The 144179-nt window shown below is 48.1% G+C and overlaps 1 protein-coding gene and 1 long non-coding RNA gene across 3 annotated transcripts; both read left to right on the forward strand.

The window, feature by feature from the left end:
* Positions 1–20168: 20168 nt before the first annotated feature.
* frmd8 (FERM domain containing 8) lies at positions 20169–80125 on the forward strand. 2 transcript variants are annotated; one of them, XM_072245727.1, is made up of 11 exons: positions 20169–20289; positions 28949–29030; positions 38089–38256; positions 43966–44067; positions 48156–48214; positions 49453–49619; positions 51113–51331; positions 57140–57263; positions 57879–58028; positions 74672–74861; positions 78403–80125. In XM_072245727.1, the coding sequence occupies exons 2-11, from the start codon at positions 28949–28951 to the stop codon at positions 78519–78521; spliced, it is 1380 nt and encodes a 459-aa protein (XP_072101828.1). In that variant the 5' UTR covers positions 20169–20289; the 3' UTR covers positions 78522–80125. The 2 variants fall into 2 exon arrangements, with proteins under 2 accessions (XP_072101828.1, XP_072101829.1); XM_072245728.1 differs by lacking the exon at positions 20169–20289 and adding an exon at positions 20405–20503.
* Positions 80126–84316: 4191 nt separating this feature from the next.
* On the forward strand, positions 84317–114967 carry LOC140189133 (uncharacterized). The gene is made up of 3 exons (XR_011883461.1): positions 84317–84466; positions 87125–87286; positions 110097–114967. It is a non-coding gene; the product is annotated as an uncharacterized lncRNA (long non-coding RNA).
* Positions 114968–144179: the final 29212 nt, after the last annotated feature.

A 144179-nucleotide genomic window follows, 5' to 3' on the forward strand; every position in this document is an offset into this window, starting at 1 on the left:
GGGACACACATCAAAGTTGCTGGTGTGTGACCAGCAACTTTGACGTGTGTTGCTTGAATTTCCAGCATCTGCAGAATTCCTTGTGTTTACGTTTATTATCACTGGCATGTGCGGTGAAATTTGTTAACTTAGCAGCAGCAGTTCAATGCAATATATAAATAAATAAATAAGTAAATCAATTACATATATTGAATAGATTAAAAATCCTGCAAAAACAGAAATACTGTCTATTAAAAAAGTGAGGTAGTGTCCAAAGCTTCAAAGTCCATTTAGGAATCGGATGGCAGAGGGGAAGAAGCTGTTCCTGAATCGCTGAGTGTGTGCCTTCAGGCTTCTGTACCTCCTACCTGATGGTAACAGTGAGAAAAGGGCATGTCCTGGGTGCTGGAGGTCTTTAATAATGGACGCTGCCTTTCTGAGACACCGCTCCCTGAAGATGTCCTGGGAACTTTGTAGGCTAGTACCCAAGATGGAGCCAATCAAATTTACAACCCTCTGCAGCTTCTTTCGATCCTCTGCAGTAGCCCCTCCATACCAGACAGTGATGCAGCCTGTCAGAATGCTCTCCATGGTACAACTATAGAAGTTTTTGAGTGTATTTGTTGACATACCAAATCTCTTCAAACTCCTAATGAAGTATAGTCGCTGTCTTGCCTTCTTTATAACTGCAGTGGGAACAACTTTCCTGCCTCTATCTTATCTATCCCTTTCATAATTTTATATATTTCTGTAAGATTTCCTCTCATCCTTCTGAATTCCAGCGAGTCAATCTCTCCTCATGGTCTAACCCCCTCATCTCTGGAATCAACCTGATGAACCTCCTCTGCACCGTAACAACTGTTTCTTGACCAATCAGGGTTGTTAGTCCTGAGCTGAACTCCCGAGCCTGGGGGACCGGTGGGCCACTCTTAGTCTGACCTCTACCCTTTGACCTGCTTGGCACGGGTGACCCTCCCAAGAGCCAAAGCACAAGGCCCTGACTCCAGCCAACAGGTAGTGCTCTGGGTCACTGAGGCAGGCAAGCCTCCAAAACCCAACGGCGAGGTTGTGATCCTCAGAGGAAGAGAGGGATCGTTGATGGGCTTTTCCATCCCGTTTTAAAGGATCCTTCGGCTGAGGTCAGTCAAGGCAGCTCATAAAATATAGAACACTGTGGCACAGGAAAGGCTCCTTTCCCCATGATATGTGTCCATCATGATACCAGTCAAAACTAATCCCATCTAGATGTACGTGATCTATATCCCTCCATTTTCTGCATGTTCACTTTCCCGTCTAGATGCTTCCTAAACATTTGCTTTTTCTTCCATCTTTTCCCCCGGCCGTGTGGACTAAACAATCAATGCTCCAGGGCCAGAGGGCGTAGCCTGAGAACGAAAGGTCATCCCTTTTGAACTGGGGTTCCCAACCTTGCTCCATGGCATAAGAAGGACAAAGATAAAGGAGGAATTTCTGCTTTAGGACACTGATGAAGGAGGAATTTCTTTAGCCAGAGGGTGGAGAACCTGTGGAATTTGTTGCCCCAGATATCTGCAGAGACCAGGTCATTGGGTATGTGTGAAACATATGTATGGGCTCTTTCTTTTTTTTTGTATGTTAAAATTAAAATGGCTTCTTTGTTATGTTATACTTGGGAATGCTTCTTTGTTATGTTAAACGCTGAGAAAGTCCTTCCCGCTAGCAGTTTATTGAATCACGTTACCGATAAGAGGATGTTATGAACCAATCGGGATATTTGTTATGGTTTTGGTGTATTTGAAGATACTGTATGCGCGGGGTTTTGGGGCAGAAGGCGGGAGAGAGAGAGACAGAGGATGGACCAGGTGCTGTGAGTCCGCTAACGGGGTCGGACCCCAAGGAGGGCGTTCGGCGAGGAGAGGAGACGGAGACGGACTCGTGTGGAGCGTCTGGTCGACCACCGTTGTTGGTCCCAGGCGGCCGGTCGAGGTGGTCCAAGGGGTCGCAGGGTGAAGAAGAAGGGTCCTGAGCTCCAACTGTTTGTGCACGAAGAGTCTGAACTTTGATAAGTGTGGCACCTTTTATTTTCCTTTTATATTTTATTCTCTATTAATTATATAGTTCCAATAATATCTATAAACTGTAAATCATTTAATCGTATCTGGTGTATTGTCTGTTATTTGGGCGGGGTGTGGTACATCACACAGCATCCACACAAACTAATTACTCAGATTGGCGGGGCCGAGGGCTGTTTCCCTAGACTTCAGCGAGCCGAGCAACCCTGAGGCTGGCCGGGGGGGTTGGGGGGGCAGCTACACATAGAAACATAGAAACATAGAAAATAGGTGCAGGAGTAGGCCATTCGGCCCTTCGAGCCTGCACCGCCATTCAGTATGATCATGGCTGATCATCCAACTCAGAACCCTGTACCTGCCTTAGAACCCTGTACTTCGAACCCTTGGTTGATGGGTTCTTGATTAGTTAAGGTTATGGGGAGAAGGCAAGAGAATGGGCTTGAGAGGGGGTGTTAAATCAGTTATGGTGGCATGGTGGAGCTGAATGGCCAAATTCTGCTCCAATACCTTATGGTCTTTGAACTTTCTCCCTCTCACCTCTAGTGTTTGGAAAGAAGTACAGTTGTGGTCTCGGCCTGAAACGTCGACTGTTTACTCTTTTCCGTGGATGCTGCCTGGCCTGCTGAGTTCGTCCGGCATTCTGTGCGTGTTGCCCGGATTTCCAGCATCGGCAGATTTTCTCGATGGTATCTGACGTTTTTCACCCCGGGAAACAGACTGACTACCTACTCGGCATGTCCCTCTCGTAATTTTCGAGTGCTTCCATTGGGGCGACCGCCTACCTCCAGTATTCCAGAGAAAACAATCCAAGATCTTCCAACCTCTCCTTGCAGCTGCTACTTGCTAATCCACACAACGTTGTTGTGCACCTCTTCTGCAGCTTCGCTGAAGCCTCCACGTCTTTCCTGTGACCAAAACAACATACAATATCCCAAAAGCAGCACACCCAAAACGCTGGAAGAGCTCAACAGGTCAGGCAGCATCTGTGGAAGCAAATAAATAGCCGACATTTTGGGCCGATACCCTTCTTCAGGACTAGAAAGACCAGAATAAGAAACTGGGGGGAAGGGGAAGGAGACTCACTGGAAGGTGATAGGTGAAGCCGGGTGGGTGGGAAAGGTCAAGGGCTGGAGAGGAAGGAATCTGATAGGAGAGGAGAGTGGACCATGGGAGAAAGGGAAGGAGGAGGGGATCCAGGGGGAAGTGATAGGCAGGTGCGAAGAGGTAAAGGGCCAGAGTGGGGAATAGAGGAAGAGGGGAGGTAGAAAGAAATACTTTTTTTATAGGCTGGAAGGAGAAATTGAGGTTAGCCTCATCTTGGGACAAGTGGAGGCCCCGGGCCCACATGTCAGAACGGGAGTGGGAAGGGGAATTAAAACACCTGGCCGCCGGAAAGTGCCGCTTTTTGCGGAGGCGCTCGACGAAGTGGTCCGCCCCGCCCCCCCCCCCCCCGCAATTTGCGACGAGGTCTCGCCAACACGGGGGGAGGCCGGATTGGGAGCGCTGGGCGCAGTAGGTGACCCCCAGCAAGTTGGCAAGGTGAGGTGGTGCCTGACCCGGATGGACTGTTTGGGGCCCTGAGCGGAGGTGAGGGAGGAGGTGTAGGGGCAGGCGTAGCAGTTAGGGCTGCTTGCGGGAGGGAGATTAGTGGGGAGGGACAAATGGGCAAGGGAATCGCTGGGGGGAGTGATCCCTGCGGAAAATTGGGGGGGGAGGAGGTAAGGGCAAGAGGAACTCTGTCATTGTTAGGGTGGCGGGAAGATGGGGTGACTGCAACTTTTTGGGAAATGGAGGAGGTGCGGGTGGGGGCAGTGGAGGAGGAAAGGAAACCCCGCTCTTTGAAGGAGAACAATGCCTCTGGTGTCCTGGAGAGGACAGCCGCGTCCCGGGAGCACATGCGGCGGGAGGTGGGGGGGGGTGAAGGATTCTAAATACGGCCTCACCGATGATTTATACAAGTGCCACACGGCGTCCCCGACATCGATGAACATTGGGGAGGCAAGTGCGTTAGACCTTAGCTCGTTCTAATCTTTGCTGAATGACACGCAGTGAAGGCGCAATGAACCTACGTGGCCTAAGGTAGAAGGGGTCAATTTTAGAAAACCCAGCACATTTATTTTTCAACATTGTCCCCTCCTACATGTGCACACTTAGTCCAGCAGTCGTGGACCATACGGATCCCTTCTTTGTAGAAGTTGTCCACAGCAGGGGTGATTGATAAGTTTGTAGCCTACGGTAGAAGGAGATGAGTTATTAGCTTCAAACTTCCTGCATTGTCACTCAAAGAGTTGAACTGCACGTGCATGTGACGAGAGCGTCTTGGACCTCCAGGTGGTCCACGGCAGGGGTGATTGATAAGTTTGTGGCCTAAGGTAGAAGGAGATGAGTTGTACAGCTCTGGTTACATGCACGTGCAGTTCAACTCTTTGAGTGAAAATGCGGAAAGTTTGAAGTTAATAATTCATCTCCTTCTAACTTAGCCACGAACTCATCAATCACCCCTGCTGTGGACCACTTCTGGAGGTCCAAGACACCGACTTCTACAAAGAAGAGATCCGTATGCTCCACGACCGCTGGACTAAGTGTGTAAAGGTAGGAAAAATAAATGTGCTAGGTTTTCTAAAATTGACTCCTACTTTAGGCCACGAACTTATCAATCACCCCTCGTATTCACTCATTATACGACCCAAACTGTTCACGTCCATGTTGAATTTTCCGACCTGACGCTAAAGCTTGTTTTCTCAAACCAGGAAGAAGTTTATTTTGCGACACAGCACGGTAGCAAGGCACTTCTGGCCCGACGAGACCGCGCCGCTTGATTACGCGCATGTGACTGTTTAGCCTTCTCACCCGTTTGTCTTTGGAATTTGGGGTGAAACTGGAGCATCCGAGGGAAGCCCACGCGGTCACGGGGAGAACGTACAAAGGTACGAAGTTGTACAAAGTTGTACAAGCCAGGAGAAGTTCTTTTCAGTCGCCAGTTGCGATCTAGACTGCCTGGATTAAAATGCAGAAACCGGAGAGGATTTCAAAGAGATGGGTCCAGGAATGGGAAGGTTGGGCTACCACAGAACAATGGGCAGAATGGCGGCTGACTGGGCCCTGTCGTTCTTCGCTTCCGTGGTTGTGTTCCAGATGTCGTTGTCGGGTTGGCACGAGGTATTCTGCAGAGCCTGGAAGTCCTGAGCAACACATGAAAACGCCGGAAGAACTCGGCAGGTCAGGCAGCATCTATGGAGAGGAATAAACCGTCGACGTTTCAGGCCGAGACCCTTCATCGGGGCTGGAAGGGAAGGGGGAAAGAAGCCAGAATCAGAATGTTGGAGGGGTGGGGAAAAGGGCAGGTGGTAGGTGAATACATACAAAATGCTGGAAGAACTCAGCAGGTCGGGCAGCATCTATGGAGAGGAACGAGCAGTCGACGTTTCGGGCCGGGACCCTTCATGAGGTTGAAAAGAAGCGGGGAGGAAGCCGGAATGATAGGTGAAGCTGGTGTGTGGGGGAAGATAGGCGCGTGGGTGATGATGAAGTAGGAAGCTGGGGTATGAAAGGTGGAAAAGGTAAAGGGCTGAAGAAGAAGGATTCTGATTGGAGAGGACAGTGGACCAGGAGAGAAAGGGAGGGAAGACAACATTGTCCCATTGAGATCCTGTATGCTCGTGGTGAGCAAGTCGTTAAGATTTATAAAAATTTGACATATTCAACACACTAGTGAGTGCGATTTGCCACTGCAAAATCAGCATTTCAAGTTATTCTGTCACTTCCCTGATATTTACACAGACAGATTTGGACAGATGGATGGAGGCATCCCAATGACTATTTGATTTAATTATTGCACTTAAAAATGGCACACGGAATGCCTCGGATCCCTGCACAAGAGTGAGGACGGTTGAAAAGTAACTTACACTCAGTGACCACTTTACTGGGTACCTCCTCTACCCGATAAAGTGGCCACTGAGCGTACGCTCATGGTCCTCTGCTGCTGTAGCCCGTCCACTTCGACGTGTTGTGCGTTCAGAGATGCTCTTCTGCACACCACTGTTGTAACGGGTGGTTATTTGAGTTACTGTCGCCTTCCTGTCGGCTTGAACCAGTCTGGCCATTCTCCTCCGACCTCTCCCACTCACGGAACTGCCGCTCACTAATGTTTTTTTTGTGTTTCTCGCACCATTCCCTGTAAACTCCAGAGACTGTTGAGCGTGAAAATACCAGGAGATCAGCAGTTTCTGAGATACTCAAACCACCCCATCTGGCACCAACAATCATTCCACAGTCAAAGTCACTTAAGATCACATTTCTTCCCCCATCCTGATATTTGGTCTGAACAACAACTGAACCTCTTGACCATGTCTGCAAGCTTTGATGCGTTGAGTTGTTGCCACGTGATTGGTTGATTAGATATTTGCATTAACGAGCAAGTATACCTCATAAAGTGGCCTCTGGGAGCGTGAATAAATATTATTTACATTACGGTACACGTAAGCGTCCCAAAGAGGCCAGCATTCCTAGATGGCTGGATGTCTTAATTCCTGCTTTGAAATTGGGAAGACTAAAGCCATTCCTGATGAAAACTCGAGGATTGTTCGCGCGTTACAATCATGAAACTCGTTCGCTGCTGCTGTCGTTAGGGTAAGCATTGTTGGTAGGCCGCAAGCCTTCATTACAAAGCAACGAGTCCGGTTGTGGAGCCCGCTGCTTCTGGAATCGTTCTCCGGTTAAACGGAAGTGTAAATGTAGACAAAAATGATCACAATCAAGTTCAGGACAGTCCTGACAATCCCCAGCAGGGCTAGAATCGATTCCTCGCTGTCTTCTTTGCAGTCCCACCGACTGCGGCACTCGGTGACAGACGAACAGCCCACTCTCGTGGCAAGCAGATGTAGCTTTAACAGGCTCTGGTGAAAGAGAGAAAAGTACTCGGACATCAGATTAAAAGCAATTTTAAAAAAAGAACACCTCAGTAACTCAGTAATCAAACATTCGCTATTTGCGGGGAGTAACTCTATGGAATCTCAGGTGAATGAAGAAAGCAGACCGCTTTCTTTTCATTGGCATTAGATTATTCGCTTGTTTACGTATTTATTTATTGACATACAGCGGCCCTTTGCACTGTATCCTCGATTTAACCCTAGCCTGATCATGGGACAATTTATAATGACCAATTAATCTACCAACTGGTACGTCTTCGGACTGTGGGAGGAAACCCACGCGGTCACAGGTTCGAACGCACAAACTCCTCACGGGCAGCGGGGGGAATTGAACCCGGGTCACCGGCACTGTAAGCCGTTATGCTACCCGCAAAGCTAAAGCGCCACCCAATTCCTAATGATGGAGGTTGCTGGCGCTGTAATGGTTAACTGTTTAGCCACCAGGCTGAGGAAAGACCTGATTGGGATGTACAAAAGCTTTGAGAGTTTTAGACAGGATAGGGAGTAAAAACCATTCTTCCCGTGGTAAGGGCATAGGAGAGAGGTAGGAGACTTAGAGGGGAGAGCAAATTATTTTGCATCTAGAGGGTGAGACCTGGAAGTGCCCCGTTAGCTCCTCAACTCATAAGACACCGCAGCAGGATAAGACAGTCTGCTCCGCCATTCCATCATGGCTGATTTATTATCCCTCTCAACCCCATTACGTAAGAAACAGGAGCAGGAATCGGCCATCTGACCCGTCGAGCCTGCTCCGCCATTCAATAAGATCATGGCTGATCTGACCATGGATTCATCTCCACCTACCTGCCTTTTCCCCACAACCCTCAATTCCCCTACTATGCAAAAATCTAACCAACATTGCCTTAAATATATTTACTGAGGTAGCCTCCGCTGCTTCACTGGGCAGAGAATTCCACAGATTCACCACTCTCTGGGAAAAGCAGTTCCTCCTCATCTCCGTCTTAAATCTACTCCCCTGAATCTTGAGGCTGTGTCCCCTAGTTCTAGTCTCACCTACCAGTGGAAACAACTTACCTGCCTCTATCTTATCTACCCCTTTCATAATTTTCGATAAGATCCCCTCTGATTCTTCTAAATTCCAGCGAGTATAGTCCCAGGCGATTCAATCTCTCCTCATGGTCTAACCCCCTCATCTCTGGAATCAACCTGGTGAACCTCCTCTGCACCGTCTCCAAAGCCATTCTCCCTGTAAACCTTGACGCCCTTACAAATCAAGAACCTATCAACCCCCACTTTAAATACACCCAATCCACTCGACCTCCTTTGTGGTAATGAATTCCCACAGTTTCTCTTTCACTTTCACTTTCATCGCCACCATCACTTTCTCAGATAAGGGGCTCTGTCGCCCGACCATCTTTTCGCCTCTTCCACTCAGCAATGCGGTCAAGACAGAATCCAGACCTATCAGGTCCGTCTGAAAGCGCCCAGCGTTCCCAGGAGGAAGATTTCACTGACCTATGAACCCCTAACCACTGGCACAGTAGCAGAGTGGTTAGCATGGTGGTTTACAGTGCAGGTGACCGGGTTCAATTCCTGCCTCTGCCCGTGAGGAGTTCGTACGTTCTCCCCGTGACCGCGTGGGTTTCCTCCAGGTGCTCCGGTTTCCTCCCACAGTCCAAAGGCGCACCGGTTGGTAGGTTAATTGGTTATTGTAAATCATCCCGGGATTTAATCAGAGGGTTGCTGGGCAATACGGCTTGAAGGGCCGTATTCCGCACCATATCTCAATAAAAAATTAAAAAATAACCTTGGGCTCAGCCGATTCTGAATCAGATGACTCTAGTTTCAAGTTCTTCTCCAGTGAGGTCTGTATAGTCTGTAACGACACACCCGCTGATTTTAATTGCGCGTTGGGGGAGGGTGCTCTCCACACTGTTAGAGTGACCGCCTTTTAAATATGGCCTGTCTGCTCTCTTGGGCCGTAAGTGGTCCCAAGGTTCTCCCCAGTGCCCAAAGTTCAACGTTTATCTCTGAACCATACACTTTACTATATCTTCAGCGACATATATCATCCTTCCATTACCGCACCAATGTTTACTGCATCATGTTGGTTGCTGTGGCAACGTTTCCATCCTGACTTGGAACCACATCGCTGTTCCTTCTTTGTCTCTGGGTCAACATCGTGGAATCCCCTCTCTAACAGCACCGTTGGGTGTACCTACACCTCAGGGACTGCAGTGGTCCAAGAAGGCAGCTCATCACCACCTTCTTAAGGGCAATTAGGGATCAATTCCCGCTGATGGGTGAGTCCAGAACCAGAGGCCACAGTTTAAGAATAAGGGGTAGGCCATTTAGAACGGAGTTGAGGAAAAACTTTTTTCACCCAGAGAGTGGTGGATATATGGAATGCTCTGCCCCAGAAGGTTGTGGAGGCCAAGTCTCTGGATGTTTTCAAGAAAGAGACGGACAGAGCTCTTAAAGATAGCGGAATCAAAGGTTATGGGGATAAGGCAGGAACTGGATACTGATTGTGGATAATCAGCCATGATCACAGTGAATGGCGGTGCTGGCTCAAAGGGCCGAACGGCCTACTCCTGCACCTATTGTCTATTGGAAATAAATGCTGGCTTAGCTGGTGATGCCCACATCCCGTAAATGAATAAATTTAAAAAAATAAGACCAATGGACAACTCATTAGGAAACTGTCACACTCGACGCAAGTGATTACACTACTCATCAACTATTTAATCTTGCTTTTCCTGGGGTCAGGCCTCTTCTCATCAAGGGGGAGATACAGGAGCCTGAAGCCACATACTCAGTGCTTTGGGAACAGCTTCTTCCTCTCTGCCATCAGATTTCTGAAAGGACAATAAACCCATGTGTTCAGGCCTATTCTGGAGTAAGGGTGTACAGGTGTCCCCCGCTTTTCGAACGTTCGCTTTACGAAACCTTGTTGTTACGAAAGACTGACATTAGTTACCTGTTTTCACTAACAGAAGGTGTTTTCACTGTTACGAAAAAAGGCAGCACGTGATAAAAGGCAGCGTGTGCCCTGAGCAGCCAAACTCCTCCCACAGAACTGCATTCTAGCCGGCATTACTTAAACACGTGCCTGTGAGTAGCCGTTAGCAAGATGAGTTCTAAGGTATTGGAAAAACCTAAAAGAGCTCGTAAGGGTGTTACACAGTGTAAAACTAGACATAATTAAGCGTTTCAATCGTGGTGAACGAAGTAAGGACAAAGTGAGTTTGGCCTGTGGAAGTTGACGAAGATGAAGTTGAAGAGGTTTTGGCATCCCATGAGCAAGAACTGATAGATGAAGAGCTGATACAATTGGAAGAGGAAAGGATAACAATCAAAACCGAATGCAGTAGCGAACGGACCGAAAGTGAAGTCGTCCAGGAACTGAACGTGAAGCGACTGCGTGAGATTTTCGCTGCAATGATTGCAGAAAAGTACGACTTTAATTTTGAAAGGGTACGTAGCTTTAGGGAATATTTGCAGGATGGTTTGAGTGCTTACAAAGAACTGTATGATAGAAGAATGTGCGAGGCTAAGCAGTCAAGCAAGCCTTCCACATCAGCCACAGCAGACGACGAACCTCGACCTTCAACATTGAGGCAGGCAGACATAGAAGAAGATGGCCTGCCTGCCCTGATGGAAACAGACGACGATGAGATGACACCCCAGTGTCCCACCACCCCAACCCCCAGGCCGCAGATCGATACATTGCCACGGAGAATGCAGTGGTAGCCGGGACACACCCAACACATCTTTAAGATAAAAGCCAAAATAAACAAGCTAATTAATTAGTGCCACCCGGCACGTAAATGTTGGCCCAGATCAGAGGCGATTGCCGATTGCGTCGCCTCAGATCTGGGCCGACATTTACGTCCCAGGTGGCACCTAATTAATTAGCTTGTTTATTTCGGCTTTTTTCTTAAAGATGTGCTGGGTGTGTCCCGGCTACCGCTGCACCCCTGCGTGCTTCGCGGATCAGTATCGGTCCGCAGCTTGGAGGTTGTGGACCACTGCACCACCCAAACTCCGACAACTCAGCCTAACACACCATCATCAGTGTGCTCGGCGCTGTCTTCCCGATTCCAGTAAGTGATACTACACTGTACATGCATTATTTCTATTTTATACAAGCTGTGTATTTTTACGTGTTATTTGCTATGATTTGGCAGCTTCATAGCTTAAAGGTTACTGGAGAGAGTGTTTCTGCCGAGAGCGCTTGCGTGAGATTTTCGCTACGGAGAACAGTGCGGCAATGATTGTAGAAAAGTATTTCTACTTTATATAGGCTGTATATTTATCATATCATTCCTGCTTTTACTATATGTTACTGTTATTTTAGGTTTTATGTGTTATTTGGCATGATTTGGTAGGTTATTTTTTTTGGGTCTGCGAACGCTCACAAATTTTTCCCATAAAAATAAATGGTAATTGCTTCTTCACTTTACCACATTCCGGCTTACGAACCATTTCATAGGAATGCTTTACCTTCGGATGGTGGGGGAAACCTGTATAGCAAATATTAATTTCAACAGCAGCCAGATCTCAGATCTGAATATGGTTTGTAAATTAAATTTAAAATGCAGTTCTGAACAATTGCCTTCTTGGAGTTGCAGATTAGGGTTGATTGCAAACCAGGAAACACCCCATTGACCTGAGATGTCTGCATATGCATGAATGCAGCAAGAGAGAGAGAGAGAGAGAATGCTGATTAACATTCATTTTGGGTGTCGGGAGTGTGGGTGCAAAGAGGGAGCTGTGTGAAAACTACATGTAATTTAAAGGAAGCATTGTAGATACATTGTAACTTTAGAATTGTCCTGCTGTTACCATTGATTGTTCACATATAAAAATGTCATCTAATATTGGGTCAGGCAGGCCTCTTCTTCCAAGAGTGTCTCGATTAGCTGCTCATTTTGCTGAATGAAAGCTTCTATATCGACTTGCTTCATGTCTCTTTGGTGACTTTTTTTTCACAATCACACTCCCTCAATTTTTTTGCTTTCTTTTTTGTGCTACTTATTTTTTAAAAAATATATTTCTTATTGTAATTTATGTTTCTTTTCAAATTATAAGGTATTGCATCGTACTGCTGCTGAAAAACCACAAATTTCACAACATATGCCGGTGATAATAAACCTGATTCGGATTCTGGGCAGACTTTTAGATATGAAGGAAATTTTGAGGTTAACTACCAGCCAAAGTTCAAACTAAGTTTTATTATCAGAGTACATATATGTCACCACGTACAATCCCAAGATGCATTTTTCCTGTGGGTATACTCAGCAAATCTATAGAATAGTAACTATAACAGGGGGAATTATGGGCATCACGACCCTCTGATGTTCCTGCTCCTCATCTTCTGTCCTCTCCTATCAGATTCCCCTTCTCCAGCCCTCTATCACTTTCACCAATCAGCTTCCCAGCTCTTTACCTTACCAATGCCCCTCTCCCAGATTCACCTATCACCTACCGCCTTGTAATTCTCCCTCTCTTCCCCACCACCTACCACCCCTACTCTGACTTCTCATTTTTTTTCTCCCCAGTCCCAAAGAAGGTTCTGGGCCTGAAACGTCGACTGTTTACTCTTTTCTGCAGATGCTGACTGGCCTGCTGAGTTCCCCCAGCTTCTTGTATATGTGTGTGTGTGTGTGTGTGTGTGTGTGTGTGTGTATGTGTGTGTGTTGCTTTGGGTTTCCAGCATCTACAAGATTTTCTCATATTGGAGAAGTTTTACTCTCTTTTCTAACCACTTGTGTACGATACACATACAGGACTCCTTGAGGGACACGAGGATCACAGAGAACCAGGCTGGAGAGGAATGACCCACTGCGTATAACACGTACATGGCAACTGACACTGAGATCTCTGGTGCTCATTGCCACGGGCAGCTGTGGAGGCCAGTTCGCTGGGTATACTTAAAGAGGAGGCTGATACGTTTTTGATTAGTAAGGGCGTCAAAGGTTATTGAGAAAATGGGGTTGAGAGGGAAAGTAAATCAGCCATGGTGGAATGGCGGAACAGTCTCGATGGGCCGAGTGGCCTAAATCCGTTCCTATGTACACAAGAGCCACAAGGACCCAGGAGGGTGTGAAGTGCTGTGGTTCGCCCATAAGCTGTTCAGGGCACGATTCACTGATTCACACCAGATCCGTGCAGGACCAGGTGGCAGAACGCTGTTCTTTCACCTTCTGGGCACCGCACACGTCCGGGAGCTAAGGCGAAAACACATGTGGCTATAGCAAGAGGGAATTATTTCCTTTCACCCACTGGGCATTGAGCAGCTGAGCACGGACACAGCCCATGCAGTTGTTCACCAGTGTTTATGGTCCTGGAGGATCGTTGTTTCGTTTTTACTGTGTACTCTGTACCAGCAATTACGGTTGAAATGACAATAAAAGTGACTTGACTTGACTTGAGTTTATAACTGTACATAGATAAAGAAACCATGGATTCACACATGGCCTACCTAGAACAGTATGAGACAGGAGAAATTGATTCTGTATGCCATTATATATAGTTTTTATTGTGGTAAACCATACATATATATGTTGTAACTGGGTTAACTGTCTGGACGCACCCCCCTGCTGACTGCCCCCATGGCTCCTCCCACAGAGTCCTATATAAAGGTGTTTCGCCTTGCCCCTCCCCCTCAGTCCGGGGGCAGACACTCACTGTGGAGGTCGTATTGTACAGCGAATAAAAGCCTTTTGGTATTTTACCAAACCTCAGTCTTTTGGAGTTATTGAAGGCGCTTCAAACATATATTATTAATGTATGCACACACACATATATACATCACATTTCTCTCATTTCTCTTCCTTTCACTCAATATATGGTTGTTCGTCCATCGTTGACGTCAATGAGGACCTCGACACCATTATGATGGTGTCAAGACTAGTGTGTGATTTGGATTTAAGTGAGGGAGAGTTGCGCAGCGTCAGCCTCACTCTCTCTTCCCAATTCCCATCTGGATCCAGTGGCAAGACAGAGTCGAGACGGCTGGAGATGGGACAAGGCGCAGTGGATGACCAGGACGTCTTCTGTGTCTTGTCCTGCTCTACACGTTCCACGACACTCGCAGAGACCGCCTTCTTGACCATTGGACCTTCCGTCGGTCTCGTCCGCTCAATCCGCTGGAGTCTGTCTTCACATGCTGGGATAGACAACTCCCTATCACACCGAGGGTTCGAGACCCGTCGGCTACCCTCACCTGGTTTAGCCGGCTTGTCGAAGCTGTTGCCCGGGGTGTGGCCGCTGTCACGTGCAAACAGCTACGGGGAGCCACAGGTGAGAGCTGAGTGCCAGGTGGGGACCAAAGGTGGACTAACCGCCCTGAAAAGGACGCGACATGTCCCCCCACCAGAGGTGCTTCTCCTTCCTGACACCCCATACACCCCAATATATATACGTTTATATGTATACACACACACATATATATAGAGAGAGACAGACTAGTTAATGAGACAGATATAAATATATGTACATACATACATTACAACTACAATGTATATTTATATTACATCAGCTCCTTTGAACAGTATATACTATATATATCTACAGTATATGCTCTCTCTGTCTCCCTTCCCACTTCTCTCTCTCTCACCTTTCCTCTTCCTCCTTCCCTCACACTCTCTCTTCCCCCCTTCCTCTCTGTCGATCTGCCTGTCCCTCTCTCTTCCCTCCTCTCTCTCTCCCCCCTCTTTCATCCTCTCTTCCTCTCTGTCTGTCCATCAGCCTCTTTCTCTCTCTACGTCCACATACAAACACACGACTAATATTCTGGATGTATCTGGAAACATGAAAATAAATGTCACCCCTGGCAAATGAAAGCGTGGTATGAGAATCAGGCAGGGATTTCACCCGGTAACTTCTCACTGCTGCGGACAGCCAGCCTCCGGTGCAAAGCCGGAGTGGTTTGGTCTCAGAACAGGCGAATGATGACAGAGACCCACATGAGACAACTACCGAGGGGACTGAACGGGGCTTACCTCACGGTGCGACAGCAGATGGTTGACTTCCGGCATACCTGGGAGCCAGCGTTCAGAAGTACGGTTATGACACCCAAAGGTAATTCTTCAGGAAACGATGGCTGGTTGAGGCACAATATTGTTTTCATCCCCGCCTACACACGGAGAAAATTCCTCTGGGAACCCCGATCTAAATGCAACCCATTTAATTAAGCCATAAATCAGTCCTTTTCTTTTGTTGGAGGAGCAATAGGCATCCCAGTTTTGTAATCCTGGTTGGAAATGATGAAAATAATTGCCAAGAAGTTCTGCACTGTAAATCTTTCAGGGGTGCCCATGTTTTTGTTGGACCTGGGTGCTCAGAGCAGCTCCCCGACGTGCAAACTGGCCGGAGGGAAGTACGATGAGGACTCAGCTTCTTCTTGCTGTGCCATCAACGTCCCCTTCGGTTCTCGTCTGAATTTGTAAAATGCTCAAAGCGCTGGTGGCAAGAGTGGGTGTTACTGATGCCAACTCTCTGGTAGAACTCCTGCTGTGAAACTGTCTTGTCTTTCTGACACTTATTGGGAGATGCAGATATAAGAGAGAGATAGAGAGAGAGGGAGAGAGAGAGAGAGAGAGAGAGAGAGGAGAGGGAGGGAGGAGAGAGAGATAGAGAGAGAGAGAGAGAGGGAGGAGAGAGAGATAGGGAGATAGGTAGATAGATAGAGAGAGAGAGGGAGGGAGGAGAGAGATAGGTAGATAGAGAGAGAGAGAGAGGAGAGGGAGGGAGGAAAGAGAGATAGATAGAGAGAGAGGAGAGGGAGGGAGGAAAGAGAGATAGGTAGATAGAGAGAGAGAGAGGAGAGGGAGGGAGGAGAGAGAGAGAGGAGAGGGAGGGAGGAGAGAGAGATAGGTAGATAGATAGAGAGAGAGAGGAGAGGGAGGGAGGAGAGAGAGATAGGTAGATAGAGAGAGAGAGTGAGGAGAGGGAGGGAGGAGAGAGAGATAGGTAGATAGAGAGAGAGAGGGAGGAGAGGGAGGGAGGAGAGAGAGGGAGAGAGGAGTGAGAGGGAGGAAAGAGAGAGAGGAGAGGGAGGGGAGAGAGACAGGAAGAGATAGAGGGGAGAGGAAAGAGAGAAAGAGAGAGAGAGAGAGAGAGATCGACGTAAACATCCCTCTCGGTTTTTGCTTTATTTCTCTGAATTTATCAAATCCACAAAGTGCTTGTGGCAGGGGTGGGTGTTTACTGACGCTATCTCTCTCTCTCAGAGCTCTTGCTGTGAGACAGCCTTGTCTGTCTGGCATTTATTGGGAGGTGGAGATATGAGATTGGGGGGGGGGAGGAAAGAGCGAGATCGACATCGACATTCCCTTCGGTTTTGGCGTAATTTCTCTGAATCAAAGCGCTGGTCACAGGGGTGGGTGTTGACTGACGCTGTCTCTCTTGTACGACCCCTTTTGTGAGGCCGTCCTGTCTGTCTGACACTTATCGGGAGGTGAAGGTACAAAAGGAGGGAGAGAGAGAGAGCGAGGGGGACAAAACACGATCGGGTGGGTCAGAAAGAGAAACGGAGATGAAGCTGAGAGAGCGATTACGAAAGACAGGAAGTTAGACAAGGAGAAAGCGAGAGAAACAACGAGGATGAGACAGGGAGGATCTGTGAATCTGTGACAGGGAGAAAGAGGGATACAGGAGGTAGAGATGGACAAGTGACAGAGACGGGAGAGGAAGACAGAGGAGAGAGTGAGGGTGGTGATGAAGGAGAGGGAAAGGAACACACTGCCTTTTGGAAATGCTCTGACTGATTTTCCTGAGCTGACAACAGATTAAGCCACGGCAGAGACTGTAAAAACAACCTCAAGGAGACGGTGGTGAGGCGAATCAGCTTGAAGTAGGGGGGGATTGAGATTGTCACATTAGAAGCCTTGTTCAAGCAGGTTTTAAAAGGGACATTGTGTGTTTTTTTTTGTAAACGAATGAATTTATTAATAATTATGCACGTGTCTGTGTGGAATTATGCGTGTGTTGGTTATGAAATATTTTACTGGCTTATGGCTTTGTATACAGAGAATATATTTCTCAGCTCCTGTCCCCATCTGCAACTGTAGGGTTAAAAGGAGCAGGAGATGCTGGATTGTGTGTGTGTGTCTCTCTCTCACACACACACAAAACGCTGCAGGAACTCAGCAGGTCAGGCAGCATCTATGGAGAGGAATCCCCATTCTGGCTCCCCTTCTCCTCGCCTGCCCATCACCTCCTCCATCACTTTCATCCCTCGGTCCACTCTCCTATCAGATTCTTCCTTCTTCAGCCCTGTACCTTATCCACCGACCACCTCCCAGCTTCTTACTTCATCCCCTCACTGATCATTCTGGGCTCTTTCCCCTTCCCTTCCGGTCCCAAATGAAGGGCCCTGAGCCCGAAACGTCGACTGCCGGTTTCCTCTCCGCGGACGCTGCCCGGCTTGCTGAGTCCCTCCAGCATTTTGCACTTGTTGCTCTGGATTTCCAACGTCTGCAGAATCTCTTGCGTTTACCGGATTGTGCCCGGGTTTACCTCCAGCGCCAGCGATCGCCGGTCAGGCTCTGATACCCACCATTACTCGCGAGGAGCTTGAACGTGAACGCTGTAAGGTACAGGAGCAGAATTAGGCCATTCGGCCCATCGAGTCTGCTCCGCCATTTCATCATGGCTGACCCATTTTCCCTCTTGGCTCCCAATTTCCTGCCTTCTCCCCGGATAGAATAGATGGCCCCCAGCAGGTGAGCAGGTGAAGCGTTGCCTCACCTGGAAGGACTGTTTGCCGGGGGGGTGGGGGGGCTGCTCTGTCATCAGCTTCCTCGAGAAACTCTATAAGATTGGTTAGACACGACCTACCACGCACAAAGCCATGTTCACCTGCTCCAAATATGTGTGATGGGCAAAGGAATTATCAGCAAGCAAAATAAAACACTTGTGTTTCCATAGCACCTTTCAGAAAATCTCAAAACCAATGAAATAACACACACACAAGGAATTCTGCAGATGCTGGAATTTCAAGCAACACACATCAAAGTTGCTGGTGAACGCAGCAGGCCAGGCAGCATCTATAGGAAGAGGTACAGTCGACGTTTCGGGCTGAGACCCTTCGTCAGGACTAACTGAAAGAAGAGCTAGTAGGACAGAGGATCTCGGCCCGAAACGTCGACTGTACCTCTTCCTAGAGATGCTGCCTGGCCTGAAATAACGCACATTCTGATAGAACAAAGGACAATGTTGCTGTCAGTTATAGAATGGTGCAGCACAGTACAGGCCCTTCGGCCCACAGTGCAGTGCTGACCCTTTAACCCAGGGGTCCCCAACCTTTTTTGCACCGCGGACTGGTTTAATATTGACAATATTCTTGCAGACTGGCCGACCACCACGCCCCCCCTCCCCGACCCCGGTGTTCAAGTAGGGTTAAACTCACCTCAACGTGTCTTTTACAGTTAGGATTGCCAACTTTCTCACGCCCAAATAAGGGACAAAAGTAGCAGTCAGATCCCGGGACACTTTACCCCAGGAAAGACTACCATGACCATGAAGCTTTGCGCGGGCACCTGTGTGAACATGCGTGATGTGTGCATGCGCGTACATGCTGATTCCTTTCCCTCCACAAATCGGTTTTGCCTTCATCTTCCCGACTATACTGTACATACATTAATTCTACTTTATATAGGCTGTGTATTTATCATATCATTCCTGCTTTTACTATGTGTTAGTGTTATTTTAGGTTTTATGAGTTATTTGGTATGATTTGGTAGGTTATTTTTTGGGTCTGGGAACCCTCAAACATTTTTCCCATATAAATTAGTGGTAATTGCTTCTTCGCTTTACGCCATTTCGGCACGAACGATTTCATAGGAACGCTGTATGTTAGCGGGGGAAATACGGGACAAGGGCAGTCCCGTATGGGACAAACCAATTTAGCCCAATATACGGGATGTCCCGGCAAATACCGGACAGTTGGCAACCCTATGTTCAAATTCAACAGTGCGTGACAGGGAATGAGGAAAGGTGCAGCTGACTCATATTGTTTCCTCACGGCCTGGTGGCACATGCTTTGCGGCCTGGTACCAGTCCGCGGCCCGGTGGTTGGGGACCGCTGCTTTAATCTACTCCTTCCTTCCACATAGCCCTCCATTTTTCTTTCATCCAGCTGCCTATCTAAGATTCTGGAATCTTTCCCCCTTCCTTTTGAGGTGCACCAGTGAGCTGGGTGGTGTCGTAGCAACAACCCTGCACTCAACGACAGTAAGACCAAAGAGTTTGATTTTAGAAAGGGCAAGATGAGGGACACACACACATCCTCATGGAGGGATCAGAAATGGAGAGAGTGAGCAATTTCAAGTTCCTGGGTGTCGGTATCTCTGAGGACCTGACGTGGGCCCAACGTTTATGAAGAAGGCAAGACAGCGGCTATATTTCATTTGGACTTTGGAGAGACTTAGTATGTCACCTGAAACACTTGAAAACTTCTACAGATGTGCTGTGGAGGACTTTCTGACTGTTTGGTATGGCAGGGGCAGGGATGGCTGCTCACAGTAATCTACAGAGAGTTGTAAGCTCAGTCAGCTCCATCATGGGCACCAGCCTCCGTAGTATCCAGGACATCTTCAAGGAGTGGTGTCTCAGAAAGGCAGCGTCCATCATTAAGGACCCCCCACCACTCAGAAAATGCCCTCTTCTCATTGCTACCATCAGGAAGGAAGTACAGAAGCCTGAAGACACACACACTCACATATATATATATATATTTACTGTAATTAATATTTTTCTGTATTATTATGTATTGCATTGTACTGCTGCCGCAAAGGCAACAAATTTCATGACATATGTCAGGATATTAGAGTTGTTTCTGAGATGGAAAGCAAGATCTTCAAGACTGTCATTCATATGGCAGCGAATTGCACAGTAAATGGAATTAAACTTAAACTATAAGCACTGGAAATCTGACAGAAAACTGTCTTTCTGGGAGTGGGGAGGTGTCTGGAAACGACAACACTACAACTCCCAATAGGCTCAGCGGCTGAGGCGCAGACGCACAAGGGTTGGCCGGCAAAGGGCGGGAAGCAGGCAGAAGGGCGGGAGGAGAGGAAGAAAGCGGGTGGGGGCGGAGCGCTGGCGCCGAGCGCGCAGGCGCGGTTGGGCCGGCGCGCGGGGGAGCGCCTGGAAACGGGCACCAGCGCGGCGGCGCAGGCGCACGAGGGCGGAGCCGGAGCGAGGAGGTGGCGCGGGGAGGGGTTGTGCGCAGGCGCGGAAGAGGAGACGGGAGGGAATTAAGAGAAGTGAAGAAAGTTTTGGCGCAGGCTGGCTTGGCCGTTTTGCTGAGGGGGGTAGCGGCTCCCTTCCGGGTATTGGCAGCGTTATAGACCTGTAGTGTGAGTATCCGAGTGCTGAGGTGGCGGAGTGTCAGTTGTGGAGGGTGTGAGGGACGGTGAGGTCAAGGAAGGGTTGTGGACGGGGGGGTGGGGGGAGAACCTGTCTCTAGTTCCTGACCAGCGTCCGTACCCTCTTCTTACCCCGTGCAATCCTCCCCCTCCAACCCTCAAGATCCTTTGTAGACTCCCCTTCTGCGATATCAGCAGTGAGCAGGTATGCATTATCTTTAATTCACCCTGGGACGTCCCGAAAGGGAAGTTTGAAGCTCTGTCTGTGTTAGAGAAAGACTTGCTAACTTTTCAGTTTCCTTCTTGGAATGTCTCAGTGCAAGCAGTCACTGAAGTATTTTTGAATCCAAGTTACTTTGAAAGGTGTGTGGACGGTGGTGGGGGGGGGGGGAATAAAACTCTTAACTATTTCATCAAGTTTGTTCATAACTTGTATTTATGGACTATAACTTCTATTCCTTGTAAGATGACTGTTCAGAAGATCCTTCATTGACAGTAAGGTGCATTGGCATACTTCATGGGATATGTTACACAGATGCAAGTTTTTTTCTTGGCCAAAATATGCAAAAAAAGAGAGAGAGAAGTATTTAAAAATCTTGCAGGGTGTGAGGTCCTGGTAAAGGGTTTCAGCCCGAAATATCAACTGGTTATTCAACCTGGCCGGTTGAGTTCCTCCAGCAGTTTGGGTGTGTTCCAAATGAAGTTATTTTCTTAAAACATGAGTATTATGTGCTCATCAGTTTTTCTAGGAGCACTTTGACCCGATCAGTCCTTTGTTGTCTGACAGGAGCGAGTGAAGCTCTATCTTCTGTTGTATTTTGTCCTGTCCATTTAGAATGGAGGTGAGGAGGAATTTCTTTAGCCAGGGAGCGGTGAGTCTGTGGAACTTGTTGCCACGTATGGCTGTGGAGGCCAAGTCAATGGGTATATTTAAGGAAGGGGTTGATAGGTTCTTGATTGGTTTGATGGGATGAGGAGAGAAGGCAGGAGATTGGGGCTGAGAGGGAAAATGGAACAGCCATGGCAGAGCAGATTTGATGGGCTGAATGGCCTAATTCTGCTCCTGGGTAGGTTCAAAGGGGATGTGAGGGGTAGGTTTTTTACTTGGGGTAGAATGTACTGCCTGCTATGGTGTTAGAGGCAAATACATTAGAGGTTTTTAAGAGACGTTTAGATAGGCACATGAACGTGAGGGGTATTGAATTTATTTATTTCTTATATCCTTCACATACATGGGTAAAAATCTTTACTCTGTCCAAATGTGTGATCGTAGTAATTTATAATATATAGAATAGTCAATGTAACATAGAAATACACTCAAATCAGTGTGAGTTAATCAGTCTGATGGCCTGGTGGAAGAAGCTGTCCCGGAGCCTGTTGGTCCTGGCTTTTATGCTGCGGTACCATTTCCCGCATGATAGCAGCTGTTTGGGGTGACTTGGGTCCATAACGATTCTTCAGTCCCTTTTTACAGACCTGTCTTTGTAAATGTCCTGAATAGTGGGAAGTTCACAACTACAGATGCGCTGGGCTGTCCGCACCACTCTCTGCAGAGTCCTGCGACTGAGGGAGATACGGTTCCCACACCAGGCAGTGATGCAGCCAGTCAGGATGCTCTCAATTGTGCCCCTGTAGGATTTGGGTGTCCATACCAAACTTCTTTAACCGTTTGAGGTGGAAGAGGTGCTGTTGTGCCTTTTTCACCACACAGCCGGTATGCACAGACCACGTGAGATCCTCAGTGATGTTTATGCCGAGGAACTTAAAGCTGTTCACTCCCTCAACCCCAGATCCATTGATGTCAATGGGGGTTAGCCCGTCTCCGTTCCTCTCCATGGCGGGATAGGGACATTGTGTAGGTAAGACGAATTCAAATTTACTTCTCAGCTGGTCGGCCGGCATTGTGGTAAGGTATCACGTTTAGAGACTTGAGAGGTGTTGCCAGTACTTGTTTTAAGTCCAGTTTAAAAAAAATACTCCTGATGTTGCACATCCTGAAATAATCTCCAGGAGTGAATGCAAGGGAAACTGGACTGGCCTGTGCTCGTTGGACTTCCCACAGATGTTGACTCTGCCTTGATACAGTGCAGTAATTTTCCCAGCACGTTGGCCTTAATTTCCACTTTGCACTGTTGTTTGTGTGATTCCAAACGTCCAGCTTATTTTTTTTTCCGCCACTTTCATAACTTTTCTGGTTTCCTCCCACCACCACAGCTGCTCTCGTGTTTATGCAATCCTTCAGTTCTGCAATACCCAGTGAAATCACTCAACCTCATTTCCTGTGTTTTTAGTTTTTTTTTCTTTTTTCTCCCCCTTTTTTTTTATCAGTGTGCTTGTTTATCCTGAAAGGAGGTCATCAGTCAGACCGGGCTGTTCCTGCTGTGTCTGTTGACTCTGTCTTTGTGGCACAGTTTTCTAAAAAATCATTTTGACTCGCCACTGAGTAACCGAAAGCAATGAAAGTTAAAGATTTGCAAGAATAAAAGTTTTTGGAGAAATGTCATGCTCAGAAGTGGCATCCTTAACATCTTTTAAAATCCGGCATTTTCTCTCCTCCCCCGCCCCCCCCCCAAAATGTTATTTTATGGAATGTGGGCATCCCTAATTGCCCTCGTTGTGGGTGGTGAGCTGCCTTTTGAACTCCCTGAAGTCGTTTTGTGAGGATGTTTTCAAAGAAAACTTTTTTATTGGGATACAGCATGGAATAAGCCCTTTTTGAACCATGCTGCCCTGCGTCCCCTTGTTTAACCCTGGGCTAATCAAGGGACAATTGTATTGATCAATTAACCCTCTAACCGGTCGTTCTTTGGACTGTGGGAGGAAGCCAGAGCACCCGGAGGAAACCCACACGGTCATGGGGAGAATGTACAAACTACTCACAGGTGGCGGTGAAAGTTGAACCCCAGGTTGCCTGCACTGTAAAGCGTCGTGCTCCCCCCCCCTCCCCCCCCAGGGAGCTCCAGGATTTAGCGCTGAATTGATGCATTTCGGAGTCGGGGTGGTGGGTGACTTGGAAGGGAGCCTGTCCCGGGGCGGCATTCTTGCGCACCGGTGAGCGCGCTTTTGTTGGGTGGTTGACGGGTTTCGGGTGACGCGGTCGTGTCTCAGTGAGTGAGTGCAGCCGCTGGTGGGCCGAATCGTGGCGGAGTGGATGCTGGTCAGGCGTGTCGTTTTGCCTTTTGGAGCTCACCGCACCCAGGAAAAGTGGGAGGATTCCATCATCTAAAGAGTCCTGGGGGTGCGATGCGAATACCTTAGTGTATTAAAGATGGTCCGCTTGGCATTTGTCTGGTGTGGAAGTAATTTCCCATGTCTGAACTTTCACCATTCAGGCTCCCCTCTAAAGGCTGATTTATACTTCTGCGTAAAATCGACGCCGTAACCTACATGCGTTGTGAGCGTTTATACTTGTGCGTTGGTGTGTCTGCGTCGGTCTGCAATTCGGGCACGTCGCGCATGTGCACACACCTGCCCGTGCAAGGCTTAATGGTCATGGTAGTCTTTCTCAGGGTAAACAGGTTTAAAGCAAGCGTCTTTTTTTCTTAAAAGCGAAAGACCTCCATAATATCAGAGGTCTGTAAAGCTTTATGAAAAGCATTGCAGCCAGAGTTTCTTCCCTGCCCTTTCAGTCGGCCAATGGGAAGCTATTGCAGCGTAGGAGGAAATGCGATGTTACCGAGCGGACCAATCACAGTTGTTGTGGTCTGCGTTGCCGCGATGTGTAGTTACATTTTGGGAGAGGTGTGCGTCAGGCTACGGTGTAGGGATCTGCGTAGGGTTCGTGGCGACTGATGCAGAAGTATAAATCAGCCTTTACCTCTTCTCACCTGCCCATCACCATCTACCCTTTCTTCTGTGGTCCACTCTCCTGCCCTGTTAGATTCCTCCTCCCACTCACTTTCTTCCACCCATCACCTGCCAGCTTGTACTCTCTCTTTTCCCTTTCCCCCACCTTCCAAAGTCAAAGTCTGTCCCAAGCCTTTGTGGCCCATCAGGCCGGTGCTTATGCCGGTTTCCGTGGCGTGAAGCGACTGAGAGTACGAGACTCCTCTCCCCCCCCCCCCCCCCGCAGATAGGATGCCAGTCTATCGCAAGGTTAACCCCCAGCATTTGCCGGTACCCATTTTCAGATGGGTGGACTGTGGAGCAGTGTGTGGTTAAGTGTCTTGCTCAATGACACAACACGCTGCCTTGGCCGAGACGCGAACCCACGACCTTCAGATCGTGAGCCCAACGCCCTAACCACTTGGTCAGGTGCCACTTCCCCCACCTTACTCTGGCTTCTTTCCCCCTTCCTGACGCAGGGTTTCGGTCTGAAATGTGGACTGTTCATTCCTCTCTGTGGCCACTGAGCTCCTGCATTGTGTGTGTGTGTGTGTGTGTCCAGATCCTTCGCTGCTATTGTTCTCTGAAACTGCTGAATGGGATCTAATCCCAGATTTTATTCTAATCAACTCCCCTGCAGTTTGTACCACCTACCCCTCTGCTAGGGGTAATTTACAGCAGCTAGCGAACCTGCCAATCAACATGTGCTTCGGGGAGGAGATGCTGTTTGGACTGAACCTGGGACCTGGGAGTATGGCTTTGACCAGCTCGGGTGGGCAGTTAGCAAGGGAAGGGCAAATGTGGAATTATTATTGTCCTTCAATCACAAACAACAGGAAATCTACAGATGCTAGAAATCCAAGCAACACGCACAAAATGCTGGAGGAACTCAGCAGGCCAGGCTTCATCTATGGAAAAGAGTGAACAGTCGACGTTTCGGGCCGAGACCCTTCGGCAGAATTAAAGAGAAAAACCTTTCCCCATAGATGCTGCCTGGTCTGCTGAGTTCCTTCACCTTTCTGTGTATATCATCGGCCTTGCCTTCATTACAGTCCATCCCTAATTGTGCCACAATGAGTGGTGGCTATATCCTTTCGGTCAAGGATCATGTTGTTTTTGAGGCCTCTGTTGGTCGGGGTCGACCATGGATGTTGCACCCCAGCTCTCTGGATATGCAAGACAGGGGGGTAAGATATGCAGTTGCCTGTGTAGCAAGCTCCCCTTCTCCGTGCATCTGATGAACCCAAAGGAATGGCAGAGACCGATACAGTTTCTCACCAGCAGTGTCGCTGGAGTTGCCAGTCACCTTTGAACTTAACGTAGGTCTGTCTCAGTGACTCCAGTTCCAGATCTTTCCCTCTGGGTTTACTTCCAAAACCTTCCCCGTAAGTGCGTATAGCTGCTGGGCAGCAGAGGATTGAGATCAGAGTTTTCCCTCTCCGAGCTGAACCCCGCCCAGTTTAATAATCTGCAGTAATATTTTCTGGATTTTTTTAATAAAGTCTGTGGAATTGTTGATGAGCAGACTATTTAATTCCTCTTGTTTTAAACACGGTCCCTTAGCTGTTCTAACTTTCCCAGCAGTAATAGATCTGTCTCTCAGCAATCAAAAGTAATTAGTCAACGAACCTAACAACCGTGGGAGTGCCGGTACCGCACAGACGGTGTCGGTTTCAGAAGCCAACTTCTCAAACAGTTAGGGTGGAGGAATAAATTATTGGCCTTCCCACAGCCTTGTCACTCAGTGGCCACTTTATTAGGTACCTCCTTCAAGGTTTGACGTCCTGTATTCAGAATTCCTCTTCCTCCTCCCACCCCCATGTTGTGACGCTTGAATATTTGAGCTACTGTTGCTTTCCTGTCAGCTTGAACCAGTCTGGCCATTCTCCTCTGACCTCTGATTAACAAGGCACTTTTGCCCACAGAACTGCCACTCACTGAATGCTTTTCATTTTCCGCGCCATTCTCTGTAAACTCGAGAGCAGGGATTGCCAACTTTTTTTTTTAAATGCCGTGTACCCCTACCGTTAACTGAAGGGGTCTGCCGGCCTCATTTTGGAAGCACTTGTGTGTGGAGAATCCCAGGAGATCAGCAGTTTCCGAGATCCTCAAACCACCCCGTCTGCACCAGCAACCATTCCACGGTCAAAGTCACTTCCCCCATTCTGATGCCTGGTCTGAACAGCAACCGAACCTCTTGGCCATGCCTGCATGCTCTTGTGCATTGAGTCACTGCCACATGATTGGCTGATCAGAGATTTGCATTAACGAGCAGGTGTAACTAATAGTTGCGACTGGGTGTGTATTTTATGATAAAGGAATGTAGCGTGGAGGTCAGTCAGGTCTTTATTAAATGCTGGCGCAGGGCTGAGGGGCGGAGTGGCCTGCCTCTGCTATCGAAACATAGAAAATAGGTGCAGGAGTAGGCCATTTGGCCCTTCGAGCCTGCACCGCCATTCAGCATGATCATGGCTGATCATCCAACTCAGAACCCTGTATCTGCTTTCTCTCCATACCCCGTGATCTCTTTAGCCACAAGGGCCATATCTAACTCCCTCTTAAATATAGCCAGTGAACTGGCCTCAACTGTTTCCTGTGGCAGAGAATTCTACAGATTCACCACTCTCTGTGTGAAGAAGTTTTTCCTCATCTCAGTCCTAAAAGGCTTCCCCTTTATCCTTAAACTGTGACCCCTCGTTCTGGACTTCCCCAACATTGGGGACAATCTTCCTGCATCTATCCTGTCCAATCCCTTTAGGATTTTATACATTTCAATCAGATCCCCCCTCAATTTTCTAAATTCCAGAGAGTATAAGCCTAGTTGATCCAGTCTTTCATCATATGAAAGTCCTGCCATCCCAGGAATCAATCTGGTGAACCTTCTTTGTACTCCCTCTACGGCAAGAATGTCTTTCCTCAGATTAGGGGACCAAAACCGCACACAATACATGTTATGCATGCTTGTGTAAATATATTATGCTCCCGATGCTCAGCAGGCCAGACAGCATCTGTGTAGAAAGGAATAGTTTAAAAATTCAGGCTGATGACCTTCCGTCAGAACTGTTTTCATAACCAATTCAGGCGTAACCACTGCTTAAATGTGGATCTTCTTGCAGGTGTGGGTGGGTGCAACAGAGAAAGGCAATTCTAAAACTGAGTTGTAGTGCACGGGTGCGTGGTGGTTAGCACGAGGCTTTACAGTGCAGGCGACCCGGGTTCGATTCCCGCCGCTGCCGGTAAGGAGTTTGTACGTTCTCCCCAGTGACTGTGTGGGTTTCCTCCAGGTGCTCTGGTTTCCTCCCACAGTCCAAAGATGTACCGGTCAATAGGTTAATTAATCATTGTAAATCGTTCAGTGATGAGGCTAGCATTAAACCAGGGGATTGTTGGGGGCGGGGTGACTTAGCTCGAAGGACCAATTCTGCATTGCATCTCAATAAATAAATAAATCCCGAGGAAGCAGTTTTCCTCAAAGCACGTTAGATCCAATCTACAAAAGTAAAGTTGAATCAGCTTCCTCCAAAGAGGTTGGTTCGACTACAGCTAAATATTGCATCCAATTCTGCTAATGGCGTTGTAGAAGGATATGAAGGTCCCAGTGGGGATAAAGGAAAGACTTTGTTCAATGGTCCCAGGGCTGACTTTCATTACTTGCCTATGAAAATTTGCTTTATTTGTCACATGCGGTAAAATGCTTCATTTGCAATAATTACCAGATGTGCCGCAGGCAGCTTGCAAGGGTCCCCACGCTTCTAACCGTAACCGGTACGTCATCGGACTGTGGGAGGAAACCGGAGCACCCGGAGGAAACCCACGCGGTCACGGGGAGAACGTGCAAACTCCTTACAGGCAGCGACGGGAGTTGAAGCCCAATCGGTGGTGTGGTAAAGCCTTGCACTAGCTCCTGTTAGAGGAGCTAAGGACTTCTGAGGTGAAGGGAAGATTTCTTACAAAGGCTTCACAATTATGAAGAGTGTTCTGTTGAAATGCAGAGGATACTGGCTTTCAGTGATTGGCCAGTGTTGATTGCAAGAGAAATAATTCTCTTGCAACACCAGTCCTGATTCAAGAGGGTCATGTGAACAGATTGAATTATGATTAGAAGGGAGTTGGATAGCTGCTTGAGGGAGGTGGGGGAGTTACAGGGCCATTGATATCAATCTGAAAGATGCTTGCTGGATCATGCTTGGAGCTGAATTGCCTATACTTGTCAATTGAGATTCTCTCTGTGAACAAAGTCACCAGAGAGATCCTGAAGCTAGATATAGAAACCTTTATTCTAGAAAAACGAGTATACAGGCATCATGGAAGACTGCTGGAAGATGAGACCTGCTTGACCCAATATTACGTGACATTTTTATATGCTAAGATCAGCATTTACAGCAGAAAGTTTCTATAATTACAATGTATCTACAATGCTTCCTTTGAATTACATATCATTTTCGCACACCTCCTTCACACCCACATTCCAGGCACCCAAAATGAGCGTTTAATCAGTATTGTCCCTCCCGCTGCATTCATGCAGATGCAGACATCAAGTGAATGGGTGTTTACTGGTTTGCCATCCACCCCAATCTGCAGTCCCCGTTCAAGGCTGAGTTTTAAAAATCGATCTACATTCAAATCTGAAGATTGGTTGCTGTTGAAATTAGTATTTGCTATATACCTTAACTCCAGAATTCGCCGAAACAAGAGGGGAATTACAGGGACATCGGTAACAGATTGTGCAAGGTACTGGCTGGGTTGTTCTCAGAGCTAGTAGTCGTTTAGTGGGCTGAATTGCCACCACCTACCCTCGCCAATTCTGAGATTCTCTCTATTCCAGATGGATTCGAGCGAGGTGACTAATACACTGGAACAGGCCGGGCACTCTCACCGGGGCAGCGTGTCGTCCTCTGTAGCAAGGCGTAAGTTGCACAGTTCTACAATGGTTCTGCTTGACAACAGCGCATGCCAAAACGGAGTGAGGGGCCTTTACCTGGCTCCCTTCATACCTCAGGCGTGCGCGATCTGCGATGTTTGGCTGATTGAGATGGGCGGCACGGTGACAGGCCCTGCCAGCTCAATGACCCCGTGCCACCAAGTGATCGATCAACTTGAAGGTCAATGGAATATGGGAGAAAACCTGCCTGTACAAACTACTTGCAGACGGTTACGGCATTGTAAAACGCTGTGCTAACCGCTGTGCTACTTTTCCACACTCTCCGTCATTGAAGGTAGCCTGTATCTTTCCAACTGATGTTGGTTCACTCATTCTCCACTCCCTGTTGTCCAGCATCACATGATACAATATAAGATTCTCCAAAGTACATTTATTATTAAAGTACACCACATGTATATTGAGTACTGTGCAAACATAGAAAACCTACAGGACAATAAAGGCCATTTGGCCCACAAAGCTGTGCTGAACATGTCCCGACCTTAGAACTACCTATGCTTTACAAATAAGCTTCACGCAGCCATCCAGGAGTCTCTTAAAAGACCCTATCATTTCCGCCTCCACCGGTAGCAGCCCATTCTATGCACTCACCACTCTCTGCGTTTTTAAAAAAAAACAACAGCTTACCCCTGACATCTCCTCTGTACCTACTTCCAAGCACCTTAAAACTGTTTCCTCTCGTGCTAGCCATTTCAGCCCTGGGGAAAAGCCTCTGACTATTCACACGATCAGTGCCTCTCATTGTCTTGACCACCTCCAGCAGGTCACCTCTCATCCTCTGTCGCTCCAAGGAGAAAAGGCAGAGTTCACTCAACCTATTCTCATAAGGCACGCTCCCCAATCCAGGCAACATCCTTGTAAGTCTCCTCTGCATCCTTTCTGTGGTTTCCACATCCGTCCTGTGGTGAGGTGACCAGGATTGAACACAGTACTCCAAGTGGGATCTGACCAGGGTCCGATATAGCTGCAGCATTACCTCTCGGCTCTTAATCTCAATCCCACGATTGATGAAGGCCAATGCACTGTATGCCTTCTTAACTACGGAGTCAACCTACATAGCAGCTTTGAGTGTCCTATGGACTCTGACCCCAAGATCCCTCTGATCCTCCACAATTACCATTAATGCTATATTCTGCCACATTATTTGACCTACCAGAATGAACCATCTTGCACTTATCTGGGTTAAACTCCATCTGCCACTTCTCAGCCCAGTTTTGCATCCTATTAATGTCCCGTTGTAACCTCTGACAGCCCTCCACACTACCCACAACACCCCCAACCTTTGTGTCCTCAGCAAATTTACTAACCCATCCCTCCACTTCCTCATCCAGGTCATTTATAAAAATCACGAAGAGCAGGGGTCCCAGAACAGATCCCTGGGGCACACCACTGGTCACTGACCTCCATGCAGAATATGACCCGTCTACAACCACTCTTTGCCTTCTGTGGGCAAGCCAATCCTGGATCCACAAAGCAATGTCTCCTTGGATCCCATGCCTCCTTACTTTCTCAATAAGCCTTGCATGGGGTACCTTATCAAATGGCTTGCTAAAATCCATATACACTACATCTATGGCTCTACCTTCATCAATGTGTTTAGTCACATCCTCAAAAAATTCAATCAGGCTCATAAGGCACAACCTGCCTTTGACAAAGCCATGCTGACTATTCCTAATTATATTATGCCTCTCCAAATGTTCGTAAATCCTGCCTCTCAGGATCTTCTCCATCAACTTACCAGTCACTGAAGTAAGATTCCCTGGGCTATCCCTACTCCCTTCCTTGAATAAGGGAACAACATCCGCAACCCTCCAATTGTCCGGAACCGCTCCCGTCCTCATTGATGATGCAAAGATCATTGCCAGAGGCTCAGTGGTCTCCTCCCTCACTTCCCACAGTAGCCTGGGGTACATCTCGTCTGGTCCCAGTGACATATCCGACTTGATGCTTTCAAAAGCTCCAGCATATCCTCTTCCTTAATACCTACATTCTCAAGCTTTTCAATCCACTGCAAGTCATCCCTACAATTGCCATGATCCTTTTCCATAGTGAATACTGAAGCAAAGTATTCATTAAGTACCTCCGCTCTTTCCTCCGGTTCCATACCCAATTTTCCACTCTCAGAATTGATTCATCCTATTCTCTCACACCTTATCCTCTTGCTCTTCACATACTTGTAGAATGCCTTGGGGGTTTTCTTTAATCCTGCCTGCTAAGGCCTTCTCATGGCTCCTTATGGCTCTCTTGACTTCATTCTTAAGCTCTTTCCTGCTGGCCTTATAATCTTCTAGATTCCTATCATTACCTAGTTTTTTGAACCTTTCATAACCTCTTCTTTTCTTGACTAGAAAACACCCAGTAGGGTTATTGACCCCTTCCTATTCCTAACTTCCACCCAGAGACTCTGTAGACAATCCCTCCATGACTTGCTCCTTCTCTGCAGCTGTGACACTGTCTCTGATCAACAGTGCCACACCCCCAGCTCATCTGCTTCCCTCCCTATCCTTTCTGAAACAACTAAAGCCTGGCACTTGAAGCAGCTATTCCTGCCGCTGCACCATCTAAGTCTCTGTGATGGCCACAACATCACAACTCCAAGGGCTGATCCACGCCCTAAGCTCATCTGCTTTATTCATAATACTCCTCGCATTAAAATAGACACATTTCAAACTGTCCGTCTGAGTGCGTCCCTTCCCTATCACCTGCCTATCCTCCCTCTTGCACTGCCTCCAAGCTTTCTCTATTTGTCAGCCAACAGCCCCTTTGTCTCTTCCATTCAGTTCCAACCCCCAGGAATTCTAGTTTAAACTCTCCCCCAATAGCCTTAGCAAACCTCCCCACCAGGATATTGGACCCCCTCAGATTCAAGTGCAACCCGTCCTTTTTTGTACAGGTCACACCTGCCCCAGAAGAGGTCCCAATGATCCACAAATCTGAATCCCTGCCCCTGCTGCAATCCCTCAGCCACCCATTTATCCTCCATCATCCTATTCCTATACTTTCTGTTGTGTGGCACAGGCAGTAATCCGGAGATTACTACCTTTGTGGTCCTGCTTCTCAGCTTCCTTCCTAACTCCCTGTAGTCTGTTTTCAGGACCTCCTCTCTTTTCCTCCCTTTGTCGTTGGTACCAATATGTACTATGACCTCTGGCTGTTCTCCCTCCCACTTAAAGATATTGTGGACACGATCAGAAACATCCTGGGCCCTGGCACCTGGGATGCAAACTACCATCCGCATTTCTTTCCTGCGTTCACAGAATCGCCTATCTGACCTCTAACTATAGAGTCCCCTATCACTGCTGCCATCCTCTTCCTTTCCCTACCCTTCTGAGCCACAGGGCCAGACTCTGTGCCAGAGGCGCGACCACTGTTGCTTCCCCCAGGTAGGCCGTTACCCCCCCCCCCACAGCACTCAAGCAGGAGTACTTATTGTTAAAGGGGACAGCCACTGAGGTATTCTCTAGCACCTGCTTCTTGCCCTTCCCTCTCCTGACTGTTACCCACTTCTCTGTCTCCTGTGGTCCCAGGGTAACTACCTGCCTAAAGCTCCTCTCTTATCAACTCCTCACTCTCCCTGACCAGATGAAGGTCATCGGGTTGCAGCTCCAATTCCCTCACGCGGTCCCTAAGGAGCAGATGTGGTCGTCTGGGAGGCCGGGAGTCTCCAGGACTTCCCACATTTGACACCCAGCACAGAATACCGGCCTCACACACATATCTTGTCTGTATTCTAAACAGATAACCTACCTGGCCTTGACCCTTTATCGCCAAAGCCTTCCCACTCTGTCTCCTGCTCTTCCGACGCCCACTGTATTTTAGATACAGTGCCGAAGACTTTTGCACAGTGCTGTTTATTATATCTCTCCTGTTACCAGGTACTACTGAGCTATTACAACTGAAATATACTTATTTCTGTTTCCCATCCACCTTCCTGTTTTAACCAATATGCAGTACTGTGCTGCAAAAGTCTTGGGCATCCCAACTATATGAAACCCCGCTGGTTTTCTTGGCTGCGTAAGTCTTGGAAAGACACTGTCCAGTCCCGCCAAACCCGTGAGATTGAGACGGCTTTCTCACCTCAAACTCCAGTTTGTGTGGATGCTGTGTGATTTGCTACCCTGTTACAACTCAGTGCCGAGAAACAACAGACAGTATGTACTGCATGCGGTTAAAGGAATTGTATTTATGAATCTAAATTTAACTAAAAAGGTTAGTAAAGATAAAGAAAAAAAACAAAAAGGGCCCATTATAATTAAACAGTCAAGTGTGCACAAGTTGGCGGTCAACTCTTCCAAAAGTAATATTCACCGATCCTCAGTTGACTGTGGCAATTTGTTCCATCGAATCACGGTCCCTCACCGGGTTGAATCCTATGACCGGTTCTCTCCAGCATCTTCTCACTCCATCTCCCGCTGAACAAAGGACCCTGCTCCAAAGCACCTGTTACCTCTAACCATAACCCAAACACTGCTCCTACAGAAAGATCATTGCATTAGCAGTGAAACCTTTCCCAGGTTGTTACATACATATACGTACACTTGTATGCACACATGCGCATATGTGTGGAAGGTGATTCAGCTCTAGCTGTTTAAAAGTGAATTGGATAAATTGGAGAAAAATATTGTGGGGTTTTGGAGAAAAGAGTAGAAGACTTGAACGTAAGCATGCGAAAAGCAAGCTGGGTGGGCAGTCCAGTCCGTACCTCAAGCTTGCTCTAATGTTCAATAAGACCAAGGCAGATCCAGTTTTAGCATTGTCGTGTTCTGTTTAGCTAGATGAAATTATAAATTTCCACAAGTTCAGTGGATCACATTATTAGCACAATTATATTTTACTTGCAAGGGGAAGTATATTTCGAGCCAAGTTTCATCTGGAAAAATAGCTTCGATATTATGTTTCAACCAAGGCATCTTTACACTTTTTACAAGAGGAGTAATTAGGTTGTTCCATTCCATAACGTTACATTCCTCTGTTATCTTTATCCTTATCTCATTTTCACATTTTTTCTTTAGAGACTTTATCCTGTTTTATCTCTGTTGTCAAAACATCCCTTCCGGCCATGAAACAAGTCCTGTCATTTATATTTTTAAAAAAAACCCAGCTTCCTCCCATAAAACACACAAACTTGTAAGTTTTCCCAGTCAAACCAGCAAAGCACCTTGGGATTTCATAGACTCCATTTTGTCACAGTACACTTTACAGAAGTTACAAATCCATAAAGTCTTCAGGGTTACAGATGTATTACCACAGCATCAGCATCAGTTTCCTTTGACTCCTTGGAATTAACATTTATGTCAATCCCTGGGCTTTCAATATCAAAATGGCAGCTGCACTTCGTTCTCTTTATTTGGTACAGCAGTAGAACCTGGTGTGGTTTTCTGTTGCTGTGGCCCATCCACTTTGTGTTGTGCGTTCTGGGATGCTGTTCTGCACACCACTGTTGTAATGCAATGTTGTCGCCCTCCTATCAGCTGGAACCAGTCTGGCCATTCTCCTCTGACCTCTCTCTTTAATGAGTTGTCTTTGGTCACAGAACTGCCGCACATTGGATGTTTTTTTTTGCTATTTCACCATTCTCTGTAAACTCTGGAGACTGTTGAGTGTGAAAATCCTGGGAGATCAGCAGTTCCTGAGATACTCAAACCACCCCATCTGGCAACAACAATCATTCCATAGTCAATGTGACTTAGATCCCAATTGCTCCCCATTCTGATGTTTGGTCTGAACAACAGCTGAACCTCTTGACCACGTCTGCATGCTTTTGTGCATTGAGTTGCTGCCACATGATTGGCTGATTAGATAATTGCATTAATGATCAGGTGTACCTAATGACTTAGCTACTGATTATATTTGGAAGAGATAATCCCTTATGTTGATTTCTCTCCAAAAAAAAGTTCCTCATTGCTCTTAAATTGGCAACTTGTTATTCTGCAAGTTTTCTAGGTGTTGTCATTATACCCTTCAGAGTCTTTTTTTTTTAACAAGTCACCTGTCATGTCTTCAGTATGTCAAACCTATGTACTCTTTCAGATGCAAATCCAATCTAGTTAACCTTTTCTCTGCTACTTCCACTCAAGTTTTTTTTTAAATTTCTTCTATTATTTGCATACGGGTGCACTTGTAATACAACTGTAATTCCTTTGGAATCAAAGTATCTGTCCGCTTTCCTTAAAATTAAAGATGAAAACTGTTCTTTGTGTACTTTTGATAGTAACAATTCAAAACCCTTCTAGATCAGGACCGTTGCTGCAAGAGAAATATTTTTCTTGTAACGCCTCCGGCTCTTTGATAATGGGTCTCGACCAGGAATGCCGACTGTTTATTTTTTTTCCCTGTATGGATGCTGCCTGGCCTGCTGAGTTCCTCCAGCGGTTTGTGTGTGTTGCCTGGCTCTTTGTCAGTCACCCGTCAGTGTTTCAATAGAGAACTCTTGGCAATTGTGAATGCTCAGATTTCTTAAAGTGGCCCCTTAAAGTTGAAACAGATCTCTCTTGATTTTTGTTTTTGCAGGGCTACTTGGTGGTTTAGCTTCTTACTTTCTGCACCTGTATGCGAATGTGTTTCATGGATTACATTTTTGTAGTCTTGCTCTGTTTAAGTGAAGTTTCTTCCTGTGATGGGGTTCTGAATTACCCCTATGAACTGTGGTTTTGAAAAGAGAGAGAGGTGCCCAACACCAATACCTTGTTAAAAAGAGAGAGAGAGAGGTGAAGACTGCTCACAGCATGTTTATAATTTCTACAAGGATGCTGCCTGCTTGGAAATACTTACAGAGAGAGAAGAGAGGAGCTGTCTGATGGACAGTTGGTATTCAGCACGGTGAGATAAATAGAAGGTCAGGTGATAGACCTGGAGACACATGGTTTTGGACACTGAATGAGCTTTGTTGTGCCCACAGGACTCATCTCCACCTACCTGCCTTTCCCCCAGAACCCTCAATTCCCCTACTATCCAAAAATCTATCCAACCTTGTCTTAAATATACTTACTGAGGTAGCCTGCACTGCTTCATCGGGCAGATACATTTCGTCCACAGGCTCCCCTCTTCCACCTCTCTGCTGCGCCCTCAAAGAAATGCATTACAATTTTCAACACAGCTTCCCTTTCGAAACATAATCGAGTTGAATCATGGATCGAAATTTACAGCTGTTGTCTGTGTTATTCCATAATTTTCCCCAATAATGGAAGTTCATCTAATTGGATTATGAACTCGGTGGCCACTTTATTGGGTGCAGGAATGGAACTTGGTGTGGTCTTTTGCTGCTGAAGCCCATCCACTCCAAGGTTCGACATGTGTGTTCAGAGATGCTCTTCTGAACACCATTGTTAGAACGTGGTTATTTAAGTTACAGTCACCTTCCTGTCAGCTTGAACCAGTCTGGCCATTCTCTGACCTCTCTTGTTAACAGGGCACTTTTGCCCACAGAACTGCTGCTCACCGGATGTACTTTTTTGTTGACGCACCATTCTCTGTAAACTCGAGACACTCTTGTGTGTCAAAATTCCACGAGATCAATATTTTTCTGAGATACTCAATCCACCCTGTTTGGCACCAACAATCATTCCGTGGTCAAATTCAAGGAGTAATGATTATTTCGTTCTCTTACTGGTAATAAACAATCTTGAATCACATTTCTTCTCCAGTCTGGTGTTTGGTCTGATCAACATCTGAACCTCTTGACCATGCCTGCATGCTTTTAAGCTGTGAGTTGCTGCCACATGATTGACTGATTTGATATTCGCGTTAATGAGCAGGTGTACCTAATAAAGTGGCCACTGTGTGTAGTTTTCTGCTTTGTCTCCCTACTTGTCATGAATGTTTTCTTTCAGTCCTCTGAGCATTTCCAGAATCTGGATATTATCACAGATTACAGCCAATGTATGCACTTTCTCTGCAACTAGTTCCTCTAAGATCCTAGGATTCTGGCCAAGAGGCTTATCCCAGTAGTTTGCCTAGCGCTTTTAATTTTTCAAATTTTTATTATAGATTTAATCCTAGACTAATCATGGGACAATTTACAATGACCAATTAACCTACTGATTGGTACGTCTTTGGACTGTGGTAGGAAACCAGAGCACCCGGAGGAAACCCACACAATCACAGGGAGAACATACAAACTCCTTACAAGCAGCGGCGGGAATTGGACAGCATTGTGCTGACCACCACGCTACAGTGCCACCCAATTTTTCTTGATCAGGATTATAAGTTCCTCCCTCCTTTTAGCTTCGGACCCCTCAGCTAATGGTAGGGGTTCATTCCGTAAAAACAAAAGTTTGGGAGCCCCTGATTTCTATTGGAATGTTTTTCATGCCTTCTCCCACGAGGACCGATTCAAAGTAATTACCGTTTCTCATTCATTTGCAGTCTCATTTTTTAAGGAACTAATGTTTAGCTACTTCATTTATTTCAGTATTCCAGCTGTCTGTTTTCATTGCTGCTAGTTTATTCTTCTGCTCTGTCTTGTCTGTCTTGTAAATGTTTCAGTCAACCTTTGGTTTCTAAAGATTTCCCAATCATTTGTCCCACTAATCTTTATTTTGTCGTACTAGTCCTAAACATTTCAGGCCTCCTTGGTCCCCCAAAGAATTTAAGTGGGTTAGATGTGCCCCTTGTCTCCATACTTCTATTAGTAGTTCATCGGTGTGTGATAAATGGTTACTTTGGGCCAAGAAATGTTCATTAAAGACTGGTAAGAGCAAAAAGCAATCTGTTCGTCATCCAGTAAAACTCTTGCATTAGCGTTGTCACACACAAGAGAGCCAGCTAGGAATAAAACAAACTGCAATTGAGGTGGAATATAGGTGTTAGTCGCCTAGAGTCAACACTATGATCCCTTTTCCTTAAGTTTTATTAACAGCAAGTTTAAAAACGCCCTTAAAGGAGTGTGCCAACTTTGCGAAAATTAAAAACAAATGTTCTTTCTGTGCAGGTGTGTGCATTCTTAACGTTGTCCAGATTTCCCCATTGTTTTCGGATCGGTGTTCTTGTTCCTGAATGAAGTGACTGTACATTAATTTCTTTTGCAGACTCTGAGGTTCTGATTTACCTGGTGAACAACTCCATCATTCAGCTGTCCGTCGAGGGCCTGTCATCTCTCACAGCAGGGGAGCTGGCCAGGACGGTCCGAGAGGTGTTGCAGTTACCCGATCAGGCTTACGAGGTTTTTTCCTTCTGGCTCACCTCGCCCTTTCTCGGTGAGTCCCCCCAGTTTCTGTGCAAGCCCCACTGACCTGAGCTGGTTTGCTCTTGGCTAGTTTCCTCTGTAATGGGTTGTGGGCGTTTGGGGCAAGTCCTGACCTTGTTTGCCCACGAATGTCAGTGCCTGTGATAGTCAATGGTATATGTTCTCTTTCAATGCTAACATGTGAGGAATTCCAGGATTTAAACATCGTGTTGATGAAGGAGCAGCCTACAGAATTCTAAGTCAAAATGGTGTCCAAACCATGGTGGAACCCACAAGTGAAAATCTTCCCTTGCATCTGTTGCCCTTGCCCCTCCTAGGTGTAGGAGCAGAATTAGACCATTCCATCATGGCTTATGTATTAAGTCAAGTCAATTGTCGTTTGACTATATACCTGTGTATAAGACCATAAGACATGGGAGGAGAGTTAGGCCATTCGGCACATTGAGTCTGCTCTGCCATTTCATCATGGCTGATCCTTTTTTTTTTTCACCCTCCTCAGCCCCACTTCCTGGCCTCCTTCCTGTAAACTTTGATGCCATGTCCAATCAAGAACGGATCAAGCTCTGCCTTAAATACACCCAATGACCTGGCTTCCACGGCTGGTTGTTGTAATAAATTCCACAAGTTCACTACATCCAGCTCAAAAAATTTCTCAGCATCTGTTTTATATGGACGCCCTTCTATCCTGAGGCTGTGCCCTCTTGTCCTAGACTCCCCCAACATGGGAAACATCCTTTCCACATCTACTCTGTCTAGGCCTTTCAACATTCCAAAGGTTTCAATGAGATCCCCCTTCATCCTTCTAAATTCCAATGAGTACAGACCCAGAGCTATCAAACATTTCTCGTATGATAACCCTTCATTGCTGGAATCATCCTTGTGAACCTCCTCTGAACCCTCTCCAATGCCAGCACATCTTTTCTTAGATAAGGAGCCCAGAACTGTTCACCATACTCAAGGTGAGGTCTCACAAATGCCTTATAAAGCCTCAGCATCACATCCCCGCACTTGTATTCCAGACCTCTTGAAATGAATACTAACATTGCATTTGCCTTCCTCACTACCAACTTGACCTGCAAGTTGACCTTCAGGGTGTTCTGCACAAGGACCCCCAAGTCCCATTGCATCTTCGACCTGGTTTCTCCCCATTTAGAAAACAGTCTGCACATTTATTTCTACTACAAAAGTGCATAACTGTGCATTTTCCAACATTGTGTTTCATTTGCCACTTTTTTGCCCATTCTCTGTCTGAGTCCTTCTGCAGACTACCTGTTTCTACACTACCTACCCCTCCACCAACCTTCATATCATCTGCAAACTTGGCAACACAGCCACCTATTCCATCATCTAAATCATTGACATACAGCATAAAAAGAAATGGTTCCAACACCGACCCCTGTGGAACACCACTAGTCACTGGCAGCCAACCAGAAAAGGATCCTTTTATTCCCACTCACTGCCTCCTACCAATCAGCCAATGCTCTAACTGTGCCAGTAATTTTCCTGTAATACCATGGGCTCATAACTTGATGAGCAGCCTCATGTATGGCACCTTGTCAGAGGCCTTCTGAAAGTCCAAATATACAACATTCACTGCATCCCATTAATCTATCCTACTTGTAATCTCCTCAAACAATTCCAGCAGGTTCGTCAGGCAGATTTTCCCTTAGGGAAATGATGCTGACCTTCTCCTATGTTGTCCTGTGTCACGAAGTACTCCGCAACCTCATCCTTAACAATTGACTCCAAAATCTTCCCAGCCACTGAGGTCAGGCTAACTGATCTATAATTTCCTTTCTGCTGTCTTCCTCCTTTCTTAAAGAGTGGAGTGACATTTGCAATTTTCCAGTCCTCTGGCACCATGCCAAAGTCTAGTGATGTTTGAAAGATCATTACTAATGCCTCTACAATCTCTACCACTATAATGTATATAACCATATAATGTATATAGAAATGAGACATTTCTCCACACAGCATGTAAAGCACATTGGTGCATAACACACAAGTTATGAAGGTGAGGATAAAATCTACAGATGAATCACATACTCAACAAACTAAAGTGCATTAATATTCAGTATTGTAACGTACATAACAGATTAACCAATGACACTGAATGCAATGCAGCAGGGAGTTCAGAAGCCTGATGGCCTGAGGGAAGAAACTGTTTCCCATCCTGACCGTTCTTTTTAATGCATTGGCATTTCCTGCCTGATGGTAGAAAGTCAGAGTGGGTGATGGATGGGTGGGATCTTTGATAATGTCCCTCTTAACCCTATTTTCCTGCATCTGCAGCCCGTAACCTTTTAGGTGTTGGGCGGAAGAATTGGGTCATTCCATCATGGCCTATATATTATACTTCCCAACCCTATTTTCCTGCCTTCTCCCTGTAATCTTTGACACGCCTACTAATCAAGAACCCATCACCCTCCACTTTAAATGTACTCACTTGGCCTCCACAGCCCTCTGGCAATGGATCCCAGAGATTCATCACCCACTGGTCAAAGAAATTCCTCCTCATCTCTATTTTAAATGGACATCCTCCTATTCTGAGTCTGTGCCCTCTAGTCCTGGACTCCCCCACTAATACAACTGTCCTCCCTGCATCCTATCTAAGTCTTTACTCCTAATAGCTGCTGGCGTGCTTTCTTCAAGATCGTATCAGTGTGTCGGTCCCCCGTCTTTCTCGTACGTTGCAGCTTGAAGAAATGGGAAAGTGTTACATGGGTGAGGGATGGGCTTTTCTTTTTTTTAAAAAACTTTATTGTTTTGCCAACAACAGAACAAACAGGATAAAAGCAGACAGGGTCATCATAGGTGAAGTAAAATCCTATCTTATAATAGAAAAATGAATAGAGAAATGGGTTACATTGCTGTATCAGGGCTTTTCTTTTTAAGATTAAAGCTGAGCACTCATTGATTGGATGGTGTAAAGGGCACTGTACCTCACCTGGAGGATATCTTCATAGACTTCACAGACAGCTCCTTGGGAGCAATGATCACTGCACAGTGAAACGTGATAAACAGAACCATTATTCCACCCAGAGAAGGAACCGAACAATGTCTAGAAGGCATAATGGACATGCAAGTGTATCACACGCTGATTTATTTTCCCCAGTTGTGAAGAAATCTCATGTAAGATAATGCACCCTCAGGGATTTGGCTTCCAAGATGACTTCACCCACAGGCGCCTAAATACTGCCGGTTTGGTGGTGCACAATGGGCGCATTGTGAGGGTTTCTTTGGAAGCCATTGTGAGACAGGTGCCAGAAAGACATAGCTGTGACCCACTCTGCCTGTAACAGTAGAGTCAGTTCTCCCCCCCCCCCCCCCGTCACTGCAGGGATTACATTCTCGCTATTGATAGGGCTGAATAGTTTCAGCAAAGCACAGCTCTGATTAACTGATGTGGAAATTCTGACGACTGGAGGAACATCCACGCAGTCAACAACCCAGAGCAATTGTGATGTATGTTTTTCCAAACTGGCTTTCACACAGGCACACTCCAGCGAAGGAGAACTTTTAAAGTTTTGATCGCAGAGATGCAGAAATGAAGTCAGTCCAATATTGAAGTGGACAGCAAATGGAGGTGTTACTCCATGAGGAGAGGAGGGCGCTCACTCACTCACTCGCCACCTGGGCATTTTCCACAAGGCCGTTACAGATGGGCGTCTACCAGCTCTTGTACTGCCATCGGCACAACCGCTGTCCCTGATTATTGCAGAGGGTGCAGAGGAGATTTACGAGAACGTTGCCTGGATTGGAGAGCGTGCCTTACGAGAATAGGTTGAGTGTACTTGCCCTTTTCTCCTTGGAGCGACGGAGGATGAGAGGTGACCTGATTGAGGTGTATAAGATGATGAGGGGCACTGATTGTGTAGATAGCCAGGGGCTTTTCCCCAGGGCTGAAGTGACTAACACGGGGGGGGGGGGGGAACAGTTTTAAGGTGCCTGGAAATAGGTACCGAAGGGATGTCAAGGGTTAGTTTTTCACACAGAGTGATGGGTGTATGGAATCCACTGCCGATGACAGTGGTGGAGGCAGATACAATAGGGTCTTTTAGTTAGGACTATGCACTGGGGAAATTCTAGGCAGTTTCTAGAGTAGGTTACATGGTCGGCACAACAATGTGGGCTGAAGGGCCTGTATTGTGCTGTAAATTTCTGTGTTCTGTGGCCTTCTCACATTTGAGGGAAGCAGAGACCCAATTGCAGTAAAGCCTTGGAATAAGAAATTGTTTATTGCTTGGTTTCAAAATTAAAGATTAATTTTATTTGTCACACATACATTGAAACATAGTTAAATGCCTTGTTCATGTCAACTATCAACCCAGTCCAAGGGGCTGGGACGGTAGTTTGTTTGTGCAGTTAGCGCAATGCTATTACAGCGCCAATGACTTGGGTTCAAGTTGTTTATACAGAAACTAGTGATATTCTCCCCAGCAGCTCTCTCTTGCCCTGGAGGGAATAAATGGTTAAAGAATCTGTATGAACCAAATTGTAATCTTCGTGTTCTGATCTGTGTTTTCTCGTATTGTGGATTTTGGCTTTTGGATTACTCCCTTGGATTTGGTTTGCCCTGGATCACTTCTGTAAATATACTGCAAATAGGACCACCTGTGTCTGCCTTGTCCTTTCCCCGTCACAAACAACACACAACACTGAGGGTGGACTTGTTTTTACGTTGCTTCCTCAGCACCCCTAGACTAGAGCCAACAGGGGGATGTAACATAAATTGGGGGTTTGTCCGGGATCTGTTAGGAGCTTGCACATTCTCTCAGTGACCACGTGAGCTTCCTCTGGGTGCTCCAGTTTCCTCCCATGTTTCAAAGGCGTGTGGGTTAATTGGTCACATGGGTGTAATTGTTTTTTTTTTGGGTCCAAAGGGCCGGTCACCATGCTGTGTCTCAGATTTTTGGGGGGAAAAAGTACTTGGGGCAACCGCATTTGTCGCCAACATAGCGTGCCCACAACTTACTAACCCATTTGTTTTTGGAATGTGGGAAGAAACCAGAGCACCTGGAGGAAATCACTGTGGTCACAGGGAGAACATACAAACTCCTTACAGTAGCAGGAATTGAACCTGATCTTAAAGCTGGTGCTGTGAACTATTATGCGAACCGCTACACTACCCTACCACACCATTCCATTATTCTGCCATTGCTTTTCCTTCATTCTCTGGTTCACCCTCCAAGCGCAGTCACTACAGGACCCGTTGAGTTAAACGCAGAGTCTCCGGGGCTGATCTTGGGACTGTGTGGAGTTTGCATTTCCTGGTGTCCCACCTGCTCCTGGAGTGCGATAGCCGGCCGATGCCCTCGGTTCTGATCACTGCTAGACCGTGCAAGGGCAGGGTGATGCCTTGCTGAACACCCCTGCAAAACCCTGGGCAACACTTCAGCCTTTCGATACACACACTCGGCTAAGGCAGCTGACGAGAGCCACAGCCAGTGGCTCACACACAAGTGAATTTGCGGCTTCAGAAACGAGCGAGACTTCAAAAATGGAAGTAGCTGAATCACTGCCAGGAGACAGTGTTTGAGAAGTGCAGTCAGAGATTGTACTGTGTGGTGAAGGTGCATTTTCTTTTTTAATTACTGCATTTTAGAAGCAATAATCTGCTTCAAGTGACTGGGTGTGTGAAGTGGGCAAATGTCATTTGTAAACGGAAGGCAGACTGTGTCTCTTTGTGCTTCACCCGCTCTGTTTTGCTTCTCCCCAGAACTGCAGCTGAAACCCAAGCACTGTCCATACAAGCTCAGCCGTCAGTGGCAGGACCTCCTCTACCGCTTTACCAAATGTTCCGCACACGACATCGTTCACGGTGAGTGCTGCCGTGGCCGAGAACTTTATCTGGAAAAGGGAAGTAGGTTCTTATTGCTTTGCATGCTCCTCGGATCCAAGTTGCTCCAGATATTTAGTTAAATCTTTATCCTTTGTTTCTGCTGACTACACTCCTAACACTAGGAAACACAATACTAGAAGGCACAAGAGCCTTAGGACTTGCACCACCAAATTCAAGAACGGTTGCCACCTCTTAACCTTGAACAAAATGGGGTAACTACACTCACTTTCTCCATCATTGAGATGTTCCCACAACCAATGGTCTCACTTTAAGGACTCTTTGTCTCATGCTCTCATTATTTATTGCCATTTCTTTGTAATTACATTTGCACAGTTTGTTGTCTTCTGCACTCTGGTTGATCGTTCGTTGATGCCATTCTAGTTATTATTCTATAGATTTGCTGAGGATGCCTGCAGGAAAATGAATCTCAGGGTTGTATGAGGTGACGTGTATGTACTCTGATAATAAACCTTACTTTGAACTTTGGAAGAAGATGGCCAGAGTTGCAGCTGTGTGGGATGTAAGACCATAAAACAATGGAGCAGAATTAGGCCTTTCAGCCTCTCGAGTCTGCTCTGCTATTCGATCATGGCTGATTTATTGTCAATAGACAATAGGTGCAGGAGTAGGCCATTCGGCATTCACTCTGATCATGGCTGATCATCCACAATCAGTACCCCGTTCCTGCCTTATCCCCATAACCTTTGATTCCGCTATCTTTAAGAGCTCTACCCATCTCTTTCTTCAAAACATCCAGAGACTTGGCCTCCACTGCCTTCTGGGGCTGAGCATTCCACATATCCATAACTCTCTGGGTGAAAATGTTTTTCCTCAACTCCGTTCTAAATGGCCTACCCCTTATTCTTAAACTGTGACCTCTGGTTCTGGACTCACCCATCAGCGGGAACATGCTTCCTGCCTCCAGCGTGTCCAATCCCTTAATAATCTTATATGTTTCAATCAGATCCCCCCTCATCCTTCTAAATTCCAGTGTGTACAAGCCCAGTCGCTCCAACCTTTCAACATCTGACAGTCCCGCCATCCCGGGAATTAACCTTGTGAACCTACGCTGCTCTCCCTCAATAGCAAGAATGTCCTTCCTCAAATTTGGAGACCAAAACTGCACACAATACTCCAGGTGTGGTCTCACCAGGGCCCTGTACAACTGCAGAAGGACCTCTTTGCTCCTATACGCAATTCCCCTTGTTATGAAGGCCAGCATGACATTAGCTTTCTTCACTGCCTTGCTGTACCTGCAAGCTTACTTTCAGTGGACTGATTGTCCCTCAAACCCATTGTCCTGCTCTCTCTCTGTAACCTATGATGCCATTACTAATCAAGAACCTATCAACCTCCACTTTAAATATACCCGATAACTTGTCCTTCACAGCCATCTGTGACAGTGAATTCTACAAATTCACCACCGCCTGGCTGAAGAAATTCCTTCTCCTCTCTGTTCTAAAAGGATGTCTTTGTATTCTGAGACTGTGCCCTTCGCTGCCACCAAGGTAGCTGGAATTTGAATTCATCTGATTAAATCTGGAGTTCTAGTTTCAATCTCTGAAATCCTAAAGATTCTGTCTAGCTCGTTAATGTCATTCAGGAAAGGAAATGTGTTAATCTTCTCCATTTGAGAGGGCGTAATATAGAAGTAGAGATGTAATGTTGAGGCTTTATAAAGCACTGGTGAGGCCTCACTTGGCGTATTGTGAGCAGTTTTGGGCCCCTTATCTAAGAAAGGATGTGCTGCCGTTGGAGAGAGTTCAAAGGAGCTTCACCAAAATGATTCCGGGATTGAAAGGCTTGTCATATGAAGAGTATTGGATGGCTCTGGGCCCGTACTCACTGGAATTCAGAACGGGGCAAATCTGATTGACACCTATCAAATGTTGAAAGGCCTCGATAGAGTGGATGTGTGGAGAGGATGTTCCCTGTGGTTGGCGAGTGTGAGACCAGAGGGATAGCCCCCAAATAGAGGAGTGTTCTTTTCGAATGGAATTGAGAAGGAATTTCTTTAGCCAAAGGAGTTCACCTGGTTGATTAATGTAATTGGGAAAAGGAAATGTGCTGAACTTGTCTAAGACAACGGTAATATGGTTTACTGTTAATTGTCCTACAGGTGGTATGGCTGTTAGCCCTCCTACTTCATAGTTTCAGGGACCTGATTTTGAACCTGACCTTTCCTCTGAGCATTCTGCTTTTCTCCCATTACTCAAAAGGTATTTTTGACGGAGATTTATCTGCTAGGGTAAATTGTCCCCAAGTGGCAGGAAGGAGGTCGAAAGTGTGTAGGTACACGTGTGGGAAAGAATGGGCTGGAGAACCAGAAGGCATGCATTTCAAAGGAGGTGTGAGATGCAAGTTGTTTTTTTTAAGAGTTGTGGGGACCTGGAATGTACTGCCTGAGGCGGTGGTGGTAGAGGCAGATGCATGAGGGACGTAAGTGCGAGGAAAAGGATCTGGGCATTCTGTAGACAGAGGATTACGTTGTTGGCTGTTTGATTACTAGTCTAATTGGCTTGGCACAACGTTGTGGTCTGAAGGGCCAGTTCCAACAGGGATTAGGACTGACGGGATTGCTTTTCAGAAGGCCTTTGACAAGGTGCCGCACATGAGGCTCCTCCACAAGCTACGAGCCCATGGTATTACAGGCAAGATTCCAGGATGGATAAAGCAGTGGTGATTGGCAGGAGGCAGAGAGAGTGAACGAAGGGAGCCTTTCGAGGTCGGCTTCTTTTTGCTTTATATGTCAGTGATTTGGATGACAGAATTGAAAACTTTTTTGCAAAATTTGCAGATGATATGAAGATAGCTAGATGGGCAGGTAGTTTTGAGGAAGTAGAAGGACTTGGACAGATTAGGAGAATGGGAAAGAAGTGGTGTGAGGAAGTGTATGTCATGCACTTTGGTAGCAGATATGAAAGGATTGACTGTTTGCTAAATGGAGAGAAAATTCAAAAATCTGAAGTACAAAGGGACTTAGGAGTCCTTATGCAGGATTCCCTGAATTTGCACGTTGAATTGGTGGTGAGGAAGGCAAAAGTGATGTTAGCATTAATTTCAAAAGGATTAGAATATAAAAGCAAGGGTGTAATGTTGAGACTTTATAAAGCACTGATGAAGCCTCACTTGGAATATTGTGAGCAATTTTGGTACCCCATCTTAGAAAGGTTATGCTGAAACTGGAGAGGGTTCAAAGGAGGTTCACAAAAATGATTCCAGAATTGAATGGTCTGTCATTTGAAGAGCGTTTGATGGTTTTGGAATTCAGAAGAATGAGGGGTGACCTCATTGAAACCTATCAAATGGTGAAAGGCCTTGATAGAGTGACTGTGGAAAGGTTATTTCCTGTGGTGAGAGAGTATAAGACTAGAGGACACTGCCTTAGAATTGAGGGGCGTCCTTTTAGAACAGAGATTAGGTGGAATTTCTTTAGCTAGACAGTGGTGAATCTGTGGAATTCATTGCCACAGGCAGCTATGGAGAGCAAGTCTTTATGTATATTTAAGGCAGAGGTTGATAGATTCTTGATGTCAGGGGATGAAGGGGTGTGGGGGGAAGTCAGGAGATTGGGGCTGAGGGGAGTGGGAAATGGATCAGCCATGACGAAATGGCGGAGCAGGCTCGATGGGCCAAATGGTCTAATTCTGCTCCTATATTTTATGGTCTCATGGCCATAGGCCCGATGGGCCAAATTGCTTCCTTTGCCTTTGTGGAACAGTTTGGGCTGAACAGCAAGACAATTACAAAATGATCCAGCAGGTCTTGTTGTCCAAGTGAAGTAGATCCTTGGGCTCTTCCTCCCCCCACGGTACTGATATTAATTACGGTGCACTGTAGGGTGAAACTAACCCTCCAGGTCCTTGCTGAGAAAGAAACTTCAGCCAAGGCAAGTTCTCCGTCCACCTCTCAGTCTAGTTGTGGACCCAGGAAGTGCTCATTCTCTGCCCAAAGCTCCTTCCTCTCACACAACCTCAAGACCTGGTACATGGAAAATCCCCTTAGAAAGCTGAAGATATCCAAGCTGAGTTTATTGTGTATTGACAAACTGTTTCTCGTACTCACAGATGAACCTATCTTACAGTATCGAAAGAACGTATTCTTCCCCAAGAGCAAAGAGATGCAGGTTGGTTCAACACAATTTTTATGATCGTGACACTGATCAAATGTGGCACAGCTGATTATCTTCACTCCAGCTCATTGCTTTTGAAAGGGGTGAACTACAGCTGTCTTTATTTTTGAAACACAAGTATCTGTGATTTCAGGGTAAAATATGTGACTCTGTTTCTTATTGGCTTACGATGTTATGGTCCTACAAAGTGTCTTTGTAAGTATTTGATTCTTCCCTCAAGGGAACCATTAATGTTACATAACAAGAATCGAGTATGTTGGGATAAGAAAATAAATATTCTCCAAAGGTCGTGATTTTTGTAACTAGCATTGATCAGTAGAATTTCCCTCCGAGGGAGCATCAGTGCTGGTCTTGACAGAATTCCTGTCAGTCCCTAGAATCTTTTGCTGTGCCTGTACTGGAAATACAGGCCTACAGGGAAGAAGTTGTCACCCCGACACAGTGGTGTCAAGAAAAAATCCTCTCCCTCCATGTCGCAAAAACAAAGGAGCTGGTTGTGGACTACAGAGGAATGGAGAAGGGCTAACCCCTATCAACATCAGTGGATCTGAGGTTGAGAGGGTGAATGGCTTTTAAGTTCCTCGGCATCCACATCACAGGACTTCACGTGGTCTGTACACACCGGCTGTGTGGTGAAAAAGGCACAACAGCGCCTCTTTCACCTCAGACGGTTGAAGAAGTTTGGTATGGGCCCCCAAATCCTAAGCACGTTCTCCAGGGGCACAATTGAGAGCATCCTGACTGGCTGCATCACTGCCTGGTATGGGAACTGTACCTCCCTTAATCGCAGGACTCTGCAGAGAGTGGTGCGGACAGCCCAGCGCATCTGTAGATGTGAACTTCCCGCTATTGAGGGCATTTACAGCAACAGGTGTGTAAAAAGGGCCCGAAGGATCATTGAGGACCTGAGTCACTCCAACCACAAACTGTTCCAGCTGCTACCAACCGGGAAATGGTACCGCAGCATAAAAGCCAGGACCATCAGGCTCCGGGACAGCTTCTTCCACCAGGCCATCAGACTGATGAACTCATGCTGATTTGAGTGTATTTCTATGTCACATTGACTGTTCTATTTATAAATTATTATAAATTACTATGATTGCGCAATTAGACAGAGGGATTTTTACCGATGTATGTGAAGGATGTAAGAAACAAGGTTAATTCAATTCAATGCTCGCAAACAGATTCCTGGCGAGACAGCTCAAATGCTAAACCTAAGTTTGGTATTTCAGATCAAGGACGAAGGCATTCTCCGACTGCTCTACGAAGAGGCCAAGTGTAATATTCTGGAGGGCCGGTATCCTTATGACCTGGAGGACTGCCTTCAAGTCGGGGCCCTCGCTTGCCGAATTGAGCTCGGCCCTTTTGACCAGGAACAGCACAATCCGGCCTTCCTTAGGTGAGGGGTGCAATAGTGTTGGGGAGAGCACTGAGGGTTTTGCGTTAAATAAATAGGTTTGAGGATGGAGCTGGATAGCATAGAAACAGGCAAAGCCCACCTTGTCCCTTCTGACCATCGTGCTAAAACTACTTGCCCGCATTAATTTCATTTACCTCTGCGATCAGTATTACACTGGACGACAAATTTTTTTCAGCTTCCTCAGAAACTTTTGTTTATGATGGACTGCTTGAAGCTGAACACAAACGTAATTTCAGACTGCTTATGTCACGTAGGAATTTGGAGAAACGAAATTAAATTTTGATGAATATAATGACAGTGGAAAAGTGTGTATGAAACTGGAGGAGATGGCAGAGATACTTAATGAATACTTTGCTTCAGTATTCACTACGGAAAAGGATCTTGCCGATTGTAGGGATGACTTGCAGCAGATTGAAAAACTTGAGGCTTTACTCTTTGCAGAGAAGGAGGATGAGAGGAGACATGATAGAGGTGTACAAGATAATAAGAGGAATAGATAGAGTGGATAGCCAGCGCCTCTTCCCCAGGGCACCACTGCTCAATACAAGAGGACATGGCTTTAAGGTAAGGGGTGGGAAGCTCAAGGGGGATATTAGAGGAAGGTGTTTTACTCAGAGAGTGGTTGGTGCGTGGAATGCACTGCCTGAGTCAGTGGTGGAGGCAGATACACTAGTGAAGTTTAAGAGAGTACTAGACAGGTATATGGAGGAATTTAAGGTGGGGACTTATATGGGAGGCAGGGTTTGAGGGTCGGCACAACATTGTGGGCCGAAGGGCCTGTACTGTGCTGTACTGTTCTATGTTCTATGTTTGAGCATGTAGATATTAAGGAAGAGGATGTGCTGGAGCTTTTGGCAAGCATCAAGTTGGATAAGTCACTGGGACTTGTTGGGATGTACCCCAGGCTACTGTGGGAAGCGAGAGTGGAGATTGCTGAGCCTCTGGTGATGATCTTTGCATCATCGATGAGGATGAGGAGAGGTTCCGGAGGATTGCAGGGTTTTGGATGATGTTCCCTTATTCAAGAAAGGGAGTAGAGATAGCCCAGGGAATTATAGACCAGTGAGTCTCATGGTCTGAGTTGACATTCCCTCTGGTTGTAGTCCTGCCCAACCTCAGTGGAAACAGCCTGCTTGCATTTAGCTGGAAAGCACTTTGGCTTACCTTGAGGTCATGTAAAAGGCAAACCGAGACCTGTTCGGATTTTAAAATCCAGCAGTTTTTGTAAGGTTGCCCAAGCAAAGGATTATCCCTCAGCTGACATCACCATAGACCATAAGACAAAGGAGCAGAAGTCGGCCAATCGGCTTATCGAGTCTGCTCTGCGAACAAAACAAATGATTTGGTCAGTGCTGTGTTCGTCACGTTTGCCAAGTTTCAAAATGATCACACCTCAAGTCTCCTACGAAGGTTTGGGGTGTCTGAGTGGTTGCAGAAACCAAACCTGTTGGTGTGTTTTAACCCGTTTCCAGGGGGAAAATCGACCTGTTCCTCCCCACGCACCTGTGCAAGAAGCATGGCGGGCTGCTGTCGGCGTTCCGGTCCCGCGGGGCCAGGCAGCAGAGCTACGAAGAGATGCTGCTCGAGTCCTTCAGGCAGCTGGTGGATGACGCCGCGTGCGAGGAGACGGAGGCGCTGAAGCTGCTCTACCACCGGTATCTGCAGAAGTGTCATGGGCTGCTGTATTATGGGTAAGACGCGATGAGGTCCGGTGAACCCTGAAAACAGAGTGCGAGGAGTTGACACGAGTTGTACCGAGGCCGGCTTCAAATGCGAAACCGTTTGCTTAGGAGCCTAGTAATACTTCACGTGTGTCTCTGGAATAAAGGGGTGTATAATAATAATAATAAAGGAGAGATGCCAGGGAAACACGAGTGGAATTACACGAGACCATAAGAAATAGGAGCAGGAGTCGGCCACCTGGCCCGTCGAGCCTGCTCCACCATTCAATAAGATCATGGCTGATCTGACCATGGACTCGTCTCCACCTACCTGCCTTTTCCCCAATATAATTCATCGTTGAAGTTGGGTTGAATTCAAGAGCTGGCAGCAGAAGATGGTGGTATTTTGTTGGGTTTGGAGTTTTGACTTGGGACCTCGGCATTAGTGGAGTTTTCATCCGAACACCTTGTAGGATCTTGAGATGGCGGGGGGTGTGGGTTATATAGAGCGGGAGAGGGAGATAGGGAGCCCAAGACATTTGTATGGTACTCTTATTTGTCAACATGGAGTGGAGAGGGGGTTTGTGAAGGACAATGGGAATGGCGAGGCTGGAGCACCATGGGAGGAGTGTAGGACAGGTGGCAGAGGAGGAGTAATGGTTGGGGGGGGAGGTGGGAGAGGGGGCGGCACTGGTCCAGACTCAACCAACCCTGAGACAGCAGGCAAGGTCATTTGATTCCGAACAATTGGTTTATTGATCATTACAGACTGTCTCTCCGGTGCTTCCTGCTCCCTTCCCCTTTTCCCAACCATAATTCCCCTCTCCCTGCCCCTTCCCACTCTCAATAGAGACCCATACCCGAATCAGGTTTATCATCACTTGCATATGTCAAGAAATTTGTTTGTGGCGGCAGCACAGTGCAATACATAAAATTGCTACAGTATTGTGCAGAATTCTTAGGTATCCTGACTATATATTTGTGCCTAAGGCTTTTGCACAGTACTGGTCAACCCGAAGTATCTTTGAGAAGATGGTGGTGTGTCACTTTCATGGGCTGCCTCTGTCCGTGTGATAGATGTCCTCTCAGTGTTACTAGGTAAGGAGTTCCAGCACGTAGGGAACAGCAGTACATCTCCAAATGAGAATTATGTGCAACTTCAAAGTTCAAAGTAAATTTATCATCAAAGTGCATGTTTGGTGCCATATACAACCCTGAGACTGGATCCTCGTTCAGGCATTTACAGGGCCGGGGCGGGGCGGTGAGGAGGAGAAAAACAATAAAATTCCACCAAAAGAAAAACGTATGTAAACAGACAATCAACCACTGTGCAAAAGGCAAGCTGCAACTCTTGTCAAATGGCCTTGAAAGTGAACCTGTAGATCATAGAATCAGTTCAGCTCAGTGGTTATTGGCGTTGTCCGTATGGCTCAGGTGGGGCCTAACTTTCTGTACCTGGTGATGTGGGGCCCGCGGCTTCTGTACCTCCTGCCCAAAAGTTCATGGTCATAGTCATAGTCATACTTTATTGATCCCGGGAGAAATTGGTTTTCGTTACAGTTGCACCATAAATAATACATAGTAATAGAATCATAAATAGTTAAATAGTAATATGTAAATTATGCCAGTAAATTATTAAATAAGTCCAAGACCAGCCTATTGGCTCAGGGTGTCTGACCCTCCAAGGGAGGAGTTGTAAAGTTTGATGGCCACAGGCAGGAATGACCTCCTATGACGCTCTGTGCTGCATCTCGGTGGAATGAGTCTCTGGCTGAATGTACTCCTGTGCCCAACCAGTACATTATGTAGTGTGGATGGGAGATATTGTCCAAGATGGCATGCAACTTGGACAGCTTCCTCTTTTCAGACACCACCGTCAGAGAGTCCAGTTCCATCCCCACAACATCACTGGCCTTACGAATGAGTTTGTTGATTCTGTTGGTGTCTGCTGCCCCAGCACACAACAGCAAACATGATAGCACTGGCCACCACAGACTCGTAGAACATCCTCAGCATCGTCCGGCAGATGTTAAAGGACCTCAGTCTCCTCAGGAAATAGAGACGGCTCTACCCCTTCTTGTAGACAGCCTCAGTGTTCTTTCACCAGTCCAGTTTGTTGTCAATTCGTATCCGCAGGTATTTGTAATCCTCCACCATGAGCGAGAGGCGGGTTTGGCTTGGACGGTGGGGGTCTTTGACGGATGCTGTTTCCTTGTACCAGCTCTCCATGTAATTGTATTCAGTGGCGGGGAGGGCTTTGGCTGTGATGGACTGGGCTATATCCACCACTCTCTGTAGCCTTTTCTGTTTCTGGGAATTGATGTTTCCATACCAGGCTGTAATACAATCCACTATACATCTATGGAAGTTTGTCCCACGTTTTTGGTGACCTGCCGAATGTATGCAAACAAGAAAGCAGAAGCAAGTCATGCATGTGTTCTTCGTGATGATGCTTGATTGCTGGGCCCAGGACAGATCCTCTGATGTGTTAAGGACCCTCTTCAGCTTGGTTTTCCCCTAATGAGACTTGGCTCACTGACCTCCAGTTTCTCCCTCCTGCAGTTGGCTCTTTGGTTCCGCTGGGTCTGAGGCTATGTCCACACTAGACCGGATAATTTTGAAAACGCCGGTTTCGCATAAAAACGATCGGCGTTTTTCAAAATATCTGTCCACATTAAAACGGATATTTGGGCGAATCTACTCCTACTGGGCATGCGCAGACACATCTACAGAAAACAAGCGAAGGGGAAACGGTATAATATTTACGTTTCCGCGACGGCGTTGTGCCATTTACATTGGTCAAAAACTAGAGTACCAACAACAACAGCGAAAGAAACATTTCAACAATGTCTTCGAGGAATACAAAGAAAACCTCCGCTAGAAAAAGCAGACCGGACTTCTTCGTTTAGACAGACAATGAAGTTGAGCTGTTTCTGTGAGTTACAAATGACTACAAAGTCAGCGAAGCAGTGGAGATGTTTAATTCCAAACAAACTATTAACGTAGACAATAAAGTAAACAACACACGCATGAAGCCGTTCTCTATCCAAGATCAACAAGAGAGTGGAATCTTCTGCCGCCACACCTGCGCAGTATTTCTGACATTAATATTTTTAAAGATACACTCAATCAAATCAATTTAGGGGATCTAGTCAAAAAAGCTCACTTTACAATCTAACTCTCACACCGTTCACACCGACTGCGCGTTATAACAGCCGTCCGGCAGTGCTTGCGCAGTACCAAGCAGAAGCAGAAAAAGCATTGTTGTGGTGTTGTCATGACAGCGTTTTTAAATCTCTCCATTTACCCCGCCCACAGTACAGCGCGCAACAATCGTTTTCAAATTTACACACTCTGGAGAGTGTTTTAGAAAAGCTCCGTTTTCAGGGGGATGAAAATGCCGTTTCAATGTGGACGGAGGGTCAAAACGAAGAGAAAAGGCTTCGTTTTCAAAATTATCCGGTCTAGTGTGAACGGAGCCTGAGAAGCTGATGTGGCAGCACTCGGCCTGATTTTCAGTCTCGCCCTTGCATGCCGATTTGTCACCACCGACAACGCGGTGTTGTCAGCAACTTGTGCGCGGCTTTGGAACTGTACTGAGCCACGTGGTCGTAAGTGTGAAGCGAGTCGAGCAGGGGGGCTAAGCACACAGCATTTTGTTGTGCGTGTGCTGATGGGGTGATTGGGAAGAAGACGTTGTCGCCAGTCCATACTAACTGGGGTCCTCCGGACGGAAGAAATCGAGGAACCAGTTGCACAAGGAGGGAAAGAGGCCCAGGCCTTGGAGTTCCGCGATGATTTTTGAGGGAGGGGCGAGAGTTGTGAATGCTGAGCTGTCGTCGACGAAGAGCATCCTGCCGTATGCATCTCCTTCACCCAGGTGTTCCAGAATTGAGTACCAGCCCTGGAAACAGAATCTGCTGACGACCTGTTGTGAGGGCAGGCAGGCGGGAGTGGGTGCAGATCACTCTTCAGGCAGGAGTTGGTGTGCTTCATGACCGACCTCTCGAATCACAGTGGATACAAGTGCCACTGGACGACGGTCACTGAGGCAGGTTACCATGTTCTTGGGCACTGGTATGATGGATGCCAGCTTGAACGTGCACAGGTGCTGAACAGGTCAGGCAACATCGATGGGAAAAGAAACTTAAGTGTTTTAGATTGGCAACCTGTCATCAAAATGGTTTCAAAGTAATGGACGTCTGTGTCCTTGACTGCCTCTATTACCTAGATTTGGGTTGTTGCCAGAAATGCTCTTGCTTCACCACTTTGGGGCAAATTTATGTATCCTTTGACCTTGAGTTATTTCTGATTTTGAGAGGAATTAATTGGGCAGGTTAGCCTCTTCTGTTTGTAGAGCACGTCGCAGGACGGGGAATATCCTGAAAAGCCAAACTGGGACACGCTGGCTTCGGAGAGGCTGGTTGAATCCTTCCAAAAAATTCAGTTAGAGCGAGCTGCAATCACTTCTATTTCTACTGACTGAGGGTTCGAAGATTCATAGTCCTGCCTTCTCTGAAGAAGAAAATTGCTGTCCAATGTTATGTTTGCATGACTGTTCTGCTCTCCCGTTTCTGAGTATCTGTTACAATACGTGGGTTTTGACTGAAGGGGGGAAAATGTGGCTGGAGTGGCTTAGCACTTTCGTGCAAAGGTGTTTATTAGGTGCGTCAAAAGCCAAACCTGCAAAACCTGCCAATATTTCCAAAAGGTTATCTGGCAGAAAACACAATAGCTTCGTACCATTTTGTCCGGTGTGAACTCCTGGCAGCTCGGTCTCTCTCCCTGTTACCGAGAGCGATCTGCCCTGTTTTTTTTTCGGCACCAGGATATACCACCTTTGGGAAGGGGGAACCTCGACTCAGACCATGAGACCTGTGTCGGGCATTTTCATGCCTTACAAGGCGGAGATTGGAAGTCTGTGTGGGGCGCCACTCCTCACACAGACACTAGAGCAATGTATGGTTAAGTGCCTTGCTCAAGGACACAAACACGCTGCCTCAGCTGAGGCTCGAACTAGCGACCTTCAGATCACTAGACAAACGCCTCAACCACTTGGCGACGTGGTTACCACTACCTTTAGTTACCCTCAAAGTTAACTTAAGACTACACATGAATCAGAATGTGATGCACCCCATGATGTAGTTACAATCATATTACAAAGCAAACAAGTATGTACCTTAAATACAGTATAAAAACAAAATGTGCACATTTATACTTTTAAAGAAATGGAATATTCTGCCGTGTATGGTGGGGAAAGGCACCAGAAAGCCAACCCAACACTCACAACACGCTGGAGGAACTCGGCAGGTCGTCCTGACAAAGGGTTCTGGCCTGAAACGTTGACTGATCTTTTCCACAGATGCTGCCCGACCTGCTGAGTTCCTCCAGCGTGTTGTGAGTGTTGCTTTGACCCCAGCATCTGCAGAGTATTTTGTGTTTAGAAAGCCAACCCAAATGCATCAGCTTGGTTTAGAATCCATGAGAAAAGACTGGGGAAGACATTGAAGTGCGTACACCTAGCACAACACCTGAAGAGTGACTAGCCAATGTATGTATGTGTGTGTGTATACAAGTGTGAACGGAGTGTGTTTATCCTTCATACTCAAACATCATCCCTTTTGACCCTTTTTTAATAACTTGAATGGGGTCACCCTCACACTTCTCCCTTCTGTCTATTTCCTCTCACTTCAGTGATTATTCTACTCGATGGCGCTGGTGATCTTTCCATCCTTTTGTTTTTCGGAAAAGGGGGACGGGTGTGAGGTGCTCGTGCAGTGAATAAGCTCCCAACGTTGCTGTGTTCCCCTCCTTACCCTTCACTCCTCTTGCCTTCAGCTCCGCGATGTTCACGGGCCAGATTGACAGGCCAGCTCAGAGCTTCCTGCAGCGGAATGGACGCAAGTCAGTAACCATAGCGATCAGTCTGGATGGTGTATCTGTCATGGACAGTAAAGAAAAGGTATCTTTTAGCAATTTTGTCACTGGTGGGTGGGTGCATGGAATGCTGTGCCGGCGGATACAGTAGGATCTTTTAAGAGACTTGGATAGGTACATGGAGCTTAGAAAAACAGAAGGCTTTGTGGAAGGGTAATTCTAGGCAGCTTCTTGGTTACATGGTCAGCACAGCAATGTGGGCCGAAGGGCCTGTAATGTGCTGTAGATTTCTGTTTCACTCTATGACATGGGCATTGTAGTAATGTGTGTTTTCACCCTAAGGGCATGTTAACTGTTGCCTCACTTAATGATAAATCTCATGTGACTGCAAACCAGGGTCGCAAGTTGAGGGGTGGCGGCTCAGTGTGAAGAGAGTGAGATTCATTCAGCTGGCCTGGGCCACACAGTGTCCTGTGCGTGTCTGCTTGTCGGTGCAAAGCAGAAACTTCACGCCTCGCCATCGTGGCCCAGTGGGCTGATGCGCAGTGGCTGGTTTGGAGCGACTTCGGTGCTGACGAAATCAGGAGAGAGCAAGTCAAGGGAGCTCTTAAACTTTCTAGAGCTGACCTTAGGGTAATGACGAGCATTGATTGAGACTGATCGATGTTCTCCCCCCTCTCTCCCCCCCTCCCTCTCTCAGTGTGTGCTCTTGGCTCTGTACTTTCATGAGCTCTCGTGGGATTATACGTCCTCCGAGGATGAAGACTCTGATGACATCTTGTGGCTGGAGTTTGACGGTGAGGAGGGGGGAGCTGTGGTAAACAAGCTTCTGAAGATCTACTCCAAGCAGGTACCATCAGCTTCTCATTTAAGATGCAATAGTGCTTGTAAGTAGCAGGTAATCTTCAGAATCAGATTTAACATCACCCGCAAATGTTGTGAAATTTGTTAACATCTTGTCAGCAATACAAGGTAAATTCAGGAAAAAAATTGATATACAGTAAGTATATGTATATTAAATTGGTTAAAATAAGTAATACAAAAACAAATTTTTTTAAAAAGTAGTGAGGTAGTGCTTATGGGTTCCATGTCCATTCAGAAATCAGACGGTAGAGGGGAAGAAGCTGTTCCTGAATCACTGAGCGTGTGTCTTCAGGCTCCTGTATCTCCGTCTTGGTGGTAGCAATGTCCTGGGTGGTGAGGGTCCTTGGTGATGGAAGCCGCTTTTTTTTTTGAGGCACTGCACCTTGACAATGTCTTGGGTGCTACGGAGGCTAGTGCAGGTACTATGGAGACAGAGTTTACAACTCTCTGCAGCTTACTGTGATCTCCCCCTCCTCCGCCCCCCCCCCCAATACCAGATGGAGATGCAGCCAGTTAGAATGCTCTGTAGAAGTTTGAGTGTTTTGGTGACAGACTCCTCAAACTCCTGATGGAATAGAGGTGCAGTCTTTCCTTTTTGGCTGCATTGATATGTTGGAACCAGGTTAGATCCTTGGGGATATTGACACCCAGGAACTTGAAATCGCTCACTCCCTCCACTTCTGGACCCTTTATGAGGATTGGTTTGTGCTCCCTCGTCCTCAGGGCCCAAGCTGTGATGTTGGTTCTCAGTCAAGTGCTGCAAGCACTTAGTGCGAACCTGATGTTTCTTTTGAACCCCAACGCACAGGAACACAATCATAGTTACACACCCAGAATTTAAATGACCTTGTCACCGCCTTGATTCTGATAGGGGAAAATCTTGAATTGCTGATTCTGGGCGCTGGGGTGTATCTCTAAGTATTGAATAATCTAATTATTTGCTTAATTAGAGCTCTTGCAGGAGTGCTTCTAGTATCTTGGAGTTTAAAGGATCGATGTCTGGTTAATCAGTTTGATTCCTATAGCTGATTCTAACTGGTCTGGGGAATAGTACAGGGCGAGAGAAAGAGAGAGAGCAAGAGACAGACAGACATACAGTAGTGTAGTGATTAGTCTGTTACAGCAGCAATGACCCAGGTTCAATAATCAGCGTTGTCTGTAAGGAGTTTGCACTTTTCTCCTGTGTCCAGACGCGCCTGTTTCAATGGGTGCATTTAATGTCAGGGAAATGTACACAATATACATCCTGAAATTCTTTTTCTTTGTAAACATCCATGTAAACAGACGAGTGCTCCAAAGAATGAACGAGTTAAATGTTAGAACTCCAAAGTCCTCCCCCCAACTCCCCCCACCCACGCATAAGCAGCAGTAAGGCAATGACCACCTGCCCCCTCCCCCACCAGCAAGAAAAAACATCCCCCCCCCCCACTGAGCACTCAAGCGTGCAGCAAAGCATCAATAATGACACGGACTTGCAGTACCCCAAAGACTACTCGTTCACCCAGTAACTCGACATACCACATGCTCGCTTGCTCTCCCTAATAAGAGAAAAAGAGGTGTGCCTATTATCGTGCTGTATCTCAAAAAATAAAGTATAAACTTCCATTTCTTCAAAGATTCAAAGCACATTTATTATCAAAGAATGTACAAATTATGCACCTTGAGACTTGTCTGCTTACAGGCAGTCGCAAAGCAAGAAACTTGAATAACCCAATTTAAAAACCACTGTGTAGAGAAAGAGATTTGACAACTATCATTCCCTTGTCAAATAGTGTGTCTGTTTTACTGGTGGAGGTCTCTAGGCTTGACAGCTTTTGATGTATATTGGATTTTAACTTCCTGTGCAGAGACGCTAATGTGTTACACCAATAACTCTATTGCTCATTAATCTGGAATATGAATAATTACCAGCTTAACTGGAATAAGAACATAAGAAATAGGAGCAGGAGTCGGCCATCTGGCCCGTCGAGCCTGCTCCGCCATTCAATAAGATCATGGCTGATCTGACCATGGACTCGTCTCCACCTACCTGCCTTTTCCCCATAACCCTTAATTCCCCTATTATGCAAAAATCTACTCAACCTTGTCTTAAATGTATTTACTGAGGTAGCCTCCACTGCTTCATTGGGCAGAGAATTCCACAGATTCACCACTCTCTGGGAAAAGCAGCTCCTCCTCATCTCCATCCTAAATCTACTCCCTGAATCTTGAGGCTTTGTCCCCTAGTTCTAGTCTCACCTACCAGTGGAAACAACTTTCCTGCCTCTATCTTTTCTACCCCTTCCATAATTTTATGTTTCTATAAGATCTCCTCTCACTCTTCTGAATTCCAGCGAGTACAGTCCCAGGCGACTCAATCTCTCCTCATAGTCTAACCCCCTCATCTCTGGAATCAACCTGGTGAACCTCCTCTGCATCGCCTCCCCAAGCCAGTATATCCTTCCTATGGCTTTAAGATTTAGAACCATAGAAACTACAGCACAGAAACAGGCCCTTTGGCCCTTCTTGGCTGTGCCGAACCATTTTCTGCCTAGTCCCACTGACCTGCACACGGACCATATCCCTCCATACACCTCCCATCCATGTATCTGTCCAATTTATTCTTAAATGTTAAAATAGAACCTGCATTTACCACCTCGTCTGACAGCTCATTCCACACTCCCACCACTCTCTGTGTGAAGAAGCCACCCCTAATGTTCCCTTTAAACTTTTCCCCCCTCACCCTTAACCCATGTCCTCTGGTTTTTTTCTCCCCTTGCCTCAGTGGAAAAAGCCTGCTTGCATTCACTCTATCTATACCCATCATAATTTTATATACCTCTATGAAATCTCCCCTCATTCTTCTATGCTCCAGGGAATAAAGTCCTAACCTATTCAACCTTTCTCTGTAACTGAGTTTCTCAAGTCCCGGCAACATCCTTGTAAACCTTTTCTGCACTCTTTCAACCTTATTTATATCCTTCCTGTAATTTGGTGACCAAAACTGAACACAATACTCCAGATTCGGCCTCACCAGTGCCTTATACAACCTCATCATAACATTCCAGCTCTTATACTCAATACTTTGATTAATAAAGGCCAATGTACCAAGAGCTCTCTTTACGACCCTATCTACCTGTGACGCCACTTTTAGGGAATTTTGTATCTGTATTCCCAGATCCCTCTGTTCCACTGCACTCCTCATTGCCTTACCATTAACCCTGTATGTTCTACCTTGGTTTGTCCTTCCAATGTGCAATACCTCACACTTGTCAGTATTAAACTCCATCTGCCATTTTTCAGCCCATTTTTCCAGCTGGTCCAAGTCCCTCTGCAGGCTCTGAAAACCTTCCTCACTGTCTACTACACCTCCAATCTTTGTATCATCAGCAAACTTGCTGCTCCAATTTACCACATTATCATCCAGATCATTGATATAGATGACAAATAACAATGGACCCAGCACCGATCCCTGTGGCACACCACTAGTCACAGGCCTCCACTCAGAGAAGCAATTCTCTACCACCACTCTCTGGCTTCTTCCATCGAGCCAATGTCTAATCCAATTTACCACCTCTCCATGTATACCTAGCGACTGAATTTTCCTAACTAACCTCCCATGCGGGACCTTGTCAAAGGCCTTACTGAAGTCCATGTAGACAATATCCACTGCCTTCCCTTCATCCACTTTCCTGGTAACCTCCTCGAAAAACTCCACAGATTGGTCAAACATGACCTACCACGCACAAAGCCATGTTGACTCTCCCTAATAAGCCCCTGACTATCCAAATGCTTGTAGATTCTGTGTCTTAGTACTCCCTCCAATAACTTACCTACTACTGACGTTAAACTCACCGGCCTATAATTTTCCGGATTACTTTTCGATCCTTTTTTAAACAACGGAACAACATGAGCCACTCTCCAATCCTCCGGCACTTCACCCGTAGACAGCGACATTTTAAATATTTCTGGCAGGGCCCCTGCAATTTCAACACTAGTCTCCTTCAAGGTCCGAGGGAACACTCTGTCAGGTCCCGGGGATTTATCCACTTTAATTTTCCTCAAGACAGCAAGCACCTCCTCCTTTTCAATCTGTACAGTTTCCATGGTCTCACAACTTGATTCCCTCAATTCCATAGATTTCATGCCAGCTTCCTTAGTAAATACAGACGCAAAAAACCTATTTAAGATCTCCCCCATTTCCTTTGGTTCCGCACAAAGCCGACCACTCTGATCTTCAAGAAGACCAATTTTATCCCTTACAATCCTTTTGCTCTTAATATACTTGTAAAAGCTCTTTGGATTATCCTTCACTTTGACTGCCAAGGCAACCTCATGTCTTCTTTTTGCCCTCCTGATTTCTTTCTTAAGTATTTTCTTGCACTTCTTATACCCCTCAAGCACCTTATTTACTCCCTGCTTCCTATACACGTCATACAACTCCCTCTTCTTCTTTATCAGAGTTGCAATATCCCTTGAGAACCAAGGTTCCTTATTCCTTATCAATTTGCCTTTAATCCTGACAGGAACATACAAACTCTGCACTCTCAAAATTTCTCCTTTGAAGGCTTCCCAACCTACACATCACCAATCACATCTTTGCCAGAGAACAACCTGTCCCAATCCACGCTTTTTAGATCCTTTCTCATTTCTTCAAATTTGGCCTTCTTCCAGTTCAGAACCTCAACCCTAGGACCAGATCTATCCTTGTCCATGATCAAATTGAAACTAATGGTGTTATGATCACTGGAACCAAAGTGCTCCCCTACACAGACTTCTGTCACTTGCCCTAATTCGTTTCCTAACAGGAGATCCAATATTGCATCCTCTCTAGTTGGTCCCTCTATATATTGATTTAGAAAACTTCCCTGAACACATTTTACAAACTCTAAACCATCTAGACCCCTAACAGTATGGGAGTCCCAATCAATGTATGGAAAATTAAAATCCGCTACCACCACAACTTTATGTTTCCTGCAGTTGCCTGCTATCTCTCTGCAGATTTGCTCTTCCAAGTCTCGTTGACTATTGGGTGGTCTGTAATACAATCCCACTAACGTGGCCATACCTTTCCTGTTTCTCAGCTCCACCCATAAGGACTCAGTAGACAAGCCCTCTAATCTGTCCTGCCTGAGCACTGCTGTAATATTTTCCCTGACAAGCAACGCTACTCCCCCACCTTTCATTCTTCTGCCTCGATCACATCTGAAACATCGGAACCCTGGAATATTAAGCTGCCAGTCCTGCCCCTCCTGTAGCCAAGTTTCACTAATTGCTACAACATCATAATTCCACGTGTCAATCCACACCCTCAACTCATCCGCCTTCCCCGCAATACTCCTAGCATTGAAATATATACACCTCAGAAGATTTTTACCACCACTCACAACCTTTCTATCAGCGGATTTGCTTAAACTTTCAATATCATTTATTTTCACCCCAGCCACACTGTCAGCTCTGGCACTCTGGTTCCCATCCCCCTGCAAACCTAGTTTAAAGCCTCCCCAATAGCACTAACAAACCTCCCTGAAAGGATATTGGTCCCCCTGTGGTTCAAGTGTAACCCGTCTCTCTTGTACAGGTCCCACCTGCCCCAGAAGAGGTCCCAATGATCCTGAAATCTGAAACCCTGCCCCCTACACCAGTTCCTCAGCCACTTGTTCCTCCTCCAGAGCATCCTATTCCTACCCTCACTGGCACCTAGCACAGGTAGCAATCCTGAGATTACCACCCTTGAGGTCCTGCTTTTCAACTTCCTACCAAACTCTCTATACACACTGTCCAGGACCTCTTCACTCTTCCTTGCTATGTCATTGGTACCGATGTGCACCATGACATCTGGCTGGTCACCCTCCCACTTCAGAATGTCATGCAATCGATCAGAGACATCCTTGACCCTGGCACCTGGGAGGCAACAAACCATCCTGGATTCTCTGTCACGACCACAGAACCTTCTATCTGCACCTCTAACTATCGAGTCCCCTATCACTACCACTCTCCTCTTTCTCCCCCCTCCCTTCTGCACTGCAGAGCCAGACTCAGTGCCAGAGATCCGGCTACTGCAGCTAGTCCCAGGTAAGTCATCTCCCCCCAACAGTATCCAATGTGGTATACTTGTTGTTGAGGGGAATGGCCACAGGGGAACCCTGCTCTGCCTGCCCTTTCCTCTTCCCTCGCCTGACAGTGACCCAATTTCCTGTCCTCTGCTCCTTTGGCGTAACTACCTCCCTGTAGCTACGGTCTATAATCTCCTCATTCACCCGAATGATCTGCAGATCATCCAGCTCCTGCTCCAGTTCCCTAACGCGGTTTGTCAGGAGCTGCAGCTGGATGCACTTCTTGCAGGTGTCGTTGTCAGGGACACCGGAGGGCTCCCTGACTTCCCACATCCTGCGAGAGGAGCATTTCAACATCCTGCCTGGCATTCTCTCTGCGCTAGACAATCTGAACAGAAAACTTACGGAAACCTACCCTGGCCTCTGCCTGTTCTCACCGAAGCCTGTTTGAGCCAAAGCCGCCCCACTCTGACTCAGTCCGCTCCGACGATGGCCGCTACAGTGGTGGCCGCTGTATATGGTGGTCTGCTTTTTAAACCTTGGCGCGCTACGTCACGCACCTGTGCAGTGCAGACCCTTCTCCCCGAACAGTTTTTTCAAAAAAAAACGACTTTTTCGACCCGAATTCTTCCGCTCACTTCTTCAGCTACTTGCTTCGACTGAAAAAGTGGAAAACAAGTGGAAAGAAAGTGTAACCCTCTAACCCAGGGGTTTCCACTCTTTTTTATGCCTTGGACGCTTACCATTAACCGAGGGGTCCGTAGACCCCTGGGGTTGGAGATGCCTGTGGCAAATATTGATTTGTAGAGGGTTTTCCAATGGCTTTGCAAACTCTGCCGTTTTCACCCCAGCACATCATAGGGAAGTGAATTTGTACATATCAGCTTAAAATTTTCAAGCCTTGATGCGTGCAGCGTCATCGGTCAAAAGGTGAAGCTGCCTTTTGATCCACTGCGGGTTGCTATCGGACGATGCCTGCTGGAGGGAGATGGTGGTTGTGGTTGGGCTCTGAAGTCTTCACTGGCCTCAAGCACACATTCGGGTAACCGAGTGGCGCGGAGATTTTTTTTAAAATCTGCATTCGTTTGCGGGATATAGGGCTTGAGGGCAAAGGGAACGAGTCGAAGGTAGTCCACTGGAGGGAGTAGCATGTCACTTGCCCAGACAAATATCTTTACAACTGTACAGAAGCCAGAAAGTGAAGAACTAGGGACCGTTGTAATAAAACAGTTGCTGATAAATTTTTAGAGAAACTCGATCCAGAATGTGGGGAAGATGTGAAGTTTGCTCCCGCAGGGAAAGGCAGGGCCGGGCATCGAGCACATTGGATAAACAGAAGGTAGAAAGGAATGGAAGGATGTGGTGGTGGGAAAGCATGCACAGGGCAGATGGACTGATGAACAGACGGTCTGTGATCTGCTCTGGTTAATAGCCGAGCTTTCAGCCCAGACTGCCCCGGTGGCACTGTGAGCGCTTGATGAAATCGCAGTGAGCGCTCTGTAGAGATTTGTTTATCGATGGAGATTCAGTGCAGAGTTGGCCTTTCCGGCTCTGTGAGCCACTCTGCCCAGTAATCCCTCGTTTTAATCCTAGGCCATTTTACAACGACCAATTAACCTACCGACCGGTACGTCTTTGGCACGTGGGAGGAAACCGGAGCACCCGGAGGAAACGCACGCGGTCACCTCGCAGGCAGGGGTGGGACTTGAACCTGGGTTGCCGGTACTGTAAAGCGTTGTGCTAACCACCACGCTACTGTGCCGCTCTATTCAAAGCCATAAGTCTTCGGAGCAGAATCAGGCCGTTCGGCCCATCAAACCGGCTTCACTCCCCTCCCCCCCACTCATTTTTACCAGAACGACAACAGGGATTCGAGAAAGCAGCTCACCACATTGCAGATGCCACCAAAGACGGGAAGTAATTTTTGACCTTGCAGTTACACCATGTGGCTGAATACGTAGGTTAAAATGCAAAGCTAAACTGTAGCAGATTATATCTTCATTAGATATACATGGTACAAAGTATTCAACCCCACCCCCCCCAGAAGTTTTCATGTTTTATTGTTTTACAACATTTGAATCACAGTGGATTGAATTTGGCTTTTTTGACACTGATCAACAGAAAAAAGACTTCAGTGTCACAGTGAAACCAGATATCTACAAAGTGATCTAAATTAACTTCAGATATAAAACACAAAAATAATTGTTTTGTATTTGAAATTCATTTAGATCACTTTGTAGAGATCTGGTTTCACTGTGACAGGAAAGAGTCTTTTTCTGTTGATCACTGTCAAATAAAGCCGAATTAAATCCATTGTGATTCAACGTTGGAAAACAATAAAACTTGAAAACTTCCAAGAAGGGATGAACACTTTTTAGAAGCACTGTGTATATATCTAATATATATTACAATCATAAGACGTAAGAACAAATTGGGCTATTTAGCCCATCGAGTCTGCTCCGCCATTCCAACATGGCTGATTTATTATCCCTCTCAACTCCATTCTCCTGCCTTCTCCCCGTAACCTTTGACACCGTTATTCCTATTGACATGCTTTAAGTCCTGGAAATCCCCGATTATATATTTTTTTAAATGTGTGTCTTGCTATCCTGATGGACCCTGTTACAGGTTCAAAACATTTACTGTCTCCCACTATGGCTCTCCAGCCTTTTGTGTTATTCAAAAAGGGCTGAAAGTTCTTTCCTCTCTCCTTCTCTGGTAAAAAAAAATAATGGGCCTGTCATAGAATAATTGCAGATGACTGTTTCTCAAGCTAGCTGCAAAATTAAGCCCGTAATTATTTTTAAAAAATGTGAGACAACGTCTTTGGTAATCTTGAGTGTGAAGTGCGTTTCTTTCCCTTGCGTTGTTTTAAGTGCGGGTAGACAGGCTGGAAACTCGTCTGCAATTGCCCACAATCTCCAAGTGTTTAGGAAGAATGACAACATATAGTAGAACACCAAATTGGCCGAGGATAACCAGTTGGTGCTGATCTTAGTCAATCTATATAAAGATCAAGAGATTATGAAGATTACCTTTGTCAGATCTGTCGAAACGTACCGTAAAATGCATCCTTTGTCAGCAGCTAACACATCCTGAGGATGTACCAGAGACAGCACGCTAGTGTCCGCACGCTTCTGGTGCCAACATTATACACCCATTGGCCCCTGTGCAACTCATTAATGCAAATATTTAATCAGCCAATTATGTGGCTGCAATTCAGTGCACAAAAGCATGCAGGCATGGTCAAGAGGCTCAGTTGTTGTTCAGACCAACATCAGAATGGGGATGAAATGTGATCTAAGTGACTTTGACCGTGGAATGATTGTTGGCTTTAGTATCTCAGAAACTGCAGATCTTCTGGGATTTTTTTTTCATGCACAACAGTCTCCAGAGTTTGGAGAACAGGGCAAAAGACAAGAAAAAAAAAATCCAGTGAGCGGCAGTTCTGTGGGTGAAAGCATTTTGTTGAGGAGGGAGGTCGGAGGAGAATGGCCAGACTGGTTGAAGCTGATGGTAACTCAGATAACCATGCATTTCAACGGTGGTGTGCAGAAGAGCATCTGTAAACACATGTGGAACCTTGAAGTGAATGGGCTCCAGCAGCAGAAGACTACAAACACACAGGAATACACCTCATTAGATGCAGGAGGTAACTAATTAAATGGCCACCGAGTGTGCACAATTCAGAAAGGCACGATTACACGTATTCTCTTGGGTGAAGTATGCGGAGAAAATCCTGCAGTCTGTATTGCTACTTGGAGATCCTAGGTGGATTGAGATTTTTGGTAATTTACACAAGCATCTATGGAAAAGAGTGAACAGTCGACGTTTCATTGGGACTGGTTTGTGGATAGAGATCGTCCACAATTTGTGTGTACCATAGTTTAGGATATATTGTGACCCTTTGAGCCATGCCACCCAGCAATTTTCTCCCCCCACAAACTGGAACGTCTTTGGGCAATGGGAGGGAACCAGAGCACCCGGAGGAAACCCTCATGGTCACGGGGAGATCGTCCTTGCAGTGAACCCTGGTCGCCTGCACTATAAAGTGTTGTTCTAACCACTACACTTCCATGCCAGCCCTTCAACAGTTAGCTGCCAGGTTGCTTGGGTGCTGAGTTCAGGCAACTAAACTATTGCGTTCATTCGCTGTTGTTGAGTAGAGGCCAGAATTCATTGCTGCCTTTCAAAATATTTAGTATTTACAGTTTAGGCATATTCTGCAGAAAATTTACAAAACTTGAATTAAATTAAAACACATGTTGTCATCGTCCAAGATGCGCTCCAGCCCCTGTGATCTTCCAAAGCCGTGGACTCCACATGCTCCCTCTCCACATGGATATTGCCTTTGAACTGAGTGGGAGAGGATGGTTAAAAGTTAACCGTTTCAATGGCCCTGGAGTGCAGACAGAGATCGATTTCCTTCTCTCAGGAGCATTGAACCAGGAAGCTGTTGTGGTCCCACTTTTTTTTTTAAATTTCAGAGTTCAGAATTTGGTTTGTTGTCACTGACGTACGTATTTTTGTGGCAGCCGTGCAGATCGATACATAAAATCACTACGTTGCGAAAAAAATTAAGAAGTAATGCTGGAGGGTTAGCAGGGCAGTGCGGATAAATTTGCAGGCCATTTAGAAATCTGATGGCGGAGGGGAAGAAGCTGTTTGTAAAATGTTGAGCATTGTCCTTCAGGCTCCCGTACGTCCACCTTGATGGTGAAGGTCTCCAGCTCTTGAAGATATTCTTGGTAGTGAGGAGAGCATCACTGTTGCATCACCATCTGGTATGAGGGGGTACGAGGGTTACTGCACAGGATTGAAGTAAGCTGCAGAGAGTTGTAAACTTAATCAGCTCCATAATAGAGGGCTATAGGTAAGCCTAGTAATTTCTAATGTAGACAACTTTATGGGCCGAAGGGCCTGTATTGTGCTGTAGGTTTTCTGAGTGTCCATCATGGGCACCAGCCTCCGTAGTATCCAGGATATCTTCAAGGAGCGGTGCCTCAGAAAGGCGGTGTCCATCATTAAGGACCCCCATCACCCAGGACATGCCCTCTTCTCACTGCTACCACCAGGGAGGAGGTACAGGAGCCTGAAGACAGGCAGACAGTCTCTGTCTCTCTCTTTCTGTCTCTCTTATTCAGGAACAGCTTCTTCCCCTCTGCCATCACATTTCTGATTGGACATCGAACCCATGAACACTACCTCACTACTTTTTTTACATGTCTATTTTTGCTCTGCTTACTTAACTATTTTATATATACCGTAATTCACAGTTTTTTTCTATTATTATGTATTACATTGTACTGCTGCCACAAAGACAACACATTCCATGACATATGCCGGACATTGAACCCATGAACACTACCACACTATTCTCCTGTTTCTATTTTCGCACTGCTTATTTAATTTAGCTAATTATGGCGTTAACCGTATCTTCTCAAACTCTTCATGAAGTACAGATGCGGCTGTGCCTTTGTGATTGAATCTGTGTGTTTGGCCTGCAATAGATGTTGGCACCCAGGAGCTCGAAGCTGCTGGCCCTTTCGACTGCCAACCCCTCGATGAGGGCCGGTGTGGGTTCTACTCCTCCTCCCTGAAGTTCACAATCAATTCCTTGCTCTTGCTGATGTTGAGGTTGGCTGATGTTGTGATACCACTCAACCGTCAGATTTAACTCACTTCCGTGTGCCTCCTCGTCGCCATCTTGAGGTTCTGCCGATGGCTTTTGAGCTGTTTCCAGCCTCGTGAGTGTAGAGAGAGTGGAGTGGTAAGCAAAGCACGTAACCCAGAGGTGCATCTGTGTTGGTTGTCAGTGAGGGAGAGATATCATCTGTAGGAGATGTTGGGTGACGTTATCACAGGCATCAGAGTTCAATTCTGACATCATCGGAGAGGAGAAGACGGCAGCGCGCAGCGGCCGCTCCGGCGATTAATATCTGTTATCTGTCAAGTAGGGTGCCGTGCACAATCTTGATTTGATGGAGACAGACGTGAGAGCACGGAGGAACATCTGGTGAAACTTCTGAAATGCCTGTTTTGCTGCCGCTGCTACTGTGTGATCCAGAATCTCCGGAGGGGAAGGCCCCGAATCCTCAGTTTTGCTTGTTGCTTGTTGCTTGGTGGCCGGGGCGGGGTCGAAGCGCTCGGCAGAGATGGTGCTCAGTGTCGGAGGTCTGGTCGGAGACTCGGAGTTTTCAGACAGACTCAGAGTCGGCTGCGGTCGGGTGCTTCCAATGCATCGGCAAGTTTGCGGCGCTGGAAGCTCACGGCAGGGAGAGTTTCTCCCTTCTACCGTCTATGTGAAATGATGGGCTATCGGGACTTTGAAACTTTTTTTTTCCCGTGCCCATGGTCTGCTGTTTATCAAATTACGGTATTGCTTTGCACTGTTGTAACTATATGTTATAATTATGTGGTTTTGTCCGTTTTAGTCTTGGTTTGTCCTGTGTTTCTGTGATATCATTCTGGAGGAACATTGTATCATTTCTTAATGCATGCACTTCTAAATGACAATAAACGAGGACTGAGTGTCCTCATAATCTAATCTATAATGAGCTTGTACGTCCTCCCGGTGGAATAGCTGGGATTTTCTCCGGGTGCTCTGGTTTCCTCCCACAGCTCAAAGGCCTACTGCTTAGTAGGTTTAATGAGTCTTTGTAAATTGGCCCGTGATTAGGCTAGGGGTTGACCACACTCTACCTCAGTAACTAAATTGTTACTTATGGGGAGACCAGGCAGTGTGCATGAAGAAGTCGGGGATCTAGTTGCAAAGGTTCAGAGACCTGGGTTTCGAAGCTTTTGATCAGTACTGAGAGGATGATGGTGTTGAACGTCGAGCTGTCTGACGTGTATTGCTGTTGACCCGGTGGCCCCAATGAGACTGTGTCCACTGTGCCAGTAGACAAGTCCAGCTGTTTGCTCAGGCGGCAGTAATTCGTAGCCATGATCAACCTCAAGTGCTTCACAGTAGGGATGCCTGTCCACCGGGCACTAACCGTTGAGCCGGCTCACCCTGTGCCTGGGTGCTGCTGTGGTTGATGTCCTGCTGTAGCTGCCAGAGCCCCGGGCTTTGTTGTTGCACCTTTGGTCTTTCAGTCCGAGGACTTGTGGATGCTTGTGAGGGAGCTTGCAGCAAATCTCTGGTGTTCTGGTATCGGTAAAATAACCTTTGACAAAGTTCTGTGGATGTGTGGTGGAGAGTGTATTGACTGGCTGCACCACGGCCTGGTATGGGAGTGCCAATGCCTTTGAATGGAAAATCCTTCAGAAGGTAGTTGATTCAGTCCAGTACGTTACAGGTAGAGATCTCCCAACTGCTGAGCATGTCTACGTGAAATGCTGTCACAGGAAAGCAGCATCCGTCGTTACTTCTGGTAATGCTCCCCTCTTCAGCATTCCCCATACCCCTTTCCCCTCTTTCACCTTATCTCCTTGCTCGCTGTTCCCCCCTTCCAGGGCCTTCTGTCCTCTCCTATCAGGCTCCCCCTTTTCCAGCCCTGTACCTCTCTCACTAATCAACTTCCCAGCTCTTTACTTCACACCTCCCCCTTCAGGTTTCACCTATCACCTTGGGTTTCTCACTCCCATTCCCCCACCTTTTTAAATCTACTCGGCTTTTTTTTTGTCCGGTCCTGCTGAAGCGTCTCGGCCCAAAACATCAACTGTACTCTTTTCCATAGGTGCTGCCTGGCCTGCTGAGTTCCTCCAGCATTTCGGGTGTGTTACACATGGATTTCCAGCATCTGCAGAGTTTCTCTTGTTTGTGATCCATCGTAAAAGATCCTCGCCACCTGGGCCGTGCTCTTTTCTCTCTGCTGCCATCAGGTAGAAGGTACAGGAGCCTCAGGACTCACACCACCAGGTTCAGGAACAGTTACTACCCCTCAACCATCAGGCTCTTGAACAAAAGTTGATAACTGCTGTCATCTATTGAGGTGTTCCCACAACCTATGATCTCACTTTAACGACTCTTTATCTCATGTTCTCATTGTTTGTTGCTGCTTGTATTTGCATAGTTTATCTTCTGCTCTCTAGTTAATGTTTCATTGATCCTGATATAGTTACTATTTAATAGGTTTGCTGAGTGTGCCCGCAGGAAATAGAATCTCAGGGTTGCATGTGGCGATAACCTGATAACAAACTTTTCTTTGAATTACCTATGGCCTGCTGTGGAGCGTCAGTCTCCGAGTGTTGAGTCGGGGTACAGCCACTCGTGTGGAAATGTGGAATTGGGGTCCTGGCTGGACGCCACAATGAGTGTGGACTGTTCCTGGAGGCTAGAAGTGACAGCTCAATGTGTTGCAGACCACTGGGGTTGTTTGACCTGTTATTGCCACTTGTCAGATCTGTTGGAATCTCTTGCCTCCTCCGCCACCCTCTTCACCTTCTGGTCGAACAAAGAGAAATCCCTGACTGGGGGTGCAGTTGCCATTATTTTAGAGGTTTAAAAAAGGCAGATTTCCTCATTTAAGTTGAAGTTCATTGCCATTCGACCGTACAGTACTGTGCAAAAGTCTTGGGCACTGTTAGGTGTACAAGACTTCTGCACAGTACTGTGTTTGTCAACTTGGAGCGGAGAGCGAGTTTGTAAATCTGGCGAGAGCAATGGATGTTGGGAATGGCGAGGCTGGAGCGCCGTGGGACAGGTGGCAGAGGAGTGCCAGGGTCGGGGGTGGTGGCATTGGGACAGACGCACCCAGCCCTGAGACACCAGGCAAGGTCATTTGATTCCAAACAATTGAGTTATTGACCATTACAGAATGTCCCTCTGGTGCTTCCTGCTCCCTCCGCTCTCTCTTTCCCCAACTGTGGTTCCCCCTCTCCTCGTTCCCTTCCCACTCGCAGTCTACGACAGAGACCCATATCAGAATCAGGTTTATCATCACTCACATCAGTGATGAAGTATGTGAAATGTCACATCTTTTTGCAGAAAAACACTGCAACATATAAAATTGCTACAGTACTGTACAAGAATACCCATGCATACAGTGTAAAGAAAGTGTTAAACTCTGGGGCCAAGGAGCAAAACGCAAAACCAACAGTCATACACAGCACAAACAACATAGTAAAATACAGTCCCACAAAGCAGTTAAGGACCTTCACTATCCAGGAGGGGCCCTCTTTGTACCACCATCAGAGAGGAGGTACAGGAGCCTGAGCAGACACTCAACAATTTAGGAACAGCTTCTTCTCTACCATCAGATATATGAATGGTGCATGAGCACTGCCTCACTTTTTGCACTTGTTTCTAATAGTAATTTTTTTTTACTGTATTGGAAAATTACAAGTTTCCCGGAGTGATGAGGAATTGTTAATCAGCTTGATTGTGGTCCTGATGACCCGCGAATCCAGGTAGCCTGTCGCCAGGAACCAATGCTGTCAGTTCCCAGTGGTTGGCCATGCCTCGGCAACGAGTGTCACACTCAGCCGAGGGTCATCCGTTGTTGGATTCGCCCCCAGTTCCCGACACGGCTGGGATCCTTGCTGAAACCACTGACAGTGATACACCTCTCTCTGTGTCAAGACATTAAAGACTCCTTCAGTACCAATTCTACTCATGATCTGATTCCTGGAACAAAACCCTAAAACGCTAATGTGCCAAGCAACTGTAATTGATAGGGTTTTAACCCATCTCCAGATCGTTGCTCCAGGTCCTTCAATTGTTTGCCCTTTAGGTCAGGTCTATTCCCGTCTCTCCGTCAGATTCACAAGTCAAGTTTCTTGTCATTTTACTGTATACTGTCAAAGGGGACAACGTTTCTCCCTGAGCAAGAAGGCACAGTAGTGCCTCCGCTTCCTAACTGAACTTTACGGGCGCACCACTGTGGGCGTCCTGACAAGTTGCATCTCCATCTGGTCTGGGAGCAGCCGAGCATCGGACCGGAAGTAGGTGAGACTAGAACTAGGGGGAGTAGATTTAGGACGGAGATGAGGAGGAACTGCTTTTCCCAGAGAGTGGTGAATCTGTGGAATTCTCTGCCCAATGAAGCAGTGGAGGCTACCTCAGTAAATATATTTAAGACAAGGTTGGGTAGATTTTTGCATAGTAGGGGAATTAAGGGTTATGGGGAAAAGGCAGGTGGGTGGAGATGAGTCCATGGTCAGGTCAGCCATGATCTTATTGAGTGGCGGGGCAGACTTGATGGGCCAGATGGCTGACTCCCGCTTCTGTTTCTGATGTTCATTTGCAAGTCCGTACAAAGGACTGTGAGAATAGCTGAGGGGATCATAGGGGTCTCCCTACCGTCCATCGGGGACATTTATCAGGAGCGCTGCGTACGCAGGGCCCTCAGTATTATCAAGGATCCCACCCATCCATCCAGCATCCTCTTTGACTTTCTACCATCAGGCAGGAGACTCCGATGCACAAAGACAAGAACGGTCAGGATGGGAAACAGTTTCTTCCCTCAGGCCGTCAGGATTCTGAACCCCCCGTGGCAGTTCGAAATGTCAGCAGTTAATCAGTTCTGTATCTGACGATATTTAATTTGTTTATGTGTAATTCATCTGTAGATTTTATCCTTGCTTGCCAAAGTTGCTGTGTGTTGTGTGCCCAGGCAAGGGAGACTGATGCTCGTGTTTGTGTGCCCAGGCGGAGCTGATGAGCGGCATGATCGAGTACTGTATCGACTTCAACAACGCCTCTGAGACGCCTCTGGCGCAAGACGCCGTGGCTGCCAAGCCCCCAAAGCCAAAGGAGAAGCGCGGCAAACTGAGACGGCAAAGCAGCGTGGTGTGCAATCGGATCCAGCAGCTCTCGACCATAGACTACGTGGAGGAGGGTACGTTGCCTGCCGCGCTGTCCGCGCGGGGCAAGAGCGACATGGGGGAGTGGTCCGGTTAAATACTCCTACTGGGTCGTGTTGGTCACGGTACCCGCTGGGCACCTTTCAAAGCGTGGGCGCGCTCAAAAGCCTGCCTGAAGCGGTCGCACGTGCTTGCCATATTCCTTCCATCAACCTGATATGTTAGCTGATTCAGCTTCGGTGCACCCTGGTCACGCAGTTAGCCGTACAGCTGTTGCACCGCAGAGGGAGGGAGTCAGGGTGCCCCTCCTCTCCCGTTCCCCCTTCGGCTGCTTGTGGAGCAACCTATTCCACTCCCTAGCCCTGTCACTTGTCCTTGTGTCCCATTCAGTTCCCGTCCACTAGATTCTGTTACACGGTTATGTGTGGAATTTCTCTACGTGGGGTGGGGCGCGGGGGTAAGAGGAAAGCTGGGGTTCTCCTGCGTTCCTCCTGAACACGCCGGGACGATTCCCTGTCGACGTTGAGAAGCCCGCGGCATGTAGCGTGTGGCCATGTCCCTGTTGTACCACGTCCTGACAGCAGAGGGTGCTGCTCCGTTTCAAGAGCTTCCCCCCTCCATTCCAGCAGTGCAGAAGTCAGCACAGGCTTGGTGATGTGCCAGCACTGAAATGAAATATGACCTCCGTGTATGTGTAAATCTGCCAAGAAACAATAGAACCCTAGCAGAATGAGTAAACACTAAGCGTTCACTATTCTGAATAAAATGATTTGGTGATAATTTATTAGCAGGAGTGAAGCGAAAGCTCTGGATCAGTCCAATTACTCTGGGTGAATGGGACTAAAGATTCAAAGGCAAGAGGTCAAATGCAGCCCCTTGAGTGAGGAATTCCAGCTGTTAGTTAAATAGATCAGGAGCTGGCTTTAGTGATGATGTTGGCACGCCGGGGCCTCTGTGTGGCTCCCGCCCCACATTAACGTGGTTGAAGAGATTGTCATGGTGACCCTTTTGTAAGAACTGGCAGTCAGTGCTAGCCTATCCATGCTCATAACGTTGGCGGTGCAGTAGCCTCTGTGGTACCCTGTTAATCGCCGGCATCTCCTTCTTAAAGTCCTCTCGTCCAATTAGACAATTTCATGTTTTGGTACGTTCCTGATCCTTGTGTCATAAAGGAGGAATTCCTTCAGCCGGAGAGTGGATCTGTGGAATTCATTGCCACAGGTGGCTGCGGAGGCCAAGTCTCTGGGTATAATTAAAGCAGAAGTCGATAGGTTCTTAATTAGTAAGGGAGTCAAAAATTACGAGGAAAGGAGATTGGGGTTGAGAGGGATAGTGAATCGGCCATGATGGGATGGCAGGGCAGACTCAATGGGCCGAATGGCCCAATTCTGCTCATGTACCTTTATGGTCTTGTACGTTGTGAAAATCCTCTGCCTCTGCCCACTATGGCCCAAATCAGCTACTGAAGGCCTTTACCTCTCTCTCGATGTGTCCCAGCGTGATTGTAGTATCCTGCCGAAGGGTCTTGGCCCGACTGTACCTTTTCCTATAGATGCTGCCTGGCCTGCTGAGCTCCTCCAGCATTTTGTCGGCGTGCGTGTGTGTGTGTGTGTGTGTGTGTGTCTGCATGTGTGTGTGTGTTGTAATGCCTCAGGAATTGCCTTTTTTAATTGTTGGAAAGGATACTCCATTCTCTCTTCAGCTTCCTTCTCATGTCCTCCAGCAATCAAGTGGCAGTATTGGGTTGTTTTTTTGTGTGCTGGGACCCTAAACCTACTTCATTTGCTGAATGCCTAAGTGTTGTATCTGTGTAATGAGCGCCCTCCAAATGGCAGCACGGGGAAGTTTATTCTCCTCCATAGACGCTGCCTGACTTGCCGAGTCCTCCTCCATTTTGTGTGTGTGTGTGTGATGCTCTGGCTTTCCAGCATCTTCTGCAGCGTCTCCCGTTTAAGCTAAAGATGAGCTTTATTTACCGACACGTACAGCAAAACTCACCGTCTTGCGTCAGTGATCGACACAGCCCAACGATTGTGCTGGGGGAGGCCTGCAAGGTGCCAACAAAGCATGCCCGCAGCTTGCCCGAACTGTGGGAAGGAACGGGAGTATCTGGAAGGAGCCCATGCAGTCACGGTGCGGTGGGGGTAACGTGCAAACTCCGTACACTCAGCAGGAGGAATTGAACTCCCATCGGTGATCGCCTCGATCAGAATTAAGGGAGCTCGGGCTTTGCTCTTTGGGGAGAAGGAGGATGAGAGGAGACATGATAGAGGTGTACAAGATAATAAGAGGAATAGATAGAGTGGATAGCCAGCGCCTCTTCTCCAGGGCACCACTGCTCAATACAAGAGGACATGGCTTTAGGGTAAGGGGTGGGAAGTTCAAGGGGGATATTAGAGGAAGGTTTTTTACTCAGAGAGTGGTTGGTGCGTGGAATGCACTGACTGAGTCAGTGGTGGAGGCAGATACACTAGTGAAGTTTAAGAGACTACTAGACAGGTATATGGAGGAATTTAAGGTGGGGGGTTATATGGGAGGCAGAGTTTGAGGGTTGGCACAACATTGTGGGTCGAAGGGCCTGTACTGTGCTGTACTATTCTATATGTCGTGCCAGCGTAGCGCTAACCTTTGTGCTGAGGTGCTGCCTTGTCATTGAAATCTCAATCCAGGACACAATGGTTTGGGTGGTAGATTCCCTTGTCTATAGATCACCAGGGAGCCAAGTGAATTTTTGTGATCATATAATTACAAATTTATAATTAATTGTATTTAAATTCTCTCTCGAGCTGCTTGCTGTGCCACCATCCAGGCTCTTGCCCCCAGACCACTGGTCCAGGTTCTAGACGTCACCCTAAAGGTTAACTGGAAGCTGGAGCTGGTGGTGAGGAAGGCAAATGCAATGTTGGCATTTATTTCACGAGGTTTAGAGCAGGGTGTGATGCTGAGGCTTTATAAGGGTGGTGAGGCCTTACCTCGAGTATTGTGAGCAGTTTCCTCATCTCAGAAAAGATGTGCTGGCATTGGAGAGGGTTCAGAGGAGGTTCACAAGGATGATTCCGGCAATGAAAGGCTTATCATTTGATGGCTCTGGGCTGTACTCACAGGGATTTAGAAGGATGAGGGGGGTTCTCATCGAAACCTTTCGAATGTTAAAAGGCCTAGACTGAGTAGATGTGGAAAGGATGTCTCCCATGATGGGGGAGTCTAGGACAAGAGGGCACAGCCTCAGGATGGAGGGAGAGCTTATTTTAAGAGAAATTCCTTTAGCCAGAGTGTGGTGGATTTGTGGAATTTGTCACCACAGGCAGCTGCGGAGGCCAGGTCATTGGGTGTATTTAAGGCAGAGCTTGATAGGTTCTTGATTGAATACGGGGAGAAGGCCGGGGAGTGGGGCTGAGGAGGGAAAATGGACCAGCCATGATTAATTGGCAGAGCAAATTCGACGGGCCGAATGGATCATGGGTCTTGTGGTCTTGTGTCACTGGTTCACTCAGCTTGCAGCGCCTTTGAGGAATCGCACCACTGTGGCAGACATGGAGTATATGCAAGCCCTTTGCACACGTTTTCCTTTTCCAGGTAAAGAAATCAAGAGGGTGAAACCCAAGAGGGCAGCGTCCTTCTTCACGAGGCAGCTGTCCCAGGGCCCGGCCGCTTACAGCGCGGTGGAAGTCGCAGAGACGCTGGAGCAGGGCTGACGTGGTCGACGGAGATGGCGGCCCTTCCGGGAAAGGCGAATGAATTCTTCAGGAAGACTGAAGGGGTGTGTGGGGGAGGGTGGGAATTGAAGCAAAAAGTTTTTCTCAGCAGCCAAAAATCCTTTGGAGATCCAAAGAGGCGGCAAGCCCATGACTGCTGCGAACAATCTCTGAAACTAAGGCGCCACAGTATTTGGTAATCCCCGATACCTAGTATTGTACCTGGTGCCTATAGAAACTGTGTAGAAAAAGATTTAATATGTATAATATATAATCTTTTATTTAAAAAGACAATGAATAGAGATATAGATATGTCGTGTTATATAACGTGCGGCAGTCCCTGCACTTCTTGGTCCTTTAAATTTCCTGGGGGGGTGGGAGGAGAGTATGCATCCCTTGCTGATGATCTGACGCTAATTGTGGGGCCAGGGAGCTCTTCATACAGATCCAGTGAAGGGTTGAGTTTGGGGAGGGGAGGGGTTGTTGATGGAGTTGGGATCACTTTTTTAAAAAGAAGTAGCACTTGCTGAGTATTTTAAATTGTAAAGCCAAAAGAGAAAATATTTGAGCCTGTGGAGAAAGGGGCTTTTCTCATCTGCGAGCAAACCATTGAAGCCTGGTGCTTGCCTTTTCCTCGGTGTTACTAATGTCCAGCATTATCTTTTAGTTCGCTCTTCCGTGGTTCTTGTTATGTTTTGAGTGCTTTGGATTTTTTTTTCCCGGGTGTCAGCAGGTGCAGGGACAGGAGGGCCAGCAAACTTGACCCGAGCACCGTTAATGTGAATGCTGAGGTTTGGTTCTGATCTACGTCAAAAAGGTGACTTGTGGTCTGAGCCCAAGCACTTCACTACATTCCTGATCTTTCGTTTTGACTTCCTGTGCCGCTGCGTGGCGCGTGATCGTGTTGGGTGGACGTGCGTGGCTTCGGTCAATTTCGTGTGGAACCCTGGAAAGATCAGTCTCCAGCGTCCCCCAACCGCAGTCCTGTTTCTATTTTGCAACCCGCTCCCAGCTTCCGTCAGACCATCGATAACCAAAAAAAAAAATCCACGGCTTTGGGACGGCGTAGTGGGGATCTGTTCACAGCTCGTATAAACACCCACTTCTATTTAATGCACACCGACAACTTGGGAAAAATCACAGTTACAAGCTGAAAGTATTCAATCAAAGCTGGGAAGGGTTAAAGGTATATTTCAATACTGGGAGTGGGGTGGGTGGAGGAAGTATTACATTCCTAATAGACCCCTCTCACTGCTGTAAACTTTGCGCTGGCAGTTCTGATTCTCCAGCAAAGCTGTCAGTGAATGTGTAATGCCCCACTCTACCCCTGGAAAACTAAAAGACGGAAGTTCTGGACTGCACTGAAACGAGCCCAAAGAAAGCTGCTGGGTACTGTTTCCATTTCTGATTGCACTACGAAAGGTAACTTGATTCCAGAAAAGTAGTTTAGGAGTTTTAACTTTATTTTTAAGTGGTTTAATCTGCTGTGCACAGATCAATGATTTTTGTGGAATGCTCCGACTAATTCTTAATGCACATGTTTTAGATTTGCAATATTTGTATTTCTTTCTACTAATGTGAATTAAAAAATCAATTTTCTTATAGCTCTTTTGGCTGTGTTTTTTATCTCTCTCCCTTCCCCTTTGCAAAGATTGTATTTGAATTATGAAATCTTGCCACAGATCTTTTAGAGCATTAAAGGGATGGTCACTTATACTTTATTGTCGCCAAACAATTGATACTAGAACGTACAATCACCACAGCGATATTTGATTCTGCGCTTCCCGCTCCCTGGGTTACAGATCGATGGTAAATATTAAAAATTTAGATTATAAATCATAAATAGAAAATAGAAATATGGAAAGTAAGGTAGTGCAAAAAAAACAGGCAGATCCGGATATTTGGAGGGTACGGCCCAGATCCGGGTCAGGATCCGTTCAACAGTCTTATCACAGTTGGAAAGAAGCTGTTCCCAAATCTGGCCGTACAAGTCTTCAAGCTCCTGAGCCTTCTCCCGGAGGGAAGAGGGACGAAAAGCGTGTTGGCTGGGTGGGTTGTGTCCTTGACTTTTTCTTTTGCTTGTGTACGCATTCTGATACAGATGGCCTTTGATTTCAATGTTAGCTTCCAGCAGAACAATCCCACCAGTCCCGTTTCCCTTTGCCTTGCTTTGTTCTCTCATGTCATTCAATGCTCCTTTAATTCCTTTTAACTCAAGAGTTCCCAACATTTTTTTTTAAAAATGACATGGACCCATATGAACCCCTGGTTGGGGATCCCTGTTTTTACCTGGACTGTCAGCAGTACTGACTGGCTTCATGGCTGTGAATCCACTTCAGTGACTTTGGTTCTGAATGTTTGCACAAATTGTTCTTTTTTGTTTCTTCTTGCACGTTGAGTTCTTGACACTTTTAATGGGTTCTGTTGGGTTTCTCTGTTTTGTGACTGCCTGTAAGGAGGCAAATCTCAAGGTTGTATATAGTGCACATACTTCAATAATAAATGTACTTTGAACTTTCAAGGGTAATTCAATTAACTCCCCTCCCCCCCCATGCACCTCTTCAGGAGGAACCTCAGGCAAACCCCATGCAGTTGTGGGGGGAATATGCAAACTCCACAGGGTATGGGAGGTCAAGATTGAACCTGGAACTGAGAGACAGCAGCACTTAACGGCTGCAACCCTCAATGCCACCCCGTAATCCTGCGCCAAAAGCTTCTCTCCTTGGCCCTCTGCCTTTTGAGGGATGCTGTGTAAACTGCTTTCACCATTCTCATGGTAAATCATAGGTCATGATAAACCTCAGTGTGCCTTCATTCCTTCGGTACTTTTAGTGGCTGCTGGAGAGAAGAATGCACAATCCAGTTGTAACTCTCGCTTCGGCTAGCGGCTTAATCTAGGGGATGATCGCCTCCCCCCCCCCCCCGGCCCGGCCAAACTTGAGAAATCTGGTTTGGGTGGATGCTGCGCGATGTGTCCCCTGTTTCAAATCAGTCCCATGAAATAACAAACAGTACACAGTATGCGATTAAACGATTGAGCTTTATAATTCTTAATTTGACTATAGGGTTAGTAAAGAAAAAACAAAAAGCAAAATGGCCCATTCTCATGGAACAGTCCAATGCGCAATGTTGGAGCTTACTGATAAGACCGTTTGTCCACCATCCAGCTCCTCCGATCGTCGCTGACCTCTTGACCCTCGCTCCCAGCCCATTCCGCCCAGCGGTCTACCAACTCCCTCCATTTGCATCTTCCCTCCTCATCGCTCCCTGGCAAAAGGCGAATTCCCGGCTCCCGGACACACAAGGAAGAACAACATCCCACTCATTGGCTAACATGTCCCGTTATCTCTCATCATAACCCAAACATTGCTGCTGCAGAGAAACCATTACCTCAGCAGTGGAACATTACAGCGTGTTACAGAATGGTTTTGAACGGTAGTGTTGGATCTCCCTTCGTCTGTCCTGTCTGTCTTGACTGACTGAACCTCCAGCCTTGCTGACCCCGGTGTGTAGCCTGCAACCCTTCCCTGCCTTTGAATGCACCACTCCAGCTCCCTCCCCAAATTTAGTTAGAAGAAAAGGAAGAAGAGCTGTCTGCAAACCTTAGCTCATCCCCCTCCTTCAGTCTAAGGCACTTGTTGGATCCTTCCACACTGGAGCGACAATGGAAATAAAGCTCCCAGAGCACAACAGTGAGATACAACTTATTGTATATAATATATTCCCATTTTTACCTGTTTATCACACTAATGTTGGTACGCTGCACCTTTTCATGTTGTGAGGCTGCACCATGTTTCATGGAATAAAATGTAGAAGGTTTCAATAGGTAGAATGATCAGAGTTGACCATGAATGGTTGTGTCCCAGCTGTCTAGGTACACAAGTCTTGGCAGTACAATACGGAGCGCAAGCTGTCACCCGTGTAGCAAGCTCCCCCTCTTCACGCATCTGATGAGCCCAAAGGGACGTCAGAGACCGACACGGGTTGGGTACCAGCTGTGTTGCAGGAGTTGCCAGTCAGCGTCAGACTGCCTTAGGGACTCCAGCTGCAGGTTTTCTTCCCCACTGGGTTTACTCCCGAATCCTTCCCCGTGAGTGGATATGGCCGAAAGGCAGCAGCGGTTTGAGATCAGCGTTTCCCTTCTTGTGGATGAGCTGCCAATCGAGGCTGACGAGCCCCATTTGCTCGAAGGGACTGGTTTTAACCCGGCTTCACACCTTCTCCTGTCAGTAGAAATGGTCCCGCCAGGCTTAGTGGCTAAGCCACACGTGTGAAGGCCAGGAGCTGGGCTTGGTTATCAGAAGCTATTTGAGATAGAACATAGGATAGTACAGCACAGTACAGGCCCTTCGGGCCACAATGTTGTGCTGACCCTTAAGCCCTGCCTCCCATATAACCCCCACCCCACCTTAAAGTCCTCCATATACCTGTCTAGTAGTCTCTTAAATTTCTCCAGTGTATCTGCCTCCACCACTGACTCAGGCAGTGCATTCCACGCACCAACCACTCGCTGAGTAAAAAACCTTCCTCTAATATCCCCCTTGAACTTCCCAGCCCTTACCTTAAAGCCATGTCCTCTTGTATTGAGCAGTGGTGCCCTGGGGAAGAGGTGCTGGCTATCCACTCTATCTATTCCTCTTAATATCTTGTACACCTCTATCATGTCTCCTCTCATCCTCCTCCTCTCCAAAGAGTAAAGCCCTAGCTCCCTTAATCCCTGATCATAATGCATACTCTCTAAACCAGGCAGCATCCTGGTAAATCTCCTCTGTACCCTTTCCAATGCTTGTCATGTCATTGGGAGCACTTAATAGGTGGTGGGAACCACCCCTGGCTATGACAACCTTAAAGAACCTACAATAGGTTACAATGGGCTACGTGGTCAGGATGCAGACCTGGGCAGGGAAGTGGCAGATGGAGTTTAATCCAGGAAAGTGGGAAGTGGCACAATTTGGAAGATTGAACTTGAAAACGAAGTTCAAGGTTAAGGGAAGCATTCTCTAACAGTGTAGAGGAACAGCGGGGTCTTGAAGCTGCATGTCCATGGATCTCAAAGTTGCCACACAAGACGATAGGGTGGTTAAGAAGGCACATAGTGTGCTTGCGATGGGGTCGATGGGGAGGGGGAGAGAGGCAGGATTGAGTTTGAGCAGCTCTGTAAAAACTCTGGTCAGACCACACTGGGTGTATTGTGTCCAGTTTGGGTCGCCTCATTGTAGGGATGATGTGAAGGCATTAGAGAAGGGTGCAGGGGAGATCTGCCAGGATGCCCCCTGGATTTGAAGAACTTGTTGGGGTGGTGCGATAACGCAGTAGTTAGCAGGACGCTTCACAGTACCGGCGACTCGGGTTCGATTCCCGCCGCTGCCCTGTGAGGAGTTTGTACGCTCTCCCCGTGACCGCGTGGGTTTCCTCTGGGTGCTCCGGTTTCCTCCCACAGTCCAAAGACTGACCAGTCGGTGGGTTAATTAGTCATTGTAAATTGTCCTGTGGTTAGGCTAGGATTAAATCAGGGGTTTGCTGGCTGGTGCAGCTCGAATTTGACTGAGTCTCAATTAGTCAATAAATCTCTTGTGAGGAAAGATATGAGATAGATACTTTATTGATCCTAGAGGAAATTACAGTGTCACAGCAGCACTACAAGTGCACAGATTTACAAATATTAGAAGAGAAGTAAGAAAGAATAAAAAAAAAGTTACCTCAAACAGTCTAACAGGAGGGTCTCCTATCATGTCGGATCTCCCCCTCCCCCTCCCACTTTCAAATCTCTTACTATCTTTTCTTTCAGTTAGTCCTGACGAAGGGTCCCGAAACGTCAACTGTACCTCTTCCTAGAGATGCTGCCTGGCCTGCTGCGTTCACCAGCAACTTTGATGTGTGTAACAGGAGGGGGTCATCACTTCCCCGGTGATAGGTTAACTCATTACAGAGCCTAACGGCCGAGGGTAAGAATGACCTCATATAGCGCACTTTGGAGCAGTGCAGTTGTCTCAGTCTATTACTGAAAGTGTTCCTCTGTTCTGCCAAAGTGGCACGCAGAAGGTGAGAAATGTTGTCCGGAATTGCCAGGATTTTCTGTAGGGTCCTTTGTTCTACCACGGCCTCCAGTGTCTCCAGTTTGACTCCTATGACAGGGCCAGCCTTTCTAATCAGTTTACCGAGCCTGTTGGCATCACCCGTGTTGATGCCATTGCCCCAGCCCGCCACCGCTTGGAAGGTTGTACCGGCGGCAACAGTGAAGGAGAGGCCTGCAAACTCCAAAAGACCAGAGTCTCATCAGGAAGTAGAGACGACTACTCTACACAGTGAAAGGGTATGTGAGTTTGGGCATCTCTTTGGAGCCAAAGAGCACGAGAGGTATCCGATTATGAGAGGCGCAAACCTAGTGGACAGCCAACTTCTTTTTCCAAGATGGTCAGTACCAGAGGACGTCCTTTCAAGGTGAGTGGTGGAAAGTTTGAGGGAGAAGTCAATATTTTTTTTACACAGGGATTCTTATGCTTGGGGTGCACTGCTGGGGGTGGTGATAGAGGCCAATACAATGGGGACATTTAAGAGACTTGGATAGAAAAATGGTTATGAGCTTCTTGTTTAGATTATGAGAACACTCAGTCATCTTTTATTGTCATTTAGAAATGCATGCATGTATTATGAAATGATACAATGTTTCTCCAGAGTGATATCACAGAAAACAGGACAAACCGAAGACTAACACTGACAGAGCCACATAATTATAACATATAGTTACAGCAGTGCAAAGCAATACCATAATTTGATAAAGAACAGACCATGGACATGGTAAAAAATAGTCTCAAAGTCCCCGAGTCGATCGACTCCCGAGTCCCCGATAGCAGGCGGCAAAAGGGAGAAACTCCCTGCCATAAACCTCCAGGCATTGACAACTTGCCGATGCCTTGGAAGCAGCCGACCACAGCCAACAATGAGTCCATCCGTCCGAAAACTTCAAGCCTCCGACCAGCCTCTCCGGTACAGCCTCCCAAGCGCCATCCTCTGCCGAGCGCCTTCGACCTCTCCTCAGCCGCTGAAACATGCAAAGCCGAGGATTTCGGGGCCTTCAGCTCCGGAGATTCCGGTTAGGAGGCGAGGGTTAATTGATTGGGGAGAAGGCACAGCATCATGGGCTGAATAGCCTTTACTGTTCTAGAGAACCCATGTGAAGGTATTGACTCAGAGCCGAGTAAAAGTTTCGTTAGGGGATTTGCTTTGAGGTCAGATTTAGTGGCATGTTTGTTGTACAATGGCGCAAAGCAAAACAGAAACTGAGGGGGATTATAAGAGCAGAAAGCAACGAAATATGAGAAAATGTGTAATTTGAGCACTTGTTAAAATGCGGTCCTGAATGTTTTCGTAAAATATTGAAGAAACCGTGCACGAAATTCTATTGCTTGCTCTGAGGTTGAAGAAAGGCAGCATTTGGCCGAGCAGCCGTAAGTGGAGAAATGGCCTCCCTCCCAATGACGGTGGTGTTAATTTTCGAAGTGAGCCTTCAGAGTACGCAGTGAGTTGGGTTGGGACTGCACTAGGGTGAAAGGTTTTCAGGGGAGTCGTGAGGGGAACCTTCTTCGCTCAGAGGGTGGTGAGAGTGTGGGACGCAAGTGGTTGCGTGCGAGCTCGATTTCAACGTTTAAGAAAAGTTTGGATCGGTAGGGGTGTTGGGGGCTGTGGTCCCAGTGCAGGTCGATGGGAGTAGGCAGTTTAAATGGGTCGCCACGGACTAGATGGGCTGAAGGGCCTTTTTTCTGTGCTGTACTTTAAGCTGAAAGGCACCTGGTGAATTTCCTTTTAAAGGTGCCTTTCCCAGATTGACAGAGTATATTAAGTTTTCAGTGATCGAGGTTTACAAAATAACGAGGGGTGTGCAGTACCGCGCAAAAGTCTTGGCTACCTCCCGCCCCTGGCATTCCTGCCTTGCACCCCTCCCTCGCCATTCCCAGTACCCTTTGCTCCCGCCAGATTTGCAAACTCGGTGTCCACTGCACGTTGACAAATACAGCACCATGCAGAAGTCTTGGGTGCCCTAGAGGGAGAGAGAGATGTGCCTTTAGGACTTTTGTACAGTACTGTAGATAGGGTAAATACAAGCAGGCCTTTTTCCTCCTCCCCACTGAGGTCGTGCGAGGCTAGAACTAGAGGTCATGGGTTAAAGGTGAAAGGGGAAATCAGAGGGGGAGCTTATCAGTGGGGTGAGTGTGGCTGGAGCTGCCAGTAGAGAGAGGCAGTGCACGTTGGTTTGATTTCAACATTTCGCAGAAATTTGGATAGGCACGCGGATGGGAGGGGGTATGGTCCGGGTGCAGGTTCATGGGACTCAGCTGGTTAATAGTCGGAATGCAGTAGCTAGGCCTAAGGGCCTGTTTTTATGCTTGTAGTAGTCATTTGGGGAGGAAAGAGTTAAAGAATTTTACACACAAGAGGTGATTGACGCTTATAAAGCATCTACAAATGATGCTCGGAATAGGAGATCGAAGCCCCTGTCTAGCTCCTCAGGATTATCAGCTTTCCCTTTTGGAATTTTGAAAGCTGTTTTTTTCTCTCTCTCTCTCTCCAACAAATCAAACCTTCTGAAACTTTTGTTTGGGCAGGTCTCCTACTTGAAACGTTACCGACTCTGGCCTCCATGAGCTGCCCCGTGTTTAACCTCGCACTTGACAGCGCCCTTGGTTTCCTTGTAACGACCGAAGATTGTTCGTCGTTGAGTAAGCCGTGGGGGAGAAAGTCATGATCTTGTGGTTTGTCCTTCCTGGGTGAGTTGAGCCTAGACCAAATGATTTCCATAAACTCAATTGCTGTTAATTCAACAAATAACGAATAGGCCTTCCCTGATTTCTGGCTCCATGTTCAATTGGAAATCTCCACTACTTTATGGCAGCAGATATTTTAAACTGCTTTAGTGAGTGTTCAATTATGTTTTAAATGGATATTTATTGGGTCACTGTATGGAGTAGACCGCTACGGTCCTTTGAGCGTTACTGGCTTTGCAGGCGGTGCAGAGGAGGTTCACCAGGTTGACTCCAGAGATTGTGAGGAGGGAGCTAGACTACGAGGGGAGATTGGGTCGCCTGGGACTGTCCTTGCTGGAATTCAGAAGAATGAGAGATCTTGTAGAAACATATAAAATTATGGAAAGGATAGAGGCAGGAAAGTTGTTTCCACTGGTAGGTGAGACTAGAACTCGGAGACATAGCCTCAAGATTCGGGGGAGTAGATTTAGGACAGAGATGAGGAGGAACTGCTTTTCCCAGAGGGTTGTGAAGCTGTGGAATTTTCTGCCCAATGAAGCAGTGGAGGCTACCTCAGTAAATATATTTAAGACAAGGTTGGATAGATTTTTGCATAGTAGGGGAATTAAGGGTTACCGGGAAAAGGCAGGTAGGTGGAGACGAGTCCATGGTCAGATCAGCCATGATCTTATTGAATGGTGGAGCAGGCTCGACGGGCCAGATGGCCGACTCCTGCTCCTGTTTCTTGTGTTTGTATGAGCCACACCATCCAACAATCCCCTGATTTTAATCCTAGCCTAATCACAGGAAAATTTACAATGACCAATTAACCTACCAACTGGTACGCCTTTGGACTGTGGGAGGAAACCGGAGCACCCGGAGGAAACCCAGGCGGTCACGGGGAGAACGTACAATCTCCTTACAGGCAGCGGCGGGATTTGAACCCAGGTCGCTGGCTCTGTAAACCGTCGTGCTAACCACTACACTACCGTGCTGCCCAATAACCACGACGCTACTGTGCCACTGTATGTCTATTTATTTGGGGTGATATCAGACCATCAGTGTTTTCAGGGAGGAGGCAGATGACATTGGTATAAAAGGTAGGATCTTATTAAACACACGGGGGCTGAAGGAGCAGCACAAAATGCTGGACGAACACAGCAGGTCAGGTAGCATCTCCACAGTCAATGTTTCTGGTCAAGACCCTTTATCGGGTCCTCTAGAGGGCTTTACCTGTGATGGACTGGGCTGCAACCACTATCAATGGGATTTTCGATTTAAGGGCATCGGTGTTCCCATAGCAGGCCATTTTGCAACCGGTCAATATACTCTCCACAGCACGTCTACAGGAGTTTGTCAAAGTTTCGAAGAAAGTAGAGGCAGATGGTTGAAGAAGTTTGGTATGGGCCCCCCAAGTCCTAAGAACTTTCTACAGGGGCACAGCTGAGAGCATCCTGACTGGCTGCATCACTGCCTGGTTTGGGAACTGTACTTCCCTCAATCGCAGGACTTTGCAGAGAGTGGTGCGGACAGCCCAGCACATCTGTAGATGTGAACTTCCCACTATACAGGACATTTACAGAGACAGGTGCATAAAAAGGGCCCGAAGGATCATTGGGGACCTGAGTCACCCCAACCACAATCTATTGCAGCTGATATCATCCGGGAAACGGTACCGCAGCATAAAAGCCAGGACCAACAGGCTCCGGGACAGCTTCTTCCACCAGGCCATCAGACTGATTAACTCACGCTGACTTGAGTGTACTCTATATTACATTGACTGTCCTGTTGTACATAATATTTATTATACTAGAAGGGCCGAGATGGCCGGTTTCCGTGCTGTAAATTGTTATATGGTTATGTTGTTGTTGTTGTTCGTCTATCGTACATCGATGAGGACCTCAACACCATTATTGATGGTGTTGAGACTAGCGCGTGACTTGGATTTAAGTGAGGGAGAGTTGTGCAGCGTCAGCCTCACTCTCTCTTCCCAATTCCCATCTGGATCCAGTGGCAAGACAGAGTCTAGACGGCTGGAGATGGGACTAGGTACAGTGGATGACCAGGACGTCTTCTGTGTCTTGTCCTGCTCTACGCGTTCCGCGACGCTTGCAGAGACCGCCTTCTTGACCGTTGGACCTTCCATTGGTCTCGTCCGTTCAATCCGCCGGAGTCTGTCTTCACATGCTGGGATAGACAACTCCCTATCACACCGAGGGTTTGAGACCCGTCGGCTACCCTCACCTGGTTTAGCCGGCTTGTCGAAGCCGTTGCCCGGGGTGTGGCCGCTGTCGCGTGCAAACAGCTACCGGGAGCCACAGGTGAGAGCTGAGTGCCAGGTGGGGACCAAAAGTGGACAAACCACCCTGAAAAGGACGCGACATGTTCCCCCACCAGAGGTGCTACCCCTCCCTGACACCCCATACACCCCATATAAATTACTATAAGTTGCACATTGCACATTTAGACGGAGATGTAAAGTAAAGATTTTTATTCCTCATGTATATGAAGGATGTAGGTCATAAAGTCAATTCAATTGGTAGTGACACTTGCGAGCTGGACCCAGGGCAGATCCTCTGCAGGGATAATGCCGAGGAATTTTAAGTTGCTGACCTTCTGCGCCTCTCATCTGATGAGGGCCTCCGGTTTTCCTCCTCCTGAAGTCAATAATCAGCTCTCTGGTTTGGCTGACATTGGGCGAGAGGCTGTTTTTGTGACAGCGCTCTGCCAGATTTTGGGCCCCCCCCCCCCCCCGCTGATCCGTCGCCTCCTTCGATTCATCCCGCGACCGTGGTACCTGGCCGCGGTCGTAAGTACAAAGCCAGCGGGGTGGGGGGGGGAGGCTAACCGCACGTACTCGTCCCGATGGCGACCGTGGAGGAGGCGTTGTTGCCGATCTGAGCCGAGCGGGGTCGGCTGGTGAGGAGATCGAGCATTGAGGCTGAGGTCTTGGAGCTTATTGATGAGTCTGGACGTGCAGAGCTGTAGTTGATTGAAAAGCATCTTTACTGTCTAAGTGTTCCAGAGTTGAGTGAACAGCCCAGTGAGGTGGCATCTGCTTGTGCTGGTGTGGGCAACTTGGAGCGGATCCAAGTCGATTCTCAGTCAGGAGTTGATGCGTTTCACTCCCAACCCCTCAAAACACTTCATCACAATGGATATAAGTGCTACTGGATGGTAGCCATTGAGGCCGGTTACCACGTTCTTCTTGGGCACCGGCGTAATTGAAGCCGGCTTGAAGCGGGTGGGTACCTCAGACTGCCGAAGCGAGAGGTTAAAGATCTCAGTCAGCACTTCGCCCAGTCGGTCAGCCCGGCTACCCCTATCTGGGCTGGATGCCTTCCGTGAGTTTGCCCTCCTGAAGGTGGCCATGTTGGCCTCAGAGCGAAATCACAGGGTCGTCAGGGATTGTGGGAGTTCATGAAAGGCCTCCGTGTGTTGTTGGTCAAAGCGAGCGTAAAAGGCATCAAATTGACTTTTATTACTTTATAAAGGCACCCGTTAGTCTCGCAAAACCATCGATCTGCGCCTGGAAAGTCTTCACTCTCCAGGGCGCAGGCCTGGGCAAGGTTGTATGGAAGACCGGCAGTTGCCCATGCTGCAAGTCTCCCCTCTCCACGACACCAATGTTGTCCAAGGGAAGGGCATTAGGACCCATACAGCTTAGCACCGGTGTCGTCGCAGAGCAATGTGTGGTTAAGTGCCTTGCTCAAGGACACAACACGCTGCCTCGGCTGGGGCTCGAACCCACGACCTTCAGATCGCTAGTCCAATGCCTTAACCACTTGGCCACACAATTTATAGTAATTTATAATAAATAGTATATGCAACAGGACAGTCAATATAACATAGAAATACAATTGTGTCGGCACGAGTTAATCAGTCTGATGGCCTGGTGGAAGAAGCTGTTCCGGAGCCTGTGTCTGTTGTTCTCTTGGGAAACAAGGGAGAATCTGCGGATGCTGGAAATCCGAGCAACGCCCACAAAATGCCGGAGGAACTCGGCAGGCCGGGCAGCGTCTGTGGAGAAGCGTACAGTCGACGTTTCGGGGCCGAGACCCTTCGGCAGGACCGGAGGGAAAACAAAGGTGAGTAGGTCTAAAAGGTGAGGGGCAAGGGCGAAAGAAACACAGGGTGATGGGTGAAACCGGGAGGTGGGGAGGGATGAAGTAAAGAGCTGGGAAGTTGACTGGTGAGAGAGACAGAAGGCCACGGAAGGAAGAAAAGGGGGAAGGAGCACCAGAGGAGATGAGGTGAGAAAATGGTGGGGGAGGGGGTGTTGCCATTACCAGAAGTTCAAGAAATTAATGTTAATGCCATCAAGTTGGAGGCTACCCAGACGGAATACAAGGTGTTGTTCCTCCAACCTGAGTGTGGCCTCATCACGAGAGCGGAGGAGGCCATGGATGGTCATATGGGCACGGGAATGGGAAGTGGAATTAAAATGGGTGGCCACTGGGAGATCCCGCTTTCTCTGGCGGAAGGCATTGAGCTCACCTGCGGGTGAAACCTTGACGCCTTGCTTGGTTTCACCTCGTGGGTGTTAACATTCAAGCCCTGGCAGAGCTGCCGAGCGTCCCTTTCTGATCCAGGTTTGATCTGGAATTGTTACCTCGCATGTGAGATGGCTTGCTGGAGGTCATACCCGCACCTCTTGTATTTCACTTGCTCACCAGACCTAAGCCCTTGCTACTCATGGTGCTCCATACCTTGAGTGCTTCCTTAACGGTAAGTAACGTGCAGTCAGGGTCATGGAGGGGTAACTATTGGGAGGGGAGAGAGCAGCGCGCCGCGCGTGCGCAGCCCTCCGGTGAAAAATGATATTGTATCCATTAAATAGGGGCCGTGGACAATTCTGATTTGATGGAGAGGGACGTGAAAGCACAGAGGAACATCTGGAAAAATTTCTGAAACGCTCGTTCGCTGCTGTCGTTACTGCGCGGTCGGGAATCTTTCGGAGGGAAGGCCTCAAAATCTCCGGCTTTGCCTGCTGTTGGTGACTGAGAAGGAGGTCAAATCGTTCGGACAGAGATGGTGCTCCGTACTCGGTGTCGGAGAGCTGATCAGAGCTCGAAGTTTTCGGACGACTCAGAGTCGGCCCATGGTCGGCTATGGCAGGGAGAGTTTTTCTTCCTTCTCCCGTCTGCGTGAGAGACTTTGAACTTTTACTGTGCTCATGGACTTCTTCATCAAGTTACGGTATTGTTGCACTGTGGTAACTATATGTTATAATTATGTGGTTTTGTTAGTTTTTTTCGGTCTTGGTCTGTCCTGTGTTTTGTGATATCACACCGGAGGAAATAATGTATCATTTCTTAATGCGTGCATTACTAAATGACAATAAAAGAGGACTGCGTGTCTTCATAATCTGAAAAAAAGTAAAAGGACAACACTTAATCGGTTGATGTTCCAGGTCGTGGAAATCAAGATTGCTACGTCCAAGCACCATGAAGTGTTTATCATGAAACACACCCCACTGCTTTGCCTTCCCCGAATATTCTACAGATTGATCCGTCCGGTAGATTGAGAACCGGTCGAGCTGACTTTGGCCAACCCGGAACATGCGCCGCTGCCTTACCAGAACTCAGTGACCGAGATTCATTTCAATTGCTACATTTAATGCCAGAGACATGTATGCAGCATACATCCCGAAATAATTCTTCTTCGCAAGCATCGACAAAAACAGAGGAGTGCCCCAAAGAACGAATGACAGTTAAATGTCAGAACCCCAAAGCACTCCCCTCCCACAAATAAGCAGCAGCAAAGTGATGACCCCCCCTCCCACCAGCAAAAAAAGCATCGGCGCCCTCCACCGAGCACTCAAACGTGCAGCAAAGCATCAATAAAGACACAAACTTGCAGTGCCCCAAAGTCTACTTGTTCACCCGGCAAAGAACCTGGGTCTCTGGACAAGTGGCCAGCTTGCTGCTTTCGATCTTCCGTGTACTCCCACGACGCATCAGACAGTGACACCGACCTCAAATCTGCCCGCCACCAGAGCCACGGAAATCCGGCACCCTGAAGGCACGCTAGACCTCCAGGCCGTGTCCTTGGCACTTGTCCTTGAAAAGTGGCCGGTTGTGAGAACCTGAGAGCTGGTCCTGTTTCCGCAAAGAACTGAAGTTAGTGTGTGACTCCAGGTCAGGGTCTGCAAAAGACCTTGAAAAGGAAAAAAAAATGAGATGTTAAAGATCTAATTTTATTATCAAGGTATGCAACCATGAGATTTGCTTGCTTTGCCGGTAGCCACAGAGCAAGAAACCCAAGACAACCCAATAAAAGACCAACTCTCAACGTTGACCAACACCAGCTGTGTATGTTGAGTTCGCGCACACTTGTGATACCGTGGGCTTCCCCCTCCCTCTCATTGTATAATGGATCCGATCTGATGAGGGAGCTTAAGGTAAGGGAACCCTTAGGAGACAGTGATCATGAGATGGTGTGCAAGGCAAGGGGCTAATTGCCCCTCCAACACACAAGTGTTTGTGTGAGCTGTGTACGGGTGTGTGGAAGTCTGTATGTTCTAGATTAGATTATGAGGACACTCAGTCCTTGTTTATTGTCATTTAGTAATGCATACATTAAAAAATGAAACAATGTTCCTCCAGTGTGATATCACAGAAACACAAGACAGACCAAGACTAAAACTGACAAAGGCATCCGTTAGCCTTGCGAGACCATGGATCTGCGCCTGGAAAGTCTTCACTCTCCAGGGCGCAGGCCTGGGCAAGGTTGTAAGGAAGACCAGCAGTTGCCCATGCTGCAAGTCTCCCCTCTCCACGACACCAATGTTGTCCAAGAGAAGGGCATTAAGACCCATACAGCTTGGCACCAGTGTTGTCGCAGAGCAATCTGTGATTAAGTGCCTTGCTCAAGGACACAGCACGTTCCCTTGGCTGGGGCTCGAACTCATGACCTTCAGGTAACTAGTCCAATGCCTTAACCACTTGGCCACGTGCCCACACAACTGACAAAACTGACAGAAACCACATAATTATAACATATAGTTACAACAGTGCAAAGCAATACCATAATTTGATAAAGAGCAGACCATAGGCATGGTAAAAAAAAATCTCAAAAGTCCCAATAGCCCCAACATCTCACGCAGGCGGCAGAGGGAAGAAACTCTCTCTGCCATGAACCTCCAGCACTACAAAATTGCAGATGTAGCATCCTGGAAGCACCCAACCACAGCCGACTCTGAGTCTATCCAAAAACTTTGAGCCTCCGACCAGCCCTCTGACACCGAGCACCGAGCACCATCTCTGCCGAGCGCTTCGACCCCGTCCCGGCCGCCAAGCAACAAGCAAAGCCGAGGACTCGGGACCTTCCCCTCCGGAGATTCTGGATCACACAGTAGCAGCGGCAGCGAAACAGGCATTTCAGAAGTTTCACCAGACGTTCCTCTTTGCTCTCACGTCCGTCTCCATCAAATCAGGATTGTGCACGGCCCTCTACTTGACAAATAACAGACATCAGCACCGGAGTGGCCGCTGCACGCTGCGTCGCGCCGCCATCTTCTCTACCTGTTGGATTTCCCTGCACGCTCAAGTTGATGGGCCCCCAGTGAGTGGGTGAGGGATAGAATCTGGGTGGAGTGAATGGATTGTAGGGAAAATACAACTGGATGAATATAGGGTCGGTGGGAAGGAGACTCTGCGATGAATGTTGCCTCCCAGATGTCAGGGTCAGGGACGTCCCCGATTGGGTCTACTGCGTTCTGAAGGGGGGCAGGGAGGGATGAGCAGCCAGGGTAAGAAAAGGGAGGAGGTCCTGAAGGGAGAACATAGCACGCTAGGTAGAACGCTGAAAAGCAGGGCCTCAAGGATAGTAATCTCTGGATTGCTGCCTGTGTCACCAGGGTGGGTAAGAGGAGGATGACCTGGCAGGGGTCAGGGTTTCAGATTTCCAGATTTCCGGGTCATTGGGATCTCTTCTGGGGAAGGTATCACCCCTACAAAACGGATGCGGGTTACGCCCGAACTTGAGCGGGCCAGTGTCCTTGCGGGCAGGTTGGCGAGAACTGATGATTATGATAATGAGGACACTCAGTCCTCTTTTATTGTCATTTAGTAATGCACGCATTAAGAAATGATACAATGTCTTTCCAGAATGATATCACGAAAACACATGACAAACCGACCTAAAAACTAACAAAAACCACATAATTATAACATATAGTTACAACAGTGCAAAGCAATACCGTAATTTGATAAGAACAGAACACGGCACAGTAAAAGTCTCAAAGTCTCTCGAAAGTCCCATCATCTCACGCAGACGGTGAACCTCCAGCGCCGCCAACTTGCCGATGCGGCATCCTGCACCACAGTCCGACTCCGAGTCCGTCTGAAAACTCCGAGCCTCCGACCACCTCTTTGACACCGAGCACCATCTCTGCCGAGCACTTCGACCCCGGCCCTGGCGACAGGCGATGCGCCAAGCCGAGGATTTGGGGCCTTCGTCTCCGGAGATTCTCGATCGCACAGTGAGTGTTTGAACTAAATTTGGCAAGGGGGCAGGAACCGGAGTGACAGGACAGGGATTCGGTGCACAAGTGTGGCCAAGCTATGGGACAAGGACGGGCAGTTGAGTACCAGTTTTAAATAGTAAGAAAGCAGGTCCGAACACAAACAAGAGAAAACCTGCAGATGCTGGAAATCCGAGCGACACACACAAAATGCTGGAGGAACTCAGCAGGCCAGGCAGCACCTACGGAAAATAGTACAGTCGACGTTTCAGGCCGAGACCCTTCAGCAGGACTCAACGGTTTGGAAAATTGAGTGTAATGTCCTGGTTCATATTTGTACTGTTATGCTGTATGTATCTCAGTTTGGCAGTTCTGTAAGAGCAGTCAGTTCTGTTTACAGCTTGTTTGGGTTACTGTTGAAGATAAGAGACGAGGAGAAATGTGTGCCATCCAATTAGGATGGTTGGATTAAGGGGAGGTTTCTCTGGTGAGGGACACTAAAGTTGGGCTTGGGGCTGTTGTTCGAGAGGAGACGAAAAAGGAAGATGCAGGAGAGAACAGGTCGCAGGATTTGACCTGGAGCCGGACCGGAGTCAACGAAGCCAGGGGCGAGATCGATTGAAGGTCGGTGACTATGGAGAAACCGTGAGCTCCAACTTGTGCACTTTAGACTGTTTCATTAAAATGGGACCTTTACTCTCTTTTTTTTTGTTCTTTTCTTTACTAACCCTTTAGTCAAATTAAGATTCATGAAGATAATCTTTTAATCGTAGGCGGCGTGCTGTCTGTTATTCCGCGGCGCTAGTTTGTAACAGGGTAGCGACCTACACAGCATCCACACAAACAAGGGTTTGGGGTGGGAGAGCGCGTCAATTTCAAGGAATTTGGCGGGGCTGGAGTTTGTCTTCCTGAGACTTACGCAGCCGAAGAAACCGGGGGTTTCATGAGGAAAAAGTAAAAGGGGAGGAGAGTGCAGGAGGGGCTGTGGAAGTCTCCAGGATAAATAAAAAGACTATGTTTAGAGAGGGATAAGAAATTGACTTCTGGAGTCAAAATTGGAAAGGATGATGATTGCACTCAGCACACAGGATAAGGTAGATGGCTGGTGCGTCGTTGTGGGCCTCACCTGAGTCCTGGTTGAAAGAAGATCATAAATGAGAGCTTGACGTCTGAGCAGATACACATTTGCAGTGGGAGGGCAGGCAGGTAGGTGGAGAGGGTGCCTCTGTTGGTAAAAAAATAAAATCAAATCCTTAGAAATCGGATTGGCTGTACAGCAGAATCCTTGTGGGAGAGTTAAGAAACTCCTTGAAAAGTTTTTAAAAAGCCTGAATGGAATTATACAGGGCTAAGAACAGTAGCTAGGCATGTAAAAAGAGCAATGTTATAATCGTCATGACTTCAATGTACAGGTAGATTGCAAAAGTTAGGTTGATGATGGATTCCAAGGAAAGGGAATTTGTAGAATGCCTATGAGACGGCTTTTTAGAGCAGCTTTTGGTTGAGCCCACTAGGGAAAGATGTTCTGGATTGGGTCATGAATCAGATTTGATTAGGGAGCTTAAGGTAAAGGAACCCTTAGGAGACAGTGATCACGATATGGCAGAACAGTTTGAGAGGGAGATGCTAAAATCAGATGCATTATGGTGGAGACAAAAGCATGAGGAAGGTGCTGGCTGAAGTTAATTGTAAGGGAACACTAGCAGGTATGATGGAGGACAGAGGAATGATGGGTGAGGTTTCTGGGAGCAATTTGGAGGGTGCAGGGAAGATTCATACCAAAGAAGTACTCTAAAAGCAGGATGACACAGGAAATTGAAGACCATCTCGTAGGCATTCTACAAATTCCTTTCCTTGGAATCGAGCACCAATCTAACTTTTCCAATCTACCTGCATGTCAAAATTCCTCCATGATGACATTAACATTGCCTGAAAGCAAAACAGAGGGCATGTAATATTGCAAATGTTAGCGGGAAGCTAGAACCTCTTCAAAAACTCACAGGAGACAACTTCAAAAGCAATTAGGAGAGAAAAGATGAAATATGAAGGTTAGGTCAGACAATACAATTATTTTTCAGATAAATTAATAATAACAGACACCAGAGTGGGTATCGGACCATTGGAAAATGATGCTGGAGAGATAGTAATGGGGAACAAAGAAATGGCAACGAACTGAATAAGTATTTTGCACCAGTGTTCACTGTGGAAGACACTGGTAGTATTCCAGAAATATGAGTGTCGGGGGCAGAAGTGAGCGTAGTTGCTATTACGAGGGGAAACTGACAGGTCTGAAGGCAGATAAGTCTCCTGGGCTTGAGGTACTAGACCCCAGGTGCTGAAAGACGTGGCTGAAGAGATCATGGAGGCATTAGTAATGATCTTTCAAGAATCAATAGATTCTGGAGTGGTCCTGGAGGACGAGAAAATTGCAAACGTCACTCCACTCTTCAAGAAGGGTGGGAGGCAGAAGAAAGGAAATTATAGGCCAGTTAGCCTGACCTCCGTGGTCAGGAAAATGTTGGATTCGATTCAGGATGTGGTTTCGGGGTATTTGGAGGCACATGATAAAATAGGCTGAAGTCATTATAGTTCCCTTAAGTGGAAATCTTGCCTGACATATCTGTTGGAATTTGAGGAAACAAAAGGCGGGCTAGACTCAGAGTTAGTGGATGTTGTATACTTGGATTTTCAGAAGGACTTTGACAAGGTGCCACATGTGAGGCTGCTAAACAAGATAAGAGCCCAAGGTATTACAAGAAAGATACCAGTGTGGACAGAAGATTGGCTGACTGGCAGAAGACAAAGCGGGAATAAAGGGGGCCTTTTCTGGTTGGCTGCCAGTGACTAATGGTGTTCCATGGGGGTCGCTGTTGGGACTGCTTCTTTTCACGTTGTACGTTGATAATTTGGAAGGTGGAATTGATGGCTTTGTGGCTAGGTTTACAGGCGATATAAGGAGAGGGAGTGGCAGGTAGTGTTGAGGAAGTAGTGAGCCTACAGAAGGACTTGGACAAGTTATGAGAACGGGCAAAAAAAACTGGCAGATAGGACACAGTGCAGGAAAGTGCGCGGTCGTGCACTTTGGTAGAGGGAATAAAGGTGTGGACTTTTTAAACGGAGCAAATCAGAAGTCAGAGGTGCAAAGGGTCTTGGGAGCCCTCCTGAAGGAAGCCCGAAAGATAAGCTTGCAGGTTGAGTTGGTGGTGAGGAAGGCAAATGCAATGTTAGCATTCATTCCGTGAGGAGTAGAATATAAAAATAAGGACATAATGCTGAGGCCAGACTGCACTTGGAGGAGGGGAGGAGAAGATGGCGGCGCGACGCAGTGCGCGCGCGGCCGCTCCGAAATGATATCGTATTTGTGAAGTAGGATGCCGTGCACAATCCTGATTTGATGGAGACGGATGTGAGAAGCACGGAGGAACATCTGGTGAAACTTCTGAAATGCCTGCTTCGCTGCCGCTGCTACTGTGCAATCCAGAATCTCCGGAGGGGAAGGCCCCAAATACTCGGCTTTGCCTATTGCCTGTTGCCGGGGCCGGGGTCGAAGCGCTCGGCAGAGATGGTGCTCCGTGTCGGAGGCTCGAAGTTTTCGGAAGGACTCAGAGTCAGACTGTGGTCGGGTGCTTCCAGGGTGCTGCATTGGCAAGTTTTCAGCGCTGGAAACTCATGGCAGGAAGAGTTTTTCTTCCTTCTCCGTCTGCGTGAGATGATGGAACTTTCGAGAGACTTTGAGACTTTTTACCATGCCCAATGGTCTGTTCCTATCAAATTATGTTATTGCTTTGCACTGTTATAACTATATGTTATAATTATGTGGTCTTTGTCAGTTTTTCAGTCTTGTTTGTCTTGTGTTTCAGTGATATCATTCTGGAGGAACATTGAATCATTTCTTAATGCATGCATTACTGAATGACAATAAACTGCGTGTCCTCATAATCTAATATACATAGAAGATAGAAATCTATACACATTACAGGCCCTTTGGCCCACAATACTGTGCTGACCATGTAACCAACTCCAGAGCAGTCTGGGGCCCCTTATTTAAGGAAGGTTGTGCTAACATTGGAGAAGGTCCAGAGGATGTTCACAAGAATGATCCCAGGAATGAAGGGGTTAACATGAGCATTTGAGGCTCTGGGCTTGTACTTGGTGGAGTTCAGCAGAATGGGGTGGGGGTGATCCCATTGAAACCCATCGAATACTGAAAGGCCAAGAAAGGGTGGACGTGGAGAGGATGTTTCCTTTAGCGTGGGAGTCTGCGACGAGAGGTCACAGCTTCGGAATGCAAGGGCGTCCCCTTTAGAAAAGAGACGCGCAATTTCTGCAGCCACAGGGTGGAGAGCCTGTGGAATTCATGACCACAGGCGGCTGTGGAGGCCAAATCACTGGGTATATTCAAACTGAGGTTGAGGGGAGCTTGATTAGTAAGGGTGTCAAAGATTATCGGGAGAAGATGAGAGAATGGGGTTGAGAGGAATATTAAATCAGCTTTGGGCTAAATGGCCTAATTATCTCTTAAGCTCAGTGGTTCCTTAAAGTTGTTATAGCCGGGGTGGTAATGACAAGCTTCCACTACCTATTAAATGTTCCCAACGGCGTGCATCTCAAACAGCCTCTGACAACCAAGCCTAGCTCCCGGCCTTCACGTGTGGCCTAGCCACGAAGCCTGGCGGGACAGTTTCCACTGACAGGAGAAGGGGCAAAGGCGGGTTAAAACCAGTCGCTCCGGGTGGATGGGGCTCGTCGGCCGCGGTTGGCAGCTCATCCAGGACAAGGAGCACTCTGATCTCAAACCTCCGCTGCCTCGCGGCTGTACCCGCTCGCGGGGGAAGGCTTCGGGCGTGAACCCCGAGGGAAAAACCCGGAGCTGGGGTCCCTGAGGCAGGCCTGCGTTGAGTTCAATGCTGACTGGCAACTCCTGGTGCCAAACTGTACCGGTCTCTGCCGTTCCTTTGGGTTCGTCAGATGTGTGGAGAGGCGGAGCTTGCTACACGGGAGACAGCTTGCTCTCCATATCGTCCTGCCCTGGCTTCTGCGTCTAGACAACTAGGATGCAATATCCATAGTTGACTATGACTGACGGAGCCTCACTCACCCAGTGGTAGAATCTGCGGGCTGGTGATGGGATCACGGGGTGAATAGAATGTGTTGGGGTAGGGCTGGTATAAAATGGGTGCTTGCTGGTCAGCTCAAGAGTTGTGGGGGGATGATGGGCCTCTATCCAATCCATATCTCACACTTGTACCCAGCCAAATACTTGCTCACTCAACTCTCCAAGTTGAATAGTTATTAAGCTCTTCCACTGGGGACTGATCTTCCAGCCGAGCCCCACTGCCGGGGGCTCGACCCACCCCTGCCAGTGCTCAGAATGCAGAGCCGGTTATAGGGTCATCGAGCAGGACGTCGCAGGGGCAGCCCTTTGGCCCATCTAGTCCATGCTGAGCTGTTGTTCTGCCTGCTCACCAGCCCTCCGCGCCCCTCCCATCCAAACTTCCTTTAAATGCTGAAATCGAACCCACATCCACCCACCCTTACACTTCCTTCCTTACCACCATTCAGGGCCCCCAGACAGTCCTTCCAGGTGAGGCGACACTTCACCTGTGAGTCGGCTGGGGTGATATACTGCGTCCGGTGCTCCCGGTGTGGCCTTCTATATATTGGCAAGACCCAACGCAGACTGGGAGACCGTTTCGCTGAACACCTACGCTCTGTCCGCCAGAGAAAGCAGGATTTCCCAGTGGCCACACATTTTAATTCCACGTCCCATTCCCATTCTGATATGTCTATCCATGGCCTCCTCTACTGTAAAGATGAAGCCACACTCAGGTTGGAGGAACAACACCTTATATTTTGTCTGGGCAGCCTCCAACCTGATGGCATGAACATTGACTTCTCTAACTTCCGCTAATGCCCCACCTCCCACTCGTACCCCATCTGTTATTTATTTATTTATATACACACATTCTGTCTCTCTCTCTCTCCTTTTTCTCCCTCTGTCCCTCTGACTATACCCCTTGCCCATCCTCTGGGTTTCCCCCCCTCCCCCTTTTCCTTCTCCCTGCGCCTCCTGTCCCATGATCCTCTCATATCACTTTTGCCAATCACCTGTCCGGCTCTTGGCTCCATCCCGCCCCCTCCTGTCTTCTCCTACCATTTCGGATCTCCCTCTCTCCCTCCCACTTTCAAATCTCTTACTAGCTCTTCCTTCAGTTAGTCCTGACAAAGGGTCTCGGCCCGAAACGTCGACTATACCTCTTCCTAGTGATGCTGCCTGGCCTGCTGCGTTCACCAGCAACTTTGATGTGTGGTGCTTGAATTTCCAGCATCTGCAGAATTCCTCGTGTTTGCCGTGTCCACGTCCACCATGTTGGCTGGCAGCTCGTTGTTCACTCTCTCCACCCCCTGAGTGAAGGAGTTTCCTTGAATGTTTCACCTTTCTCCCTTAGCCTATGACCTCTAGTTTTAGCCTCACCCAACCTCGGTGGACCTATACCCTAATTATTTTCTGTGCTCCTATCAAATCTCCTTATAGTCTACTTTGTCTACCGGAGAATTTCTCTCACAGATCCCCTGCTGCATTCCAAAATCAACACAGCTCTTTGCTCTTACAGATCTCTATGGTGTTGCGGCCTCCTTGTTCCTGATGCCAGCCGGTCGCCCTGCAGGGGCTGACCATTCTCAAGTCAGACTGTGGGCCCTCAAGGCTGAAGAGGCCAGATTGGGAATCGGAGCCTTGGAAAGGCCAGACAGTCTTTGAGGTCCAAAGCCAGGGGCCGAACTCTGTCTCGGAAAAGTCTTAATACTTTTTCATGGCAATGTTACCCATCATCGTCATCATTATGTGCCGGTGTGTATGACATCATCATTATGTGCCGTGTTGTATGACGTGGGCGACCGTGGCCTCGGGGCCACGATTGCTCCTGGCAGGTCTTTCTACAGAAGTGGTTTGCCGTTGCCGCCTTTTGCAAGACCAGTAACACCCCCCCCCCCACAACTCTTCAGAGACTGTCTGCCTGGCGGTCCGTGTTTGCAGGACCAGGGAGACTTGAGACGTGCACCGGCTGCTCGTACGACCGTCCACCACCTGCGTCCGTGGCTTCACGTGACCCCCGGTCGGTGGGGAGGCGGGGGAGAGGTCGAAGCAGGAGGTGCTACGCCTTGCCCAAGGGTGGCCTACAGGCCAGCGGAGGGAAGAAGCGTCTCACACCTCCTTTGGTAGAGACATATCTCCACCCCAGTGTCACCCAAAGCATCTAAATACCAACTTTCTTCATAATTTGCATATTTAATAGAAGTTAGAAGTAGTGAGCGATGAGTTTAGCGGCAACGGCTCAAAAATACAACATCCATCATGAAAGCCCCCCCCCACCACCCAGGACATGCCCTCTTCTCATTGCTACCATTAGGGAGGGGGTACAGGAGCCTGAAGGCACACACTCAACGATTCAGGAACAGCTTCTTCCCCTCTGCCAGCAGGGAGGAGGTACAGGAGCCTGAAGACACACACTTAATGACTCAGGAACAACCTCTTCCCCTCTGCCGTCCCATTTCTGAATGGGTTGAACCCATGAACACCACTTTCGATATCTTTTGGCACTGCTTATTTATTTTTAAAATATATTCCTTGTTTAAATTTTTCATATTTTCTATATTGCTGCAAAAAGAACCCCAAATTTCACGATATTTTTCTATCTATTATCATTGTACTGATAGCTGCAAAGATGACAAATTTCATGACATGTCCGATCACAGACAAGAGAAAATCTGCAGGTGCTGGAAATCCAAAGCAACGCACACGCAAAGTACTGGAGGAACTCAGCAGGCCGGGCGGCGTCTATGGAAAAGAATGAACAGTCGACGTTTCGGGCTGAGAGCCTTCGGCAGGCCTGGCCTCGGCCAAAACGTCAACTGTGTACTTTGTACTCTTTCCCACAGATGCTGCCTGTCCTGCTGAGATCCTCCAGCATTTTGTGTGTGTTACCTTGGAGATCAGAATCAGAATCTGGTTTATTATCACCGGCATGTGACATGAAATTTGTTGACTTAGCAGCAGCAGTTCAATGCAATACATAATCTAGCAGAGAGTGAAAAATAATAATAATAATAAATAAAATAAAACATAAATAAACAAGTAAATCGATTATGTATATTGAATAGATTATTAAAAAATGTTCAAAAACAGAAATACTGCATATTAAAAAAGTGAGGTGGTGTCCAAAGCTTCAATGTCCATTTAGGAATCAGATGGCAGAGGGGAAGAGGCTGTTCCTGAATCACTGAGTGTGTGCCTTCAGGCTTCTGTACCCACTGTACCTGATGGTAACAATGAGAAAAGGGCATGTCCTGGGTGCTGGAGGTCCTTAACAATGGACGCTGCCTTTCTGAGACACCGCTCCCTGAAGATGTCCTGGGTACTTTGTAGACTAGTGCCCAGGATGGAGCTGACTAAATTCACAATCCTCTGCAGCTTCTTTCGGTCCTGTGCAGTAGCCCCTCCATACCAGACAGTGATGCGGCCTGTCAGAATGCTCTCCACGGTACATCTATAGAAGTTTTTGAGTGTATTTGTTGACATGCCAAACCTCTTCAAACTCCTAATAAAGTATAGTCGCTGTCTTGCCTTCTTTATAACTGCATCGATATGTTGGGACCAGGTTAGACCCTCAGAGATCTTGACACCCAGGAACTTGAAACTGCTCATTCCCTCCACTTCTGATCCCTCTATGAGGATTGGTATGTGTTCCCTCGTCTTACCCTTCCTGAAGTCCACAATCAGCTCTTTTGTCTTACTGACGTTGAGTGCCAGGTTGTTGCTGGGGCACCACTCCACTAGTTGGCAAATCTCACTCCTGTACGCCCTCTCGTCACCACCTGAGATTCTACCAACAATGGTTGTATCGTCAGCAAATTTATAGATGGTATTTGAGCTATGCCTAGCCACACAGTCATGTGTATATAGAGAGTAGAGCAGTGGGCTAAGCACATGCCCCTGAGGTGTGCCAGTGCTGATTGTCAGTGAGGAGGATATGTTATCACCAATCCGTACAGATTGTGGCCTTCTGGTTAGGAAGTCAAGGATCCAATTGCAGAGGGAGGTACAGAGGCCCAGGTTCTGCAACTTCTCAATCAGGATTGTGGGAATGATGGTGTTAAATGCTGAGCTATAGTCGATGAACAGCATCCTGATGTAGGTGTTGTCCAGGTGGTCTAAAGCCGTGTAGGGAGCCACTGACATTGCGTCTGCCATTGGCCTGTTTCCAGTATCTGCGGATTGTCTCAGGTCTGTGGTTCACCTACATCTTCTTGTTTGTCCTCCTCCTTCTCCCCTCCCCTCACCTTATTCTGGATACTTCCCCCTTCCTCTCCAGTCCTGATGAAGGGTCTCGGCCGAAACACCAACTCTTTTCCATAGAAGCTGCCTGGCCTGCTGAGTTCCTGCAGCATTGTGTGTGTGTGTGTGTGTGTGTGTCACGACACACGCTGGTGATATTAAAGCTAATTCTGGTACGCCAGTGATGATAAACTTCATTTTGAAATGTACTTTGGTTTCTACTGGTTTAATAAAAACAAAACCCCTTCCCTCTCCCTTGCTCCTCAAAGGGAATGTGATGCCTGGCTGCGTGCCGGGGCTGACCCGCATAGAAACGGGGGTTTGTGAATCGCCCTCCGTGATGCTGGGGGGGGGAGTCCCGGGCTGTCCAAACGTGGGGTGGCGGGGGGGAGCTTCTCCGGCCGCCGTGTCCATCAGGTGACACCCCGGGGGCGGTGGAGTTTGGCCCTTGGCTCGATAAGCGCATCTTCCTGCTGCAGGTCCCCCGAGGCGGCCGGGGGGTGGGTGGGGGGCCTGGATCTGCGCGCTGACTGAGAGGACAGAGCGGCTGCAATCTTTGTTGGGGCCGCGAGGTCCGTTTGCGCTTCTGCTGGGAGGAGAATTGGCAAGCAGCTCGCCCTGCTCTGAGGTAATGTCTTGCTGAAGGCACGGAGACTGATAAACTGTGGGAGTTAGATTATCTGATGTTGTACTTGACGCCAACTTTATTCAACCAAATGCGCTCCTTTCCCTTCTGAGAGTTTTTTTCCCCCCATTAATTAAATCTAGATAACATTGTGGGCAATTGCAAGGGTTCTGCCTCTTTTGGGTGTTTTTTTTCGTCTTGTAGCGCTGCCCTGAGGGAGGTTCTGCTCTGCATTAAGAGCAGCAGTTGGAATGTGTAAAAGCGTCTGTAATCGTTATCTGCGCGCCTGAACTGTGACGGGAGTGCGCGAAACTTCCCGTCCAGTGTGAGAAAAGGAAGGCTCCTTGTGAAGATTGTGAGCCGAGAGGTCGGAATGTGTGTGTGTGTGTGTGTGTGTCACCACCCTCCTTTATAGCTGTGAAGCTCGGGTAACCAAGTCCTCGGAGCGCTTCCACAGCCTCCGGCGCGTCCTGGGAACTACCCGGCGTGAGTGGGTGCCTCACACCGAAACACTTGTAAAGACCAACTGCAGGGGTATTGAGGCCGTGATCTCCCAGCGTCAGCTGCAGTGGCTGGGGCACGGGATAAGGATGCCCCCATGTCGGCTGCCCCACAGGGGGTCATACGGCCAGCTACATCATGGTCGACGCTCAGCTGGAAGGGCCGAAGAAGCGCTGTGAGGATCAGATGAAGAATGCCTTAAGGAAGTACAAGATCAGACCCGAGGACCTGGAGGTTGTTGCTGTTGACCGACAGCTGTGTAGGGACGGGGTTCGTATTCTGGAGATGGAAAGAACAACCAGAAGAGAGCCAGGAGAAATTCAGCCATGATCGCCACCACTACTACATATACATGTCCCACCTGCAATAGAGCTTCTGAGTCCAGGATAGGACTGTATAGTCATCAAAGATCTCACTGTTAAAGGAGTGGACATCATCGGATTTCGATGGACAACCGAAGAAGAATAGAAGATTCAGCTGACTGTCGAACCTGCCCTCAGCAGGACTCTGACCTGACTATAGTGTTACTTTGGCGAATGCGCACAGAGCTGACGGCTCACTGAATCTGCTTATCTCAAGTGAGAGAGACCCTGCAAAGGCTGGAAATCCAGAGCAACACACAAGCAATGCTGGAGGAACTCAGCAGGCCAGGCAGCATCTGTGTGTGTAAACAGCTGAGGTTTTGGGTGGTGACCCTTCATCAGGCCTGGAGAAAAGTTGAGAAGAAGGTGTGGGGGACGGGGTGGGGGTGGGAAGAAGTACAAGGCGGCAGGTGATGGGTGGAATCGGGAGGAAGTGAAGAGCTGGGAAGTCAATCAGTGAAAGAGAAACAGGGCTGGAGATGGGGGAGTCTGGTGGGAGAGGACAGAAGACTGTGGAAGAAAGGGGAAGGGGAAGGAGCACCAGGGGGAGGTGCTGGATAAGGTAAGAGGGGGAATGGGGAATGGTGAAGGAGGGTGGGGGGGGGATTACTGGAAGTTCAATAAATCGTTGGCGCGTGGCCAAGTGGTTAAGGCGTCGGTCTAGTGATCTGAAGATGGTGAGTTCGAGCCCCAGCCAAGGGAACGTGCTGTGTCCTTGAGCAAGACACTTAACCACACATTGCTCTGCGACGACACCGGTGCCAAGCTGTATGGGTCCTAGTGCCCTTCCCTTGGACAACATCGGTGGCGTGGGAGAGGGGAGACTTGCAGCATGGGCAACTGCCGGTCTTCCATACAACCTTGCCCAGGCCCGCGCCCTGGAAACATTCCAAGGCGCAAATCCATGGTGTCACGAGACTAACGGATGCCTATTATTATTCAATAAATCATTAAACCTGCTATTAGCCTTGCGGCTGTTGAGAAAAATATAAACTAGAGGGAGTCTGCAGATGCTGGAAGTCCAAAGCGACACACACACAAAATGCTGGGGGAACTCAGCCGGTCAGGCAGCATCCATGGAAATGAATAAACAGTTGACATTTCGGGCCGAGACCCCCCCCTTAGGACAGAGGAAGGGGGACGATGCCAGAATAAAAAGGAGGGAGGGAGGGGAAGGAGGCTAGCTGGTTGTAAATATCCCTGAGGATCTAACCTGATCCTAGCATGTCGATGCAGCTGTAGAGAAGGCAAAGCAGCGGCTATATTTCATTAGGAGTTTGAGGAGATTTGGTTTGTCATCAAGCTTCTACAGATGTGCTGTGGAGAACATTCTGGCTGGCTGCATCAATGTCTGGTATGGGGGGGGGTGTCTACTGCTCAGGATTGAAATAAGCTGCAGAGAGTTGTAAACTCAGTCAGCTCCATCATGGGCACCAGCCTCCGTAGTGTCCAGGACATCTTCAAGGAGCGGTGTCTCAGAAAGGCAGCGTCCATCATTAAGGACCCCCATCACCCTCTTCTAATTGTTACCACCAGGGAGGAGGTACAGGAGCCTGAAGGCTCACACTCAACGATTCAGGAACAGTTTCTTCCCCTCTGCCATCTGATTTCTGAATGGACATTGAACCCATGAACACTACCTCACTACCTTTCTTTTAATTTATATTTTTGCACTATTTACCTTAATTAGATTAGATTATGAGAACACTCAGTCCTCTTTAATTGTCATTTAGAAATGCATACATGCATTAGGAAATGATACAATGTTCCTCCAGAGTGATATCACAGAAAACAGGACAGACCAAAGACTAACACTGACAGAACCACATAATTATAACATATAGTTACAGCAGTGCAAAGCAATACCATAATTTGATAAAGAGCAGACCATGGGCACGGTAAAAAAAAAGTCTCAAAGTCCCCAAGTCAATCGACTCCCGAGTCCCCGATAGCAGGCGGCAAAAGGGAGAAACTCCCTGCCATAAACCTCCAGGCACTGTCAACTTGCCGATACCTTGGAAACAGCCGACCCCAGCCGACCCTGAGTCCATCCGTCCGAAAACTCCGAGCTTCCGACCAGCCCCTCCGATACAGCCTCCCAAGCGCCATCCTCTGCCGAGCGCCTTTGACCTCACCCCGGCTGCTGAAACGTGCAAAGTCGAGGATTTCGGAGCCTTCAGTCCCGAAATAATGTTTATTTAACCATTTAATAAACATATATATATATATTTCCTGTAATTAGTTTCTTTTCTATATTCACCATCGTACTGCAGCTGTAAGGTTAACAAATTTCACGACATATGCCAGTGATATTAAACCTAATTTCGGCTCTGATTCTAACCGATGGTCTGCTACCACAGTGCAGGTGTGTTCCCGAATTTAGTGCTCCCAGATATCTGAGACAGAAGGCAAGCCGGCAGCTCCCTCTGTCGAAGCCCAGGTAAGTTTATTGTCAAAGTATGTACCTTGAGATTAATTTCTTACAGGGATTTACAGGAGACAAATAGATAGAACTTATGAGAAACTAAACATGATCATAGACTGACAAGCAATATGCAACAAAAGACAAATCGGGCACATAATTAAAAATATAAAAAGGTAATGCAGAGAGCAGAGTTGGAGGTGACTCTGTACTGAAGTTTGTGGAATCAGTTCAGGGTTGAGGCGAATGAGTGTAATGACCTGGAAAAGCTCTCCCTGCTAATGGGAGAGGGGGGGTTCACCCTCCTCCGACCCCAGCCCCAAACCTTGCCGTGTCTTCACCGTCCCCTCTGACCTTCCCCTCTCTGAGGCAGAACGTTCTGTCCTCAGCAAGGGCCTCACTTTTGTCCCCCTCCATCCACACCTCAGTGAGTTCCGTGCCCGCCATGACGCTGAACTCTTCTTCCGTCGCCTACGTCTCCGAGCCTACTTCTTTGGCAAGGATTCCCCTCCCCCTACTGATGACCCCTTCTCCTGTCTTCAACCCTCCTCCACCTCCTGGACACCCCGCCCAGGCCTTCTACCTGCACTCGATCTTTTCATCCCCAACTGTCGCCAAGACATCAACCATCTCAACTTCACCACTCCTCTCTCCTGTTCCAACCTCACTCCCTCTGAACGCACGGCCCTCCACTCTCTCCACACTAATCCCAACCTCACCATCAAACCCGCTGACAAAGGTGGTGCTGTAGTCGTCTGCCGGATGGACCTCTACCTCACTGAGGCCAAATGGCAGCTCTCTGACAAGATTTTAAAAAATTCACCTGGAACCTACCAGCTTTCTCCTTCCCACCCTCCCCCCACCTTCTTTATAGGGCCTCTGCCCCTTCCCCCTACAGTCCTGACGAAGGGTTCCAGCCCGAAACATTAACTGTTCGTTTCCACGGATGCTGCCTGACCTGCTGAGTTCCTCCAGCGTGTTGTGAGTGTTGCTTTGACCCCAACATCTGCAGAGTATTTTGCGTTCTTTACTAACCCTATAGTCAAATTAAGAATTGTAAAGCCCAATCATTTAATCGCATGTTGTGCACTGTTTGATATTTCGTTGTACTGATTTGTAACAGGGGACACATCACGCAGCATCCACCCAGACAAGATTTCTCAAGTTTTGCTGGGCCAGAAGGAGGAGAAGATGGCGGCGTGACGCAGCGCGCGCGTCTGTTCCGAATTGATATCGATATGTGTTAACTAGGGGGCCGTGCACAATCCTGATTTCATGGAGGCAGCCGTGAGAACACAGAGGAACATCTGGAGCAACTTCTGACATGCCTGCTTCGCTGCCGCTGCTACTGTGCAATCGAGAATCTCTGGAGGGGAAGGCCCCAAATCCTCGGCCTTGCCTATTGCTGGGGCCGGGGTCGAAGCGCTCAGTGCTCGGTGTCGGAGAGCTGGTCGGAGGCTCGGAGTTTTCGGACGGACTCGGAGTCGGACTGTGGTCGGATGCTTCCAGGATGCTGCATCGGCAAGTTGGCGGCGCTGGAGGTTCACCGTCTGCGTGAGATGATGGGACTTTCGAGAGACTCTGAGACTTTTTACCGTGCCATGGTCTGTTCTTATCAAATTACAGTATTGCTTTGCACTGTTGTAACTGCATGTTATAATTATGTGGCTTTTGTCAGTTTTTAAGTCGGTTTGTCATGTGTTTCTGTGATATCATTCTGGAAAATCATTGTATCATTTCTTAATGCATGCATTACTAAATGACAATAAAAGAGGACTGAGCGTCCTCATAATCTAATCTAATCTGCCCCGAGATGAAGCCACTGCCCGAACCTGAGGGGTACTGAACCCACTGGTTCAGGAGCCTGATTAGATGATAGGGTAATAACTGTTCCTGAACTTGGCGGTGTGGGACATGAGGGTCCTCTACCTCCTTGCCTGATGGTAGTAGCGAGAAGAGGCCATGCCCAGGATGGTCAGGGTCCTTGACAATGGGCTCTACCTTCTTGTGGCGTCACTCCGTGTGATTGTCCTCAGTGGCGGGGAGGGCTTTGCCTGGAAGGGGGCTGGACGCTGAGGCAAACTCGAGAGCCAAGGTCCGGACTGAAACTCCAATGCACTGCTCGTGGGGTTCTCTTTAGAACGGAGATGAAGAGGAACCTCCTTAGCCAGAGGTGGTGAATCTGTGGAATTCATTGCCACGGACGGATGAGGAGGCGGAGGTTCTTGGTAGGTCAGGGCATCAAAGGTTGCAGGAGGAAGCAGGAGAATGGAGCTGAGAGGGTTAATAAATTAGCCATGATAGTACAGGTTGAGTGAACTCGGCCTTTTCTCCTTGGAGCGATGGAGGATGAGAGGTGACCTGATAGAGGTGTATAAGATGATGAGAGGCATTGATCGTGTGGATAGTCAGAGGCTTTTCCGCAGGGCTGAAATGGCTAACACGATGGGGCACGGTTTTAAGGTGCTTGGAAGTAGATACAAGGGGGATGTCAGGGGTAAGTTTTTCACACAGAGGGTGGTGGGTGCGTGGAATGCACTGCCGGCAATGGTGATGGAGGCGGATACGATAGGGACTTTTAAGAGACCTTTAGGTAGGTACATGGAGCTTAGAAAAATAGATGGTTATGCAGTAGGGAAATTCTAGGCAGTTTCTAGAGTAGGTTACATGGTCAGCACAACATTGTGGGCCGAAGAGCCTGTAATGTGCCGTAGGTTTCTATGATCTGTAAATTGCAGGACAAACTCGATGGACCGAATGGCCTAATTCTGCTCCTATGTGTTATCTATTGTTGGGGGTGTCGTGCTGTCTGAAGAGGAGTCCCTCGCAGGAGCCCGATTAGGTTACGGGGTAATAACTGCAGGAGATGTAAACTGCCCTGTTTCCAAAAAGTTTATTTTTCAATGGTTCTGACTTGCGACTGAAAATCGAATTGCCGCCATGCTGTTCATGTGACCTGGGGAAATGTGGTAACTCATTATATGATACTAAGCCTTAAAAGTACCCCGTAAACTCCTTTGCGACGACTATTAAAGGGTTCAAAAGTTCATTTTATTGTCAAAGTATGTGCATACAATATAACTCTGATATCCGTCTTCTCCAGATAGCCACAAGTTACAGAAAGACCATGGGAGTTGATGAAAGAAAAGGCTGCCCTCCCAGACCCCAAAATTTGCCCTCCACCCCTACCCCGCAGAGGGCAAAAAAAAAAGGGTTTTGAAAGATGCTGAAGAAATTAACTTAAAACTGGGAAGACTTCTTGCATGTGGCACTTAGCCGTTTGTCCAGCCACGAAGTCTGTCATTGAATGGCAGTTGTGAATGTATGAATTTATACTCTCAGTTTGGCAGGGTCTGAACTCCTCTCGCTCATTTGGGCAGCACAGACTTTATCTTCCCACACTGTGGGGAGGCTAGAGAACTTCAGACTAAACTACCGTCTGCTGTTTGATAATGCAGGTTATCCCGCGGCTTTTACTCATCTGGAGACCCACGTCAGCACAAGAACCGACTACTGGACTACAGTAAGCCTTCAACCTGAAAGTTCAGAAGGCAAGTACTGTACAGAGGCCAAGCCCTTAATATCACAGACTATCAGAATCTTATCACCGGCACGCGGCGTAAAATTCATTAACTTTGCGGCAACAGTGCAATGCAATACGTGATAATAGAGAGAAAAAATGAATTAACTATATATATATATGTATTTCAAATTTATTTAAATCTTGCACCCATCACACGACGTAAGGGAGTAAAAATGTTTGTGTTATGACTATATCGCAATGTACAGACACGTGAATTCTTAAGTCCAATGGCTTGTAGATAGAAACTGTGCTGTTGACTGTTGGTCCTGGCTCCGTTTGCCAGACGGAAGCATCTGAAGCCGATGATCTTCCAGCCCTTCTTTCTGCACCTGCTGCTGTAAATGTCCGCAGAGGAGGGAAGTCCACGTCCACGGACGCGCCGGGCTCGTCCGCCCCGCTCTCTGTGGTGCCCGGCGGTCGAGGCCGGTGCGGTTCCCGTGCCAGGCGGTGATACAGCTGGTCAGGATGCTCCCAATGGTGCCCCCCTGTAGGTGATCCTGAGGATTTGGTGGCTAGTGACGAACTGCTGTTTAAACAGTTAAAGAAGTAGAGCCAAAAGTAGAAATTAAGAAATTGGTGAGGTAGTGTTCGAGGGTTCAGAAGTCGGATGGCAGAGGGGAAGAAACTGTTCCTGAATCGTTGAGTGTGTGTCTTCAGGCTCCTGATGGTAACAGTGAGAAGAGGGCATGTCCTGGGTGATGGGGGTCCTTAATGATGGACGCCGCCTTTCTGAGCCACCGTTCTGTGAAGATGTCTCGGATACTATGGAGGCTGGAGCCCATGATGGAGTTGATTAAGTTTACAACTTTCTGCAGCTTATTTCGATCCTGTGTGGAAGTCCTCCTCCCTATACCAGGCAGTGATGCAGCCAGTTAGAATGCTCTCCACAGTATATCTGTAGAAAGTTTTATGTTCAATACCAAATCTCCTTGAATTCCTAATGAAATATAGCCACAGCCTTGCCTTCTTTGTAGTTGCATCGATGCATTGGGTCCAGGTTAGATCCTCAGAGAGCCTGACACTCAGGAACTTGAAACTGCTCACTCTCTCCGCTTCTGATCCCCCTATGAGGATTGGTGTGAATTCCCTCGTCTTACCCGCTCTCAAGTCCACAATCAGCTCTTTGGTCTTGCTGGCACTGAGTGCAATGTTGCTGCAGCGACACCACTCAACTAGCTGGTACATTTTGCTCCTGTACGCCCTCTGGTCGTCATCTGAGATTCTGCCAATGATGGTTGTATCATCAAAAAGAGACCAAAAAAAATGACATGGGATCATTGACCATTCAGAAATCTGATGGCACTGGGGAAGAAAGGCATTACCATTTTCTTGTCTGTAGTGCTGCCTGAATCCAATCCCTCTTTCCCTCCCCTCACCCCATCCAAGCCTTTGTTACCTGCAATGGGAATCCAAGACAAAGGCGGGAAGAGAAGATGGCGACACGACGCAGCTTGTAGTGGCCACTCCGGTGAATGATATCTGTTATCTGTCAAGTCGGGTGCCGTGCACAATTCTGATTTGATGGAGATGGACGTGAGAGCATGGAGGAACATCTGGAGAAACTTCTGAAATGCCCGCTTCGCTGCCGCTGTTACTGTGTGGTCCAGAATCTCCGGAAAAGGCCCCGAGACCTCGGCCTTGCTTGTTGCTCGGCGGCCGGGGCGGAGTCAAAGCACTCGGCAGAGATGGTGCTCGATGTCGGAGGGCTGGTCGGAGGCTCAAAGTTTTCGGACAGACTCAGAGTTAGCTGCAGTTGGGTGCTTCCAATGCATCGGCAAGTTTGCGGTGCTTGGAGTTCATGGCCGGGAGAGTTTCTCCCTTCTACTGTCTGCGTGAGACGAGGGGGCTATCGGGACTTGAGACTAAAGAGCATGGTCTGCTCTTTATCAAATTACGGTATTGCTTTGCCTGTTGTAACTATATGTTATAATTATGTGGTTTTGTCAGTTTTAGTCTTGGTTTGTCTTGTGTTTCTGTGATATCTTTCTGGAGGAACATTGTATCATTTTTTAATGCATGCATTTCTAAATGACAATAAACGAGGACTGAGTGTCCTCATAATCTAATCTAATCTAAGACATATCTGTCTTGTCTCCTTCATTCTGTGTCGGGTAAATTGAAACTTGCCCTGTACACAGTGAATGGTCGGGCGCTGGGGAATGCGTTACAACAAGGGGATCCTGGAAACGCAGGTCCATAATTCGTTTAATGTAGTGTCACGGGTAGATAGGGTTGTAAAGAGTGCTTTCGGCACATTGTCCTTCGTAAGTCGATGGGCTGAGTGAAGGAGATGGGAAGTTATGCTGAAGTTGTGTAAGACGTTGGTGAGGCTAAATTTGGAATCTCAGTTTAGTTTTGGTCACCTTTGTAAGAGCTGAGGTGGTGGTGGAGGTAAGTTAAAACTACCTATTAAATGGTCCCAGTGGCATTCTCAAATGGCTTGAGTGTCACGTAGGCCGCCGGGACACAACGCCCGTGGTTGACCCCGACCAGCCAAGGGCCTTAAGGTCTGACAACCAAGTCCAGCTCCTGACCGTTACTTATGGGACCGTCTCCACTGACAGGACAAGGGGCAGAGGTGCCTTAAGACCAGTTGCTTCGTCCACAGGGGGCTCGCCAGCGGCGGTCGGCAGCTCGCCCGGGAGAAGGAAAACCCTGATCTCGAGCCTCCCGCTGCCTTGCGTCTGTACCCACTCACGGGGAAGGCTTCGGGAGTGAACCCCGAGGGAAAAATCCGGAGCTGGAGTCTCTGGGGCAGTCCTACATTGAATTCAACGCTGACTGACAACTCCTGCAATGCCACTGGTACCAAACTGTACCGGTCTCTGCCGTTCCTTTGGGGTTCATCAGATGTGTGGAGAGGGGGAGCTTGCTACATGGACTACTTGCTCTCTATATTGTCCCGCCCAGGCTTGCATATCAAGATAGAGGCCTCATCCAGGGCAGTCTAAAACTCAAGAGATTATTTTTATTGCTAAACTGTGTCGGCCTCTGCCGTTCCTGTTGGGTTCTCAGCTGCATGGAAAGGGGGGTCCTGCTACATGGGCGACAGCTCGCTCTCCGTATCGTACTGCGCAGGCTGGAATATCACGTGGACAGCTGGGACCCAACATCCAACAACCAACAGAGGCACTCGATGCCTGGTCACCTACCTACAGGAGAGAGATCAGTAAGATTGAGGGGAAATTTACAAGGATGTTGCTGGGGCTTGAGGACCTGGGTTATAGGAGAAGGTTGAATAGGTTAGGACTTTATTCACTGGAGCATAGGAGGATGAGAGGAGATTTGATATTCGAAATTATTAGGGTATAGGTAACTGCAACCACCGAGTTCCGGTGGGGCGAGAACTAAAGGGTGAAGAGAAGAGAAGATGGCGGCGCGAAGCAGCGCACAGCGGCCACTCCGGAATGAATATCTGTTATTTGTTAAGTAGGGTGCCGTGCACTATACTGATTTGATGGATGTGAGAAGCACGGAGGAACATCCGGTGAAACTTCTGAAATGCCTGCTTCGCTGCCGCTGCTACTGTGCGGTCCAGAATCTCCAGAGGGGAAGGCCCCGAGTCCTCGGCTTTGCCTGTTGCTCGGCAGCTGGGGCGGGGGTCGAAGCGCTCGGCAGAGATGGTGCTCGGTGCTCGGTGTCGGAGGCTCAAAGTTTTCGGACGGACTCAGAGTCGGCTGTGGTCGGGTGCTTCCAGGGTGCTGCATCGGCAAGTTTTTCTTCCTTCTACCATCTGCGTGAGATGTTGGGGCTATCATGACTTTGAGACTTGTTTTTTTAACCGTGCCCATGCTCTGCTCTTTATCAAATTACGGTATTGCTTTGCACTGTTGTAACTGTATGTTATCATTATGTGATTTTTGTCAGTTTTAGCCTTGGTCTGTCTTGTGTTTCTGTGATATCACACTGGAGGAACATTGTATCATTCCTTAATGCATGCATTACTAAATGACAATAAACGAGGACTGAGTGTCCTCATAATCTAAAGAAAAAGGTGAAACATTTAAGGGGACTCTGGGGGGGGGATCATCTTCACTCAGAGGATGGTGTGACTATGGGACCAAATGCCAGTGAAGGTAACAAACACAAAATGCTGGAGGAACTCAGCAGGCCGGGCGGCGTCCATGGGAAATGAATGAGCAGTCGACGTTTCGGGCCCAGACCCTTCGGCAGGACCGGAGAGAAGAGAAAGAGGAGGAGTCAGAGCAAGAAGATGGGGGGAGGGGAGGAAGAAGTACAAGGTGGTAGGTGATCGGCCTCCTCTACTGCCACCATGAGGCCACACTCAGGTTGGAGGAGCAACACCTTGTATTCCATCTGCGTAGCCTCCAACCTGACGGCACGAACATCGATTTCTCCAACTTCTGGAACTTCATTCCTGTTTCCCTCTCTCACTTCATCACCTCGCCCCCTTCCCTTTCTTCCATGGCCTTCTGTCCTCTCCTATCAGATTCCCCCTTCTCCAGCCCTGTACCTCTTTCACCGATCAACTTCCCAGCTCTTTACTTCACCCCTCCTCCCCACTCCCCATTCCACCCATCACCTACCACCTTGTACTTCGTCCTCAGCTTCTTACTCTGACCTCTTCCCCCTTCCTTTCCAGTCCCGATGAAGGCTCTCGGCCCGAAACGTCGACTGTTCACTCTTTTTTCCCCATCGATGCTGCCTGGCCTGCTGAGCTCCACCAGCATTTTGCGTGTGTCGCTCTGGATTTCCGGCACCCGGCAAATTTTCCCCGTCCTGGTGCCAGTGAGAGGTGGCGGATGCGGGAAAGAGGGTAAGCTTGGATAGGAGTGGGGTATGGAGGGCAATGGCCCATGTGCAGGTGGATGGGACGATTCAGCAGAGCAGGGTGACTCCATGTGGGCTCGGCTGCTGTCCGCCAATGGCTTTCTGGTTGAGCCACAGGGGGTGGTTTAAAATCCTCATCCCTGCTTTCTAGATACTGTTTCCCCAACAGCTTGCAAGATCTCCCCACACCTGCAACCTGACCCTTTGCTCGCTTCACCCTTCACCCCCTAGCCCACCTCACTGCAACTGGCATCTCTGCCAATGCGCAGCCTGGGCCCTGAGCACATGAACTCTCCCCTCTCTCCTCACGAATCGTTATTCACCTGCCCTAACATCCGCCACGTGGCTCTCGGTCAAATATTAATATGTGCCTTGGCCAGATTTTTCTTTATTACATTAGATCACCTTTTTGCATTGCAGACCGGTTTAATATTGACAATATTCTTACGGACTGGCCGGGGGGGGGGTGGTGGGTGGTGTTCACGTCGGCTTAAACTCACCTCAACATGTCTTTTACAGTTAGGGTTGCCAACTTTCCCACTCCCAAATAAGGGACAAAAGTAGCAGTCAGATCCCGGAAACACGAGGAATTCTGCAGATGCTGGAAATTCAAGCCACACACATCAAAGTTGCTGGTGAACGCATCTCCCCCTCCCCCTCCCATTCAAATCTCTTACTAGCTCTCCTTTCAGTTAGTCCTGACGAAGGGTCTCGGCCCGAAACATCGACTGTACCTCTTCCTAGAGATGCTGCCTGGCCTGCTGCGTTCACCAGCATCTTTGATATGTGTTGGTCAAATCCCGGGATACTTTACCCCAGGAAAGACTACCATGACCATGAAGCCTTGCGCGGGCACCTGTGTGCGCATGCGCGTACGTGCCGATCTTTTACCCCACCAATCGGTTTTGCCTTAATCTTCCTGACTACACTGCACATACATTATTTCTACTTTATATAGGCTGTGTATTTATCATATCATTCCTGCTTTTACTGTATGTTAGTGTTATTTATTTTTGGTTTTATGTGTTATTTGGTATGATTTGTTAGGTTATTTTTTGGGTCTGGGAAGGCTCAAAAATTTTTCCCATATAAATTAATGGTGATTGCTTCTTCGCTTCACGCCATTTCGGCACGAAAGGTTTCATAGGAACGCTGTACGTTAGCGGGGGAAATACAGGACAAGGGCGGTCCCGTATGGGACAAGCCAATTTAGCCCAATATACGGGATGTCCCGGCTAATACGGGACAATGGGCAACCCTATGTTCAAGTTCAACAGTGCGTGACAGAGAATGAGGAAAGGTACAGCTGACTCGTATCGTTTCCTCGCGGCCCGGTAGCACGTGCTTTGCGGCCCGGTGCCGGTCCGCAGCCCGGTAGTTGGGGACCGCCGCAGTAGATCAACCAATGCTCCCGATTGACAATAACTCATCCATGGGGTGCAAGGGAGGGGTAGCACCTCTAGATGGGCGGCTGGTCGCACTGCTTGCAGTGGCCCATCATCAATTGGTCCTCGTGGCTCCTGTGGCTCCCCGTAGCTGTTTGCACGCAAGGGCGGCCACACCCCGGGCAACGGCTTTGACAGGCCGGCTGAACCAGGTGAGGGCAGCAGATGGGTCTGAGACCCTCGGTGAGACAGGAATTTGCTCGTCCCAGCCTGTGAAGACTGCTTCGGTGGATCAGGCGGAGGAGACCCCGGGGTTTCAGCGGCCGAGAAGGCGTTGCAGCAACGCATTGCGGAGTGCGTCGGGCGCGGCCGAGCGCTTAAGAAGACGCGGCCGTCCAGTGCAGCCGAGGACGTTGCCCAACGTGCCACTGGATCCTGACTTCTGAGACCGGGAGGGTGGGTTATTGCCTCCGTGCAAGGCTTTGCCACTTTAATACCTGTCGCGCGCTGGTTACGTTGTGCAACGGCGGTCGGCTGGCGGCGCGGTGAGATCAGCGCCGGGCTCGACGGAGGTTCCCGAGTTCGATCTGGTGACAGACCGCCCCCGAGCACGCTCTCCATCTGCGCCAGGTTGACACCGAGCTCGCAGCTCGGCCTCATTAAAAAAAAATCCACTGCCACCCTACACAATGTAGCCTTCCTCGGACCCCGAGGGACGACTTACACGTCCACCGAGCTCCATACGGTGTACGAAGGCGGTACACTGTCACCAAATTATTATCAAAGTTCGAAGTAAATTTTATTATCAAAGTACATGTATGTCACCATATACAACCCTGAGATTCATTTCCTTGTGGGCATGCTCAGCAAATCTATAGAATAATCGTCTGTCTGTCTGAGGCCTCCGTCGGTCAGGGATGACCATCTAGCCTGAGCAGTATGATATGGAGAGCGAGCTGTTTCCCGTGTATCAAGCTACCCCCCTCGGTGCATCCGGTGGACCCAAAGGAACGGCAGAGATCGATAAGGTCCGGTACCGGCGGTGTTGCAAGAGTTGCCAGTCAGCGTTTAAATTCAACGTAGATCTGCCTTCGGGATTCCAGCTCTGGATTTATCCCTCAGGCTTTACTCACGAAGCCTTCCCCGCGAGTGGGTACAGCTGCAAGGCAGCGGAGGTTTGAGATCAGAGCTTAGAGTAGATTATGAGGACACGCAGTCCTCTTTTATTGTCATTTAGTAATTCATGCATTAAGAAATGATACAATTTGTTCCTCCAGAATGATATCACAGAAACGCAGGACAGACCAAGACTAAAAAAGAAATTGACAAAAACCACATAATTATAACATATAGTTACAACAGTGCAAAGCAATACCGTAATTTGATAAGAACAGACCACGGGCACGGTAAAAGTCTCAAAGTCTCTCGAAAGTCCCATCATCTCACTCAGACGGTGAACCTCCAGCGCTGCAAACTTGCCGGTGCAGCATCCCGGAAGCATCCGACCACAGTCCGACTCCAAGTCCGTCCGAAAACTCCGAGCCACCGACCAGCTCTCCGACACCGAGCACCATCTCTGCCGAGCGCTTCGACCTCGGCCCCGGCAACAGGCGATACGCAAAGCCGAGGATTTGGGGCCTTCCCCTCCGGAGATTCTCGATCGCACAGTAGCAGCGGCAGCGAAGCGGGCATTTCAGAAGTTACTCCAGGTGTTCCTCCGTGCTTCTCACGTCCGTCTCCATCAAATCCGGATTGTGCACGGCCCCTATTTAACAAATACAATATCATTTCAGAGCAGCCACGCGCCCTGCATCACGCTGCCATCTTCTCCTCCCCCTCCCGTTTTCCTTCTCCTAGGTGAGCTGCCAACCACATCTGATGAGCCCCATCTGCCTGAAGTGACTGGTTCTGAGGCGCCAGTAACCCGCCTTCGCCTCTTCTCCCGTCAGTAGAAATGGTCCCGCCAGGCTTAGTAGCTAAGCCACGCGTGAAGGCCGGGAGCTGGGCCTGGTTATAAGAGGCTGTTTAAGATGCACGCCGTTGGGAGCATTTAATAGGTAGTGGGAGCTTGCCCCCATTACCACCAACGCCTATAACGACCTTAAGGAGTAGTAACTATAACAGAATCAATGAAAGACCGCCCAACTTGGGCGATCAACCAGAGTGCAGAAGACAACAAACTGTGCAAATACAAAAAGAAGAAATAATAATAAATAAATAAATAAGCAAGCAATACATATTGGAAACGTGAGATGAAGTGTCCTTGAAAGTGAGTCCATAGGCTGTGGGAACATTTCAGTGACGGGGCAAGTGAAGTTGTCCCACTTGGTTCAAGGGCCTGATGGCTGAGGGGTAGTAACTGGTGGTGTGAGTCCTGAGGCTCCTGTACCTCCTTCCTGAAGGCAGCAGCGAGAAGAGAGCACGTCCTGGTGGTGGGGGGGGGGACCCTGATGATGGATGCTGATTTCCTATGACAGCGTCTCATGTGGAGGTGCTCGATGGTGGGGAGGGCTTTCCCCGTGGAGGACTGGGCCATGTCCACTACTTTTCTTTTGTCAAGGTCTTATGAGGAGTGGCCGTATAACCACCGCCGTCTGGTATGGAGGGGCCACTGCACAAGATGGGGAAAGGCGGTAGAAAGTTGCAAACTCGGCCAGCTGCATCACGGATACCAGCCTCCCCAGCATCGAGGACACCTTCAAGGAGCGATGCCTCAGAAAGGCGGCGTCCATCACTAAGGACCCCCACCACCCAGGCAGTGCCCTATCAGGACTACCATCAGGAAGGAGGTAAAGGAGCCTGAAGGCACACACTCAGCGATTCAGGAACAGCTTCTTCTCCTCTGCCGTCCAATTTCTGAATGGACATTGATCTCAATTACCTTTATGCTCTCTTTTTTTGCTCTAATTTAATTTAATATATAAATACCTTATTGTAATTTATAGTTTTTTAATTGTGTACTGCAATGTACTGCTGCAGCAAAGCAATATATTTCACAGCGTGTGTCTATATAGTTATAAAGAAGGCAAGACAGCAGCTATGCTTTATAAGAAGTTTGAAGAGAATTGGCATGTCAACAAATACACTCAAAAACTTCTATAGTTGCACCGCGGAGAGCATTCTGACAGGCTGCATCACTGTCTGGTACGGAGGGGCTACTGCACAGGACCGAAAGAAGCTGCAGAAGGTTGTAAATCTAGTCAGCTCCATCTTGGGTACTAGCCTACAAAGTACCCAGGACATCTTCAGGGAGCGGTGGCTCAGAAACGCAGCGTCCATTATTAAGGACCCCCATCACCCAGGGCATGCCCTTTTCTCACTGTTACCACTGGGTAGGAGGTACAGAAGCCTGAAGGCACACACTCAGCGATTCAGAAACAGCTTCTTCCCCTCTGCCATCCGATTCCTAAATGGACTTCGAAGCTTTGGACACTACCTCACTTAATTTTAATATACAGTATTTCTGCTTTTGCACTTTTTAAAAAATCTATTCAATACATATAATTGATTTACTTGTTTATTTATTATTATTATTAGTATTTTATTTATTACAATTATTATTTTTTCTCTGCTAGATTATATATTGCATTGAACTGCTGCTGCTAAGTTAACAAATTTCACGTCACATGCCGGTGAGAATAAACCTGATTCTGATTCTGATATTAATTCTGATTTTGATAAACTGAGTTTGCAGTTGAAAACTGCTCACTGCAGAATTAAAACCCGACTTGATCACGGATAATCCAAACTTAAGAATTGATCCTATTCCCCGTCCCTGTCTTGACCATTGCTGTAAAATAACCTGGTCAGCCATCTTGTATTCTGTCTGGGTAGCCTCCAGCCTGATTTCTCTGCCTGGTAAACTTTTCCCTCTCGGCCTCTCCCTCTTCTATTCCTCTCTCTGGCCTTTTACCTCTTCTCACCTGCCTGTCATTTCCCCCTGCCCCAGGTACCCTCCTCCTTCCCCTCTCCCGGCCCCCTTCCCACTCCCAGCTTACAATAGGGACCCATATCAGATTCAGGTTTATCATCACTAACATACGTCGTGAATTTTGTTTGTTTTTGTGGCAGCAGCACAGTGCAATACATAAAATTACTACAGTACTACTTGTGTGGGCACGTGGCCAAGTGGTTAAGGCATTGGACTAGCGACCTGAAGGTCGTGAGTTCGAGCCCCAGCCGAGGCAGCGTGTTGTGTCCTTGAGCAAGGCACTTAACCACACATTGCTCTGCGACGACACTGGTGCCAAGCTGTATGGGTCCTAATACCCTTCCCTTGGACAACATCGGTGTCGTGGAGAGGGGAGACTTGCAGCATGGTCTTCCATATGACCTTGCCCAGGCCTGCGCCCTGGAGAGTGAAGACTTTCCAGGCGCAGATCCATGGTCTTGCAAGACTAATGGATACCTTTACTTTACTACAGTACTGTGCAAAAGTCTTAGGCACCCTAGCTACATATGTGCTCCTAAGTTGTCTGCACAGGACAGTAGGGAACTGTGGGTGGACTATGTTGGGGTTGAAATCATGGCCATCCTTGCGGCCTGCCTGGCACGATGCCCGCTATTTTGATTTGATGCACAGTACGTTTTGATGTTTCCATTTATGTGTGACAAATAAAGCTAATCTTTTTTTTTATAAAAACAAGTTTTTAAAGTACACATCAGGCAGCACCGTGCATGACAAAAGAGGCCCAAGCAGTCTGCTCCTCTGTGCTTAGTATCCAACTACAACGTGAAACGGAATGTGAAGAAGAAAGCCCTTCACTCCTAGTGAAGTCATTAGGACGCTGTTTTTTTAGCAGACTTTCTTATTTCCACAAGGCCGCCTTTTTTTTTAGCAGCCTTTTTTATTTTTACGAGGCCAAGTTGCTAGCTTGACGCCCATGGATGGAAAGCGTGCAAGGGAGCCGGCTGGATTCGAACTTGGGAGTCTTCGCTCTGAAGTCCGGCACTGATGCCACTACGCCACCAGCCGAAACCTAAACGTGCTTTCACGGAAACACCATAGCCTTGTCTTCCTTCACTCATTCAACTCCTCGTTGACGGTTCTCTTATTTTATAATTTGTGCCTCTCAATTCAAAATTTTGATTGAAAAATAAAAGATAAAGATATTAATCACCCCCCCTTTGCCATTCCCCACCCCCACTTCCCTCTCTCACCTTACCTGCCCATCACCTCCCTCTGGTGCTCCTCCCCCTTCCCTTTCTTTCCTGGCCTTCTACCCGCTCCTCCAGCCCTGTATCTCTTTCACCAATCAACTTCCCAGCTCTTTACTTCACCCCTCCACGACTCACCCATCACCTGCCACCTTGTACTTCTTCCTCCCCTCCCCACATCTTCTTACTCTGACTCCTCATCTTTTTTTTCCCTCCAGTCCTGATGAAGGGTCTCGGCCTGAACGGCCGACTGCTTATTCCTCTCCGTAGATGCTGCCTGGCCTGCTGAGATCCTCCAGCATTTTGTGCGTGTTGCTCAGACCTTCAGCGTCGGCAGACTTTTCTCTGTGACGCTAAAGATTAGCTTCTATGTGTTACTCGCACATTGAAACCTCGGAAAAACACCGTGAAATGCGTTGTTTGTCGTGCCGACAGCCAGCATGGTCCAGGGATGGGGGCTGCCCCGCGCCAACATTATCACGCCAGTACTAGCCCTAACGCATACACCTTTGGAATGCAGGAGGAAACCAGAGCACCCTGAGGAAACCTCCGCAGTCGTACGGAGAACATGCCAACTCATCACAGGCAGCGGCAGAATTGAACCCGGGTCGCTGGCGTAGTCACGGAGATACACCAGCTGCTGAGTCAGGCGATTTGAAGGGAATCCCAGTGATCCTGAGCCAGGGTCAGTCAGCTAATCTGACAGCGGACAAATCGGCAATCAAAGTCCGGTTAGGCCACATCTGGCGCGCAGTTCTGGCCGCCCCGCTATAGGGAGGGCGTCGATGCTTCGGAGAGGGTACAGAAGAGGTTCACTGGGATGCTGCCTGGTGTAGAGAGCACGAGAGGCCAGACAAACTTGTAGCTAATCTCTCTCTGGAGGTCTGGAGATCTGATAGGGGTCGTCTCCGGGAGGCAGTGATAGGTGGCCGGAGGTGTAGTGGCATCCGCACCGGACTTTGGAGCGACTGGTCCCGGGTTCGAATCCTGGCCAGCGCCTTGCGTGCTTCCATCTGTACCGGGTTGAGTGTCGAGGTAGCGACTTGGGCCTCGTACAAAACATATAAAGAAATGGTGAGGTTGCCACCCAATATTTCCATGAGGCATGGAAAGGAATAACAAGAGTAGACAGAGAGTATATTTTTATCCCAGAGTAGAAGGTGAGGGCATGCATTGAAGCTGAGAGGGGGATGTGAGGGAAAAATTTTTGCTCAGAGTGATGGATGCCTGGAATGCGCTGCCTGGTTTAATGGTAGAGGCAAATACATTAGATTAGATTAGATTATGAGAACACTCAGTCCTCTTTTATTGTCATTTAGAAATGCGTACATGCATTAAGAAATGATACAATGTTTCTCCGGAGTGATATCACAGAAAACAGGACAGACCAAAGACTAACACTGACAGAACCACATTATTATAACATATAGTTACAGCAGTGCAAAGCAATACCATAATTTGATGAAGAACAAACCATGGGCACGGTTAAAAAAGTCTCAAAAGTCCCGGAGTTGATCGACTCCCGAGTCCCCGATAGCAGGTGGCAAAAGGGAGAAACTCCCTGCCAAAAACCTCCAGACACCGACAACTTGCCGATGCCTTGGAAGCAGCCGACCACAGCCGAAACTGAGTCCATCCGAAAACTTCAAGCCTCCGACCAGCCTCTCCAATACAGCCTCCCGAGCGCCATCCTCTGCCGAGCGCCTTCGACCTCTCCCCGGCCGCTGAAACATGCAAAGCCGAGGATTTCAGGGCCTTCAGCTCCGGAGATTCCAGTTACCACACAGTAGCAGCGGCAGCGAAGCGGGCATTTCAGAAGTTTTCCAGATGTTCCTCCGTACTCTCACGTCCGTCTCCATCAAATCAGAATTGTGCACGGTCCCCTACTTGACAGATAACAGACATCATCACCGAAGTGGCTGCGCGCGCTGCCGTCGTGCCGCCATCTTGTCCATTAGAGGTTTTTAAGAGACATTTGGATAGGCACATAGATGTGGGGAAGATGGAGGGATATGGAGATGGTGTAGGTAAGAGGGATTAGTGTTTGGAGGGGGGTTTTGACTTGCTTTTTAGCTGGGTTGCACAACACTGTGGGCTGAATGGCCCGTTCCTGTTCTGTGTTCTATCAGCAATAAAATGTAATGAAACACTTGATACTGCTTCAAAAGTATTTGTACAGATCAACTCTCACTCTGTGTTCCAGGCCCTGATGGTAACAGGAATGCTTGGATCCTGCAGGCTAGAATCGGAGCCATGGCTCGATGAAATATAACGTTCTGGATCCCAGCTTACAATAACAGCAATGCCTCCAACACAGCAAGGCATCCCAGGGCCTTTTTTCATGAGTAATCTTCAAGCAAAAAACTAACGTGATGCCCAGGGCCCCTTGAGGAGATACTGGGACAAGCTCAATCCAAGAGGAAGGTTTCGCGGAGCATTCAAGGAAAGAGTGGGGAGGCTCCAAGAGGATTTCTAGGCCTCCTGACCCACCTCGTTGAAGAATCCAAGAGGTGTGAGGTAAAGTTGCAGCTCTATAAAACCCCGGTCGGACCACACTTGGAGTATTGTGTTCAGTTCCGGTCGCCTCGTTGTAAGACGGGCATGGAGCCTTTGGAGAGGGTGCAGAGGAGATGCTGCCTGGATTGGAGAGCGCGTCATAGGAGGTTAGGCTGAGCGAGCTGGTTCCCTTTCCCTCTTTGGGGCGAAGGCGGATGAGAGGTGACTTGACGGAAGTGTGCAGGATGACGAGGGGCACAGGCCGAGTGGGCGGACAGAGACTTCTCCCCCAGGGCAGAAAAGGAGGCAGGGTTTTAAGGCGATTGGTGGAAAGTTTGGGGGAGGGGGTGTCAGAGGTACGTTCTTTACTCACAGAGAGTGGTGTGTGCTTGGAATGCCCTGGCAGGGGTGGTAGAGGCAGATACACTAGGGGCATTTAGATAGACACACGGATGACAGAAAAACGGAGGGCTACGTGGGAGGGAAGGGTCAGATCAATATTTGAGTCGTGTCACGTGAACGGCAACAATGAATATACCGAGTCAGGATTTATAAACAAACAAGCATTTATTAAAACCCTGATAAACAATGAAAAAAAACCAAACGAAAACCCTAACCGGAAGTATGCGGCCATTCAGTAAACCGCTACTCAGTACTAGCTCTTAAAGCGATGAATTCAATCACAGTTCTTCGAATGGTAAATTTTAAAGTCCAAGAGGTTTATATAGTCAATTAGGAGAGACTTTCATGAAGTAACGAATTCCTCGAAGACGTGACGTCACTGCCACTCCCAGCCGGATCCTGCCTTGTCCGCAGGATTCACGACGACGGAAGTAAAACGGTTTAAAGGCACTGACCTCTTCCCCTGTAGAATAGATCCTGCACAGCCTTTTCTGCCACTTTTAGCAGAGGCTATCTCATGCAGATTACTCTTTCTTGAACGAATTCAATAATGGTTGATCCTTTCCAAACCCGTCGAACATCTCCTTCAGGGTCCCGTCTTCACTCTCCAATGTTACTGAAAAGATACATTAATAAACCTGGCAGCAATTGGTCAAACTGCCAGCCCAGACTTCTGTACCTTACAATAGAACATAAAACTCTGTTTAAAATCAAAACTGCGTCATAATGCAAATATACAGCGGAGTGGAGTATCTCATTGACGTTCTAACTGGAAAACTAACTGCGTCACCAGGGGTCTTCCCTTTTATACCTGTGGCGAACATGTCATCTCATGACCTCACATCGGTGGGAAAATTACATCAGGTGACCTCCAAAAGACCACTACATCATTCTACAAGAAAGTCACAAGATCTCCATGAGGTAGGTAACATTAGCATAAGACACTGGAGCAGAATTAGGCCACTCGGGAGACGCCAGAGGCAGTTTTTTTAACAGGCAGTGGAAAATGCTCCTGGGTTGGTGGCCAGGGTAGACACCTTAGAGAGATTTAAGAGACGTCTTAACTGGAGAGTGGTTTGGAAGGGAAGGGGTAGATTGGCCACGAAGGGTCTGCAGAATATTGCGGGCTGAGCGGCCTGTAGTGTGTGGCAGTGCTCTACCCTCTACCTGACTGAAGGTATGGATGACAGTGGTGGAGTATGCTTGTGAGGGCGACCAGCTGGAGGAGGGAACCAGTCTTGAGTTGGCGTGGATGAGGTAGTCACAGGAAAATGCAGATGTTGGAATCTGGATCAGCAAGTGATCGCCTGCAATAACCCAGCTGTTTCAGCAACATCTGGGGTGGTGGTGGGGGAGAAATTAACACCAGCATTTGCTTTCTCCTTATGGACACTGTCCAACCTTCTGACTTCCTCCAGCTGATTACTTCTTGCCGTGGAAGACAAGGGAGGTAGGTTTGCAAACATGGTTCTGTGTAGAAAGAGTTCTGTTCTGTGTTTAACCCGAGTTATACTCCCCTGTGGGTGGCGGGGTGGAGATACGTCCCCACCAGAGGAGGTGCAAGGCGCTCCTTCCCTCTGCTAGCCTGCAGGTCGCCCTTGGGCAAGGTGTAGCACCTTCTTAGCCCCTCAGTCAGGGTGACGTGAAGCCGTGGGAGCAGGTGGTGGGTGGTTGTACAAGCAGCCGGTGCATATCACAAGTCCTGGTTATGTGACCACTGACACCAGGCAGACAATCTCTGAAGAGTATCAATAATGGCTGAGGGTCACCCATCTTGTAAAGACACTGCCCAGAAGGAGCCGATGGCCAACCACCCCTGTAGAAAAAACTGCCAAGAACAAGCATGGTTATGGAAAGACTGTGATCGCCCACGTCATACGACAGGGCGCACAGCGATGATGTCATATGACACAGCACATAATGATGATGTCATATGACACTGCAAATAATGATGATGTCATACGACAGCACATAATGATGATCAGGAGGCTGTTCCTCTGGGATTGCTTCATGGGTGAAGAGGGGCTTTGCTCTCTGTCTAATCCTTGGAGTGCCACCCTAGGAGTGTTTGAGGAGGCATTAAAGAAGAGGCTACACTCTGTGCCTAACGCTCAGTGGTGTCTTATTAGGTACACCTGCTCGTTAATGCAAATATCTGATCAGCCAATCACCTGGCAGTAACTCATTGCATAAAAGCACGCTGACATGATCAAGAGGTTCAGTTGTTGTTCAGACCAGACATCAGGATGGGGGAAGAAATGTGATCGAAGTGACTTTGACCGCGGAATGATTGTTGGTGCCAGGCGGGGCGGTTTGAGTACCTCAGAAACTGCCGATCTCCTGGGGTTTCCACGCACACCGGTTTCTAGAGTTTGCAGAGAATGGGTGCGAGAAACAAACAAAAAAACATTCAGCGAGCGGCAGCTCTGTGGACAAGAACGTCTTGTTAGTGAGAGAGGTCAGAGGAGAATTGCCAGACTGTTTCAAGCTGACAGTAACTCAAGTAACCACTCGTTACAACCATGGTGTGCAGAAGAGCATCTCTGAATGCACAGTGTGTCGAACCTTGAAGTGGACAGGGCCACAGTGGCAGAAGATCATGAACAGGAGGTAACTGATAAAGTGGACACCGAGTGAGGATATTTGGTCACAGGGAATTTACTGTGTATCTAGCCTTGTTGGTACCGGGAGTGCTTTAGGACAGTTAGGAGCTTCACTCTCTATCTAATCCATGCTATACTCTCTGAGGACAGAGGGAGCTTTCCTTTTTACTTAGCTGTTAGTGACTGGCTTCTAGCCCCTTCCTTTTCAGTACTGATGAAGGGTTTCAGCCCAAAATGTCTACTCTGTGTTGATGCTGCCTGACCTACTGAGCTCCTCCTGAAGTTTGTGTGCATGGCCCTTGGAGTTCCTGCTTGGGAGCGTTTGATGGGGCAGAGTTGTAGGATTTGTGTGCCAGGGCATACTTTTCTTACTCAGGGAGTGTCTGATGGGACGGTTGTAGGAGTTTCGTGTCAGGGCATACTGTTCTTGAGCAGAGTTTGATGGGACAGTTGTAGAATTTGTGTGTCAACATACTGTTCTTACTCAGGGAGTGTCTGATGGGACGATTGTAGGATTTGTGTGTCAGGACAAACTGTTCTTATTCAGGGAATGTTTGATGGGACAGTTGTAAGATTTGTGTGTCAGGGCGTACTGTTCTTACTCAGAGAGTGTCTGATGGGACGGTTGTAAGATTTGTGTGTCAGGGCATACTGTTCTTACTCAGAGAGTGTCTGATGGGACGGTTGTAAGATTTGTGTGTCAGGGCATACTGTTCTTACTCAGAGAGTGTTTGATGGGACGGTTGTAGGAGTTTTGTGTGTCAGGGCATACTGTTCTTACCCAGGAAGTGTTTGATGGGACAGTGCAGAAGGACACTGCACTGGGATTTGATCCCAAAAGCTGTGATCACCACACCTACATTCCTTTTGAAGCACAAATGGGATAAATCACTTGCTTCTACATTCCCCGAAGACCCATGCTTGGGAAGGAAGTACGAGAAAAGTCATTGGATTGAGTCTTCAACTTTTGTTGCCAATAATTTTGAGCTCGCTTGCCAAGTTGAACTGCAGGTTTCGAGCACTGAAAGATGTGTTGCTGTTCTGGGCTGGTTTCCTCCCTCATGCAGCTGCTAACATCAGTGACGGTGTTAGAGGAAGGGTGAATGCTCTTCCTGCGCGATTAAAATCAAGCTGCTGTTCTCCTTCCCAGCGGCCGCATTGTCGGAGGGCCAATCTCACGCAAGGGAGCTGGACTGTGAGACAGCGAGAGCATGCTGCTGCGCTTCGTCAGTGAATACCAGTTCAGGTATTGGCAGCATTGAACGGGTTCCTAAATGACAGGCTGTCTGGCCAGCTCTCTTTTTTTTTCCCCCCCTCTCGTTTTGTTTTCGAGCGTCTGGGCGATGTTTTGCCCCCCGGCCCGTCCACTTCCAGCCTCCATCTCCATGGCGACGCTTTCAGCCTGCCAACAAACAGGCGGTGAGCTCACTAATAAGTACCTGGTGTCTCTGTGAAGGGCTGGTGGGCAGTTTGTCCTCCAGCGGCTCGTCTGCTTAGCAGCGCGCTCCGGAGGAGGGTGTGAGAAGGAGGGGAGAGGAAAGAGCTCGCAGACGGTGAAAAGAACCAAAGGAGCAGCTTTTGTTTTGTCCATTGGGGAGTGTGCTTGTGGCAGAAGTGGTTCGGCTGGATCGTTTTGTCCAAGTATGCTGCACAACGGTGATTGCATTTTCCTGCAGAGACTTGGGCCAGTGTTAACCACCGGCCCGCCCCTCCCAAACCCAGCCAGATTATCCAAGCACGCATTGAAGGTGAGGGAGGGGGGTGTGAGGGGTAAGTTTTTTACTCAGAGAAACATAGAACATAGAAAACCCACAGCACAATACAGGCCCTTCGGCCCACAAAGCTGTGCTGAACATGTCCTTACCTTAGAAATTACTTAGGGTTACCCATAGCCCTCTGTTTTTCTAAGCTCCATGTACCTCTCCAGGAGTCCCTTAAAAGACCCTATCGTATCCGCCTCCACCACCGTTGCCGGCAGCCCATTCCATGCACTGCGTAAAAAAATACTTACCCCATAAAGAAACTTCCCCCTGACATCTCCTCTGTACCTACTTCCAAGCACCTTAAAACTATGCCCTCTTGTGCTAGCCATTTCAGCCCTGGGAAAAAGCCTCTGGCTATCAATGTCCCTCACCATCTTACACACCTCTATCAGGTCACCTCTCATCCTCCGTTGCTCCAAGGAGAAAAGGCGGAGTTCACTCAACCTATTCTCATAAGGCATGCTCCCCAATCCAGCCAACGTCCTTGTAAGTCTCCTCTGCACCCTTTCTATGGTTTCCACATCCTTCCTGTAGTGAGATGACCAGAACTGAGCACAGTACTCCAAGTGGGGTCTGACCAGGGTCCTATATAGCTGCAACATTACCTCTCGGCTCTTAAACTCAATCCCACGGTTGATGAAGGCCAATGCACCGTACACCCTCTTAACCACAGAGCGCAGCAGCTTTGAGTGTTTGAGAGTGGTGAATGCCTGGTGTGCAGGTAGAGGCAAATAAATTGGAGGCGTTTGGATGGGCACATGGATGTGAGGGAGATGGAGGGATATGGACATGGAGTAGGTAGGAAGGATTAGTGTTTGGGTGTTTTTGATTCATTTTTTAGCTGGTTCAGCACAACACTAGTCCTGTGCTTTATTTGTTCATATACGTTGATATATTCTGCCATATTAAAGGGAGGCCATTCAGCCCATCATGCACATACTAGGTCTTTGAAAGAGCCCTCCATTTACCCTCAGATCCCTCCTCATTTATTAATTAGCTCAAACCTGCATGAATTATGAATCCTTTATAGACTTGTCACCGGCTGTAACTTTGGGCATGCCAAAGAACTTTTAAAGTGCAGCCACTTTTGTAACGTTGGTGGGGTGGGGAGGAAATGGCAGCTGGTCTGTGCACAGCAAGATCCCATTGACTGCAGTGAGATATTGACCAACCTTGCGCGAGAGGGAAATTTAGCATGTGCGGGACGAACTGAGGCTGACGCTACGGGCCTGCCCCCCGGCTGCTCCGGGCTTCACGTTTGTGGACTCAATTTGGTTCGGAATGCTGTGGCTTGCATTTACTGTTTGCACGATTTGTGTTTTTTTTTCCCTCTCTCTCACTGCGCGTTGGGTGTTGGGCTTTTTTAAAAATTGGGTTCTTTCGGGTTTCTCTCTCTGTGGCTGCCTGTAAGCAGACAAATCTCAAAGTCGTATAATTTATGCATACTTATTGTTAGTGTTGGCGCGTGGCCAAGTGGTTAAGGTGTCAGTCTAGTGAGCTGAAGGTCGCTAGTTCGAGCCTTGGCTGAGGCAGCGTGTTGTGTCCTTGAGCAAGGCACTTAACCACACATTGCTCTGTGATGACACCGGTGCTGAGCTGCAGGGTCCTAATGCCCTTCCCTTGGACAACATTGGTGTCGTGGAGAGGGGAAACTTGCAGCATGGGCAACTGCCGGTCTTCCATACAACCTTGCCCAGGCCTGCGCCCTGGAAACCTTCCAAGGCACCAATCCATGGTCTCACGAGACTAACAGATGCCTATGACTTATTGTTAATACCAAATGTATTTTGGAATACTTCCCGCTCCCCTAGTCCTTCTCCGCGAGAGTGGGCACTGGATTGGATCTTTTCCATTTCTTGGTGCATTTCACACAAGCACGGCAGCATGGCCCAGTTGATCTGCTCCCCTCATATTTCAGTCCTGACACCCCCCCCCCCCCAGTGCTGCCTGTATGGTGTTTGCACGTTGACTGCAAGCGCTCGCTGGTGGTGATCTGTCCTGCACGCTCTTCCTGAAGGCCTGCAGGCCGGTCGGATGGTTGGCCCCCGTGAATTGTCCCTCACGCACAGGTGAGCGGTAGACTGGTTTAAGATGGTGCTGGTGAACCTCAGTGAGTTCTGGCTGGTGGCTGATTAAACGAAGAACATCACACTCTTTCCGTTACACCATCATCGCGAGCAATAGCCTTGGAGACAATGTGACATGGCAGAACTTCCACAGGTGCTGCCTGGCCCGCTGAGTTCCTCCAGCGTTTTGTGAGTGCTGCCCTGGATCTCCAGCATCTTCAGATTTTCTCTAAACACGAAATACTCTGCGGATGCTGGAGTCAAGGCAACACCCACAACATGCTGGAGGAGCTCGGCAGGTCGCACAGCGTCCGTGGAAACGAACAGTCAATGCTGGTCTCGGCCCGAGACGTTGACTGATCATTTCCACGGATGCTGCCTGACCTGCTGAGTCCCTCCAGCATGTAGTGAGTGTTGTTCGGAGTTTCTGTTGATGGAGAGTGAGGAAGACCTGTGATTTAAGCTCCCGGGCCGAATCGACGCGGCAGGGTCCAGGCCCCGGAGCATATCGAAGCGACTGAACGAAGATTTAGGCGCCGGGCCAGACTGAAAAGGTCAGGGCGTGGGAGCCCGAGGCCAGCCCACTGTTCCGCTCTGTGCTGAATCAAGGGTGTGGACAGAGTCTCTTTGTGGACTTCAGTTCCGAGTGCAACTTTCTGGCCTTTGCGTGATTAGTCTTCTTCTTCCCTCTCTCTGCACCTCGGGTGTTTGACGGTCTTTTATTTTCAGCGGGTTGTCTTTTTTGTGGGGGTGGGGGGTTTCTTCGTTTTGGGGCCTGCCTGCAGGGAGACGAGTCTCAAGGTCTCATGAGGTAAACACGGGCCGATCATGAACCGTACCTCGGACTTCGACCGGAGCCCTGAGGGCAAAAGCTCCCGCGGGCAGCGAGGTGGGCGTACAGAACGAGCCACCTGAGAAGGAGGTGGAGGCAGGTGAAAGGACAGCGCTTAAGGTGGGTACGTGGACAGGCATCGTTCGAAGGAACACCGGTCAATCGGACTCGGGCCTGTTTTCATGGCGGAAGGTGATGGGAGGGGCGGAGTGGGAAGAATAAAAAGGGGTTAATGTAATTGGACCTGGGCGGGGGGGAGGGGAGGTTTCTATTTCCATGCTGCGCAATTATAACCCCTATCACACCGCCCCCTAATCCACCTCTTTACTCAGAGTACCCAAATCCAGCCTCTCCGGGGTCGGCCAGGGTCAGAGGGTGCGCTCCTATCTGAAAGACCGTTTACTGTTCAAAGTAGTCCTGACGAAGGGTCTCGGCCCAAAACGTCGAATGTACCTCTTCCCAGAGATGCTGCCTGGCCTGCTGCGTTCACCAGCAACTTTGATGTGCGTTGCTTGAGTTTCCAGCATCTGCAGAATTCCTGTTGTTTACTGTTCAATCCCCACTTCGCACCTTCAAGCCCAGTCGCGTTTATTGTCACAAAGTCTTTCCCTACCAAATGTAATATGCATATGCAATTCATCCGTCTACACAGAATGCTAGTAGGCAGCCGTCGATCCCAGGGGATTATGGGTTTGCGCCTCCGGTGGACTGTGTCCTCTCCAGGGCGCAAGCCTGGGCGGGAAGATTTGAAGAACTGGCTGTTCCCCATACAGCGGGCGCCCGCTCTCCACGTCGCCGATGTAGTCCAAGGGAAGGGCAAACGCCGATACGGCTTGGCACTAATGTCGTCGCAGAGGTTGCCAGAGTGAACGACATCAAACTGCCTTAGGGATCCCCGGCTCTGGATTTCTGCCTCGGGGTTTAGTCCCGAAGCCTTTCCCATGGGTAGGTACGGCCGCAAGGCAGCGGAGGTTTAAAATCAGAGTTTCCTTTCTCCTAGGCGGGCTGATGAGCCCCAGCTGCCCGAAGCAACTGGTTTTGAGGTGCCAGTGGTCCGCCTTTGACCCTTTTTGTCAGTAGAAACAGTCCCGCCGGGCCTAGTAGCTAAGCCTCACGTGAAGGCCAAGAGTTGGACTTGGTTGTCAGAAGCTGTCGCACGCCGTTTGGAGCACTTTGTAGATAGTGGGAGCTTATCCCCACTACCACCCGCCGGCTATGACAACCTTAGGAACCACAGTACAATAGTCTCTGTTTAATTATTTCATACATCATCACTGCACATTGTTAATTTATTATTGTGTATATTATTATAAGCTTCCAATCAAAGTGAAAGGGGAAAGTGCAACAGCTGGCTTGCAGCTCAATATTAAGAAAACCAAGATTATGTCGACCAGCCTTTTTAACCCCAAGATAATGAACGGAAAGGAAATGGAAGCAGGGACAGATTTTGTCTTCCTCGGTTCAAAGGTTTCTGTCGATGGTAACTGCAGCCACGAAATTAAACAGCGCTTGCTTCTGGGGAGAGCAGCAATGGCAAATTTAGATAAATATTGAAGAGCAGAGACATAACATTGTCCACAAAGATCCGTACAGCCAAGTCTATGGTATTTCCAGTTGTGAGAGCTGGACTATCAGTAAGGCTGAGTACAAAAGAATCGACGCCTTCGAATTTGGACGCCAGGGGAAAGTGTTGAGAGTTCGATGGACCAGCAAGTCAACACTTGAAGAGATACAGCCAGACTGCTCGCCAGGAGGCTCGATTATGAGACAAAAGCTCAAATATTGCGGCCACCTCGCGAGAAGACGGGATTGCTCGGAGAAGACTCTCGTGTTAGGTGAAACAGAAGGTAAAAGAAGGAGAGGACGACAGAGGCTATGATAATATTACTCAGACAGTGAGGATGACCGCGGGGGATCTTAGAGAGGCAGTTTCCAACAAGAAGGCTGGGTGTGCCGGAGTCCATGAGGTCAAGAAGAGTCAGACTCGACAACGACTGAACAAGAAATATTATTATTCTGTGCTTTATTAGTTAATATTATTAATATATTTATTTATTATTATTATTTATTGTTATTGCTACAGATGAATCACACATCAATAACAAACTAAAGTGCATAAATTAAATATTTTAAGGTACAGAACAGATTACCCGGTGACACTTCGATTTCGATGCGTCAGGGAGTTCAGAAGCCTGATGGCCCGAGGGAAGAAACTGTTCCCCATCCTGACCGTTCCTGTCTTTAAGCATCGGAGTCTCCTGCCTGATGGTAGAAAGTCAAAGAGGATGCTGAATGGGTGGGTGGGATCCTTGATAATACTAAGGGCCCTGCGTACGCAGCGGTGCCCATCAATGTCCCTGATGGACGGTAGGGAGGCCCCTATGATCCTCTCAGCCATTCTTACAGTCCATCTAAGCCAGGGGTTTCCATGGACCCCTCGGTTTAAAGAAGGGGTCCACGGCATTAAGAGAGAAGGTTGGGAAGCCCTGATCTAAGCTGAGGTCTACAGTGCAGTGCAGCGTCCGAGCTGATGGGGGTCCAATCTCGAGTAGGTGCCAGACCCTCAACAAGATGCAAGGGCCCTTCGTGCCACTATCCCAAAGGCAGACGGTGGGGTGGGGGTGTTCAACTTTTAACTTCAAAGAAATGACAATATAACTGAGCATCGGGCCTTTTACCCGAAGCTGCTCCTGCATTAATTGCCTGCCTCGGCCCTTTCGTTGTAACAATGGCTACTCTCTAAATGGTCCACTGGCAAGCGGGACGAGTGCTGCACCTTCCCCTACGCCTCCTCCCTCACGACCATTCAGGGCACCAAACAGTCCTTCCAGGTGAGGCGGCACTTCACCTGTGAGTCTGGTGGGGTCATATACTGTGTCCGGTGCTCCCAGTGTGGCCTCTGGCATATCGGTGAGACCCGACGTAGATTGGGAGATGGTTTCGCCGAGCACCTACGCTCGGACTGCCAGAACAAGCAGGATCTCCCAGTGGCCACCCATTTTAATTCTACCTCCCATTCCCATTCCGTAATGTCCATCCATGGCCTCCTCCACTGTCGTGATGAGGCCACACTCAGGTTGGAGGAACAACACCTAATACTCCGTCTGGGTAGCCTCCAACCTGATGGCATGAACATCGACTTCTCAAACTTCTGGTAATGACTCCCAATCCCTTCACTAATTCCCATCCCTTTATCTCTCTCTCACCTCATCTCCTTGCCCGGCCATCACCTCCCTCTGGTGCTCCTCCTCCCTTTTTCTCTCTTCAATGACCTTCTGTCTCTTTCACCAATTAACTTCCTGGCTTTTTACCTCATCCGGTTTCACCTTATCACCCCTCCCCCCCCCCAACTTTTAAATCTACCCCTCAACTTTTTTTCTCCAGTCCTGCTGAAATATCGACTGTTTACTCTTTTCCATAGACGCTGCCCGGCCTGCTGAGTTCCTCCAGCATTTTGTGTGCGTTACTTTTACTAGGATCTCAATTCTTAGGACAGGCCAAAAGGGCTTGTGAAAATCCAAGTTTGTGTGTGTCTCTCTCCCCACAGCAAAAGAAGGTACAAGAGCATCAGGACCCACACCACCAGGTTCAGGAGCAGTTATTAACCCCTCAACCATCAGGAAGGAGGTACAGGAGCCTCAGGACACACACCACCAGGTTCAGGAGCAGTTATTAACCCCTCAACCATCAGGAAGGAGGTGCAGGAGCCTCAGGACCCACACCACCAGGTTCAGGAGCAGTTATTACCCCTCAACCATCAGGAAGGAGGTACAGGAGCCTCAGGACCCACACCACCAGGTTCTGGAACAGTTATTACCCCTCAACCATCAGGAAGGAGGTACAGGAACCTCAGGACTCACCACCAGGTTCAGGAACAGTTATTATCCCATCAGGAAAGAGGTACAGGAGCCTCAGGGCTCACACCACCAGGTTCAGGAACAGTTATTACCCCTTAACCATCAGGAAGGAGGTACAGGAACCTCAGGACTCACCACCAGGTTCAGGAACAGTTATTACCCCTCAACCATCAGGAAGGAGGTACAGGAGCCTCAGGACCCACACCACCAGGTTCAGGAACAGTTATTAACCCCTCAACCATCAGGAAGGAGGTACAGGAGCCTCAGGACCCACACCACCAGGTTCAGGAACAGTTATTACCCCTCAACCATCAGGAAGGAGGTACAGGAGCCTCAGGACCCACACCACCAGGTTCAGGAACAGTTATTAACCCCTCAACCATCAGGAAAGAGGTACAGGAGCCTCAGGGCTCACACCACCAGGTTCAGGAACAGTTATTACCCCTTAACCATCAGGAAGGAGGTACAGGAACCTCAGGACTCACAACCAGGTTCAGGAACAGTTATTAACCCCTCAACCATCAGGAAGGAGGTACAGGAGCCTCAGGACCCACACCACCAGGTTCAGGAACAGTTATTAACCCCTCAACCATCAGGAAGGAGGTACAGGAGCCTCAGGACCCACACCACCAGGTTCTGGAACAGTTATTACCCCTCAACCATCAGGAAGGAGGTACAGGAGCCTCAGGACTCACTCCACCAGGTTCAGGAACAGTTATTACCCCTCAACCATCAGGAAGGAGGTACAGGAGCCTCAGGACTCACACCACCAGGTTCAGGAACAGTTATTACCCCTCAACCATCAGGAAGGAGGTACAGGAGCCTCAGGACTCACTCCACCAGGTTCAGGAACAGTTATTACCCCTCAACCATCAGGAAGGAGGTACAGGAGCCTCAGGACTCACTCCACCAGGTTCAGGAACAGTTATTACCCCTCAACCATCAGGAAGGAGATACAACAGCCTCAGGACTCACACCACCAGGTTCAGGAACAGTTATTACCCCTCAACCATCAGGTTCTTGAACCAGAGGGGAAACCTCACTTGCCCCATCATTAAAAAGTTCCCACAACCTATGGGTTCTCTTTCAAGGACTCTTCATCTCATGTGCTCAATATTTATTGCTCATTTATTTATTACTATTATTTGCATCTGCATAGTTTGCTGTGTTTGCACTCTGGTTGGAGCGGTCTTTCATTGATTCAGAAGGATTGCGAGGGGGGGGGATCTCATTGAAACCTTTCGAATGTTGAAAGGCCTAGACAGAGTAGATGTGGAAAGGATTTTTCCCATGGGGTGGGGGAGTCTAGGACAAGAGGGCACAGCCTCAGGATAGAGGGCTTTCAAAACAGGGATGCGGAGAAATATCTTTAGCCAAAGGGTGGTGAGTTTGTGGAATTTGTTGCCGCGTGCAGCTGTGGGGGCCAGATCGTTGGGTGTATTTAAGGCAGAGATTGATCGGTTCTTGGTTGGACGTGGCATCAAAGGTTGCGGGGAGAAGGCTGGGAACTGGGGTTGAGGAGGAGAAAAAAAGGATCAGCCATGGGCCAAATAGCCTAGTTCTGCTCCTACATCTTATGGTCTTTATGATTTGAGGGCCCATGCCGAACTGCTTCAGTCGCCTGAGGTGGAAGAGACGCTGTTGTGCTTGAGCACAGTACTCCAAGTGGGGTCTGACCAGGGTCCTATGTGACCTTACCTCTCAGCTCTTGAACTCAGTCCCACGGTTGATGAATGCCAACACACCATATGCCTTCTTAACCACACCGTCAACCTGCGCAGCAGCTTTGAGTGTCCTATGGACACGGACCCCAAAATCTCTCTGATCCTCCACACTGCCAGGAGTCTTACCATTAATTCTATATTCTGTCTTCAAACTTGACCTACTGAAATGAAGCACCTCACACTTATCTGGGTTGAACTCCATCTACCACTTGTCAGCCCAGTTCTGCATCCTATCGATGTTGCACTGTAACCTCTGACAGCCCTCCACACTATCCACAACACCCCCCTGTCCACAGACTGGTTGGTCTTCGGACTGTGGGAGGAAACCGGAGCACCCGGAGGAAACCCATGCAGTTCACCGTACAAACCCCGTACAGACGGCGTCGGAATTGAACCCCAGACTCGTAACGCCCTGAGCTGTGATAGTGTCGTGCTAACGGTTACTTTATCATGGCGCCCAGTGTGCTGGGAGATGGCGAGTTCCACTCCCTCATTACTTAGGATATTGTGCTCACCAGCTCCTTCCCTCCCGCATGGGTCCTCCGCTTTCCCAACCTCCGCGAAAGGGTGGTCGGTGTCAAAACGGTTGTCGTGACGCGTCTGGAGTATAGTGGGTCGTGCTTGTCATCCTCACTCTCAGCTCCCACCGCTGGCGAGCAGTCTTGCGGAAAAGGAGAGCTGAATGTGTCAGTCTCTCCCTGCCAGTACACAGCCTCTCCAACAGCAAGCCTCACGTCGTGCCTCCTCGCCGGCAACACGCAGAAACTGAACTCCTCTCGGACTCGGGCTGAGCTACAGAGGATGGGGCGGAGGTCCGGCCCCTGCACACGATGTAGGGCAGCGATGGGTGGGCCTTTTCCCAGGCGGTGAGATGTAAAGAATGGCATATCTGGCGCTCAACGGCGTGCAGTAACTCGGACGGAAGCGCCGAGACTGTGGCTGGTAAGATTTAGCAACCACTCAAAGGTAGGAAAGAAGTTAAGTCTTAAGAGACATGGGCTTCAAAGGACTAGGAAAGGGATGTCCCTATAGAACAGAGGTGAGGAGGAACATCTTTAGCCAGAGGGTGGTGAATCTGCCGAATTCATTGCCACGGAGAGCTGTGGAGGCCGAGTCATTGGGTGTATTTAAAGTGGAAGTTGGTAGGTTCTTGATTCGTCATCATCATCATTCTGCGCCGTGTCGTATGACATCATCTTTATGCGCCGTGTCATGTGATGTGGGCGATCACGGTCTCATGACCGTGATTGTTCTCGGCAAATTTTTCTACAAAAGTGGGTTTGCCATCGCCGCCTTCTGGGCCGTGCGTCTTCCCAAGACGGGCGACCCTCGGCCATTATCAACACTCTTCAGACCCTATCTAGTGGTCGCGTCACCGGGACTCGTGGCCGCTCGTATGACCATCCGCCACCTACTCCCACGGCTTCACGTGAGCCTGCTCCGCGGGGGGGGAGGGGGGACTTGGCAGGCGCTGCACCTCGCCCAGGGGTGACCTGCAGGCTAGCGGAGGGAAGGAGCGTCTCACGCCTCCTCTGGTAGAGACGCATCTCCAGCTCGCTACCTAGCAAAAGACCATACAGATTGTCCAAATACAAAAGAAATAATAATAAATAAATAAGCAATAAATATCGAGAACATGAGACATATCTCCACCCCGCCACTCCTCCTGATTAAGGTGGGGTCAAAGGTTACGGGGAGAAGGCAAGTAAATGGGGTTGAGAGGGATAGTAAATCAGCCCTGGCAGAATGGCTGAACAGACTTGATGGGCCGAATGGCCTAATTCTGTTCCTACGTCTTGTGGTCTTATAAGTAGATTCACCGTGTGGGCAAACATCTGTCTGACAGAGGACAGTGCCGATAAATGTGTAATTGTCCACTTTTTTTTCACAGAGCTCTGAGGGAGCTCGCCGGTGATCTGCAAGAGGTGACGCTGCAGTTCAGCACATTAAGCGGGAACCGCCGGCAGAACGCGATGGTTTATCGCCAGGGTAAGGAATCCAAGAGCAGGGAGGTCTCGCTTCGCTTATACAGGGGCGAGACCGGTGAGGACCGCCCGTCGGGGACTCGTCATGAATGCGCCCGCTGGCGTCGGGGACTGGAGCCAGGTGCGGCGCGACGGCGGGAAGAGGGTTTCAGACCTCGGAGTCAGAGCCTCGGAGGCGCGGCTGAGCAACACCACGAAGTAATTCATCCTCTCCGCCACGACGCGGCAGGGTCTCGGAGGCGCGACCGAGTGACACCACCAGACAATTCATTCTCTCCGACACAATGACCCCACTACGGCACCGAATGGGAGACCTCACAGAATCCGGGAGACATGTGACAGCCACAATCAACTTGAGAAGACTAAACAGAAAGCACAAACAACTCTAGTTAAGATATTATACTTTATACTTTATTGTCGCCAAACAATTGATACTAGAACGTACAATCATCATAGTGATATTTGATTCTGCGCTTCCTGCTCCCTGGATTACAAATCCATAGTAAATATTAAAAATTTAAATTATAAATCATAAATAGAAAATAAAAAATGGAAAGTAAGGTAGTGCAAGAAAAATACCGAGAGGCAGGTCCGGATATTTGGAGGGTATGGCCCAGATCCGGGTCGGGATCTGTTCAGCAGTCTTATCACGGTTGGAAAGAAGCTGTTCCCAAATCTGGCCGTACGAGTCTTCAAGCTCCTGAGCCTTCTCCTGGAGGGAAGAAGGACGAAAGGTGTGTTGGCTGGGTGGGTCGTGTCCTTGGTTATCCTGGCAGCACTGCTCCGACAGCGTGCGGTGTAAAGTGAATCCAAGGACGGAAGATTGGTTTGTGTGATGTGCTGTGTGATTGATTAGCAAATACAGGTACCCAAAACCCCTAGGAAATCAACGGTCTGTGACAAGCCTCAGGTCTCATGGTCTCTTTATTTAGGGCAGGTTGCCTCTGTGCCTGACGCACATCAGGGAAGTTGCCAAACTAATATGTTAAACATCTAACGAGTAAAAGCTGGACAGACGAGGCATTTATCCGCTGAAGCTTAGAGGGGCAGGGAACGTTTAGGGTACACAAGATTCCGCAGACACTGGCAACGGCCTACAAGATGCTCAGCAGGTCAGGCAGCGTCCGTGGAGAGGAATAACCAGTCGACGTTTCGGGTTGAGACCCTTCTTCATCAGGCCTCTCCTATCTTCTTCGGCCAGAGAGTCAGAGAGGAGCACAGCACAGCAGCATGCCCTTCAGCCCATCTAGTCTGTGCCGAGACATTTGAACTTCCTACTCCTGTCGACCTGTACCGGTACCATAGCTTCCGCCCTCCCCCCGGCCGCCCACACCCCTACCATCCGTGTGTGTGTGTGTGCGCGCGCGCACGCGTGTCCTTAACTCCTGGTGGAATTGTCGGGGTGCCATCATGATATGCTCATCGTACGGCGTGTCTTGCGCATCTGAGGCCTGGCGGGGTACCTCCCTCTCCAGTTTTTTTTTTCTACGAGGTCAAGTTGCTAACTCGACGCTCAACCCAGGCACGGATGGAGAGCGCACAAGGGAGCCGGCCGGATTCGAACCCGGGACCTCTGGCCCCAAAGTCCAGCACTGATGCCGCTACGCCGCCATCCGTGTGCCTGCCTAGACTCCTCTTGAACGTTGACGTCGAGCTCGCCTGCACCACTCAAAAATCTTCACGTTACGTCTCCATCTAAATGTGCAATGTGCAATCATAGTAATTTCTAATAATTTATAATAAATAGAGCAGTCAATGTAACTCAAATCAGCGTGAGTTCATCAGCCTGATGGCCTGGTGGAAGAAGCCCGGAGCCTGTTGGTCCTGGCTTTTATGCTGCAGTACCATTTCCCGGATGGTAGCAGCTGGAACAGTTTGTGGTTTGGGTGACTTGAGTCCCCAGTGATCCCTCAGGCCCTCTTTACATACCAGTCTTTGTAAACTTATTAACCTCAAACTCCATTTCTGCTGATATTCCAAACAAGCAAATCAAAACGGATTTTCTCCAATCAATTCAAATAAGCCCCCCACACAATTTGTTCAAATCCCGGACGCAGGCCCCAATTTGGGAAGTTCACGACTATAGATGCACCGGGCTGTCCACACCACTCTCTGCAGAGTCCTGCGATTGAGGGGGGTACAGTTCCCATACCAGGCAGTGATGCAGCCAGTCAGGATCCTCTCAATTGTGTCCCTGTAGAAAGTTCTTAGGATTTGGGGGCCCACACCAAACTTCCTCAAACGTCTGAGGTGAAAGAGGTGCTGTTGTGCCTTTTTCACCACACAGCTGGTATGTACAGACCATGTGTGATCCTCAATGATGTGAATGCCGAAGAACTTCAAGTATAAAGGAGAACGAAATATGAGGGGTGATTAATAAGTTCGGGGCCTAATGTAGAAAGAGTCAATTTTAGAAAACCTAGCACATCTATTTTTCAACATAGTCTCCTCCTACATTTACACACTTAGTCCAGCGGTCGTGGAGCATACGGACCCCTTCTTTGTAGAAGTTGGTGTCTTGGACCTCCAGAAAGTGGTCCACGGCAGGGGTGACTGATAGCT

The sequence above is a fragment of the Mobula birostris genome, chromosome 28 (assembly GCF_030028105.1).
Source record: "Mobula birostris isolate sMobBir1 chromosome 28, sMobBir1.hap1, whole genome shotgun sequence".
Classification (NCBI taxonomy): Eukaryota; Metazoa; Chordata; class Chondrichthyes; order Myliobatiformes; family Myliobatidae; genus Mobula; species Mobula birostris.

Coding starts and splice junctions, on each gene's coding strand:
- frmd8 (XM_072245727.1), top strand. CDS start 28,949: ATGGATTCGAGCGAGGTGACTAATACACTGGAACAGGCCGGGCACTCT. Junction 51,332..57,139: donor CATGGGCTGCTGTATTATGG/GTAAGACGCGAT, acceptor TCTTGCCTTCAG/CTCCGCGATGTTCACGGGCC. Junction 58,029..74,671: donor TGAAGATCTACTCCAAGCAG/GTACCATCAGCT, acceptor TTGTGTGCCCAG/GCGGAGCTGATGAGCGGCAT.